The sequence below is a fragment of the Gallinula chloropus genome (assembly GCF_964237585.1).
Source record: "Gallinula chloropus genome assembly, chromosome: 1".
Taxonomy (NCBI): domain Eukaryota; kingdom Metazoa; phylum Chordata; class Aves; order Gruiformes; family Rallidae; genus Gallinula; species Gallinula chloropus.
The window spans coordinates 91,186,457-91,329,630 of NC_140085.1; the positions used below are offsets into that span (position 1 = coordinate 91,186,457).

Genomic DNA, 143,174 nt, shown 5'->3' on the forward strand with positions numbered 1-143,174 from the left:
GAGGAATCTTGGGGCTTTTTCCTACACACACACACCCCCACACACACACCCACACACACCCCCCTCAGCAAATAAAGCTGCCTGTGTTGTCCCAGCAGTGCTAGTCAATAGCAACTCGACATCTCTCTCTGTTTTCGCAGGCAGGATCCAACCGGCTCGGCTCAGAATAGCTGCAAATTGCCTTTTCCCAGCTGGGAGCTCCTTACTCCCTGTTGGGCTCACTCATGTGAAGTCAGGGTGGTGGGTATCATGGTGCAGCCAACCCTGGCGTGCTCCTGCAGCTGTCTTGAAGCCAAGATCTCCCCTACCTCTGCCTCCACGACACGTGAGCTTTGCCTGGCTGGGACTGCCTGTCGTGCCAGCAGCTCTGATACTGACTGGCCCACTCAGACATAATACATAACACATCACTAACGAGCAGACTAAGGAGTAAATTAAAAGTGTGACTGACACGGGAGAGGTGGTGATGCTAGCTCTCCTGTCTGGTTTCAGTGCAGCACCCCAGGGTAGATGCAAATACATTGTGTGTTTAACCCAATAGCCCCTAGGCAGCCATACCCATGCCTCTGGATTAGCATGGGGCACATCAGGTCCTTTCCACACTCCCACATCCACTCTCTGTATAGGCAGCAAGCCTGACTTTGAAAGCAGTTTCTGGGTTCCCCTCCAAGTGCAATGCTGATGGACTCGGCATAACACAGGTAACACCATGCTTGTAAAAGTACCTGCTGTGTATTTCTGCCTGAAACGGGAGAAGTGAGAGGAGATGTAAAACCAGATGTGTAATCTGGGGCCAAAACATCTCCCAGCCCCAGTTGGAGGGTCAGCACAGACAAAACATCCAAGTTCTCCTCTGGGCAGGAAGGTGAGGGTAACTGGAAAAGCAAAGCTGTATTTTACCAGCAGGAAAAGGCAAGGTCCTGAACGTTCTGAATGTTTCTGTGGGCTGGAAGTGGTTCCACGAGCTCCATGAAGCTGTAATGTACCTTCTCTCCCACCCGCACCCTCCCTAAGTGCTTCTTGGTGGGAGAAAGATGATCACAACCAAAAATCAGTCTTTCCCGAGCCCAGTGAATCTGCTGGGGCGCCCTGCAGAAAAACAGCCAAGGTGAAAGCAATAGGGTGGGAGTTTCTCACCCTTACAGACAGGGCTGCTTTTCTTTCGGTCAACATAATTCAGCAAAATTGATGTGAATTTGCTGCATGTTTCAGGTGACCCAAATTCTTGAGGTTTGGCACCAAAAAAAAAAAAAAAACAACCAAAAAAACCTACCATGAGAAAACTGCATTTCAGCTGAAACAATTTGCCTTGCCTTTTCTTTTCAGTCGTTTTGGATTATTCTTGTGAGAGGAAGAGAGAGGATTTAAAGAGGGTTTGGCACAGTGAATCTCAGTCCCAGCAGATACATATTTGTTTGTCTATTTACAATCAGGACAATCTGAACCCGTTAGCAGATGTAACCGAGTTAAGGCATGAACACGAATTTAGAAAACAATATGACCCATCATTTGTAAGAAAGGCTTGGAGGCAGAATTCAAATAATTGATATCATAAATCCTTCAGGACATTGTCGTGGGATGTTTGTCACCTCAGGAAAAAAAAAAAACCCAGGGTCACTTTCTTGCAGGCCTCCACCTACTTTTGAGGCATAACTTTGGACATTCGTGCTTGCAAATGTCAACATATAAGTTAAGGCTGATGCTGTTTGGCATTTGTTCTGCTCCCGAGGTATTTCAAAGAGTATTTGCCAGATCTGTGAGAAACTGCTAAGTGCTGAAACTCTAGTGAATGATGTTTTAATTTGGTCTGAGGGCTTGAAAGAACATCTTGAAAGACTTAGACAAGTCTTAAAGAGAGTATGAGAAAGAGACTTAAAACCAAACTATAAAAAAAGAACTGTATCTGATGTAATAAGTTATTTAAATGAGGCATAAATTGAGCAAAGATGGTTTAATTGGTAACGCGGATAAAATGTTGAAATGTTTAGCTCTGTGAAACAGAGTGGATCTGTGACAATTTATGGAGATGATAAGCTGGTTTTGACAAAATTCGTTCCAAATGCTCAAGGAGGAGTTTGGTTTTGCAAGGTGGTGAGCATTTATTTTTTTTCACCTCATCCAGAACAACACTCAAACACATGCTTGGTCGTGCGGACTTGGCACACTTGCTGCTGGGGCAGGATGCTGCACAACATGACGTTTAGAGAAAGCGTACTGGGCAGAGGAAAGATCATGGCTTGGTCCTGTAACGGGGACCCAGAGGAGTCTGTCAGGGAGCCCCCGTTTCACTCACCCTCTGCCTTTGCTCAATGGGTATAAAGTAGGAATAGGGTTGGGTTTTTTTCTTTTTTTTTTTTTTGTTTTCAGAGCAGCTTTGTGGAAACACAGAATCACAGAATTTAGGGGTTGGAAGGGACCTCCAGAGATCATTGGGTCCAACCCCCCCTGCCAAAGCAGGTTCCCTAGGACAGGTCACACACAGAATATCTACCGGTGAGGAGGTTTGCTGGGATGCCATGAGGAAGGAGATCACCAGCCAGGGCAACGTGGGATGCAGAGTGGAGATGGCAAAGTTGCATAAGTGCTGCTGCCGTTGCTGTGGGATGGGTGGCACAGATGGGGGGCAGGCTCCCCACACACTTGGGGTGCTGCTGGGCTTGGCTGCTGGGTGAGCATGCACAGCAGTGGCATCGGAGAGGAAAAGCGGATCCGTGAACCCAGGCTGGGACAAGGCTTACTGGTGCTGCTCTCCCTGCCATGGCAGCCTGCCCTCGTGCTGATGAACACCTAATACAGACCGCATCATCACCTTGCACATCCTGCTGCCACCTCCTCCCCCTCCTCCCAGGCTCAGAGCTGGGATGGCTCATGTCCTGTCAGAGTTCCTTCAGCCCAAAGGTTACTTTTCACGTAAAAACGAGCGTGTCTACGTATGATTGCTGCGAAGAAAAACAACTTTCAAGAATGAGCCTGCAGAAAAGGGGTAAAAACCCCAAATCTCTGTTCCTTATAGCGCTGCTTCTTAGCACAGGCATGCGCAGGGGCGAGACAGCATTTAGGAGCAGACAAGGTCTCGCTAATAGGAGGAACTCCTCCCTCAACCCAGGTTTTTCTGAGCTTGTTTTCCTCCGAGCAGCACATCACAAAGCCATCTTCTCCCTCTCACCCCTCCTCCCCAGCCCAGGTTGTAAAATAACGAGTTTCTTGTTATTCTTGTTATTGCTGAATGGCAGAGGTCTGGAGCCCTGTGAAGAGAAGGGGGCAGCCTAATTAGGGAAACGAGAGCCATCCTTAATGAGCACTCCTGACTAGGTGGGGATTTAAAGAAAAAGGAGGGGGCAGGGGGGGAAAGAGGTCAATCCGTACAGCTTTCTCTTCCCTACCCCCACCTCCCGCTCCACCCCCCTCCCCGTAAACCTACCGCAGTTTGGGGTCTGAGCGCAGGGGCTTCTCTACATCATTATTATTAAACTATGTTTTTCCTTTTTTGCCTGACTTCATGGTGGGATAATTTCATTTCACCTCCTTTGCTAATTTTATTCTGTGAGGGTATGTCAGGTGTTACATGGCTTCTGTCCAGGAACATTGCGATGTCCTTGAGGGTGCTCTAGAGTCTTTTCTGGGTGGCATCTCATCAACTGGGTGGTTGGTACCTGAGCAGAAGCAACAGCCAGTCATACCAAAACCTTTCATCCAGCCCACAGAATGGTTTGGCAGGTGTGCAAAGCACACTGTATCCATGTGTTGAACTGCTCCACCTTTGTGCTCCACAGCTCACCAAACTAGCTGTATTCGTGGTTCCTCTGGGCAGCGTACAAAATATTGATGCTTCCACCTATCTAAGTGAAAACTGGGCTCTACTTGCATGGGTGGGGTGCATGGACTCAGCAGATGCATCTTTGCAGCTAGGTCTGTCAGGTCCTGGACCTAACATGGATGGACATCTTTGTCACCAGGAAACCACAGTGCCAAGGTGGATAGCATAGGCCACAACCATCAACATTTAAGATACCCCAGATGTAGTTCTGGTGTCCCATAATTCAATATTAATTGCTTGCTACAGTCTCCCTTAGCAGGCATAAGCCTCTCTGAGTTCCTCTGAGTTCATCCCATCCTATATGTACATTGGCAGGAGCTGAAAGCCCCATGTGTGGAAATTCAATTGCAGAAAGTTTCTCATTCCCCACCCACCCTCTTGAATTTCTCTCCTGTTCTGCTTTCCCTCGCTCTGTCTGAGCTGTAACCAAACGCCCCCGCTCTTCATGAGGCTTCGGCTCTCGACCCCTCTCTCCCGTCGACCAGCCTCGCCTCTCTCTCCTCAAGAGAGATGAGCAGAAAGAGCAGGTCATAAGATGCACCCCATCTCTGCAGATGGCAAGGGGGTGTCTACCAGGAGCCTGATGCTCAGAGGCGCTTTGGGAGAGGCTGCGAGCGCACGGGGCTGGCTGGGTTTCAGTTTGCCTTGTCCTCCTGAACGTGCCCTGGGTCGGCATTAGGCAGTCACCTCCAGCAACTCCTGTGATGTTATTTGCAAAGATCTGTCAGAATCCGTGCCCAGTTAAATCAGCACATGCTGAAATGCTTAAACAGGCTTCCAAGGAGTGAGCTCGCAGCCAGAAGCGTGGGAGGAACGTAGTCTGACAGAAAGGAAATAAGCAGGGAACATTTTACCCATAAAAGCACTTTGCTTTCTCTTTGCTTCATAAATCAGCTTTCTCTGATCTCATCCAAAAAAAAGGCAGTTAATTCCCCGCTTCTCCCTGCCTAGGAGATGTATTATTTTCTGTATTTGGATCTTGCCTCAGAGAAATTAAGAGACCTAATTGTTTCCACTGCTCCTTCCAAAATCAGGGAACAAAATAACATCAGAATGAAGGCCCTGGGCCACACCTCCCAAGGTGCTGAGCTCTTTTCCTTGGGAGGCAGCAGGAGCCCTGTGCCCTCCCTACCTGCAAGAACCTGGTCGCCTGCACAGGGCCTCAAATCTGGGGACCACCTTGCCAGCACCCAGCACTGAAACCTTTGGTTTGAGCATTGTTGCTGAAGGCCAGATAGAGCCAGGTGAGGAATGGGTGCCCCAGTTTTTTTCTTTTGGAAGAAGTCACTGACGGGGTATTCCCACTGCCTGCGGTGGATCGGGCCAGGCAGGTAATGATTCACCAGTAGAAGATTTAATCAGCCTGCAGAGCATCGGCCCCAGATGCCCAGCCACACCAATTCTCACTCCCATGTACTAAGCATGTAGCGTTCCTCTGAGCCTACCAAGAATGTGGCTTTTTATCAGATCCATTTCTCTTCTCTGTTTACGGCTTGAGGATGCCAGGCCCCTCTGGACTATAGTTTGAACTCATTTAGCATCTTTTTTTGTGGGTGAATTTCTTGGATTACCAAGAAAGCCTTGGCACAAGAGCCAGTTCCTTTCTATTCCTGCCCTGACGTGTAGGCTCCCTGGTGCTCTCTCCTAGCAGAAATGACCACACAGCTCCAAAGCCAACAACCTTGACTGTATGGCCACCTCTGAACAAGAACAGGCCCCAAATAGTAGAAGTAAAGTAAATTTAGCTTACATTGCTGGGTCTGCAGGGTGTGCTCAACTCGCACGCCTGTTGCTCTCCCAATTCATGTTTTTCTCCTCCTTGACACACGTGCTGTACCCTGTGAGCGTCTCAGTTATTCTATAGGGAAGTAAAAGAAAATGAAGATAATGGAGGAAGAAACAGGACAGGGGGATTTCTGAAGCAGCATTGTTTCACGATGAGACCGTAAAAGCATAAAAGCTGTGACATTAGGTGACCACTCCTGAACAGGTGAAAGGCCGAATTACAAGCCCATGGGAATGTGTATCTGGCAGGTCTTGAGATAATGGCACCCCTTCCTTGAACCGTTCCACGACAGCTGTTTAACAGGGGGTCTTGGGTCTCTGAATCTCATCTGTCTAAGTCAGAGGGATTCCACTGATGCCCCTAGGCATCCAGAAACATTCAGCTGTCCCACAGGAGGTCTGACACTAACACTGACATGGAGAGGACGCTCTCCTGCCACCCCAAGCTCCTGCAGCACTGGCGTGCACAAGCCTACTCCCTCCGGCAGCTTGCTGAGTCCTCCAGCATGTAGCTGTGGTTACTGTCAGTACGGGAAAGTCCTGTTAACAATGCATTACCCAGGGCCTTTGTACAGTGTTTGTCTAATGGGAGAAAGTTTTCACAGCTTGTGGGGAGGGATTTTAAGAGAAAATTAAACCACTGTTTCTTCTTCATCCCAGTATACAGTTGCCAGGCCTCTCAAGCCTTTGGTTCCCTACCCTTTCTGGGTTCTAGCAACACCTATAAAAGTCTAGAAAACCTCTGCTACAAGCCACGCTCTCTCCATTATAATGAGGGAGAAGCATATGGAATGCAGTGTTCATTTTAAGCAGCTTTTATGACCGTCCCTGAGAATAAGTTGGCATATTATGTTTTAAAAACACAGTGATAGGCAGTGGATGTTGGCAGTATGTCTCTATACATTGCTCTGGCCCTAGAGCCCCAGGTTTGCTGTGACTCTGCAAGCCGGAGGTGTTACCACTGTGTGGGAGCCTCAGGCAAACGTTCCCCCACCCCCACCCCAGTATCTGCCAACCAGGGAAGTGCAGCCCTCAGAAATCACCCCACTGCATCCAGAGAAATGCCACCAGGTTGGTTTTGCCAGACCTAGGATGACGAGCAAAAAAAATGAGTCTTTCATACGCTGGTGGTGCGTCAGCTGCTAGGCTAGTGGCCCTGTGCATGGCCTCACAGGGCTACAAAGGACCAGGCCGTAATTGACCACTATGGTCACCATTAAATCTGGGCCCCACGTTCACAGACCGCCGGGTCGTAGGAACTGTTTCTTAAATGTGGGTCTGTGATTCATTCTTTGGGGTGGAGCACTTGCTGGCTTCACTTTTCTGTTGGATTGTTATTTTTCTATTCCCCCCACCTCATGAAAAAAAAAAAACCAACATCTTAAAGGCTCGTTTTCTCCCCGGCACGGAATGAACTCAAATGGCCAAACCTCAGCATTTTTCACAAAGTGTAAGCCTTGTTTTGCAGCCAGCTGAAGAGGGAGTGTTGCCTGAGCTGGATGTGTGGGTGGCTGTGGAGGCAGGTGAAGCTACGTGAAGAGTCTGCATAGCAGGTGCACAGACGGGCGAAGGGAGGGAAAGCATGGATGTCACACGGTCCAGTGTATGACGCGCTTGCACGCGTGTGTAGGGGGGTGTACACAATGCACAAGCATGCATTCATCTATAGAGAGAGATATATATTCATTTTGGCAAGGGTCTGCCTAAGAGGAGCCTGGGAATGCAGGTCCATCAGGTATGCTGAGGTGCTCCCCAGCTCCTCTGTCAGTTTAAGGGCTTGGCAGGAGAATGAGGCCAGTTGCTGAAAAGCCTCATTTTCTGTGCTGAGTTTGCCTGGGGGACTGGGCTGCAAGCTGTTTCTGAGCCTCTCTCTTGTACCTGCTCATGGATACTGCTTTGCTTTATAACTTTCCTCATATTTGCTATTTCTCCCTTCCCCTTTTGCTGGCTCTTTTTCTGTTTTTCCTTCTTCTCATGTTTCCTCCTTCTGCCACTTTTAAATGTTTCTTCTCCCTCCCTTTCATTCCTCCCTTCTGTTCCTCCTCCCAGGGTCTCTCCCTCATTCCTCCGCTGCTGGCATCCTCTCCTTTCTCTGCCTCCCTCCACTCCCCCACCCTTGCTCTCCCTCCTGCCTCTTTCCCTCGCTCTCACATCTTGCATGCCTTTGTTTTCCCTTCCCTCTCCCCCTCCGCTCGGCCTCTCTCCCCTCTTCTCTCCCTCCCGCTTCCTCGCTCCCTTCTCCCTCTGAAATAAACTTCCCCGTGTGAAGCCCCTGGCCGCCTTCCAGCCTCTGGTGAGATGAAGGGGTCCCTGGCATACGCTCAGCTCCGTGCTCCATAGGGCATTGTAACCGCTGGTACCGAGGCTATAAAATCTTTAGTGTCTCTAGGAAAGATGACTGTAAATTCTTCAGAAGTCCCACCATGGGTGTAAAGATCCCCCTATGCCTTCCTCCCTCCTCCCCCCCGCCATCTCCCCTCCTTTCCCGGGCCTCTGTGAAAGGGACTATGTAGTAAAACAAGGGGCTCACTCCCCTTTTGCCAAAGCCCCAGCTCTGATCAGGATTTCAGCGGAGCATGGCTCTCCCCATTGACTTCAAGGGGAGATCGCAGTACCCTGCAGAGCGGAGAAGCGGTTCTCGCCTCTCTTTTGGTCACTTAGGTATTTGACTTTATAAACATGATTAAAAAATGCTAAGAAAGCGCTGAAGAGAGGAAGGCCTGCCCTCTAAATGTTGAGCAAACAGAAACACACGAAGCATTGTTAGGCTCTGAAAGATGAACCAGCCTCCGGCCAGCAAGGGACTGCAGGGAAAGCAGGCAGTGCATTAAAAATAGGTTAATTCCCACAGATTACGGGTTTGCTTCAAGATCCCAAAGGCTGTTTTGGGGGGGTTGTTTTGATTTGTTTTAAACTGGTTTCCAACCTGACAAATGCAGACCTTCTCAGGGGCATTCAGCAGCGAGTTTCATCGAGGCTCTGCCGAAGCGGCACGGATTCCAGCTTTTGGCCCCTGGGACGAGTATTTAGCAAGAGCCAGACCTGGTTACTGTCAGGCCGGTGGGTAGATGGGACTCAGACATGCACACAGAATAGCACAGGCCACGATGACACTTTTTTATCTAACACATAAATTTCCTGGTGCTTGGCACAGGAAGAGAGAGCACACGGCTCCCACGTAAAGAGCCATATGGCAGAAGCTTTCCAGTGCCACCACAGGCCTTACAGGCCTCCCACGCCATGCACAAGACACACGATGGGCTCCCCACCCCACACTCCCAGCCACCGCCGGCCCCGGAGCAGGACATCGCGCTGGGGGCTGCCAGAAGGACCAGAAGCAACAGAGACCCCGCGCTGTCTGTGGAGAGCCCACAAAGCACGGCAACCGCAGCAGAAGGGAGTCTGAAGTGTCTCTGCACTTCTCATTTTCAGTGTGAAAGATCTGACAGGCTGGCAAATACCAGGCCTGTCCTTCCTAACTTTGGTGTGTGGCAGGGGGCAGCAAATTCCCTGGGGTTTCCAAGCTGGTGCTGGAGCTAAGAGCTGAGAACTGCTGGAGCTAACAAACCCACCGTGGCCTCCTCTAGGCTATGGCACAAGCTCATTTTTCAAGACACAGGATGAGGAATTTGGGGCCTTGATATTCTCACCAGTTACTGCCCATAGTGCAGAGGCAGAGGGAACGTGGTCTGCAGGAAGAGGCCTCGACAGAACTGCATCTGTGAAAACTAGCAGAGACTTTTGTAGATAAGAAGTGCTGTGAAGTTGGCAGAACATTGTGGAAGGCCGTCCAAAGCACCTGGCTCTTTAGTGATTGTTCGAATAGCAGAGTTGCACAAAATGGAGGAAAGCATTGAGTGGAAATTGCATGGTTCCTTTGTTCTGCGTCTCCCATTCACTTCCCCTTGCCAAGACCTGCTTCCCACTCTTCCTGCCGAGGAACTGCAAAGCCGTGGCCCACCTCCCCACTTAACTTACACAGTTACAGACAGCTCCTTTCATCTTCCTTTGCAGCCTTCTCCTCCCCGGGTTCTTTAAGTGTAGCCAAGCTTCCTCTCCAGTTACTGCTACTGCCACAGCCTCTTCCAAGCTTTCAGTGTTTCTGACCTGGTTTTCCATGGGATTGTGGGCATCAGCTCCACCGGGTCAGCTCTGGCACTCCATTGATACACTAGTTCCTCCAGCCCTGCCAAAACCTGATGTGCTTAGCCCATTGTACAGTGGTGGGCATGGACATACCCCTCGTGTCCAGCTCTCTCGTCTTCCGCTCTCTGGATCCTGGTGGGTACAATAATGGAGTGGAGATCATAGGATCTAGGTTTTATACCCAGCTATGCTGCTTTTTAAATGATGATGCATTGGATTGAGCCACATCTTCATCTCTGCCTCTGCTTCCCCAGGCATAAATTAGACTCACATACTCTGACTGCTTTTGGTAACTGATCTCATAGTTAGCTATCTACTGATGCATACCTGATGTCCTCCTTCCCTAGATGACTTCCTGCAGTTTGAAGGTGAGATGCCCAGGTTTTAAAAGGCCTGGGTTCAATAAGCCAAGACAAAGAGGGAAAGGCATGTACCAGGGTGTTAATTCCAGTTCCTGTCCTCTGTGGCTTAGCAAAACTGGAGGGTTGAGCGAGTCCTCTTTCCCACAGGACTGCATGGAGTGGTGTCCCCAACCCACTCCATACTGCCTTCCACAGATGCTACCAGTGTGATGGTTGGGAAGGGACAACATCAGGCACAAACCTCCAGCACAGAGTGGTTGGTGTGGGGGATGCTACCAGGCAATCTGAAGCTTTGGCTGTTATCTGAGACCCTGTACAAAGCCAGGATGACCCGTCCCTCAGGTGAGGAGCACTCACAGCCAGAACTAGACCATCAGCTAGTCAGTGAGACAAAGGGAGATGGCCATGGAGGAAGAAAGGGGTCATACAGCCAGGACGGGAGTGGGGTGACTGCCCTGGGTGCCATGTGGGGTGACAGCCTCTGGGATGGGTGCAGCCCCACAAGGGGATTGAAGCTGGGGGGTGAGTGGGGAGGGCGGACCTGAAAGAGCCCCCTCTGTGTACCAGCGCTGTCTCTGCCCCACCACCTAGCCCTTGGAGGTGTGCTGAGATGGGCAGTGCTAATGGGGGAGGAAAAGAAAGGCTTCAGGTTACCCCCTTCTTCACCCTCACAGCAAATCCATCCCCCAGGCTTTCTCCAAACATTATCCCCTTGGATATCTGGATATTTTGGCCATGCAGCCCTTAGAGAGAAGGTGCGGGGTGGGGGGGTGAGGGGTGGGGGTAGGATTCAGGTGGCAGCATTTACACTGCGTCATCCTGGTGGCCCCGAAACCCTCCAAACCTCATTTTTCAATAGGCCACCAAAACAACCACTAGATGTTTAATGACTTTCGATCTCTCCTGCCCCAGACTGGCTTTGAAACAGTGACTCAGATGCCGAAGTCCCAGTAGCGAAGTGGCTTTTTAATGACGCGACTCGAGCTCGAATTCCAGGCACAGGGGGAGGCTTTGACACTGCTGTTTGTTTTCTTATTGGAGAAGTTCAAGAGAAGCTCAAGGCTTTAAAGCAAACCCTTGAAAGCAAAGCATTCCTAATCACATAAAAGTGTCTGCGCAGGCCAGGGCTGAAGAGGGGGCTTGTGACTTTAATCTTTGCATATCCCTTTCTTTCTTCAAGCATCTCTCTCTCTCTCTCTCTCTCTCACAGACGGGGACACACACACGCACACACACGCACAAAACTCTCCCCAACGCCAATAGTATAATGCTCCAGGAGAGGAAAGCGGAGGAAGAGGAGGAGGAGGAAGCCGGCCCGCCTGCTTGCCCCCATGCTGAGCCCGAGCAGACTTTGTGAGAAAGCTTCTCTCCATCTGCAGCCCAGCCCGGTGGGAGTCAATTAATTCTGAATAACCTAAACCGACAGAGGTATTTGCATTCACAACCTGACTGATGACCGTATAAAATTGATTTATGAATTGAAGTACTTTCCCTCCCCTTATCCCCGATTCAGGCCATAATTGATTATACGTGCTGCAGCGAAATTAAAGAAAGGAAAATTAAAAAAAGAAAAGAAAAAAGGGAGGCCCCACAGACGCTGCTCTATATTCTCAAGGTTTCCCGGGATTAGCCGATCTATTCATCACTTTTTTTCTTCTTCTTCTTCTTTTTTTTTAAATTTAAAAAGTTGCTTCCTTTCCCCTCTCCACCAACTTCCCCACCACCACCACCTTCACTGCTACCCCTCCCTCACCACCACCTCTCAGCCCAGGCAGCAGCAGTGCGGGTCGTACGTACCTTGGGAGAGATGATGGGAGGCACAGCACCCCCTCAGCAACATTGACACAGCGTGACAGCAAGAGGACCTCAAATCTGACACCCCCTACTCCCAGGGCAGAACAGCCCCTTCCTAAAGGAGAGGGGGCCTAAACTGGAAGCCCTCAACCCCACGCTGCCCAAAGTTCACGCTTAACTTGCTGCCTTGTAACTGCCCCATTGTAGACCTTCATGGAGACTACACTTGGCCCTTCCAACCGGTCACATCTAATAAGAGATGCTTTCTCATCACGCTCATACAGTGCTCACACAACGCTTTCTGCTTTCCTAGGGAGAAGTCCTGTGTGAAGGCAGGTGCTGTTAGGCAAGTCCCACTTGCCCAGTATTGATAGGAAGCACAAGAAATCTTGCTGGAAGCAGCTGAATGATATAGCTCCCCAGATCTCCTCCTGGCATGTAACACAGGAATATTGAGCATGAGAATCGATAGCCCTTTTAAACTTTGTGCACCTCCCCCCGCCCATTTTCCACCTACTCACCCCTATCTGTGATCCCATTTTCCATATCTTCTCATTGGGAAAATGGAGGCACAGAACAGTGGTGGGAATTGAACAACTGAACCATACAGCTAATCCATGGAATGATCTCAGGCAGAACGTAGGTCATCTATTAGTCCCACTGTCTTTTCTCTCAGATTCTTTCTAAACCCTTAATTTTTTAAAGGTGTTTTTTGTTTTTTGTTTTTTTTTTTTAAAGAAAATAGTATGTTCTCTGGTTTCCTTTCACATGAGTAGGAAGAGGCAAACAACTCAGCTGAAGTTCAATTCACACATGATTTCATTAAAAACCACTTGCCTGCAGTGCTCTGTGAAGCTCACAGGACTCTTGAGCATGTAGGTCCAACTTCATATTGCTTCATACTGTTGCAATGCTCACAGTTCCTTTTAGGTTAGAGGAACCTATATTACAGGAAAGTATTGAAACCAAATGTTTCAAGCAGCTGGACATGGGAGAGCAATGTCATTTGCGTGCCACCTCCAGTGAAGCAGGAAAGGCTGTGACCTAAGTGAACCAAGGTGGGGATTTTTAGCTTGTCCATTCATAGTGTCTACAGGTCCAAGGGGGAAAGCTCATTTATTTCAACCTCCACAAAGTTGTCCTGCTCCATTTGGATAATGCTGAGCAGAGGAAAAGGGCTCAATGAATAAGTGGCAAACAAGACTTCTTCCCTTAACTGTTCAGAGAGGTTTCCAGCAAGGAGCTTGTCCAGGGACCTTTTCCTGGCAGCAGTGGCACTGGCCATAGGCTTCAAGGGGAAACTGCTTTCCTTGCTGCTAACAGCCCTTAAAAGGATGAGGAAGGGGCAAGCAAGGAACCAGCTGTGCCTTCTCTGCTGCAGCTGCTTGCCTGCCCCACACATCCTCCATGCCTCGTGCCTTTGTCCTGCACAGGGATGACTTTGCTAAAAGTGCAGTTTTGCAGGTGTCCCAACTCATTGTGCTGGGGATGAGTGGAAATCTGGGGGAAGGGAGGCTGCGCTGGTGTAATTAAAGCCAAAAGCCCTACGTGGTGCAAGGAAGCTGAACTGGTTAACTGGCAATTCGCATCCCTGGTGGAAGCTTCAAAGGCTTCACAGAAGGCTTCAGAGGAGAATTCAGGAAATACTACCAAATATCACAGTGACCCAGGAGACAGAGCCCAACATCCCGGGAGACAGACCCTCTGCAGAATAAAGCCCACATCTGGGCAAATCATGCCCTCATGCTGTGGTCTGGGATGTGATTTAGGAAAGAGCTGCATATCTCCTTCAAAATTCCACAGGGCCCTGCTCCAGGAAAGTGGTGCTGTGGCCACCCTGCCCTCTCAGGTCTGGTCTGAGGTGCACCTTAGGGCTCTGAGTTGGTCTTTCTCCCCCTCCCAGTTTCAAGGTTTGTCAGAGATTTGTTGTGGAGTGAAGACCTTTTTCACCCCCAGGTGACATTAAAACCAAATGCATTGTCCTGGCTCCGGGGATGTCCCCAAAAACCCTCCTGCTGAGATGAACAAGCCTCCCACTTCAGAGAAAAGCAGCTCCAGCGCTCAGTGAAGGGCACTGTACGTGTGCTGGGCCCATACGCAAGCTTCTGCTTCTGCTCTCTCACCAAGAATGCCTGTCCAAATTAAGCTAATGAATAAAGACAGTTTATGGCTTGAGGAGGTGACACCAGGCAGTCCACCAGGAGCTTGGAGCTCAGGAGCCTGCAGACACCAGAAGGTGTAGGCTGTGCCCACATTCACACATCACCTGGTTGATGGAGACCAAAAAGCTGTGAGATTTTCACCCCAGGCTAAGGTGCTGAGCTTTGGGATAGGGAGCCGGCAGCGCAGCCTGAAGGGGGGCAGCAGCCCTGGCAGAGGAGGGCACGGCCCTGTACCTCCCCCCCACTCCTTGCTCCCCCCCTCCTCGGCCGGCTCCCTCCCGCCTCCGCCTCAAGGAGTCTCGAGTCTGTCAGCGCTGACAAAAGCGTGCAAGCAGGAGGGACGTCAGCACAGATTTACATCCAAAGGTCGCCATGTCCTCAGTGGTAAACGGGTGGACAAAGAAGTTAATCAAGGAGTCAAAAAGGGCAACCTGAAGAGGAGAGGCAGCTGGGAGTGTGGAAGCAGAAATCAAGGCAATTAGCAGGAAAAAAGAGGGAGAATTTTGCATGCCTCTCCAATTTTTCCACATGGGGAGAATAACACCGTATTACCTGAAACAGAATTATTTCTAGTGTCAGCTGAGAAAGAGCAAGAAGGAGGCTTGAAGTGATGCCTCCACCAGAAGTCACAGCCAGTCTTTCTCCCCACGGAAGCCAGCAACCCCCTCCACAGGCAAAATGCCTGCCTGCGCGGCTCCCTGACAGTACAGAAGCTCCTAGGGTGCTGAGGGTGGTGCCATTCCCTCTCGCACCCACAGGCTCTGCTCCTAAACATCTGCTGGGGCAACACGTAGGGGCACCCCATCAGAAAATTAACACTGGTCCCCCACAGGGCGCACTACAAACACGGAGCTTCAAGATTCTCAGTGCTCCCCGGAGCTCGCAGCGCAACTCTCACAAGTGGCAACAGGTCACCGCAGCCCACGGCCAGGCAGGCATTTCTGAACTATTGTTCTGGGTACAGACTAGGGTCATGTTCCCTTTTAAGCTGAGTCAATCTTTTCACTGAGTTCATTGGGAGCTCGGGCCGAAGCCGGCGGCTGCTGGATGGACCAAGCGTCATCTTTCGGAGCCTGGATGGAGCTGTTTTAGCCCCTGGGTGTTTGGGCCGTGGAGAAAGCTATACCCACCACCCATGTAACTGAAAACAAACTGGGAAAAAAAAAAGTTTCACAAATATTGATAAACAAGTATACTTTTTTATTCCTTTCTCTTTTTTTTTTTTTTTTTAAAGAAAGCAAAGCATGAGGAACTGCTTTTTTGGAGTGGTGTGATCTGTTAGGTAAGGCATTCTCCTTTTTTAACAGCCCGAATTGATCAGCAGGCTTCTAAAGGCATTACCTCACACCAGCAGAGGCACTAGTCTTCTACGGGATGGGTACCAGAGGGACTGGCTGCTCTGAGATATGCCCACCCCTCTGACCACCCACCCAGGGCTTGCCCTGCTCTCCGCTTTTAACATGCCCATACTGGCTTCATGGAGAAACCTTAACAGCACCTGGATTGCCACCATGACATAATGCTGAGCAAACCCCTGGTTATTGCCTCTGGGAAAGCCAGGCCCGATTTTTACAATAATGCAAAGCTCTCAGGGTGAGGACTCACTGCTTCACCCGCGGAGTGAGTGGCTTTGGGCATGGGGGTACTCCCAAAGGCCCTTGGACTTGAGGTGGGAGATGGCTTGATACCTCTGTTAGCCCAGCTGGGCAATTAGCCTTGCTATGGAAGTGAACCTGGACTTGTGTGCTTTACCACTACACATAGGAGGTGGCAAAAATACAGCAGCTACTTAAGTGAGACAAATGCAGAATGAAAAAGACGTTTTACCAAATGCCTCGGGGCTCTTGACTGGCTGAGCCCATCCTTTTTTTTTTCTTTTTTCTTTTTTTTTCTGAGGGTCTACTTGAAATCCAGAGACAAAAGACTCTGACAAAAAGGAAAAAAGTGGCTACTGGTCAGATACAAGTCTTTTAGCTCAATATAAGGGTAATTGGGTGTCATCCCGGAGCCTTTATAACACAAAAGATGAAGCTAGCTGGTCTAATGATCTCTTTTGGCCTTCAAACCTATGAACTGATGCCCCATCTTTCAAATTCTCTCTTCCTCTCTCAAAAAGCTGGGTAATGATTTGGTCTAAAATACAAGTGTCCCGTGTTGCGCAGTACCATTGTGCTGGGCACATTTGGTAGTCATACCCTTGACCAGCTGCCTTGGGAGCTTTTTCCCCTACACTTGTCCCCGTTTAGTTGCTTCTGTTATTAAATTCCACAGTGACAAACCCTGGAGAAATGCAAGAGGTTTTGTGGGTTTTCTTTATTTCTTCCCAGCTGTAAATGTGCGAATACTTTTATCACGGATTGTCTCTGCAAATGTCACAGACAATGAAGCATTTTGCATGAGCCAAAAGCATAAAAAATGTCTCCCAGACGATATTTTGTCTGTGACACTGGTACATGTTTGTGCAACTGGTTTTGGGATGATGACAAAAATCCAGCCCTTCCCTCCGGTGAGTATCTGAGCATCCTCAGGAAGGGGTAAGGTGACCGCGGGGACAAAGCCGCCAGGTTACACCTGGGAAGGAGATTTTCTTTCCCTGTTTCCCAAGCCCAGAAGAAAACACAGCAGGGGTTTTGTTTCTCAAAGCTGCAGCTCAGCGGCTGCGCTGGCAGGTCGTATTTTACAATTGGAGCCAGGGCAGGATGAAAAACAGAGAGCTTGTTTCTCGATGGCCACGGCTTTACACTGAAATCCCCTCCTGGCAGCGCCGACAGACTCCGAGCGCGCAGAGACCTCGCTCCTCGTGCCGTTTACAGCTCCTTCTTTATTTCTTTCTCTCTTTTTTTTCTCCCTTTCCCCTTTCCTCCTCCCTCTTTTCTTTGGGAGAAACTTACTTCTCTGCAGCGTCTCCTCCCTCCGTCTCTTCCCCCTCCCCACCGCCCTGCTCGGCATCCCCTCACCTCCGCCACAAAACCGCCACACACACGCACGCACGCACTCGCGGGCAGGCACAAAGGCTTTAAAAGCCGCCCTTTATGTCCCCCCACAGCTGCCCGCGCAGACCCTGCTCCAGCGCTTGCCCGGCAAGGACGCGTATTCTTCGGCTCCCAAAGGCCCCCATTGCTGTCAATTAGTTACGGGACGCCACCGGGATTCAAGGCTGACAGCTCCGGCAAAGCAGGAGAAATGGGCTCAGTGGGGAGCGAGGGGGCCTGCCCTCTTTCTTCCCCCCCACGTCTTTCTCCCCACAAGAAATACCTTTCTCAGCGAGGCTTTTTAGGGCACTTACACCCCCCCCCCCCCCCCCCCCATCCTCCCCCCACCCCATCCCGCCGCCTGCGCATGCACGTACAGGGATGCACGGCGCCGAGAGATGCAAAACGTGCTAGGAAAGGGGCGCCGGGGAGAGCCGACCCGCCAAGATAGGGGTCATCAATATCTCTGCACGTTTCTTTCTCCCCTGTCTCCATCCCAGTCTCCGGTTACAAATCCCACCATCTCTCAGCCCGCCAGGACGAGCATAACATCTTATTTCTCCCCGACTTTCCCACCCAGGCTGGCTTTTTGGAAGGGGAGGGACCGGGGGCGAGATGAAAAAACGACTCCGCGACAAGTGTGGGTTTCACACGGCAGCGCTTTACCCGCCGCTGCTGCTGCCAGGCATCCGCAGCTCATCCCTCTGCCTGCAGCCTGGGGTTATAGTATAACACGGCCAGCGTGCAGGGTTGGGGGGAGTAAAGCTGAAGAGAGGGATGCTGACCCGGTGATTTCACGGCAAATGTCGGTGCTGTGAGATTTAGGAAAGAAAGAAAGGCTGTAATGGTTTGGGAGTGAGGGACCTCTTTAGCCAGACCGTGGAAATAAGATACACTTCAAGAGAAGGCATTCCCACGCTTTCAGCCCTGGTATCGGGTACAGAAGAAAATCACACCCGGTGATGGCTGTGCTGATCTGAAATGGGATTCCATGTGAAGCCCAGCTTTGGTTCCTGTCCTTAATGCCAGTTAGAAATGGGGCTCACTCGCTGCAAACTCCATCTCTGTGTCTGTAACTTTCCTCGACGTTTGGTTAGTATGGAGGCTCTTATGCCAGCTGTGGATTTGGCCCACCCAAACTATTCTCTGTGGATCAAAGAGGGATAACAAAACTGTATTTAGGTATTTTTTTCCCTTGCCTCTGCTATAGGCTGTTTGTTTGTCCCTTGTCAAGTCACTTCATCAAGCACCCACCACGCACAGCTTCACTGACTGGCCCATCTCTCTGTCTCCTGCCTGGAGGCACAACCGAGTCAGGGCGACTGCATTTCACACGCCTTCTTGGACCCACACAATCCTTTCATCTGAAACACTTGAAGATAAGAGCAGCTCAGATTTAATTTCTTGGACCAAAAATCCTCCCCTGAAGTTTGGATCATGACTGGACTCAACCCAGAAAAAAGAGCAGTCTTTTACTTTGGCTGCATCTGAAGTTTCCAGTGACTGAGTCTTGCACAAACAGCCCATCTCCAGAGACTTCTTCTTCCTGAAGAGATGAAATCTTTTAGAAACACTGTAAGAAGAGATTTCAAGTCCCTAGGAAAAAAAAAATAAAATCCTCTGCTCTGCTCCCACCCACAGCTTGGCGTAGACATGGAACCATGGACCCCTGCCTAGTTCAAAATCAGATTTAGACAGCAAGCTCTGGGCTATTACGGTGGGAATGAGAAACCTTCACTTGGAATGGAAAAACCCATGGACATCCATGGAGGCTGACAAAGGATGTTGGGGGAGTTGTGTACGGCTTAAATTTTGGATGTGCACTATTATTTTCATGCTGTGGGTGCTGGGGAGCAAGCAAGGCAGCAAAAAGCCTCGGTGTTACAAAGGGCAGATGTGGTAAATAGTTCACAAGAGAGGTTGACAGCCCTCCCAGGTCACCAGAGGAATAAGCTGTCCAAGGAATGGCTCCTAAATGAAACAACCTCCATGCAGTTTCTGCATCTGGACAAAAGATCAGTTTGTTTTGGACATGCCAGTAACACTGCTGTCTGCGAACCGTAAGGTCACACAGCGAAGGTCTGGCTGATGTCTAGCGAGGAGGCATTCCTCTGGGCTTTCTCCCTCAGTGAGCAAATGCAGGCCTTGTAGAAAGGAGCAATACATTCACCATTTTCCCACCAGAGCAGTTCTGCAGTGAGTGGACTCACCGCAATGAGTTTGAACCTCTTTGTCCTGCGTGCTCTGGCTCCTCAGCACGGGCTTGGCGATGGTCAGGGATTTGTCGGTTGGCAACACACACGAGCTGCCCTGATCATGCCTCATATTATTTCCTGGTGTACAGCAAGGCAGGAAAAAAACCTGTTATCATGGTGGGCACCAGCTGGCTGCCTCATTGGTAGACCCCTTCCAAAAAAAAAGAGAGTATTGCACCTGAGAGGAGCTGTGTTTTGACAGGATTCTGGTCTATGCTACTGCTGCCGTTGCGTTACATGTTTTACAGCCAACCTGAGAAGTCACCGACTTCCCTGGCCATTAATCTAGAACTTCCCACTTCTGTTCTTTTCATACACCACATACGATGATCACATACCGCCCCTGGAAACAAACAGTGCCAGAAAGGAACAGTTCAAGGGGTCTGTGTTTGGTACCTGAATGGTGAACCATGTTGGCTTCTCGACCTCAACATCCCAAGCAAAAAACGGTAAGTGAGAAAATGAGAAAAGCTGAACTGGAAACACCAAGGGGTGTCTCATAAATAATGGAAATGCATGAGCAGTACTGAGGTGGGACGGGGTGGGGGGGTGGGATGGAGATGATGAGGAAGGGGGGATGGTAAAGACTGGCCAATGAGGGGACTGGATCTCACACAGCGCTTGCTGGGAGGCCAGTTGGGTCATATATGTTCTCATCAGGTTGTAGAAAACTTGACAAAGAATGTCAGGGTATGAAAAAGTCAAAATAGCCTCTTTAATTAACACCTTTTCACTGGGTGAGACAAGAAGCCACCTCCTCTCTTCACACCTCCTTCACCAATCACACCCCAGAGCACCTCATACCTGAGCTGCTGAAAACAACCTCTGGTGAAGGATGCTTGGTAGCATGTCTAAGTGCATCACTGACAGGGTCAAGAGATACAGCTCATCACCTCAAGGAGAGAGCGGGTAACAAACCAACAAAGGTTTCCTGCTGCAGACAGTGCTGGGGAAACAGTCAGAAAAAGGTAAAAGTGATCTCCCAAAGCAGCCCCACAGAGCTGCTGGCTCCCTTCCATCTTGCATGCTAATGCAGACACATGAGTTTCTTGGGCAGGGATGAAAGGAAAACATGTGTCTCATGTCACACAGGACCCTTAGGACTGGGACGGGGTGGGGGTAGGAGGACTTGTGGCAAGAAAGAAGATCTTTCTTCTCTTTTCTGTTCCCACTAGCCCTGAGCACCACACAGTAAGAAAGAAGGTTGATCTCTGAAGAGCCAACTGCCCCTCCTAGTTTTGCTGATGGAGATACAGGAGATATCTCACCAGTCTGCACCCCAGTGGGATAGAGTACCTCACTCGTCCTGCTTGGGCAGGTTAAGGAGGCTTTTACAATTTGATTTAGCTTGCACTGGGTAGAGGCAGAAATGGAGAGTGCACCAGGTCTGTAAAGAAATGAAATCTTCCTGAACGATGAACTTTGATCCAAAGTTTTGCAGTCTGCACGGGACTAGACTGTTGTGGTGCTCCCTCCTGGGACACCCTATGGATGGACTTTCTGGGGTCAGGAGGTGAGGAGTAGAGGTCTGCTTAGGCCTCACCTTGAGACTTGTAGCTCTGCATTAAAATGCACAGCTGCAAGAAATAAATCCCTTGTTTTAGGAATGCAGTTTAGGGGGAAAGGCTGCCTGGACAGCTCTTCCAGATCTGAAGCTCCTGAGGAGTGGATCCACCTGGGAGACAGATTGGTGATGAGGAGGCAGAGTTTGAAGAGCAGGGTTCAGGTCTTTCCCTGCTACCGATGTCTTGGGTGGACTTTTGCTAATTATTTAGCCAACTACAGTGTTTCACTCTCCCCAGCTCTTGCAACAGGGGCTGGCTGTACCCAGCTAGCTGTAATCTCAGCTGGCTATAACCCCAAATGTGTTTCAGTGGGCTAGAGTAGCAATGCCTTGGCTTCTCGGGCTACCCACTTACAGACTAGTTCTCCAGCAACCAGGTGGAGGTGCATGTGAGGGTGGAAGTGCCACTCTGCATGAGTTTCAGGCTTAAACACGACAGCAATACTGGGCTGCAGAGCTTACAGGCAAACAAAAAAAGGGTATAAAATGTAAAAGCACGGGGATACAAGAGGGCTGTCTTTCCCATCTCAGGCAAGATGAACTTCTGCAGGGTTCTGTCTCTGATGGGGAAATCTCTTCGCTGCAAAGCTGGGCAGGCAGGTATTTTGCACACTTGGTGAGCTTCAGGCTTCATTAAAAAACTTCCCACTTTTTGTGCCATATGACCACAAAAAAGTAAAAATCTGGAAAAAAACCCACCCCACCTTTTCCCCCCATGTATAAACTATTGCAGCTAAACACTCTTCGATCCAAGGGTTGGATCTGTTTCTGCTGCTACATGCTGTGCTGGCAGGTTTGAAACCCCCCTCCCACCCTCGCACTGCCATGGCCCACTCAGTACACCCTAACTTTCTCAACAGCAAAAAAAACCAACAGCAAATTCCATTTTATCAGTCCTTTTACACTTGAGGACCTGTCCCTACAGGGCCAAACGTGGCCGTAGGGTCCCCCCCAAAGTCTCTGCTCCCCTGGCAACCCACACATGCCCGTGTCAGCCATCTTGAAGGCGTCGAGCATCCCAGGCTGCCCTCCGCGGTGCAAGTGAGGGGTGCAGGAACAGGTGTGGATGCCATGGGATATTTAATGCCACACAGCTTCATCTGGAAAGGTTTCAGCAGGATGGGGGGGTTGAATTCTGGACAACCCACCCTACGGTGTGCAATTTAAAAAGGCACGATCTCCCCGGCTCTTCTGAGGAGCGATTTGATCTACAAGCACTTCAGGGGAGAGAGAGAGATTGCTGATATCAAAGGGCTCTTTAATCTGGCAGAAAAGGGCATTTATGAGAACCAGCTGCCAGCAGCTGAGGCGGACAAATTCAGACTGAAAATCAAGGTGCACGTTTTCAACTGTGAAAGTAATTAATCCGTAGGGCACATTACCTAGAAGGGCAGCGGCGGCTCAGTCGCCGGCAGGCCTGAAATCAGGACCAGATGTTTTCCTGGAAAAGATGATATCACCTAGCTGGGGACAACAGGCTCAGGCCAGGAACTGTGTGGGGCCAGGCTGGAGAGTCACAGCCACCACCGCCACTGGCCTCACAGCCAAGGTCCCTGGAGGAAGGTGTAATTTTTTAAAAGAAAATACATAAAAACACACACACACACACACATATATATACACACACATTGTGTGTGTGTGTGTGCATACATAAATGTATGTGTGTGTGTGTAGATTCACACGTATGGCCCCAGTTGGCGCAGACCAGCACGCCCCCAGCCAAAGTTCTGCTCTGTGCACTCTATTTATTTACCCATTTCAGCCTTAAAGCACTGCACAAGTGCCTGGCCTGAGCTCGGGGGCAAAATCTCCCCAGCATCCCTAGTGTTTGACCTGGGAACGGGGCTCAGATGGAAGCAGGGAGAGTGGCTGGACGCCCGCTCACCTGGCAGGGAGGGATGCCTGCTGTCACCCGCCTCCCTGCCGCAGACCCAGAGGGTCCCTTTCTTTGGGCTGGCGCTGCCTCACAGCTCCTTGAGTGTCGCCTGGAGCCTCCATTGAGAATCAGTGGATTGGGCAAAATCCTGTATTCACCCCTCCTTCCCCGCCCCCAGCTCTCCTTGGCAGAGCTGCAGCCCAGACCTCACAAAAAAAAAAAAAAAAAAGAAGGAAAAAAAGAAACCCCCCAACCCTCCACACCGCTGCCAATAGCAACAAGCAGACCCCAGGCCCTATAATTGATGGCCTCAGCAGAGGGACCCTACTTGTCTGGCTGCTTCCCTCACCCCCAGCCCCCTTCCCGCCCAAGCCCCTGCTGTTGCTACATCTATCCTCCCTCCATCTCCTCCTCCTCTTCCTCCGCCTCCCTACTCCCTTTTTTTTCTTTCCCTGGTTAACAAGTATGCACTGTTACAGTTGTGGTCCCTCCCTCCATCATGCTTATTCCCCTTCTTATGGCAGCAAGGGCTTTTTTTTAGGGGGGGGACGAGATGCATCCAACTTATCTTTGCACAGGTTGATGCCTCTCTGTGTGGGCACTGGGACGCGGGGAAGGGCTGTGACTTGTGCTCCAGGGCTGAGCAACACAATGCTGATGGGCTGGAGAGAAGGGTGGGAGGAGAGCGGGGGGGAGGCGAGTCAAAAGGGCTTCCTGAATCGATGGGGAATAATATGAAAGGGAAACTCTGGCGTGCATGGGGCACCCAGATGGACAGAGTGCAGCGAGGCAGCTTAGTTAATGGGCTGCATTAAAATTAAACAGAGACGGTGTTCGTGTTCCAAGCACCGCAGCGGCCGGAGAAGGGCTCCAGGACCCCCACAGGAAGATGGCGACATGGTGCGAAACAAAACGGGGGGCAAACCTTTACCTCTCCTGTGTGTCGTACCGTGTCCCCCATCATCATCGTGCCCCCTCCCCCCCGCCCCCCAATTAGGTTCAAACTGGGGCGGTCCCACTCTCCTTCCCCCTGCCTGGGTTAACACAAGGCAGCTCCCAAAGTCCCTTCCCCGGCCACCAGCTTGCGTTTCTGGGGAAGGGATGATGATCTTGTCAGCCTTGCTGTAAATCTGAATTTTTTTGTGCATGGTCACAGCTCTCAGAGAGGTGACAGCCGCTTACCAGCTGGCCACCAGGACGAGGAAGGACCCAGGCGGGCTGCAAGACCACGTCAGGCTTTGAAGAGGAGGATGATAATGACATGTATCCATCCCCACTCCCACCCCTGTCAGGAGGAGGATTTATACTCCTCCATACAAAGGACTTAAGTAGTCGTTTAGGCTCTGCTTCAGCAAAGCACCCGCTTAATTGCTCGCTGTGCTTCACCAGGACTGGAGCACATGGCTAGGAGCACGCTGGGTAGGGATAAAGCCAGTCGCATGCTTAAGAGGGGTTTTGACACCTCACTAAGTCAGGGCCCTGCACCTGAGGAAAGCTGAGGGGAAAAGCTCCCAAAGCAGAACAGAAGAGCAGCTTTTGGGACAAAGAACCCTTTTGGGTGGTTGTTCTGTTTTTAATGGAGGTGAATAAAAACCGTCGTTACGCGGTGGCTGAAGACAGAACAATCAACCAATGAGGAGGAGCTCTGTGGCGATGCACTACACACACATTATGCACCTTACTGTTGCAACTGTGATGGAAGAAACTGGTGGGAAATGCATAAACATTCCCATGTTTTCCTGTTTTTTTTCTTTATGTTGAACAGAACGTGACACAGAGAGCTCAGAAAGGCACGGCAATGGTTGATGCCCATTCTCCATACTTCTACACCATTAACCAAGCTGTCAGCACTGATCTGGGCTGTCTCAGCAAATTTATACCTCTTTTAAAAAGTAACCAGGCCATTTAACCAGGCGCTGGGCCGATAGCCCCAAACCCTGATGTGATGCCCTGCCAGAAGACTCCCACTGTATCCTGAGCACCCTGCTCAGCAGTGCAAAGGGTAATTGCCCAGCCCTTTCTGGTGCTCCCACGAGGTAGGTGGTAGCAGCAGAGGCAAGGGCAGTGCCCATAATGCTGCCCTACAAGGTGCATCAGCACTGAGGAGGTAGGTCAGGCTCCCTTCTCCATGCCCACCTGAGCTGCTTCCAAAAGGCATCCTTTGGGTTGCAGCTCATGTCATGGGGATGCTTGCTCCAAGTAGAGTCTGGAAGACACAAATATAACTTCTGTTCAATCCTCTTGAATCACTGAGGACTGGATGTGATTTAGGAGGCAATGCTGAATGCCCACGATGATGGACTCATCAAAATCACCTATGCAAGGAACATAAATTATGGGATATTGTCTACCTTTAGTATAAATAACTCTTTCAGCTCAGTTTTACATTTCTTTATTTCAGGGACAAATAAGTTTCACAAATAAGCAGAAAGAAACCCCAAATTTATACAGCATGCAGGTAACTAGGATGAAAGCAAGCAGTTTTCCTCAAGCTTGCCCCCCATTTCCAGGAGGCCTGTCATGGCAAGTCCTTTCTGGAGGCATCTATTTCATAACCAATACATTTTTGAGAACTCCCATTATTCTGAAATTGCAGTCCAGAAAAGATAAAAGACAGGCTATAAACACTGTCCTCCACCAGTTCATGGACCAAGGCTTCCAACATAGCTGTCTCACAGACATGCAAGCCCCCTCACCCCCAAGCGATCTGCTTCAACTGATGTATTAATGAATCAAAGAAATGTCAGACCTAAATCAGAAGTACCAGCAGCTCTAAAGAATGCTGCTGCACCTGAATTTGCAAATATCTGTTTCCTTCTCTCTTACGGTTGGATGGAGCAATGTAACTGGGGTGAACACTAAATGACACTCTCACGGACCTGCAGCAACATGCAGGCATGATCCCAGCTGGACCAACAACGGACTGGGCCTCTGGAACAGCTGAGCTGCGGGAAATCTTGTAAAACTTGCTATGTGTCCCTGCAAGTTGGGGATTGGGATGGGTTACCACTGGCTGAGCAGATGATTTGGCGGCAGAAATAACACAGGGTGCACCAGGAGCTGGAGAGACTCAAGAGGGGGCAGGAGGTGATGGTACAGCAGGGGCTATCTCCCACCTCCAGATCCATCAGACACAAACACTGGTGCTCCTGGGAAGGGGGAAGGTGGGAAGCTGAGGGTGCATGGCTGCAAACAAGCCCACCACTGGGGCTGCAGACCTCTGCATGACTACCCAGCATGGCTCTGATTAAAAGCTCAGAGCAACAAGTACCTGCACCTGAAAGGCAGCATACACACCTGTCTGTGGCTCTTCTTTCTTTCTTGTGCCCCAGGGCTTATCCCCCCTTTGCACCTTCAGCTCATCCCGAAATGAAGCCCTATTCCTCAGGACTTCAGGATCCTCGTGTCTGCCCACCTCCCGGGCCCCCGCTAACCCTGCATCTGTCCCCATGCCCCCCCAGCCTGCCCATCGCCCACATCCTGAGCATGAAAGCCGTCCGGATTAATCCGGCACAGAGCACATTGTGTGTGAGTCATGACAGGCTCACTAAGGCGTGCAGCGCTGATAAAAGGCAGCTCTGATGGGCTCTGTCAGGGATCCCGGAGAAACAGCGTGGAAAAAATCTGCTAACCAACATCCCAGCCTGGCGGCCGGGGGCTGGAGACAGCCAGGGACCGAGGGGAGCGCGGGGAAGCCCCCGCAGGGATGGCAGGTCTGGCTTTGGGCTCAGCCTGCGGGAAAGCCCCCGGCCCCGGGCACAAGCTGGTGCTTCCCGGTGCCCTGGGGTCAGCTCATGGGGCCAAAGGAGGGCTGGTGCGAGCCCTCGGCTACTGAGGATGCACCCTGGGGTAACCCCTGTCTCCCCAGCTGGCCAGGTTATTTTGGGTATTTATGAAGCTATAGAAAGGGAATTCTGCTTGACCCTTTAGTGCATCCTCCTGCCTAAAGGATAGGATATTCCCTCTGGATAGTTTCCACGGTTCATTTCCCCAGCCATGGACCACAGGGTAGCTTTTTTTGCCAGTTCTTTGCTTAGCACTTAGTAGTGCTGCTCCCAGGAGACTGTCAGGAGAGATCATGGCACTGTGATACCCAGTGCCCTCCAGGTGCTGAAAAACTGCCCCATAAACAACCAGGAACCTGTGGTGGGTGAAACTGTCCTATAAGTAGGTGTGCAACTCACTGTAACGCTGCCCCAAAAGGTTAGCCACTGTGTTTGCTGCCAACAAAAGGGTTCTGCCCTCCTAGGCTCCACGTGGTTCAGCAGATTGCCTGACCACAGGTGTAGAGATAATAGGGCCCACAACATCAGGGATCTTGCAGAGAAATTGGGATCCTGTTCATGTGTGCCACCGAGCTGGGAGGAGCTGCAGCCACGGGGGCTGCGCGGAGGGCAAGGCGGCCGTGGATCCCAAAACAATCCAGAGAAACTGGGGAATCGGTCTCCAGTCAGCAGGATGGAAATCATCCAAGAGAGAGCGCAAAATGCCACAGCAAGGTGTTGGAACTGGGAGGTGAAATGGGGACGAACTGGAGAAGGAGCCCTGCTGCAGGAAGGGCTCCCAGCATCGCAGGCAAAACCTCGTTCAACGCTGCCCTGCTGCTTCAAAGCTCGATGGGCTCCGCCAGCGGGAGGTTCGTGGGCCAGGCGTGGGGGGAATGACTGCGCTGCGGTTGGCTCTGGGGACGCCTCAGCTGGCGACGCCGGGCACAGCACTCTCCAAACTGGGTAAACAAACTGGGGAGAGCTCTGAGGTGCAAGAGCAAGCACGATAAAAAGCTTTAGAAAAACATAATCTATGAGGGCAGATTGAAAGAATTGGGTTTGTTTAGTCTGGAGAAGAGAAGACTAAGAGGGAACACAACGGCCTTTCAAGACATAAGGGCTTAGCCTAAGGACTACAGAGCCCAAGGGAGGAGCATGAGGAGAACCATGTTGGTCAGCAGCAAAGATTTAGGCCAACAGAGCAGTAATAGGGAGGCTTTGGAGCTGATGAGGGGTACTGCAGACTCCTCTTGACAGGCACGATTTCAGCAGAGTCTGGAGAAGTACCTGTCAGGGCTGGCTCAGGTATAACGAATCTTGCTTCAGAAGATTGGGGGCACCTACCAGACCATAATCAAGCACTCAGCTGTGCACTCTTTCCCTGTCCCACTCTCCAAGTGAGCCTGCAGCTTTACTTACAGCCCCTCTCCGAATTCCAGCAAGGCAAGGGAATGGGGTTACCGCAAGGAGAGTTTTCCACAAAGTGATCACCCATCACCCTCACCTCCCTGTTCTAACTCACCACATTCCCAGGCCCCTCCACACACCCCAAGTTCTCAGCGGGTTTCCCAAGTTTGTTTGTGCTCTGTTATCTACTTACGTCACTGCTGACTTGTGAGACCCCAGCAGGGAGATCCAGGAGATCTCAACTTGCCATGCATGTACTACATAATGATTCCAAAGACTTTACTGACTAAATAGATGGGGCAGAGGAAAATTACTTTCCACTAAGAGGTGTGGGAGCTACAGAGAGCGTATCAGGAGAAGCTGAGAGAAAGGAGAGTGGTTAGCCTGGAGCAAAGAAGGATAAGGGGGAATCTACTTGCAGTCTTTAATTATCTAAAGGAGGTTAAAAAGTAGACAGAGACAGACTACACCTGGAGAAGCCCAGTGAGAGGACAAGAAATGATGGGCACAAGTTGCGACAAGAGAGATGCTCGCTGCAGCTAAGGAAAAAGAACCTTGTCTGGGAGGAAACATCAGCATTGGAACAGGTTTCATAGGGAGAATGTGAAATCTTCATCCTTGGAGATTTTCAAAGACCAACTGGACAGAGTCCTGGACAACAAGATCTAACTTTGAAAATGGCCTTGCTGTCAGTGGGGGGCAAGGTCGGAGCACTGCCAAGGTCCTGTCCCACCTGAGGTATTCAGTGACAGGTGTACTGTGAATACCACCTATGAAACCACACCCAGCCACTGATGCCTCACACAGTATCCACAGTATCGTCTCTGCCCCCCTGGGCTCTCCTCACACAGGCATTTCTGTCCCTTTGCTCCATGAGCTTTTCTTTGGTCTTTATGTTCAGCAAAACTGGATCCCCACTGTTGGCATCAGGCCTCAGCCCATTGTAAAGCACTCTGTAATAACAACATTTCTTGATCATGATTCACAACAATAGCTACCACCCAAGTTCTTGGCTCGCTGCAGAGTCCAATATCTAACGGCGTCCAGTTCAACCCAATATTATCTCCATCCCCATCCCCGCCGGCTCCAGCTTCAGAGCCTGGCCAGCGCCAAGCCCATGCTGTTCCTGTTTGCAAACCCGAAGCACCCTGACTGCTGCTTGGAATGAAGAGGGAGCACTTGGAGACAAACTTTTAGCTAGTGCAGGCTCTAAGGAAGGCTGAAGTCCTTACTTGTCTGTGGCTGATTTATTGATGCCTCCCTAATTGTGGAAAGCCAACCATACATGGAGATCTGCAGAAAGAAAGGACTTGGCTTGAAGGAAAGAGAGGTCATCGCAGGCAAATCAGACACAGGCACTGAGAAATGTTGTTTTGTTTTGGTTTGGTTTATTTGGTCTTTTCTTTGCTGCTGCAGTGAATGCAATAAATGTACATCTGCTGAGCTGTTTCTACTGACGGAGTTTTCCCTTGTTCCAGATCTGGCCTTAACTCCTCTTAATATCCCCAATTACTGGTGATCTGCCCAGCAAGGGTATGTGTGCATATGTATGCGGGAGGGAGAGACAGCGCTCAGTTCCAAAGCAGGCTTTTTGTTCATCCTCTGCCAGCCATTTTTTGGACAGAGGTAATTTTTTCCTTCATTCTTTGGGGTCACAAAGTAAGCATGAATTTGAATATGATCCATGGAAGTAAGGTTTAATAAGCTCACTGACATAGTAATACACCAAGAAGAGAGAGAAAAAAAAAAGAGCAAAACTCACAGACCTTCTTTACAAACATGAGTGGTTTTTTATTAAGAGTTAACCTGTACCAAACACTACAGAACAACATTTGTTCCTTTGGGAGAGTGTAATCTGCAATAACCCCTTATGTACCACTCTAACACGCATCTTTCGTGCCCTCTTCTTCAGTTCCCTCTCCTGCAATGGAGCAGAGCCCCAGTTTAGCAGCCAGCATCTGTCATCGATTAGAGCAGCTCAGGATTTTACCTCTGAGGAGCAGCGGGGGAGCAGACTGGGGCGCCTGGATGTTGCTGCACACATCTTCTCTCCGGCACTTCACGTGCTGTCACTCTTCCCTTCTAGATTTGCTCTTTGGGACACTCCTCAAATCAGCCCTCTCTCATTAGCCCTCTTCACACACCGTGCCTGTGAGATGGATCCTGTTGGCTCATCCTGGTACCAAAGCTAAAGAGTGGTATTGATTTGGTGGCCCACCAGAGAAAATGTGCAGTCTGCTTCATACTTTGGGTTAATGATACTAATTGAGTACGTTGAATCTAGCCTGCTGCGGCAGGGCCAAACGCAGCATCCAGATGAGGCTCCACAGCAGACAAGCTGTCGTCAGACTGAGGTTTCCGCGTCACGCTATTGGAGCGACACTCATGGTGAAGCCTTTTATTAATAACTTTTGTTGCAGAACTTTATCCCAGCAAATGGTCTAAAAATGGCACAACCCATAATTACACTTACATCTTGCAGCACAGGGTTATTTTGTCATTATTTATGGCAACTGTCTTGCTGCTTTCCCCCCTACACACCCCATCCCCCCATCCCCCCCTACTTTAAGCCTTCTCCCCTGCAACCCCAAGGCTTGCTCCTCTCCTGCCCCGCTTTGGTTGCTGCAACATCGCAGATTTCCCCACCCAGTGCACAGATCTGGGGGTTCAAGCCTTGGTCCCAGTTTGGGTATAGTGCAAGCTGGGTGCCAGAAATCAAAGTATGGTGGAGAGAGTGGGTCGTGGACACAGCTGACTGAAGCAAAGGCTCCACACAACTGAAGACACGTTGGTTTGAGCATGGCTGGTGCTGAGGAGGCTCTAAGGAGCTTCTTGCAGCGCCGAAGCGAGGAGCGGCAGCAGCAGGCTGTGTGTGTGGCAAAGCCTGCGCAGCACCTTCCTGCTCTAAACTTGGACCCAGTCTCTGGAAATCTCTCGCATTCCCTGGCAACGGATTCATTTTCCAAAACAAAACGAACTAAAACAGGATCATTTCCTATGAATGAAGCCGGGATGGAACATAAAACACAGGCAGGAATTATATATATATATGTATGTGTGTGTATGTATGTGACATACTTGAACCAGCAGAGAGAATGATTTCATCCAGCACCCAGCTGACTAGTAAAGAGAGTCAGCAGCCCCCGAGGAGAAAGCCATTAACACACAAACACATTTTATGCTGGTCAAGGTGAGAAAGGACGGGCTGTAGGTACTGAGGTGACAGCTGCTTTAGGATCAAAGGAGAAGGCTGAGAGGAAACTATAAAACTAACTTCAGATCTGGATGTGGGAGGCTGTGTGAACAGAGGGGGAAACTTAATTAAATGCGTCAAACAATGACTATTTTTTCTGGGGAAGGAGCAGTGATGATTTCACTTCCAAGACACTACACCTGAGCAAACATTATCCAAAGATGGCTTGAATTAGGACTTCACTGCCAGTATGGTAATGCAGATCTAACCTTGACTTCAAAGGCTAAGAAAAGTAATTGGGGGGGGGGGTGGGGGTGGTGGTGGTGGTGGTGAGGAGGGTGGTGGGGGGTGTCTAGTTTGCCAGTGGTACTCAGTATCCCTGCCCTCTCCTGCAGAGTGACTGGAACAGACAGTTGCTGGGCATTGCTGCAGATGTGACCATCTCATTTGTGCCAATCCTTTCTGACATGTACAAAAGAAAATGAAAGAAAGAAGGTGATGCCAGTGCTGTGGTGGGTGGCCCAGAACATCTGCCAGGTGAAATAGCTAGTGCAGCTCAGGAGAGAACATGGGCATCGACACTATAGGGTGGCCTACAGGTCCCCAGATCACAGGCCTCATCATCACAATGTGTCTCCTGCAAACCATCAAGCCAGGAAGCAACTAACAGATTTCAATCACAGCCCAGGCTTTGGTAGTAAGGGGGGATTTTTTTTTGCACCCAGCTAGTTGCTGGGATGGGAAGGCACTAAGACATGGTTTGCCCAAGGAAGTGTTACACCAGTAGGAGAAAGGAAAAGACTTGACTAGATCGCTGCTGCTGACCTTGAGCATAAAGAGGTTATGTATAGAGAGTACAGTCTAGGCTGGGTTGCTAAGAGTTAGTACATAAGCATAGCAAAGGCAAGGAAAGTCAAAATCAGAAAGTCTTGGGGGGAAAAAGGAGCTGCGGAATTATAGACTAATGAACTTAATTTCAATTACAGGAAAGATTCTGGAATGAATAATGAAAAAGGCTATTTGTAAGGAACTGGAATGAAATGGGATGAGTAACAACCAATATTAGGTTCATAGCCTCATTCTGACAAACCCATCTAATTTCCTTTTAAAATAAGGAGACAGACCTTGCAGCCCAGTAAGGAGAAGCAGATGTCAGTATCTTGCCTTGAGTAAGTCCTTTGACACTGTCTTGCATGAAATACTCATAAACCAGCAAGGAATGTGTGGTCTATCTACTGCAGAGCAGACACAGCACTGGTACCCAGGAGGCTGTAAGCAGGACTCCACTCTCCACATACAGGAACCCACGGAACAGAGATGGACAGGTTTCTCTCTGCCTCCGACTCCGGTGCATTAGTGACTTGGACTGTGAACTAGTAGAAAGATGATTAAATTTGTGAGATGCCCAGAGCTGGAAGGATCTACAAGTACATTGAAGACAGGACCAGATCAACAACAGCCTGACAAATTAAAGAAACAGTCAGAGGAAAAAAAGAGAGGACGCATTAGGAATCCATGTGAGACTCCACACTGAGGAAGAACTGACTGCACAAATATGGGTATGGAACTACTGGAGCTGAGGTTTAGTGCAGATTGAAAACTGAACTGTTTGTCATCAGTGCCATACTCTTGGAAAAGCCAAAAAAAGATTTGGGCTAATTAGATACAGTCCAGAAGAAAACAAGTAGAGCGAGCAGAGGGCTAGAGAACATGACGTGGGAGGAAAATCTGAAGGACTTGGTAAAGGATGGCCTGAAGAAAAGAAGACCAAGGATAGTAAGCACAACAAGTCATTAATTTTATGCAAATATGCAGCAAGGTGAGAAAGGCACCAGTCAGCCCTACCTGCTCACAATGGAGGGGTTAGGAAACAATAACAATCTTAAACTGCAGGAAAGAGTTTCAAACAGATGATGTTATTTTTGTAACATCAGATTTTGATGTTAAAGAAATACTAGGACAGATGGAAACACTGTATAGAATGTCCAGGTGTGAAGCTTCCCTAAGTGTGGGGCTTCAAGAACAGGTTGGGGAGCTGTCAGGAGTGACAGAGGCATCCTGCTCCAGGGATCTGGAGGGTGAACAGGGATTTGGGGTTAGCCAGAACCTCTTCTGGGAGAGGTTGACTGAGCAGGAGAGCTGGGAAGGGTCCACTGTAAGTGGAGGGCCTTGTTAGGAATTTTCAGAGGGACAGGCAAAAGAGGAGTTCAAGGATGTTTCTCCTTCCCCTTTCCTCAGCCTGCCTCCCAAAACTTCCTTTCCCCTCTGCACAGGGCCTGTTTCCACTTATTCCCCACGCAGTAGGTGTCACTGACCTTTTTGCACTTCCCAGCTGCTGCTGCTGCTGCACACCTGAAGAGCAGGAGGGACCAGTCCAGACTAACCTTGTCCTGGGGAGGTGGGGGATACAGGGGCAGATGGGAGAGCACCAAAAACTAGCGAGGCTGAGCTTACTGCTCCCAGTGCCACTGGCAGGATGGGGTGGGGAGATGGTTTTTGTGGCTGCAAAAACGATCTCCCTTCAGCTGGTACTACTGTCAGTGACAGGAACGGGGGGATACATCTGCAGGAGGTGACAACCCAATGGTTTGCCTTCACGTTTCCCCAGCAGCAACCAGTGCCTGTCTCCTCTGGCCTGAGAGGAAGATTCCAAGTCTGGCAGCCAAGGCAACTGCCTGCGTTGCCTGTGCCTTAGAGCGCCGTATAGATCCCACTGTGAGGGGGTTTCTCACAACAAGCAGCATGGGACATGGATGCCAAAGCCAACCCACATCTCAGCCCAGTCTTAACAAGGTTCTTACTCTGGTTACAGGGCAGCAATCACAGAATCACGGTATTGTAGGGGTTGGAAGGGACCTCCAGAGATCGTTGAGTCCAACTCCCTGCCAAAGCAGGTTCCCCAGGACAGGTCGCACAGGGAGGCGTCCAGACAGGTCTTGAATATCTCCAGAGAAGGAGACTCCACAGCCCCCTGGGCAGCCTAATGTGAACAGAAGATGACTGGTGACCACAGGAGAGATGGGTAGGATAACCTGAACACCAGAAAATTGATAGGTACCATTGTGCTACTTCTGTTCCACAAAGCCTGCCTTTGTGACTGGAATTGCACCATGGGGAAGCACAGTTTTAGGAGTAAAACATATCATTGCTGGATGTCAGAGCAGAGTGTTTATAGGCACAGATAAGCTGCAGGCACATCGCTGCCATCAGTCACGACCACCTTTTCTTCTTCTGTTCCCATTCCAAAATTCAAACTGCACCCTATGCCCTGCCCTGCCATCCGAGCACTTTGGGACTTCTGAATTGTGCTTGCTGTTATTAGGGATCAGAACAAAATTCTTTCCCACTGACATGGTGGCAGAGACTCAGCATTTCAACTGGAAAGTAGCAACTAAATCACTTGGAACAACATGTGTATGCTATACACCAGGACCTACAGCAGTCCCTTAAAAAAACCCAACTCCAGTACCGAATGAAAAGCTAGACCCTTAAATATTTAACATTAATAATTACTCTGATGATCAACAGAAAACTTAGGGTAAGATTTTCAGCTTGTGTAAATTGGCTGACTTGGATTTCATGGAAAACAGCAGTGCCAGCACTAAGCAACCTGGCCCTATGAGCCCACAAAACCCAATCGAAATTTCTTACTTGCAGGGAAAGATCGTTCCTGTGTCTCCTGAACTCTTGGGTATTCACAGATCACTTGTTCAATGGCAGCCTCACATGCATTGCTAGCTATTACTAATAATCATTTTTCATTGCTAGCAACTCAGCATGAATGCACTTGCTAGCACGTTAGCCTTCTCTTTCCTTGCGTGTTTTTACTGGCAAACACCATCTCTGGGTGTTTATTTCCACTCAGCTGAACACTGGTGATATACACAGAAGGACCAAGCGACGTCACAATGCCCTGTGCATCCTATGGGCCAAAACCTCTTCTAGTGTCAATCAACATTAAAAATCAACAGAGGTGCAATGATTTCTCAGACATACGTGCCAGGCCAAGTAATCTTTGTCCCACACTCCTGCTTTATTGGCCATGTCCCGTCCTGCTTCACTTTGGGCACCTGCACCATACATTTTGTTACCACACAATTTGTCAGCCTGGACTCCTGTCAGACCTCCATCTCCCCTGCGAGGCTGCTCTCCCTGCATGCGGGGTAAATAAGTGCGTTCAGCCAAATCCTGGTGACAAATGCTTTCTTGGTGGCAAGAGCAGCCCCACTGTCAGAAACCACAAGGATCATTTCCTGTAGCCTTCAGATACACTGATCCAACTTCAACCACCAAATGAAGATGCTGGGAGTGATACATCGGCTGTGCTGTTTCAGTGACTGACCACTCCAAGCAACAGTGTAGCTCCCACTGTCGTGACACAAGGGTTTGAAGAGGTTGGCTGTGTTTTCTTCCACTTAAAGCTGGAAGAAGTGAATAGCTGGTAAAAGCAGGGAGGAGATTTATGGCTTTGGAAACTGCAAGGCCCTCTCACTATGACAGCTCTGGCACAGACAGTCAGTTTCAAGCCTGACCTTGCCCTCTCTTACCTGTCACTAACCTCAACCCTGACCTTGGAGGGACCACCCTTCTCCTGGGGGAGGAACAGTTTAAGGAACAGGGGGGAAATCTGAATGGTGATCAAGTCAAGATTATTTTATTTTTCAGGATACAACAGGCTGTGAGGCATGTAGAAGGTTGAGTGTCCTTCTCATATGTTGCTATTCACGGTGCAGCAACTTCATGGTGCTCACCCAGCATTAGCCCCAAACATAGTCTGAGACTGTCTATCTCATTACACTTCTGCATGGAGCACCTTCTTGCCTCCTCTGCTGAGTCCCCACTGCACTTTGAATGCCATGGCAGCAGTCAGACCACATCCCTAATGGAATTTGTTGAATGTCTCCGTCTTCAAAAGTCATCAAGATCCAAATCTGGCTCTTTCCAGATGCGGATATTTCAGCAGCATGAGCCCCAGACCCATCTTGTAGCTCTCTGCTTCTCCCTGCAAGGAAAGGAGCCCCTTTGCCAAGGAGCTGCCTACCGCCCTGCTTTCCCTTTCTCATAACCAGCCAGCCTTCCCCGACCCGTTTCTGTAAAACACTCGGCACATTTGGCAGCTGGGGCAGGGTTGGGGGGAGGGAACCGAGGGGCTGGTGGAAGCCACTCACATTTCACATTTATTTAATAGCCGTGGCTGTGCTTGTTTGATTTATCTTCACACATACGTCTGACAGATATGGTCTCATAAAAACTCCACAGAGTAAAAACACCAAAAAGGCCTGCAGCCATACTGTGCGAGCACGCAGTCTGGCTCCAGCTCCGCCTCGCTGCAGCTGTGGGAAACCTTTGAGTCTGCAATGCCCAAAACGTGGGGTGCTCGAGCATAGCTGGACCTGAGCTCCCCAGGTAGTGCTGTCTGGGCAACAAAAAAACCCCCCACAACCCAAAACCAAAAAAAAAAACCCACTGCACTTTATATAAATTGCTTTGTTCAAATAAACTTACATTTGGGTGGCTAATCTCATCCTTCCCTCGAATCCTGTAGGACACAACAGTATTCAGAGTATCTCAAGAAAGCTTGTGATTTTTATAGCAATTCCAAAATAAAAAACCCAATCTTCTCCCAAGTCTCAGCAACTGAAGAGTAAGCTTGCTTCACCCTTACCTTGCAAGGGCCATACGAGCTTGCTGTGTTTGTACTATTCCTAGCATCCCCTTAAAAAAGTGAGGTCTTTTTTAAGGAGTCAAAGTCATTCTGTCTTGGTTCTGATAAATCCATTTTCACTGGAGTGGAACCGTGCCTTGGCACAATTTGTGCACAAAGCCACTACTATATAGCCTGGGATACAGGCTCCACAAAAGCACAACCAACTTTAATACACCCATATTTCACACCGCTGCGTTGTTTGTTTTAAAGGGGGGCACACCTGAAACTCTCATTCCCAGCGTCAAGAGAGGCAAAGCGAAATAGCTGTAAATGAAGTCACAGGCGTGTGTTACTGTTGCTCAAAGGTAGGACTCCAGCTGCATTCAGGTGGCGTTTTATTAGGCATATAAATAACACCCCCCCTCCAGTCTCAGTGCTGGCAGCACTGCCTGGAAGAAGGAGCTCGTGGCTGGGAGTGAAAGACCCTGTGTTCCAACCCGCTGCTGCAGTGGCCGCTTCATTTCTTAATACGTAACTCCCACACATACAATATCGTTCTTAATACTTACCTGTCGTGCTGAGACAGGACAGACCTCACTCTGTTAACAAAAGCGAACGTGGAAGCCCGTGTATCTGGCCCACAATTATCTTGGCTGCTTAAAATCCACTGGAGAAGATGAGTGGGAGAAACTGTGATTGCCTCTCTACGGATGGGTGAGATACTCCTGGTTCCCCCTCTCACGATTTTCCCTGGCCATAGAAGTGCCATCTTTTCTGGTTTAGGTCAATAAGGAGGTTTGGAAGCGTCGTGTTTTCCTGCCTTCAGCTAACCTGGTTTTGTTTACAGAGATCTCCTCCATTGCCCATCTCCTAGCTATGACGTGGGGTCAGTGATCCTCTTGATGCCATGCCCACACAGTTTTCATGGTCACGCTGAGCAGCATCACCCCCGTCACCCCACCCCACATGCAGCTCAGCAGCTGGCAAGGAGTTATTTTCCAGAGGTGAGAACTTCCAGGCAGTGGCTCCCACTATGGAAATGCTGTCTTTCCTGTTTCAAGCAAGTAACTAAGAAGCTTGCATACAACCCTACCTTCAGGACATGCTCACTGGCTCTCTGTTTTCTGAGGACACTACACAAAGGATTGGAGGTACTGCTCACCATGGCCTGGATTCTTCTACCCCTCTTACCCTGTTGGTAATTCACTTTTGTCAGTGGTTTCAAGGGCTGGAAGGACATGCACTCAGACTGAGGGTCAACTTCACGCCACAGATGCCTCCTTTCTGAAGCCTGTGCCATTTGCAGAGAGATCACTTGTGGACAAGGTGTTAATTTCAGCACTGAGATGCACAAGCTCCACACACATCCGGCAGCACCTGTGACAAACCAACAGCAAGGACTCAACGATCTGACAGGACTCCTTGCAGAAAGAGGCCAACCTTCACCAGAGGCAGGGCAGGACCACGAGCTCCCTCAGAAAGTAGCAGGGAACGCGGAAAGGCAGGTCCTTGGAGCATGGAAAAGGACAGAACCATACAGGAGATCTGGCTATGGCAAGAAGAGTCGAAGGCAAGAGAAGGAGGCCACCCCCACGCTGGCGACACAGCCACCAACATGCAGCATTTATACCCCGTCCTTTCATTGTGGATAGCTACAGAGCCACAAGGAAGGTACTGACAGGCAGTCAAGGAATTCAGCTGCTGGTTGGCTATGCAGGACTTGGGAGCCGGAGGGTGAAAGTGATGCATGGAAATTAAGTTAATTTCAAACCGCAGGCAAGAGAAGAGACTTGCTAGCAGTTACTTAAGAGAAGCTGCTGACTGTTTAAATACCATTAAGAAGATTAATGTCGGCCCGCAGAACCACTGAAAAAATTAGGGCTGAAAGGGACCTTGAAAGGTCAGACCAGTCCATCCCGCTAACTCAAGGCAGGATCACCTAAACCTCGGACATCCCTGACAGATGTTGCTTAACTTGATCTTAAAGCTCTCCACTCCCCAGGCAGTCTATTCTTTATTATCCCTGTCATTAGAAAGTTTTTCCTAACATCTAAATTGAGTCTTTCCTGCTGTGACTTAAGCCTTCTTTTTTCTCCCCCCCCCCCCCCCCCCCCCTTTTCCATCACAGACAAGGAGCAAAGATTATGTCCTTTTATGTGCTTAAAGACTTCAGTTCTCTCCTCCTTTAGGTTAGAGAATTTCAGTTCTTTCAAACTTCCCCGCTAGGTAGGTAATGGTTTCTTAACTTCCGCTCCTTCTCTCTGCTGGGCTGGATCCAATTACCCCACATCTCCCCATAACTGATTTTCCATCACCTCAATGCCATGGCATAGCTGACTCGCATTCAGCTTTTGATCCTTTTTCTGAAGAATTGATACTTAACCCCATTGCTCCCTCCTCAGTACTTGGGGAGGTGCTGCTCAGGTGTATGACCTTCTGCTTATTCAACCACCTCATCTTTCTTCCAGACTGTTTTCCCAATTTGCCCTGTAGTTTTACAATCTAATCCTGCCCAACACCTCATCTGCAGTTTTATTTCATGGGTAAAATATGATGCCTGTGTCCATATGCTTATCCTTTATAATATAACCAAAAAACCCCTCCAAGACACCTCCCTCCCCCCCCCCCAAAAAAAAGAGAGAACTGAATGAGATGTAGGGTGAAACCCCACACAAAACCATCATTCACTCCAACAAGAAGCTGCTGGTAGCGTGTGAGGTTATTCAAGTAGGTTTGTGCCTCCTTTCTACAGGACCATGCTTCCACAGCTGGCTTCACGCATGCAACACCAACCACCTTTGGCAGCCACACAGGGTGCCTGCAGTCAGGCCTCCCCTGCTTCACCTAAACCCCCTTTTTTATTCGTCTGTCTTTGCTGCTATGTCTCTGTCCCAGCTGCCTTAGGCCTACGTGCCCTCAACCCCAGGCATCCTGCTTCTCCCCACCACCATCGCCCAGGCCCAGCCTGCCAGTCGTAAATGCCCCTGGGACCTTCCCTTCCCCTTCCTCTTCCCTCTCCGGACAGGGGCTTGGCGGCTGCCGCGGGACAGGTGGAAAGATGAAAACAACGACCAGAAAAAACATCTTTTATCTCCTAGAAGGGGCTGGGGACGGGCAAGAACGAAGCCCGTAGCTGGGCACCGCCGGGCCGGCCGCGGGACACCGCGTACCTCCACCTGCCCCCGCCCAGCAACTACCCCGCCGCCTCAGCGGGGCCCCCCGGGCAGCGCAGCCCGCGGCTGCCCCCTGCCGGCACGGCGAGGCAGCGGTTGGCTGCCGCGGGGGCGCCGGGCCCAGAGCCGGCGGGAGCCGTTAGCCCGGGCGGGCGGGGGTCCCCCCTCAGGCTGCTTCCCTGGGCAGCCGGGCCCTGCCTGCAGGTGCCGCTCGCAGGCCGGAGGGCGAGGCGTCTTGCCGGGGGCCTAGCTGTGCTGAGCCGCCAACTCCCAGGAAGGTGTCCCAGCACATTCCTGCCGGCCCCTCGCTGGCTTCAGCAACGAGCAGGCAACTGGCAAGGAGGAAAGAGAATGAACGCTCACAGAGGGGTTAGGAGTCGGCAGGGATCTCTGGAGATCACCTCATCCAGCCCCCTGCCAAAGTAGGGTCACCTAGAGAATGTTGCACAGGATGGCATCCAGTCAGGGTTTGACCATCTCCAGAGAAGGAGACTCCACAGCCAGTGCTCTGTCACTCTCACACTGAAGAAGTTTCCTTTCATATTGAAATCTCCCTCGTCAGTTCCCACTACCCCAGTCCAGGCTCCTGTCATTAGCTGAGGTAATAAGTATACTTTTCCCCATTTTTCAGTCACAATTCATTACTGGGATAGGACTAAAGACTGCAGCTGTGTAAGGGACACAGGGCCTGCGTGAAGAGTCCCAGTGCCAAAGCCCAGAGACAGACCTTCTGCAGTGCTGGGAAAGATACCAAAAGGTGTCTATGTCCAAAAGGAAGTTTCACCCAAACAGAACACTGATAACTAGGATCACTTGACTCCAAACAGGGGAAAGCTCTAGACCGTATGATGGGAAGAACCAGGGAAACACTAGAAAACAGATCAAATCCTACCACATACTTGGCAAAGGAAGGCTTTCCTTACCACCACCATCTTCCAAGGGCTCCAAACCAAATGTTTTGCATGGTCACTACCACACCCTTGGAAAGGGCTGTTCTTGGTGCCTCTAAGGCTTGGTCCCTAGTCTGATCCAACAGGAGTCTCCCACTCTGCAGCCTGGCTTCAGACTGCCTATGTGGTACCTGTGCCTGCTCCACCCCACACACAGTGGCTCCCAGGTAAGGCCTAGTCTCTGCTTCCTCTGAAGTGCTCTCCTTGGCCAGGGAAGAAGATATGACCAAGCTCTTTTGGATGAGTTTAAACACTTCTAGTAAGCCTGCCTCTGCAAGCTGTCATGACTTGCCCTGGTCAAGGCGCACACTAGAGTTGGAGGAGGACTAGATGTCACCCCTGTACAGGGGACTGAGGTTTTACTAGCCCACTCAGGGGCCAATGCAGTAAGTATAGTGGTTAATATGGATGGGAACATGGGTCTTCCTGAGAGCTTGCTAGATCAGGGATAGACAGGGAAGGTCAGGCTGTCCATTGGCATCCACCCATGCCCCTTTGCCCATTTTTTCTGCAGTGAGGACATTTCTTCCTCCTGCCCATGGTCACGAGGCAGGAAAAGGGGAAGCCAGTAAAAAGAGCCCATATGGCACCACAGCAGTTGTGCAAGAGATCTCACCTAGAACCACCTTTGCTCTCCAGGTAAGCTGAAGTCTACCTCAGTGCCACACAGATACCTTCTCTCCATACTGCTGCACTCAGGCTCCAAGTATTTTGGCCTTGCATGTTAATCAAAACAGGCTGATCTCAGCTCATTTCTAGCTCTATCTAAACTACCTCACTCAGAAAGTGTCCAAGAGCAGCTCATGCCCCCGGCCCCACGCTGCACCCATCTTGCCAACAAGCACAGCTGTGGCTTGGCTGCCATTCCCTACAGCCTGCAAGGAGCCCACCTGCCTGATATGGATGTGCCTCCCAGCAGCACCAGTGATCAGGCACATACAGGAGAGGACCTGGGCAGGCAGGCTGCACCTCTCCTAATTGACTGAAGGAAGAGGAACACTTGAACTTGCTCCAAAAGGAAGCAACAGCTCCAGCTGCCCCACATTCATTTACTTGCAGAGCTTGCCCAAACCTGCAAGTAGGCGTCAGCTCACAGACAGGCAGTTTAGAGGAAGCAGAGTTAGGCCAGCACAAGTCAGCTGGAGGTATTGACCCTTCTGGCAGTTTGGATGCAGACCTTGGGCTCAGCTTAAACATGTCTGTCTTCCTGTCTCCTCTATCTAGAGGAGCTGGCCCTTCCCAGCCATTATTGTCTTCAGCACGACTCATTCCAACTAAAAAGTCCATTGCATCCTTCAACACTGCCTATCCATGCCCTGCAAAACACACGAGGGTGAACTCCATCAGAGCACCGACACCCCTCCCATAGAGGCAATGCCTGGGGAGAAACAGACATCCTAATCAAACATCCCATTTCTGGTTTTAGCTGCACAAAGAACTTACCAAACATGCTTTATTTTTCCAAAATGTCATACCTTGCAATTGTCTGGCTTAGCTTGAAGCAAAGCTCAAGGCCCAGAGAAAGAGCAAGAATCTCAAGAACAACCACCTGCCCCTCAGGTGATGATGGCACTGAGGGATACTAGGTACTTTGGTGACATGCACCAGGTGGATCTGGTGGCAAAACACGGATAGCACACAGACAGAAACGAAATCCAGAGCTAGCTTCCTAAGCAAGGAGACTGAGCAGGCTGCCTGACAGCCACTGCTGCAGCGTTCCATGTATCCCAGCAGAGATGTTTAAGTGCTTTATAGTGAGTTACTGCAAAGGCAGACGTGTTTGCAAAATGCATGGTGATGTGGTTGCGTTAACCGAGAGCTCTGCTTTCCGAGCCTCTCAAGAATAAAGACTTCAGGTTAAAAAGTCCCCCTGTACACATTACAGAAGACAAAGTCTGCTCAGCAATGAATACCAACAGGGCCACAGAATAATGACAACTGCAGGTGCAAAGGAGGAAATGCTAGAGGCATGATAGTGATTCAACATTTATTTTCCCCAAAGACACATAAAAAGAGTTAAAACAGTTCTAAAACCCACAAAGTTTTATAATACTCTACAATACATAAATACCAACCGTGCTTCCTGCTCAGACTAACCAGCAGGGAGGTCTTGTATACAGGCCTTTATGTCAGCAAGTGCATAAAGCTGTTTTGTTTACTTCAGGTACAGAACACATGACAGGAGAAATGTATGGTAGAGTCATTCCAGTTTGGTTCAAGGCCAGGAAGTTCTCCTGAGAGGGATGCTCTGCTGTTGACTGGAAGCCATGCTCAACAGATACTGCTCACATCTCATACAGATGTCTGCAGTCAGCCAGTCTGCCATGGTCCCTGTGTAACAGCACAAAGGCTGTGCTAGGCAATGGGGTTCCAAAACAATGGGAACACTGGAGTCAGGAAAAAAAGAAAAGCAGGAAAGCTTACCCAGGTTTCCTGTTAGGAGGCATGGTGCTCTTCTACCCTCCCCCGACACATGATCCAAAACTAAGTGATTTAGCTAAACAGGTAAGTTGAGTAAAGCAGTCAGCTCCAATTAAGAAGGGTATTAGCACCAGAACAGCTTCATTTACTGGCATCTCTCTTGCCAGTATGTCAGCCAAAGGGCTAATGGCTATCTGCATGGTTGACCCAAGGTTACGGCCACATCCTTACTCTGTAGGGGTTTTTGCCATCCTGAAGTATGGCAGTAACACAGTCATTCAGATCTCTTCTGCAGCACCTGCCTTACAAGACAGACCAAACTCCTGCCACCCCAGAGTTAACCTCAGTAGTGAATACTGCCCCTGAATTTTGGCATCTGAAGTACAAACCTTTGAACCAGAAACAGCTGTGACTATTTTGGCTATGTTAAAGAATGGCTTCAGACAGAAAAGATACCTGTTCCTGCAGTAGAACATAACTGATTTGGAAAGAGGAGAACTTGTAAGGTACATTTCCAGTCACAGATATTGCACTCACTCCTAAAAGGTCTGTCCTTTCTATCCAGAACTATCAAAAGCTCTTTTTGAAGCAGTTCCCTTTCTGAGGACAAAAAGGAAATGGCATCTGTATGTTTGTGAAGGAACTGAGAAACCATTTGTGGCTTTACTCAGTTATGCCTGAGACTATTAGTATATTTTATATCTAGGTATAAAGGGGCTACTCCTGTGTCATAGTGACAGAGCCCCAGCTGTGTGGGACAGAATAAAATAGGGTCTGTAAACTCTCATACAAATTAAGCTGTTGCAAGGAACCTTCAGTGTCTGGACTAATACAGACACTTCTGAATCCACATCAGAAACCTGACAGCTAAAAACCAAAATGGATTTCAGAGCACCTACACATCCTCCCTTTGGGCCATCTCAAACCCACAATACTTCCAGACAGCTGGATCCTAGCTAGACCAGTGGCTAAACCAGTCATTCAGCATAACACTCAGCTGACCCACACAGTACTGCATACTGCCATCTGCACTCTTGTAGACTTGCACATACAAGTAACCGGTAACACCTTTGAAGCTAAAAAGAGAACATCTCCATCCCAGCTTACCCAAAACACTCCCAGTGCTCTATTTTATGCAGCAACTCCAAGCTCTTCTGCTCTTCAGTAGCTGGGTCCTCCTCTCTGGAGAGTCTCACAAGTTTTAGAAAGTGCAGCGGGAGATGTACACACGTTCTGAAGGGCATGGACATCTAGAATCACAACACAAGGCACCTGAGTTCCCAGGGAAACATCCCTCTTAGCAGGAAAATTTGCATAGCATGAGATTGATTTATTGGTGCACTTAGAAGAGAGACATTAATGCAGTGAACTTCCTGACCCTAGTATAAATAGAGCAGAGGGTAATCCCAACCACTTCACATAGGATGAAAGGAAGAAGCACCAGAGTTGGTTTAGCTGAGTATGACAAGAGGTGTCTGCAGTACCCCAGCTGCTCTTGCACCTTGTAATAGTCCCTCTTCTGTGCTCCTGGAAACAAGCTAGAGTGTAGATTTGAGCTATCAGTGGGGTGAAGGGAAGCTTCCTGTGACTAGGTGAGGTGCAGAGGAAATAGACAATCCAAGACACACACGGGCCATTGTAAAGGCCAGACTTGCCTTGACGCAGCAGTCACAGCAGACAACACTACAAGAAAAAAAGTTCCCAGCATTATCATTTAAGCCCAGCAGCACCAATACTGCAGCTACAGGTGACTTTCCCAAGCCAGTCTTAATTCATGATTGTGTCACAATCACCTGATGGCAAAGTGAGCAAGCTTAAAACTCTCCTATTCAGTTTGCTAGCCCTCACGTTCGTGTGAGTTTAGATCATCTGAAACACGTCAGCATCCTCATCTGCAACTGCCCAGTGCTTTTCAGCCAGCACTACCACCAGCATTACTCGATTCCCAGTGGTTGTTTACTTGTTGCTTGTAATCAATTCAATGTTTCACCACTGCTTCAAATGGATTTAAGTGAGCCTTAATGAGCCTGAAGTTCCTCTTTTCCTCTCCCATGAATGGAAAATCTCTGACAAATAAGTGGATGCAAGAAGGTCCAAGTTCTTTCCCAGTCACAGGGTCTGGAGCTCACTTTTCCAGCCCTCAAAAGAAAGATCTGGTAAAGAGCCTCTCCCAGACCCTGCTCAAGCCCTGGGCTGAAGTCAAATCCAACCTTTAGAGCAAATGCAGAGAGGCATCTCAGACACACTGAATCTAAGACTCGCACTGCAAATTTGATTATGGCGAGCTTCATAGTAAGAGTTAAAACTGAAATACCACTTTGTAGGCAAGTTTTTCCCCACATCCTCTGTGGATACAGACATTTCAGCCTGGCTTGTGCAACATGGCAAAACTGAAGGGCTCGGCAACCTGTTCCCGTCCAGTACTGCAACTGTTTGAATACTGAGTATTGGCAGTGCTATTCTTTTTACTCTTTTCCCCCCTCTTCATTCAGTCCTTTTGTACCAGCTCACCTGCTGCAGAGGTAACAGCTGTAAGGCCACTTAAGAAACATCTGCTTACGGCAGCTGAAACAGATCTGGGGAAGGGAAAGTTACTTGTGAATGCCAACGGAAAATATCTTTGTACCAACAGTACCCACTGCTTGCCAAAGAGCAAGCACATAAGCCAAACTTCTAAAGGCTTTAGATCCACGTACAATAACAGAGGTCCAATAAAGGATAGCAAAGACACAAATTAAAAGCTAAAAAGGCAGGAAAAAAAAAAAAGTCTTGCTTGTAGGCCAGAGTTTTTTATGATGCAGAGGTTTGGGGCAGCTGCCAGACAACAGGAGTTTAAAAAAAGGCTCTTGAGCAAACAATAGCTGTATTGTGCAAGAGTGTTAACAGTAGCTAGTTAAGAGAGAGGGAAGAAGAGAGACATTCTTTGAGGTAGACTACAGCAATCCCAAAGAGATTAAGTCAGGGCAAATTTGAATCCAATCCTGAAGCAAAAAATGAGTCATAAGGAAGCTGTTGAGTCGCTTGAACTTTATAAAAAGAGAATACATTCATACACAGCTGGCAGTCAGAAGTGATATTATCTTGAGAAGTAGACCCTGAGAAAGCTAAAACAACTTCAGCAGCACGAACACAAAGAGGGTAAAAGAGCCACTCGAGAACAGGCAAAGAGCAGGCAAGTTAAAGCAGCGTTGGTAGTAAGGTGTGAAGACAACAAGGACTCAGTCTCAGGAGCATGAGGCAGATTATGGAAGTAGCACAGCTCTGCTAGCAGAAGGCTTTGGCTCCATCTGTACTACTAAATAAACGGGGGCAAAAAATTGACCCCTAAGCCAAGTAGCACAGACTTCCTCACATCTGTGTTGCAAAGGGCTTGTACTCATGACATCTGCTCTGGAGGGGCTAGTTGCAACCACCATTCTAAAGGAGGCTCAGTGAATAAGCCAGCAGTGAAGTGCAGTGAGGTCACATTCCCTATCCTCCTCATCTCCCCAACCTCTGCATCCACTCAGCAAGACGATTTCAGTCAGCACAACTCAGGTGTTGCCAACCTGAGTGAAAAATCTTTGCTTCACTGTTCAGCAGCACTAAATTCCCACTACTTTGTGATTTTAGAGCTGGCCAACATGTCAGCCAGCTCTCTGAGCACAGAGGTAACAAACCAGAAGCATCAAGCAAAGGCTGGATTACTTTCTAGGGAACCTACACAGCTTGAGCTCAACTAGAAGCCATCCCTGCACAAATACTAAAAGCTTTTTACAGGCTGTGACCAAACTTGAATCAGCTGTATGAACTTAAACTGTTCGTACAGCTTAAGTTCAACAGGTCCATTAAGCCAGCCAGCTTTTGAAAAGGCAAAGACAGTAAAAAGAATGAGAGGAAACACACCTTTGCTCTTGGAAAGACGCCGTCACTACCTCCTTGGAAGAAGCCTTGCCCTTCCAGCACCATCACTGCATACCTGGTTCCGATCAGCTCGGCAATGGTTGGTGACGGCCACTTGGCAGGAGAGGGACAGTCCTATCGAAAGTCAGAGGTTAAGCATCAGAGAAAGCTGAAGGAAGCAGATATTTGAGGTTGTGATCCTCAAACCTGGGTCCCAAAAGGCTCAGGAGCATCTGTTCCCACAACTCAGTTTTGCTAGTGACAGGGAACATCAGCTGACTCTGACAATACTAGCAGAGGCACTATTACCCAGCTTTTAGTGGTTGCTATAGTTTTCAAGCAGCTTTCTGAGGCAGGTTCCTCAGTCACCACAGTAGTTAACACCATCTCCAGAGCCAGTGCCTGGAGGATTTCTACCCTTTGGTACAGACCACAGCTCAGATGGCACCCTGGCCCCTCCTAGCTACAGGAGGCCTTTCCACAGCACAACACTCTCTCACCTTCTCTTTCCCAAGACCCACTGGCCCCACAAAAATGGGGTGGGGGGAGGGCAACCACAGGAGACAACAGTGCTTTTATCCCTAGGTGGGTAGCCCATCCCACCTGCAAACCCCAACACCCTTCTGAACAAAGAGGCCACACAGGGTTCTGATCAATTTAGAGACTTGCCAGGGCGTGGCAGGGAGGGATGCAGAAGAAAAGGAGAAGTCAAGGGCACAGCACACCTTGTCAGGGCAGAACAAGACAAGGCCATGATTCAGAAAGTTGCACAGAAGTGCATAAACCCCAGCACTTCTCCCACAACAGTCATGCAGAGCCTGATGACTTCAGTCCCACATACATTTAAAACTCATTGATGTTGTGCTATATACATTTTTGTCAATCACTTTATTCCCTTTACAGTGCAGCCTAAGATAAAGCCCACAGAACAAGCTTACTGCTCCCACGAGGATCAAGGTGCAAGCTCTGGTGATTACCACAGGTATCAGACCAGACTTGCTAGCTGATGTGACAGACTTACAAGCTCCTTGCTTTGAAGGCCTCTGTCTAAAGATCTGGACATTCCTCTGTGAGGAGGCAGCTGCTGTTGACCAGTGTCTGGGAAACCATTAGGTTTAATGCCTCCTAGCATGGGTGCACTCATGGGAGGGGACACACAATTTGCAGTGAGACCTGGAGAGGAAGAGAATTTTAGGGTGCAGAAAACCATCTGGCAGCTTCTAAGTATTCACCCCAAAAGCCAAATGCTCAAGAGCACCACATTGCCTTCTGAAGGTAGCAAGGCTTACATCTCTCCCCCTCAATACCCATCAGCTCAGAGGTTACAGTAATTATGCTTGTCAATAGGCAATGATGAGGCCTGATTAGCACCATTTAGTTTAATAAAATCAAATGGTTCTCTTTCTACTTCAACATTCAAACTGCTCATTTAGCTTTTACTGTGAATTCCAGTTAGGCCTTCGGGGACATGTGATCATTGTTCTGAAGCTGCAGAAGCTACAGGCTTCTGTCAGCTGAAGAGGAATGGTATTCTAAGGGCCCCCTGCCCCACCCCACCCCACCCCCCCCCCCCCCCAGACTCATTACTTAGTGTTGGAGCTTCTCCTGTAAAGTGTCTCCAGCTGGTCTTTGTCAAGAGAGGGTGTACAAGGAGGCCAACCTAAGGCTTTGGGAACAAAGCAGGACACTGACTGGTTTAGATGTGCAGCTAGAAGTACACTGACCTGTGCTGTTGCAGGACACTACTGATGACCTGGTTGAGGCAAGCCAGGACCTGGAAGGTAGCTTGGGCCTGGTTTGCTGTAACCAAAGGACAAGACGTTCTTAAGCTGCATACTGGAGACACAAAGCCCACTTCTTCATAAGTGCTACCACTAAACAAAACCCAGGGACTGACCAGAAAACTTCAAGGTTCAGCCAAAAGTGGTGAGAATATGAATGTGGTACATTCATGTGCAACCAGGAAGCTCCAGCCAAGCTAGTGAAATTTTTAATTCATCTGTTCACTCTCTCACCCTAGCTCAGGGCAGGTACTAGTCCCAAGTTTTCATTTGTTCAGGAACCAACTTCATAAAATCCTCCCTATACTACTTCTGGAGTACACTGGAACCATTTCCTTGGTTCCAGCTCACATGTAGCAAGACTGGAGAACAAAGAGACTGTCCCCCAATAACCCAACTGAAACTCAATGCTGTATCTCAACAGCTTCTACATAAAAGCAGAAATCTAATTTGATGATGTTATTCTCCATGTGAAGGTCCTTCTAGTTTAGCAGCAAAACATCAGCCACAGTGTTCTCAAATGCTGAACATTCCTACAAGCAGCACAGACTTGTGCTAATATTTTCTGCCTTTATTAATTCATACCCGTTTCCCTAAGTTAAGCAACTGCTTTTCAGGCAGAAATGTTTACAGAAAGCAGATTCCTGTTCTCACGCCAGCGATCTGTGCTAGGCAAGGGTGTGTTAGGGCTTAAGTCCTGTTTCACAAAACTTCTGAATATGCTCAGACCCAATACCAGAACCCAGCAACCAAGCTTCTCGTGATCACTTGGAACCCAAAGACAGTTTATCATGGTGTATTGAAGAATGGTGCTCCCAAAAATCGCTCCACAGGCAGAAGAGTGGGAATTAAGCAGTGAAATAGCTTCCTGAATATAAATCATTGGGTTTTTTTTTCCCCCCCACAAGCTCACATACCACGTGAAATGCAAATACACACCCAGCATCAAATGCCTCACTGTGAGGTAAAATCGGGAATAGTTCTGGTCCATGTTGGCCAAACTGCTACACAAACTGAAACTCCTGCAGCATCTAGTTTTAAGACACCAGTGCAGAACTTGGTTCTACAGGCTACAGTTGTGCCACAAAAAGAACTGTGTAAATATGGTGTGAGCTTCTGTAGAGGAAAGGAGTTCAGCAGACCTAGAAGTACCATATTCATTCACTTCTGAGAGACAAGATTGCCAACACTAGGACTTGAACCTGAAATACCAGGCTACATGCGTGAGCAGATCCAGTGCCTGAAGTACTCGTGCCTTTCCAGAGTCCCTCCATTTAAAGCCTTACCTGAACTGCTGGTCCCAACTGCTGTTTTGTAGTGCTGACAGTTTTAAACTCAGTACTGGCATCTTGGAGAGTTAAGAAAGCATCACTTGGAGGCAAATTTGGTGTCACAAGCATTTCTACAGGAGAGAAGGGGAACAAAAAGCCCCATACACACAGACAGGACAAGATACTATTCTGAGACAAGAAAATGCCAAATTTGGTACCCACACATCAGCATCTGGCATTAGGCTAAATTGCACCCTCACAGTTACATAATCTTTTAGTTTTAGATGATGGTCAAAGTCCTGTTCTCTCACTTGGTGGACAAAAAATTTGAACATTAATTTAAAAAAGAAAAAGGGGAGGGGGTGTAAGTAGAAACATCTTTTGAGTCTTAATAGGCCACAGATTTTCAAGACCCATTCTTAAGCCACACCACCTCCATCCACAAAATTTGCATTCCCACCTCACTTAAACTTGCACAACACACTGTGGAAAAAATAAGTGGGGCTTTCACTGCAATAGCCATCCATTATTTTTAGTTAACATTTACTTCACTTGCATGCTTGATAGGTGACTCTGTAACAGGTACCTTTGGGCCTGCTCCCATTTTCCCCTGCTGCTGACCACCAAGGTTTCTGTGGCTGTTTTATTCCTGCCGTGAGGCCCTCATGCCAGCTGGACTCCCGTGGCACACACCCTTCCAGCACCTGCAGGCAAAGCATAGCAGCAAGAGCGCCGGTGGCTACAGCAAAGAGACCGGTGGTGACAGAGCTACACCTTCAGCAATGGCACTGTTCTACAAGCGCTTCTCACTCAAGAGGGCACTGGGCCCTGCACACGACAGACACATGAAAGACCTCTAGATAATGCATAGTAGAATTCTTCAGTAACTGTCAAGTTTGAAATAGAGAGTTCCATGAGTACTTTCAAGATCACAAAGTATTCTAAATGGAAGAAGTAGGGACATCGATCATCTTTCCCCTATGAAGATTTCAGCTCCCATTTTCCTAACCCCATGTTTTGGCAGTAGGGTCTGCCCAAAACTTAAGCATGGTTAATATACCCCCTTCCCAAATCCAAACCAGTAGCCCTATGTTCCTAGAAACTGTCCTGTCAACTCCAGAATCAATCTTGTTTTGCTGTCATTAGATGCAACATCAGGTCACCTACTGGTATTAGATGAGGTTTGGGAGCAGCTACATCAGCTTTGGGGGTCCTGTGTTTTTGCTCGATGATCACCTGAAAGAGCAGAAGTGATGCTTAAGCAAGAGTTCTTTCTCTTCTTCTGGTACACCCTCCCAGTTCAGCAGCACAGTAAATAACTTTAGTCTGGATTTGGGGAAGGGAGGTGGTGAAGGCATAACAAAACAGAGTTGGGAAGCATAGAATGAGGTCTATTTTTGTGGGTTTTTGCTAGAGACAAAATTCCCTGAGGCAAGCTGGAGGCACTCAGAAGCCCTGCACAGCCATTTGGGGTTGCACAAGCAGCATACAGCCTTCTAACTCCAGCAGCTCACGAACTGCTCTGAGGAGCCGCTGGAAAATGTTGTACACAGATTTTAATGTCAGGAGCAATCCTGACAAGCACCATGGTCACATCACATCCACCAGTGAGAACTCTGCTCCAGGGAGGAGAGGAATTGAATGGGTTGACAATACTGTAAGAAGAACTTCAGCAGCAGGCAGCTGTGTGCTTAAGTTACAGCTACACAGGACGAACAATAGCAAGATAGAATTGCAGGGCAGGTATTTGTGTGAGGCAGACTGTCTCCCTCATCAAGCCCTGCGCTTGCTGCATTGTGGAGAACTGACCAAAAAAGTTGCATCACACATGTATGTCTTTGGCTGCCTTGTTTGCTCATTCTTACTTTGAGGCTATGCCATTCACTTTCCTTGTGTGTAGGTTGAGTCCAGCTAGAAGAAAGCTAATGCTTCCCACACGGGCTGTGTTTTCATTCATTTGCAAATTAGACCACTCCTTGCTAGAGAGGCTTAAAAATAGTTTTGCAGATGGGGAGATTTTTGTTTAAGAGCCTTCACAAAGACCTGAGCAGCAGCACACTGTGCTTTATTCTAGCGTTTCCAACTACCACATTTCAAACAAGTTTGTGATTCTTGTTAAAAAAACCTTAAAAAACCTCATCAAGCTGCAGTTCATCCTGCCACCTGGAGTTACGGTTCTGTACTGCACAGTGCGCTGATAAACAGTACACTGCAAGGAACACAAGCACTCAGGATGTATCAGCTCCTTCCCACTACTATTAATTTATGTATCAATGAAGATATCCCCTCCAGAGAAATGGCATAGCCTTATTTGCACGCTGGAGCCACAGTGAAGAAAAGCAAGACCTGGGGTTTTAGAGGTGCATGGCTTCACTGAGGCTTTTAAACCCCCTGCACTCCAGCAGCACCAACAAGGAGGAAAAAGGCTGAAGTCTAGTGTGGTATGCAAAGTTTTCACTTTTTAAAACACTGCTCTTTATTACAAGTAGAGCTGTGTCTCATCTCCTGCCAAGATGTCTGCTTGCAACGCGTGCCAATGCCACAAACCCTTCTGCCAGTGTTTTAGATCTGCTCATCGTTCCCAGCTCAAGCCTGCCGCAGCAAGTGAATGGCATCACGAGCCTTCAGAGGCACCCCAAACAGTCCTGTATTTGGTCATCTTCACCAGCCATCCACGTTGCTGGAAGCCCCTACCATTTGAGTCAGCACAGCAACTGCTGCTGGAAGGGGCTCAGCTACATTTACCCTGATGGAACTGATGTAGTAGCAGCTCACAGGCACTGCCTAGAGGTCTCTGCCCAAGGCTGAGCAAAGGACTCACTCTAAAGTATGTTTGCGTTTGTACACATCTCCCAACATCCAGGAAGGCAAGGAAAAGAGATCCCTGACACAACTCAGGTCAAAGAGCCCAAGAGACTACATGTGTCCAAAGTGGAAAGCATAAGCAGGCATGGGGCTGTTTCATGAAACTGTTGGGTGCAAGGTAGTGTGATTGCTCCAGGGAAGGGAGCGGCTGACCCAGGGACAGGGAAAAAGTTTACCATCTTGCTTCATTTAAGTGTCGCTAACCCTGAATTAGAGTGTCACTGGAAACAAAGCACTCGGGTGGACAAGTGACATGATCTAACATTGAACTGCAGCTGAGAGGGAAACCTAGATGCTTTGGGAGTCGGAAGTGCCTTTGCAGAAGACAGGCGGAGAGTTCTCAAAAAACATTGCTTGGGAATGAGATAGAAGTGGTTTCAGAGCTCCCTGTTGACTAGTCACTCACCTTCCGGAGGGTGTACCTCTTCTGCTGAATATCATCCAAAAGCACTTCGTAAGGAGAGTGGGTCCTTTCTTTTGGAGGCCCGTGACGCTGCGGTCGCTCGGTGGCCTTGCGCAGCCTCACGCCGTTCTGCAGTTCACGGATGATGCTGGGCCACAGGAATGCCTGGGAGAAACCAGTGAGGGCCAAGTCAGCAGCTGGCTAGAACACCTGGAGTAGCATCCCCTCCCTCCCATAACAGGGCACTGAAGTCATTCAGAAGCGCAGGAAGCGTGTCCCTGACACCCCCTTTAACTCACTTGCAGACCAGGGCACAGTACCAGAACAGTGAATTGCTCCTCTTTGCAGAAGTTAATTTACAGTGAGGGATCTGGGAGCTGGCTCGACAGGTTAATTCCCAAATTTTGTCATTAACTTTAAGAATGTACTTCAGCAAAACACAGCTGCTGCTGCCAGGTAGCCAGACCCATTTTCTTGAATACCTACTTTCTGCAAGCACTCCATGTGCCAGAGCTGCTTCATATTATCGGACACTAGGAAACACTTGGAATGACATCCCAAACCTTACCATTAACATCCTCTGAACTTTCAGAAACCAAGGGTTGAAGGGCCCACAGACAAAACAGGAAGACAAGGCAGAAGGGATCTCATACTTTAACATTCCCAGCATCATATGTTAGCAGTTTCAGCCTGGAGATACAAGCTGATAACTGACATCTGCTCATCCTGTTCCTGTATTAATATCCGAGGATGCTCAGGCAGGCAGTTTAACCCAACAAAAGTTAGACAGGAAAAAAAAAATAATAAATCAACTCAATAGCATGTTTAGACAACACTGTAATGGAAGCGCTAAGTCAACAGCTTATCTGGATCCCAAAGGCAAACTGAGTAAGAACAAGTGATTGTATTATAAACACAGAAAGGGAAGCAAAACATTTTAGAAAACTGCCTCGGAACAAAGCTTCTGACTTAGACTCCTCCTCATTTTCCACTTACAGTATGAAACATCCTCTCTCAACTTACCCTTTCAGATATCTTTGTGTAATATCAGGACAGTTTTATGCAAGCTGATGGCTGTCATCAAGCAGACAGAATTTTTTCTTTTTTTTTTTTTTTTTGGCATGGCTTTGGTACAGTCAAACCTCAACTCTCCAAATCTAGAGCTGTCAGAGTGACAGTATACTATCCGTATGTCCCAGGCTATATTTATGGTGTAGGAGAATGCTCAAGAGTCTCTGTGAAACTGGTCAGTATTAGAGAGCTTTGAAACAGCTCATCTCATCGTGAGCCAGTTGCACTTTCTAGAGCTGTTTTTCACATGGTGACAGAACGTGACTGAAAGATGTGACCTGAAGAGAGGAATATTCTGCACTGTAACATTGCCACAGTAGTTTCAGGACAAGAATTGCCTTCAGTTGACCACCTCAGAGCAACTTGTACACCCAAAACATTTTTCAGAGATAGGTGACATCATTATCACTCATACTTTTCTTTCCTTACTGACTGGATCCCTGCCATTATTCTCTTTGGGCCATCCCAGTGCACAGTCAAACTCCAGATAAGCTTTCCACACCTGTGCAATGCAACACAAGCTGCTACAACATGCCAAACCCATTGCTTTCAGTTCAACAGATGAGCAGCAAGACAGCCATGCTCCTAAGAGGTCTCACTGCTTAGATCTCTAAGTGAAGACTGTCTTAGGACACGTACAGGTAAGGTCTGTCGAAACTATACAACCCTACCCACCATCAGGCTGCGGTCTGCGTTTCAGCAGGCCCTTTGCATAGCAGCCAACATGAAAAAGCGTGGTCCACAGAGCGCACTGGCTGCCTGGCACCACTCAAGGCATCAGTTCTAATCTGTGGGATCCCAGGGAAGCTGGCATTCTCGTTGTTTCAAACCCAAGATCTTGTCAGAGCGATGCAATCAACTGGCGCTTGGGGACTTGGAAACTAGAGGCAGAAGATTTGCAACAGACATCCTGCTTTTGGATTTCATCTCTCCTGAAGGAGCAGAGGCCAAATACACTGGCCTTCAGGTCACACGGCAAAGCCCATGTATTTATTCATGTATTCCCTGCAGAAAAGAGCTATAGCAGTTGATGAGTTTGTGGTTTGAGATAGCTTGCCAGTTTATTTTAATAGATCACAAAATTGAGAATATGCCCAAACACACATTTCACAAACATTTTCATACGAATAGTTTGAGCACGCTTCAAAGCAAGTGCTATGCAGACAAAGGGAGCGAGTCCACAAGTCTCTCGGGGCTTGCCGTTTGTCTCCACAGACTCCAGACTACAGTGCAGTTGTTTATGCTGGGCAGAGCTCCAGCCAGAAGAGCTATTTGTTTCTGATTGAGCCCTGACTGTGTAGGGCCTTGAAAAAAACAGGGTAAGTTGCTTTCTCTGTCCCAGACACATAGTCCAAGATCTCGGGAAGGACAAGAAAAGCAGCAAGAAGAATACAGGAGCTGTATCTCAAACCTCACCCTCCTTCACCCCTTTTTTTGAGCTGCCGGAGCTTCACAACCACAAAGATGGTCACAGAGCTACTGGCCTTTGGTCTCCACCAGCCCTGAACCAGCACAAAGCCCACATAAATAAGTCAACTAGTCTGCCCCTGTGCTACCATCAACAGAAGTTTTATGAGAATTTTCAGTCCAGTTACAGGAAAGGAGCAGATTGCTTTGGGCAGGTGTCAGTTCCTGCCAAGACCTGGAGTTTGGCGATCCTTTGTAGGAAGAAAAGACTGAGCAACTACTTGACCCTTACTCCAAAGACTGTCTCCAACTTCATTTTTAGACATGGTTTAAGTTGAACCACAAACACACTCTTTGTGTAGAATAAATGTCCCCATGAAAGTTTAACTTCAAGTTCACTCTCCAACTTGTTTGGCAGACAAGTTTTTAACTACTTAAGCTCTTGAACAACCTAAGAAGTTTTCTTTGTGTTCAAGCTCTACTTTTCATAGAGTCGTCAATAGAAAGTCTCAGAGAGCCAAGGTAGGCAAAAACCTCCAACAACCCCCATAATGAAGAATAAAATCACTTACCTGGTGTTTTTCCTTCTTCTGAATGGGGTTTTCCACCAAATCTTCCATATCCATTTTTCTCAGCCTCTGAGAAGCAAGACATGAGGTCGTTACTTTGCACCGTTCAGTGATTTCCTATCTATTCAGTACAAATTACTCATGTTAACCTGAAAGGGTTACAGGCCTCAAACACCCAAGCTTTCAAAAGCTAAAATAAATTACTAATATGTTGTAGAGGCAGTAACCTTTCATATTGTGAAAGGAGACCTTCAGCTATGTACTCTACTTCTAGTGCAATGGGAAGGTTACAGGGGTAATCAGCCAGCCCTTTTTCAGTGGTCTGTGGAGACAGGACAAGGGGCAATGGCTGCAAGTTGGAGCACAAAAAGTTCCATGCCAATATGCAGAACTCTTTCACAGTGAGGGTGACAGAGCCCTGGCACAGGCTGCCCAGGCAGCTGTGGAGTCTCCTTCTCTGAAGATATTCAAGACCATTCTGGATGCCTCCCTGTGTGACCTGTCCTAGGGAACCTGCTTTGGCAGGGGGGTTGGACCCAATGAGCTCTGGAGGTCCCTTCCAACCCCTACAATTCTGTGATTCTGTTACCTCAGAACTAGGTGAGCACGTGAAGGTAGAATGAACAGCAGCTAAAGGGTGATTGCAAGCATACCTCTTTGGAGGTCTGGATGATGGTCACAAGCTTCTGAAGTTCCATATATTCAGTGAACAGACTCCTACAGGTCATTTCATAATGCCTGGTAGCCTCAGAAGGCCTGGACAAGTGCTCCTTACAGGCCTGAAAGAAGTGCAACTATTCAAAAGAGATCTTGAAATGAAAAATCGTGGTAGAACAAAGCAATATTCGGTTTTCTCAGTGCATAGTTAAAAGACATCCTCCTCACAGCCCTCTTCTATCTTTGTGTATTTATTGGAGATGCAGAGGAACAAACAAGATGATGTACAATCTCGTATGTACAATAATGTAAGTAGCTGTGTAATGTATCTCTCTCATTCTCAATAAGGTGTATTTTCCAATAAGCACCTGGAAGGGGAAGCCTCTAGTGCAGACAAACAGCAACAAAACACAGTGGGTAGAGTCACTCACCCTGTTCTTCTCTGCCCTGAGGGGACTGAGGGATGGAAGGTTTCTCATACCCTTAAATTATGATTGAGAGGAAAACACTCGAGTTGAGATGTTGAAATCCCAGCTCTTGCAGAAACTGAACACTATGGACAAATCGCTTTTTGTCCAATATCCATAGTCTTCTACGTATCCAATTTGGAGACTGTGTATGAAAGTACTTCATAGACACAGATGAGAGAAAACCATGCTCAGTCTTCCTTCTTAATTCCCACAGAAAGCACAAGATGGTTTTGCCTCTCCCCTCTGATGGGAAAGCCACACAATTTGTCTGTCCTGCAATAAGCTACCCAGCTTTTTTACAGAAATGGTCTTGCCCCTTGGTTACCAACACTGTTCCATCAGCTCCTCTAAAGGTTCTGTATTTACTAAGTAGGAAGAAGGAAACCTTGGTAACATCCTGCAGGGTGACTGCTGGTTTCACTGCCTCATCATCCAGTTTCAACATGAGGTACAGCAGCTTCTCCAAAGGATCACTCAGCTCTCGCTCCACTTGGCTGTCGATTCCCCAGTCCAGGGCTTCATAGATCACCACTCCCAAGTACTCCAGCAGCTGATGACAGAGACCAAGGAAGCAGCACAGCACAAAACATTGCTGAGAACCTCTCACTTCCCAGCCCTGTACATACCCTCCACTGCCCCTCAGACAGGGCTGAGGGCCTCTCTCAGGATGAGAAGGGCCCAAAAGGCAAGTAGAGGCTCATAACATAGCCTGAGATACTCCCTAAACAAGCTGGTTTCAGATTTTTAAACGGCCTTATCCAGCGCCTCTGTTATCTGTTATAGAGAAAAAAAGACTGTGAGCTATTCCTCAGCAGGCAGCATCTGTGCACATTGTTTCCTAGTCCCATTGTTTTACTGGAGTTCAGTTCCAGCATTTTGTTTCATTTTCTAGTCTGCGGGAGACAGGGTCACTCTCACAGGGAACAGCAAATTTAGGCACCTTGATAGTTTCCAAAGGCATCTGCATCTCCTGAGCTGGCCCTCTACTACAGCAGGATTATATCTGCCCATGTGCAAAGCTGGAGACACAGGCTTACCTTGTCCTCTGACTGCTGAATGCTGCCAGCCTCTGAAAGAGGGGGAAAAAAAGAAAAGAGAGAGGATGAGGAGAAGGATAACTGCAGGGGATTGATAAATAGCTTTTAGAATTCCTGGCAAGAGAAGCAGGAAGAGCTCTTGGCAGTAAGGAAACAAAAAACCCCTGACTCAAGTCAGCCACACCTGGGGGAAAGAGGCCTATATTTAGGGACTCCTGGAATGTAACACGCAATACTCATCTTATTGCAAGCATTAGCCCCAAACTAACTCCTGGTAGGTACTTTTTTTGTTTTTTTGCTAATGTGTACCCTACCACAGGGAAGGTACTGCATCTTTATCCTCATTCTGTTACCCACTGATGTTCCTGAAGAGTCAGCCTAGAACTGACCTCTGCAGCAGTGCAACCAAGCAGTGCCTAAGGCAGGTTTGTTGCCACTTGCTGGCTACACATAGTGACAAAAAAGGGAAACCATCAGTCATAGATCTGCCTCAAGAGTTACTATAATGAAGGAATCATACATTGGAAGATGAACAGAGCAGGACACATAGTAAAACCCCGGGCTATTTATTGGGAATAGCAGAAGTGCTAACAAACTTCCATACCAGCTCTTCCCTAGAGCCAAATTATTTGCTGGAAAAATCAGTGAGCTCTACATCTGTTTTATTACTCACCTACAGCCCTTGGAAATAAAATACATGCAGCAAAATAGCATTGTGACAACTTACAGAGCAAGGAGAGGGGAAAGAAAAATCCCACCCAAATGCTTGAATTTGCCCCCATATTTCTGCCATCTATAGGAACAGCCCTCAGACCCACAGCTACCTGTGCTCTTACCAGACTTGTGGTACACCTTGAAGGAAACAGTACCATCATCATGGATAAAGATGCTTCCAGGACCTTTGATGAATACAGAATGGAGCGGTGGGCACATCCCCTGAGCTGACTCCTCCATTTTACAGCAGCACTGAAAGCAGATTGCCCAGGCTTGCTCTTCACTTATAGGATGCTCAAAACACCTCAGAATCTCAGCTAGAGAGACCCTGGTGACCCTCTGCTCACACCGTGGAGACTCCATTTTCACCTTTATCCTCCCACCCCCACTCCTAAGATGCCTAGCACACTCTCCTTCCCAGGCCAAGCAAAGCCTTTTATCAGTTCTGCCTCCTGGTTTGCTCTGCCTCCCCTCCCCACAGGTGCAGTCATTAATGCTAATTTTGCTCTCTCTTTGTAAAGAGACACCACTTTAACCTGCATTGTTATGAGACTCCATGAAAGAAAACAAAATATACAACAAAATTGAACCTAAAGAGAAGAAAAGGTTGTACAAAAGCTATGCTTGATTTAACTCCATTGCTTCTAACAAATGCATCAACTGCAATAGCAGTTAGCTGGGAAGAAATGAGTACATTCAACATCTGGAACACAGGCCTTACGAGGAGCGGCTGAGGGAGCTGGGATTGTTCAGCCTGGAGAAGAGGAGGCTCAGGGGAGACCTTATAGCTCTCTATAACTTCCTGAAGGGAGGTTGTAGTGAGCTGGGGGTCGGCCTCTTCTCCCGTGTAGACAGCAACAGAACTAGAGGGAATGGTATCAAGCTGCGCCAGGGGAGATTCAGGCTGGACATTAGGAAGCACTACTTCTCTGAAAGGGTAGTCAGGCACTGGAATGCACTGCCCAGGGAGGTGGTGGAGTCACCGACCCTGGGGGTGTTCAAGGAAAGACTGGATGTTGTATTGAGAGACATGGTTTAGTGGGAGCTAGTAGTAATAGGTGAATGGTTGGACTGGATGATCTTTTAGGTCTTTTCCAACCTTGGTGATTCTGTGATCAGGCAGAGAGGGAAGGAGGTGAGCAATCATGTCTTATGGGAGAAGACCTACACAGAAGACCTCAAGAATGCAATCCATTTGATAGGAAACTATGCTGGGAACACTAATACTTTAGGGCAATCAACTCCACAGAGCACCTGCATCCAGCCCCAGCCCCCACTCCAGCCTGGCCTCGACCCTTTGCCCAAATCCCAACAGCTGGGTCTGGGAGCAAGGCCAGGTGGGTGCCCAGGGGAGGTGCAGCAAGGCCCTTCCTTGCTCGACGTGCTGGTATGAATCGCTACTGGTGTCACATTAACCAGCTTGGTTTGTGCTTTGGGCTCTTGTGTGTGTGTGTGTGACGGGACAGCTGCACAGCTTGTGATGAGCTCTGCGGCCACAGCGGCGCCTCAGCCGCTGGCTCTGGATAACCCCACCCCCAGGGTCAGGCAGGGAAGAGCCGCGAGGTTTAACAGGCGTGAATAGCTCCGATAATTTACGTTTCTTTCCCTGCTCGTTTAGACGTTTTGCGAACACATCGCAGAGCCGGGCCTCGGAGTCACCGGCTGTGTAACGGCTGCTGGCAGACCACACGTCCCGCCAGGGCCTCGTACCTTGCCTCAGGCATCTGCCTGGCCTCGGTGCTTGGCCGCACCCGCGGGAGAGGCTCAGGGGTGCCAGGTACCCGGCACCACCCGGGCTACGCCACCCGAGTGGTTTGCTCCGATCCCGCCCGGCCAGCACCGCAGCTCCTCCCCCATGACCCGCCGACAGGGTCCCGCCCGCGCCCGGCCTCCCTTCTGCCCTGCGCAGCGCCGCCCCACACCGGGAAACATGGCGGCGGCCGAGTCGGCGTGGAATCGGCTGGACGTGCCGTGGCCCGCCGCTAGCGCGACGGTGGCCCTGGCGCCGCAGCACCCCGCAGGTCCCCGCGTCGGGCGGTTGGGCTGGGCTGGGTTGGGTTGGGTTGGGCTGGGCTGGGCTGGGCGCCATGCGGGACGCCGGCGTTTGTGGGGGTGGTTCAGTCGGGGCTCTGTTTCCCGCCCGCAGGGAGGTTGCTGCCGGCGCTGCGGCGGCGGTGCGGCATCGCCGGCAAGCGGCTGTCAGGGACGGGCCTGGCCTTCGAGGGACGCGTCCTGCGGGCCGTGCTGTACGCCTACCACAGCAGGCTGCTCCGGCACCGGCCCTTCCTGGCCCTGCAGCAGGTGAGGAGCGGCCCCGGCTGGCCGGCAGGCACCCGGCAGCTCTGGCCTCCGCGCAGCGGGGGCGCAGAAAGCCTGTTCGGAGCGGGTGCGTGTCTGTTGTCTCTAAGCCGCTTCACAGCTTAGTTCAGCGGGTTTCCCGGCTGGTTTCAGCTTTCCAGCCCTGTGGAACCAATATTCAGTCTGTTATACCCACACTACTTCGCCTGAAGTGGGTACACTTGCAGACCTGTGAGTTACATGAGTAGTAGAGGGATTTGATTCTCAAATATAATGGGAGGGATGGGATGGGGACATGGGACACAATAATCATCAACTACTCAATTAGGTACTCTTTGGCTTTAGATGAAACATGAACTCCTTATAGGTTTTCCAGTAAAGGGATTGTGAGTATCTTCAGATAACTGTTTTGAAATAGAGCAGGAATCGTTCTTACTTTCTTGGCTTATGCCTTTTCATTCTTGAAAGGAAAACCAATATCAAAGGCTACTGCATGTTGCAGGAGAAACCATGCAGCACCAACTAACAATGGCCTACTCCAGCCTTTTGCTTAACTCCACATTTTGTAGTAGTGTGATAAAGGGATCTTTTTCATCACAGTACAGATACAGGAATATAGCAGCACATTCCATCTTGTAAACGTGCTAAGTGTGCTGATAAGGGCAAAGTGTCACTTAAAACAGTGACAGTCCTTAGACCAAGGCGCTTTCATCTCTCAAAATGCCAGTCACAGGAGTTCTCTTTTTTCCCAGGTAGAGCAATGCTTGAAGCGTCTTTGGAAAATGAACTTGGTGGGCTGCATTGAAACTCTGGCAGGACTGATTCCCAAGTATGTGTCAGGATCCTGTATGCTGTATGGAACGTATCCATTAACTCAGTTCTGCAGAGCTGGGGGGGATTGCTAGATCATAACCATCTTCTTGCCCTCTTATCAATACAGGAAAAACACATCCCAAGCCCAGGTGGAGTGCTTAGCTCCCAGCCAGCCTGTGCTGGAAACAGTGGCTGTGAAGGTGTTGGGAGGCTGCAAGCTCGTGCTACGTCTGCTGGACTGTTGCTGTAAAGCTTTTCTGTATCCTTTTTATCACCATGAAAACATTCTTGCAGATCACCAGCAGCACCTCTTAAGACCAAAGCTAGGTTTGCTGTAGGCCCTATATTGCTGATGGCCTCAACTGTGCAATTTGAATGTGCAACTTGCCATTCTTTGATAGCCAAACAGCGTATTTTCACGTTATTATGTAGGAACCTCAGGCTGCTGGCTGGCTGCTGTTTTGGCCTCGAGCAAGTCAAAGTTTGGATACTAATCTCCCAAATTATCCAGGATATTGCCTTGTGAATTGCCTCTAGTTGGTATGTTCAACAAGTCTCATTACATGCTGTTTCTTTTTTATCCTTAACTGGTACGATCTTCAGCTTGTCCATTAAACACCTCTGCTCAGAAGAATTCATACTTATGAACACCGTAGCTTCAGGGTTGCTGAGCCGGCTATGGTTTGTGTACTCAAAAGTCTGTCTTATTTGTTGTCTGTTGACATGCCTGTCAGGGAGAAGGGCTTCTAATTAGGCCTTGCTGCTGAGTGAGCTGTATTCAGTTGGGTGGAGGAGGAGGGAAGTGCCTCCATCCTTTTGGATTTGATTCTAGCACCTGAAGAGTTGTGTAAGTGGAAAGAGGCTTCTTCCCTGTAAGGTTTTGGTCTTGGTTCCTATCTAACTTCATGTGGCTCTAATAAAAACATAGTGTTAATACCAGCCTGCCACAAACACTAACATCTGTGACTCTTTGCAGTAAGTCCTGCCTTGTGCTAGAATGGATAGGCTGGGATAAACTTGTTCTATAATACCGCTGAGTGTTCAAGGGAAATCATGGTTCTAGTCTCAGCAGAACTACACTGGGAAAGTAGCTGCTGTCTGTAGCTGAAGGAGTAACAACATTGTGTAGAACTCAGTGAAATGTTCTTTGGCACAAGGAATCTGTCTCCTCAGTAAAGGCAGAGCAGGTTACTGTAAGACATCAACGTTGCCATGCATTGATACAGGTTGCTTTTGGGGGTAGACATCATGTCAGAGGATTTGGGTGTGACCTGAGGACCTGTTGAATCCCATGTGTGGCGCTCAGCAGAGCTCTAGAAAAGCAGAAGGGCTCCTCATCAGGGAGTTACTTAGTAGTCAAGTCACTCCTACATTTTGCTCTTTAACAGTTCCTTAAAGCACAGGCTATTAAGGGAAGCCTGGTGAGGGAGTGCAAAAAAGCTAAGCTTGCAGTGAGGGGGAACAGGGAAAGGACAGCTCGGAATCCCTTCCACCGGCTCTTCTGATTGAGCTGAAGGTAGCTGTTCAGGGAGCACATGTTTTTTTTTAGAGAAAACTCCATCCCTTTCTGTCTTCTCTCTTCAGGATTCAGTACAGGTGTGTGCTGCAGAGCCTCGTGTCCTTGTACAGCACGTTGTCAGCATCGCTGCGTCTGGTGTCTGAGACCCAGCAGATGCCTTACATCAAGGGGTTTGACTTCCCTTCTGATATCAGTAACTTCCTCGGAGTTCACGTTTCTTCTGAGGTGAAGAAGCAAAAGGCTAGAATGCTTACAGCAAAAAAACCTGCCAGCTGGCTGAAGAAGTTCTTCCCAGCAAAGCCAGAGACAGCGTCAGAGGTTGGGAAAAAGGGAAGTCTTGGGACCTGCAAAAGTGCTGTGAGAAACTGTAGCATCCCGTGCCCTGCAGACATCGGACAGCCAGTTCTGGCCACCAGAGCCAGCAGAGGTAAAGCCCTGTGCCACAGTGCTCCTGCTTGCTGACATCTCTGAGACTGCAGTTTCTGCTCAGTAGAGCCAAACACTTCTGCTACCCACAATGTGTGGTTCTAGTGCAAACTGCTGTCTTTGGTAGAGGATACTGCTGCAGGTACCCCTGCCTTTATAAAGCTCTGGATATTGCCAGTTTTATGAGGTTTGTTTTTTGGTTGGGGTTTGTTTTGTAACGTGATAACAGCCTGGAGAGAAGCAGGCAGTAAATGCAGTATACAGGCCCTGTGAACAGTTACCTGTATCTTCCTGTTTCTGCATAGATGGGGCCTGAGGACAGTGAATGAAGTTAAGAGCAGTGTGCAGTCCATACAGGAGTAGGCAAGGTTGTGCAGGCGTCCTCTGCTTACGCTTCTGCTCTGTGCCCAAGTCTTCTGCAGCTGGGGCTATGGCCAGTGACTGTAGGCATCCAGGTGGGTTTTTTTAACCCATTAAGATCTCTGTGCACCCTCTTTACCCCTCTGAGCTGCCATGTGAGATAAGCCTAGTCCCCTTAAGTTTGCCCAGAAATATTGAATACAGGTGTGAGGCTGCTGAGACAGCAGGAGAAGTGAGAGCTTAGCCGGGCAAAGCACTGTGGAGTCTCTATGCAGAGACTTGGAACTGTCTTTATTTTGTAACAGGAACTCTCCTCTCTTTCTAGGGAAGCACCTGGGGTTTGATGTGAGGAGCTTACTTAGACCATCCAGACTTCCAGCGCAAGAGGTTTGCATGCTACCATTTTTTTTAACTTTAAAGACCCTAATAGTCAAAAGATGATAGCCCTGATGGAAAGTGTCCCTGTTCTCAACCTTATTTTTGCTTGTCTGACAAGCCAAGTTAATGTGGAAGCTTTGCACTTCACTACTATCAGCTTGAGGATTTGAGCACTTGTTGGTATGTCAAGTGAAATGACCAGAGGACAAGTTAGTGGCAGACAGGAATTATTTGCCTCTTCTTTTTGTATTCCACAAGACAAGACAGCTCTTCCACTTTCTCCATAGGAAATAAGAATGTTCCCATGAAACCCTCAGTGCTCTGCTCCTCCTGTCAGAGAGGATTGGGCACGTCATGCTTTCAAAAGACCGTTTCCATTGTGCTTTGTTTCAGGGTGTACGTGTTGCATCCACACCTCTGACAGCAAAGTCAGCGCCACTCTCCTCTCGTGTAGCAAAGGCGCAGCGTGCTGGATCTCTTGTACAGATGGTCCAAACAGCTACGTCCTTTGGGGAGCTGTCAGAGGCACTCAGAAAAGCTGTTCTCTGGTGCAAAGGCAACAAATTCAGACCAGAAGCTTATTTCCTGCGAAGCAAGTTGTTGAAAAGCAACCGGCTGCACCACGTGGAGGCTCAAGGATGCAGGTAACCTCTTATGGGGGAGGATGTTTCTGGATCTGACACTTTATATTTTACTATTACCTATAATAGTGTAGAGAAATGCAGTGGTCTAGCCCAGACTTTAAACTCAAACAGGGCCACTAGTACAGGTTACAGGATACTCTGACTTGAATGTTGTTTGGCTTTAGTAGTTTCTGAAAGGATTTTAGAAGGCTAACAAATGCACAAGTACTTGAGGGAGGGTGAAAATGCTACTTAAATCACATGCCTGTTTAATGGTAATGATTATATGATGCAAGGGGTGTAGTCTTTCTTCAGAACAGCCTGGCCCCTGGTACAAGGTGCTGTTGTGTCTCCTTTGTATGACAACAAAAATGGTAGAGAAGGCTAATAACCCAATCTCTCCAGACTCCAGGTGAGCTGAGACTTCAGCAGCTGATAAAGTTATGTTTTGTGTACCTTCCTCCCCTTAAGCTTGAAGAAGAAACTCTGCTGTGTCAAGACATCTGTCTGTAAATACCTCCTGTGTGGGTCACCGAGCGCACGCTGGCCCAGGCGGTACCTCAGGGCACGGCTCTGTCGCAGGAGGATCAGATCATCCGCGTGCTTGAAGAGAACTCTGAAGAGCCTTCAGCAAAACCCTTCTGAGCTTTTGGGGAGGTGTGAGAACAGTGCTTCACTCGTCCTGCCAGCTTGCCAGGACGGGCCTCAGAGTTGGGAAGGATGCTGCAGTGCTGATACAGGCTCTGCTAAACGAGGCACCGCAGGGACCCCTCAGCGGCTGCTGCTGGGAGGAAGCCCTGGCCCTGCATGGAAAGAAGCTACGGAGGACATGGATATTGATTCTATTTTTGCAGCAATGGGTGTCTGACCCTGGACTCACACAGAGAAAAGGGGTCAAGTCCATTACAAATTTTGCAATGTGTTTTTTGTAAACCAGGGTTGTTTGGTTTGTTTTCTGGGAAGGTGTGCCTAACAGATGAATCTTCCCTAGCCATGTCCAGGAACATTGACTCTGAGTTGCCCTTACTCCATGTTCCATCTCTGTTGCCTGACTACACATTAAGTGAGGGTGACAGAGTACTGGAATAGGCTGCCCAGGGAGGTGGTGGAGTCTCCCTCACTGGAGATATTCAAGACCTGCCTGGACGCCTATCTGAGTGATATGTCCTAGGGAGCTGCTTTGGCAGGGGGGTTGGACTCGATGATCTCTCGAGGTCCCTTCCAACCCCTACAATTCTATGATTCTATGATTAAGTGCTGCTGTCAGATCCACAATGCAGAGTTACCAGCCACAGCACAAGGCTGCAGCTGATGGCTTGCTGCTGCTTACGGCAAGAGAGCTGTTCTTACTTTTCCAAGGAAGCTGCCATATATCCTCCCCTCTGTGCTGCCTGTGTAGGGGGTGGCCTTGGTTTGCAGTACTGTTGCCGTTCAGCACTTGCCATCCTTGTCTCAGATGAGGAGCTGGCTGGACCTGCTGTCTCTGAGCCCTGCTAGAGAGCACAGCTGTGGCTGGCAGCAGTAAACTGCTGACTGGGGAACATGTTTCTCACTGTCCTGAAGTCTTTTTAATCTGAAGTGCAGGTCCTGCACTTATCTGGCAATGTAGGGCACAGCGACTCCAACACATACTCTGCCAGGTTCTTGCTTGTAACGAAGTCCCAAGATCAGGAGCACCAGGAAATACTAAAAAACGCCCAAACCTGTCTCAATGAAAAATAGGAATCTGCTGTAATGTAGAGCACCTGCTGAGCAGGACTAAGGAAAGGCTGTAAGTACAAGTAAATCTGGCATAGGTTAACTTCAGTTTCCACCCCAAAAGCTGCACCCACTAGGACAGAATTTTAAAAAGTGCTAATAGCATCGCGTTATGCACCTTAATTAACTGCTCTAAGTTCAGTTGTGAGGAGTAGGCATAAGCTTAAAATGGTTTATTCAGAAAGCTTATACATAGCAAAGAGCAGAACTTGTGTAGCAGTCTGGCATTGAAGCCTGTGTCCAGTTAACTGAGTTTTTTTTTCTAGTTTCCTGTTACAGGAACACCCTGGGCTAGCTGAAACAGTTGCAGGGAATCATCCATTAGTCTTCTAGACCCAATTCAACACAGTCCTACTTCAAACTGATTTCCTGCCATGAGAAAAAAAAAAACTTTTAGAGCTCCTCTCACGAGATTCTGGGGAAGTGGTATAAAAATTCCTAAGTCCAAAATGCACGCTCAGCCAGCCTTCAGCTGCTTGCATGCTTCTCAGAGAAGGCTAGGAGCGAGAGCAGACAGCCCAGCAGCGGTCTCCATCCTGAACAACCCCTCCAAACAACGCACATGACACCCCTTCCTTTTCGGCAGCAGGTGCCCAGACAACCCCCCAGCGCAGCCTGGGCGCAGGATCAGGACCCGTAGTTGGCTTCGTCGAAGGCTTTTCTGGCTCGTTTCAGCTCTTCGTTCATCGTGAGGAGGTCTTTCACCCTGGCAAACTTCCGGGGGTCCTTGCGGATTAGAAAGACAATGTCCTCCACCTGTACACGACCCTGCCGCCCAATTGACATGGCCTTGTGTGTCTGTTGGAGGAAAAGAGGAAAGTCAGGAGGTTTCCTTTGCCTCCTGATTTCTTTAAAGCTCTCGTTTTCACTCTATCTCCTGCCATTTTATAATCAAAAAAATAAGCACTTGCAGGGTCTGGGCACAAGAGAACTTCCCTGTAACTCATGTGCAAGTACCTGCATCATGAGACAGTTGAGAGGGCCTTGCCTCATCAAAGCAAACCTTTGCAAAGAAAGGGGACCCAAACAGCGGGAATAACCTGTTAAAAAAGACCCCTAAAAACCTAAAACTTTCAGACAATACCCCAGTGCCTGGGCTTCTGGCCCTAGAAACTTATATTTCTTCTGTAGTGCAGAACTACATTCCCATCCATGTAAAGACAAAAGGAGTACACAAAACATCAACAGGCTGTCAAAGCTGAGTCTTGCCCTGTCAGCTACACATACAGCGATGTCACAGTGAGCCCCAAGGTCAGAGGTGTATTCCCCCCATCACTGATACTAATGTAACTGCTACTTAAGGACTTCAGATGTCTTCAGACAGTTCTACAGCTATGTGGATCAGGATGGATGGATTTTGCCTTAATCTTGGAAGAGTGAAAGCTAAGTTTAGCTTTGTCCTTTGACCATCAGAATTTTGGGTCTGGGATAATGCAGTACTTGAATCAGAGGCGTTAGCCTTCAGAAGACCCAAGTCTTCACAAGGATATTCTGACCATGCTGCCTAGAGTTGACTTACCATTTCTGTGATAAACTCTATTACCAGGTCCTCAAGAATGTCCACTGATTCTGTGTAAGGGTTCTGGTCATCCCCAAATCCATACATCATGCATCTTACTGTGGAAAGAAACAGTGTGAGGATCCTTCCACCCATTCAGTGCTGTCAGCAGCATGCAGCTAGTTAAGAGCTCGCCAGCCTACGTGGTCACACATCATGCACCAAGATGGCATGGCGTGTCTGTTGGGCAGGACAATTCTTCAGCAAACACTGGGGAGATAGGGGGGTAGTCAGAAGCCAGCAAGAGCTCTAGTGCTGTATATACACAAGGGAGTGCCTGATGACAGACTCTCTATGTGCTTAGCTACCAAACACTGACCACAGACTGACAGCACAGCTGACTTTAGATAAAGTTAGGGTCAGAAGATACAGCGGCAGCTATCGTTTCGGGGGGTCTACACAACAGCTTTCTGCTCTCACAGCCGGGGCACCGGATGAGAGCCGCTGGTTTTGAGCCCTGGCGCTCCGCAGCTGCCTCAGGAGCTTCCCCGCCCTGCAGAGCCGCGGGGAGCCGGGCGGCGAGCAGCCCGCCAGCGCTGGGCAGAGCTTTCTGGCCCGGCTCGACTCACGTTCTTTGGAGAACAGCCTCTTCCTCTTGCCTTGCCCGCCGTCCAGGCCCCCGCCGGCGTCTTCAGCGTCTTCTTCAAACTAGACGGGAACAGCGGAGGAGAAGCCGCCGTCAGCGCCCGGGGCGGCAGGACTCCCTTCCCCTTCCCCTTCCCTTCCCCGCCAGCCGCGGCTCGGGGCGGGGCCGCCTCCCTCCCCGCGGTACCCCAGGGCTGCCCGGTCACAGCGGGGACGTGAGCGGAGCGCTCCGTCCAGCGCTCCCGGCCGCTACTCACCGGCGCATCCTCCTCCTCATCAGCCATGGCCGCCAGACCCCGCAGACACTTCCGGGCGGGCGGAAGAGCTTCCGCTTCCCCCGCCCCGCCCGGCCGAGGCGGCGGGGGGTGGGGCTGGGCCCTGGCCTCGGCCCGCTGGCGGCTCCCAGCTCAGCGGGGCCGCTGCCGCTGCCCGGCCCTCGCCTCAGAGAGCAGCCCCGCTGCCCCGCCTCACTGCCCGCTCGCCTCCGGAGCCCCGTCCCTGCAGAGCGAAGCCAGCAGCTTGCTTGCACCGCCCCTGGGGAACGTTTCGTCCCTGTCCCCGCTTCCTACGTGCTGCTCTTTCGTGTTGGACCGAACCCCATCTCCCAGCACGCCGGCTTGACACCCCGAGCGTGAGGGTGCTCCGAGGATGCTCCCGTTAAGGGGCTGCCAGCCTTCCTGAGCTCTTTTTGCCCATCAGCCACCTTCCGTGGGATCCCATGTAGTCATTCCCCGAGTAAGCTGAACTGCAGGATCTTTCGTAGCCCTCCTCAGGGTCTGCAACTCCCACCACATCACTGCCACCATGGCCAAATTGATTACCGTGCCCCCAGGGAGCTCCTCCTTTGTTAGTGAGCAGAACAGCTGTGTCACCCCTGGCTGACCTATCCAATACCTGTATCAGGAAGCTGTTCTGATGCCCCATGGAAATCCCGGCTGCTTGTGTCTCAGTGTGCTGCCCCTCCCGTAGTTGTCCCAAGGGATGTTAAAGCCACCCATGAGAATCAGTCTTGATCCAGTTAGTCAAACTGCTTAAGAAAAAGAAGTCTTCCTCAGTTCATCATCTTGGGTGGTCTATAACGCACTCCCACCACACTGTCACCTTTACTGGCCACTCCTCTCATCCCAAAGCTTGTGAAGAAGCACATTTATCCTTGCAAGACATAATTATGGAACAGCCAGTGTGAGATTCTATGATTCTATGAGAGCAACTTCCCCTTTGCTTTTGGTTGGCAGCTTGTTTGTGACTTGAAGCAGAGTTCCTGTGCACTCGTAGTATGTTGGGTAAAAATCCCTGTATTTTGCAAACATGAAAACCAGTGGATGTGCTGTATCAAACCTCAAAACTCATTTCAATTTCTGACTTTGATTTTAGGAAAAACTGTGTTAGGGCTTCACATAGAAGTCAGTGGGCCTTTTTTTTTTTTCCTGGTACTGATAATTGAAAGATTGCAGCTTGCTTCATGACAGGGTTTTAAGGAGAAAGGATCTCATGTGAACTCTGGAATTTCCCTTTCAGATCATCTGTGGTTTGGGAAAGAACATACAAACCTTTGCTAAGGTCTGGTCAGGAGACAGTGAAGATGAAACTTAATATGTGACAGGAGATAGGACAAGGGGAAATGGCACAAAGCTGCACCAGGGCAGGTTCAGAAAAGGGTAGATGAGGTACTTAGGGATATGGTTTAGTACAGGATGGGAATGGTTGGACTTGATGATCTTAAAGGTCTTTTCCAACCTTGTAATTCTGTGATTCTTTAAGATCCTGGTGCAGTTACAGCACAAGTTTCCTTGCCCCATCAGGAGAACGCTCTGTGGTAGTAAATGTCCTTTTACTTTGTGTGAATTCTAATTTCTTAGGACTTTATAGCTCTTAAATCATTAAAAAAAAAGTAAACTTGTGTTTTTTCTTCTTGCTGGCATTGGTACATGTTTTTACAGCATGCTGAGGTTTTAAACATGGGCTAAGTAAATATATGGAGAAAAGGGCAGCTCATTGCATTGCGTGCATGTGGAACCAATTTGACTTAGCCAGGACAAATGACTGGGTTTGAGTCTCGCCTGGGTTTTCAGCATGATTAGCAGCAAGTCCTTCCTCCTGGTGAGCACAGAACATGCATCCTTGCTTGGCAGGTAGTTTGAATGGGAGCACTGTGAACAGAGAGCGTTTGCTTTCTAACACGGTAAATTCTTCTAGACCAATAAACTTAAGATCATGCCTTTAATAATAAATAACATGCAGGAAGGGGAATGGACTCAGGGTTTGGGTTTTTTTTCCAGGTAATGGATGGCTCTAAGAGCTGTATGGAAAGAGCAAAAAGATGGTGAGCAAAACTGTCAGCAGTTGTAAAGAAAGGGAATTAAGATACTCTTGCTGTTCTTGGTGGTGAGGGTAGAAATGGAAAAAGAAAATACATTCTTCATGAGCTCTGGAGTTTAGGGGGTTTCCTGGCTCCCAGTACTTCACAGGCTGAAGCACAATTGAATACCAAATGACTTGTAAACAGAGGGTAATCGGCAGTTTCCCATGGCTGCAACTTTGAAATTAAGCTTCATTGCCAGGGTGGCGGTCACTCTTTCACCCAAAGCAGGTGACCACTACTGTGTATGCTGCTTGCTTCCTGCTGTAACTGAGTGTTCCATGTAGGAGCCTGCACAGGCACCTGGAAGTCCTCACTGCAGCAGTCCCTCACCCTCAGGGCCAAACGCAGCTCAAAATGACTTACTCTAAGCCCAAAAACAAGTGCAATGAGGCTCATAAATCCTCTTTTCCTTTCTATGGAACACTTGGCTTCCGCCAACATCTAAATAAACTTTTCTTCTATTTTTTTTCCTTTTTTTTTTATGAGGAATGGTTCATGCTGTTAGCCTGGACTAGGGAAAAAAAAACAAATGGGAGGATGGGCAAACAAAGGAAATGGACACAGATCAGTTGCTTAAGTAAAGCAAGATCTTTTCAGCGAGGTTACAGAAGAGGGGCCTACGCACCATGTCACTTAACTTGTATTTGTGCTTAAGTTCCCACCTGGAGCTGCAAGAACTGTGGTTGTTTGTAATTTAACAATTAAGGCTTGGACAAGATTCACCTTCATCAGCTTGGACACCTGTTAGTGTTTCTTCATGTCTTAAAGAACTTCTAACATTGACATGTTTTAATACTGTAAAAAAAAAAGTTTGTTACTTTTATTGCCCTGGACAACCTTGTGTAGATCCAGGCCTGGAAGCTGGTGGCCCTGACTGTGGCAGGGGGGTTGGAACTCTATGATTCTTGGGGTTCCTTCCAACCCACACCATTCTATGATTGCATTATTTTTAAGTTGCTTAATGTACTCTTAATATTGTTGGTGGAGTTCTTAGACCTACTCCTGTAAAGTACTAGGTTTAGAATATATGTCTTAGTTATGCTTTGGGAGTCATGCTGGGGAGGGAATAAGAAAACATGTTTTTATTAGAATAGTCTTTAAAAATTGTCCAAAACTATTCCTTTGTCCCAAAGGTTGTGGATACTTTGGCCACCTGAACCCTGGCAGCTGTGAGCCAAAGCTGTCAGCAGTACCCTCTGACAGCGTGCAAACCATCATCATGCTTGGTGTATTTAGATCTACCTGCCATCTCTCTCGAGGTTTGCAAGGGTTCATTACTGTTCTTTGTTTGCTCCATCATCAGTTCTAGAATTTCCAAAATGCCTCTCACAATTAGGGGCTGAGTACCAGGCTTCCCATGCCTGTTTTTTGGGAAGGAAAAGAATCTCTCGTACTTCTGAACTGGACAATAGCTCACATCCTTCAGAAACTGTTTGGAGCAGGTAAGCTAGTTTTTCTCAGGCTTGAGAAATAAAAGTTTCTTGTGGCTTTGTCAGGTTTTGCCTTAAGAAAAAGTTTTTATCTTAAAAAGTCACATTCCACCTCCAGTAGGAGGCTCACCCTTCTGGTGTAGTAACGGCCTGTCCAGTTCCATCTGAACACAGCTTTTCCTCTAGGAAGCTCAAGAGGAAGAAGGAAAAGCTCCAGCTGAGTTGCAGACACTGGAGAAACAAAAACATGCCAGAGAGCAGGGTTAGAGTCATGGTGAAGCACTTGAGGACCCCAGGGAATGAATTCACAAGACCTGAGCATGAGTACTGCGCCTTTCGGTGTCTGAGCCTGAACAGCCTTCCCTGAGGGAGCTCGGGGCTGGAGCCACCCCAAGGCCCCACACCCTCTGCCTTTGTCCTTGCTTGTGCAAAAAAAGGCTACCATTTCTTCACAAAATAGAGAATTGTATTATAGCTGGGGTAAGCAGGCACTGAAGTGATCTCAGGCATGAGCAGGATTAGCCAGAGATACAGCCTGAAAACATGAGCTGCTGCTAAAATTCCCCTTCCTCTCTTGCCAGACACCCTGGCCCTTGAGGTGGCAGTCAGGATCTTGCTTCCTGCAGGCAGCCACCCCACTTAATGCAAAACGAACTGCCAGTATCCAGCCCTTGGCCTGTTCTGTTTGGCACCTAGAATTTATTTCATACTGTATCAAAGAGCTGCTACCACGTACTAGTCCTGAGTGCAGCAGGAAAGCAGTGCTGAGCCCAAGGAGCAAGACTTTACACAAGAGTGAAAGGCAGCAGCACAGAAACAACCTTCAGAGCCCCAGTAAACCAGACCTCCTTCTGCCTCAGTGTGTCGCCTCTCCCTGTAAATGCCTCAGGCTACATCTGAACCGTCCCACTGCTTAAAAAAGCCTCTGCTTTTAAAAATTACCCAAGAAACCTGTTTAGGTTACTTCATTAATAGAATAATTGACATAGTAGCTAGTCAACACCCCTTCTAAAATGCGTTCTACCCTATTGTGACTCTAGGGGACCATTGCCAGAGCAAGGTGAAAATACTGGCTTTGTCATGCCTGGGTTATGTCACTCGCCACAGCACACTCCTTAAGAACCTGGCAAGGAAGCTTCCTAGCATGTCAGGCGCCTGTTGACCCAAAGCATGCTCCTACATTTACATTCTAAGTGAAGGCTTGATTTTATTTCCTGTCTTACCTGCCACAGGGGCACTGATTCTTGCATGTAACAAACTGGTGTGTTCTCCTGGGGGTGGCTGAGCAGAAGGCAAGAGTTGTTCTGGTAACTGAAGCATTTGTGAACAAAGATGTTTTGGCCAACAGAGCAGCAAACCCAGGTAAAGGCAGAGGCAGAGCTGGCTCTTCAGACCAAGACTGTACCTACCCTTTTGAGTACAGCTGTAAGTGCATGGATGGCATAGTGCCACATGGCCTCTGCTAAGGACACCTCAAGTCGACTGTACACACACACACAAGGATCATGGGATCCAGTTTACTGTCTGCTGCCATTCCAAACAATTTTTTTATACAGATGGATTTACCAGATACACTTAATGTATTCAAGTGATGAACAGATGACTTCCCAGCACTGCAAGGCGTTTTGTTCTGAGCAGGGACTAACACCAAAACAACATGGGGTTTTTTTTTTACATACACAAGCTTTGTCTCAGCAGATCTTCAGTCAAGGCAGAGGCCCTGAAGTGACAGCTTTGACAAGCTTGACCCTTTCTGAAGGTCCTGGTTTTAAGATACTAAGAAAAGGTTATTCCTGCAGTGTTCACTTGCACATGTTCCAGCTGTCCAAATACACTGCACTTCCCCCTAGGATCCAGCATTCTTTGGGCTGGTTGCTCTGGAGCATTTCGGGATTACAGGTAAAATATTAGAGAAATACAGGTTTGGTCTCTGCTAAGGTGTGGAAAGTAGAGATCAGTACCACATTCCTCACCCCTGCCACTTTTCACATGTATCCTGAAAACAGACCTTGCCTCACGTCTTGTTGGGAGAGTTACAAGAAATTCCATAATGAAAGGAAACACTACAAATGCCACCTTTTCCCTCTCAGGGTGGTTCACAAGAGAACTGCCCTTTCCTGAGGTGTAAACTCTGACGTTTGGCAGCGTTAAGTCCAAGTGCCATGATGTAGGCACTCAACAGCTCCCGTACCACTGCTGCTACCGACAGCAGTCCTTCTGTATGGCTCCATAGCTTGTAACTGGGCAGCTTCCAGTGCTCTCAGCCAGGTCTGGCTGCTGGGGGGGGCAGTTCTGTGAGCTGCTATGGTGACCCTCAAGAGTGCAGGGTATCAGCGCTGTGCTTCAGCTGCCAGGGCAGAAGAGGTGCAGACAGTGGAACGATGCGCCTCGTCTCTGGTGATTCACCCTGGTGCAGCCACAGAGCCTACGCTGGGTTTACAACAGAAGGGGGATGCAGCACTGACAGCAGATAAAAGTGCAGAAGAGGAGTTCCCCTGGTTGTCAGTCTTTTATTTCACTGCATTTCCAGCCAAAAGGGATGAAGAGCTAGACCCCTTGTCCTTTCCTTCACCCACCTGGGACAGGAACACCTATCAAACACACGATGCAGGAGCGTTAGGAGAGTAAAATACAGGCGTCTTGAATGCACCTTCACAGACAGCATGCTGGCTGTTGCCATGCCAGATTGCCTGAGAGCAGGCAGTTCCACAAGTGCCAGTTTTTGGGCCCCACTACGTAAGCTGAGAGAGGCAAACCTCTGTGTGTCATTCAGCTGGGCAGATACAGTTTGCTTAATGTTAGGGCTACAGTTCTTTTCTGCACCAAATGCCTTTTTATTAGCAAGATTACCAGGCTGTCTCTAGTATCCTAAATACAGGGGAGCTTAGGTTTGCAGTGGCAGCTTTCTGAACACAGCTGGAATGAAAGAAGTCGTCTATTAAAACTTAGCTTCTCTTTAAAAGTTCTCTGTTTTTTTCTCTCTAGCATGTACACTTTATATCATCATGTACACTTTATAAATCAGTTTTTAAATAATCTGGATTAGTTCACAGTGCAACCTTCCCGAATGGAAGAATTTATTAAGCAAAAAGCTTAGCCTTACAAATACTCATTTATACCAAAAGGTAAACAAGTTAATTAAAAAATAAAATAAAATTTCTAGTACCTTGGCTCCTTTACAACAAAATTCCAGACCTCTGGTTTTCATACCTTCTGTTCTGGATGAGCCAAGCAAATCAGGAGCTGGACTGTTCAGCTGGCCTCTACAGCAGGCAGGTTTCCAGTAACATGGGCTACGAAACACCTTAGCAAGTGAACCCCTGAAAACTCCAGAGAACTGTGGAAACAAAGGCAGGGATGTTCAGCACCAGGTGCTGCCGGGTCTTGGAGCGACAGAAGCAAACCCAGCCCCCAGCTGCGTTCTGTTACACCTCCCGCAGCGCGGTATGGCCTCGGGAAGGGGAAGCACTTCCGCTGCGTAACCAAACTGCTACGGCCTGCAGGGAGACTGCTGCCTCCCTTGCAGAGAGGCCAAGGGAAGAGCAGCCTCGAAAAAGGAACTCTGCTTCCTCGCAGAGGAGGGGTATGAAGGAAAGGGGGGCCTCTCCCAGCAGCAGCCCACCCTCCCTCCTTGGGACACAAAGAAGCATCGCCCTTAAGAGCGGACAGACCCACTTTGGCTAGTTCACCCTACTGCAAATCAGCACCTGAAAGGAAATGGCTGCAAGGGAGAGGAGCTTTACCTGACCAGGAATAGCTGAGGCAAGCATCCCTGAGTTTTCTCCTTTATGAACTCCTGGATGTGCAGCACATTCTTTAACAACAACCCCTTGGAAGCCCGGTCAATTTTCGTTAACACCATCTGTGTGGATCCAGAAAAGCAGGCTTAGAAGATGAAAGGAACATTATTCTGCTGGTGGTAGCCTGGACCACCTGTGAAAGTCCCAGACCATCTTGCAAGGCAGGCTGAAAGCCCTGGCTCACATCTAGGGGGGAAAAGGGCTGCCCAAAGCGCTTCTATAGCCTGCATAAGGAATGAGTCTTTTCAAGCTCCTCAAGCTGAGCACTGAAAAAAAGTGTCCGATTGATAAAAACAAGAAAAAAATCCCTTAAATCCCACTTGCCCCCCTCAACATGTTTGAGGCCTATTTTATTAACAGTAAGGGGAGGGATGCGTTACTACTTAGGTAGGACAATTTACATAAGCTCACATAGAGAGTACACACCCACACAGAGTATTTGTAACTTCTAGCCAACACAAGAATGAAGCGTTACCTACCACATAAGGAATTCCAAACTCTTCCAGCATCTCTACTGCAATATGGTCTGTTTTCTGGAGTCCCACTACACCATCAACTAATAGAAAAGTCCTCTTCAAGCTGCCAGAAATACAAGAAACAATAATCATCAGCATTACCCCATCATCACAGATATGGGGATATAAGAGCCAGAAAAGGTCATACATGGGAGCTGAGAGCACCTCAGCACCTCCATCTTTACTGTTTTTGTCTAACCATGAATGAGTAACATTATAGAGGACCCCAGGGAAATGACACAAGAACTAACCAGTATTACCACTGGAAGCAGCAACCCCTCCTGCATTTTTTCACCTGATTGCATGACACTGTACGTAGGTGTCTGCTCTTTGGAGGTACAGTTAAGTCCCTTACTTGTGCCGCTCCTGCAGATAGGCCTCCACCATCTCCACAAAGTCTTGCGGGGCACGGTACCCGTACCCTGGCATATCCACCAGAGTAAAGTACTTCCCTACTTTGAAGAAATTCATCTTCTTGGTGTGGCCCTGGGGAGAGGATGAATGAAGGGGTTGTTTTAAGCAATGGACTAGGAGATGCCCTTGCAAAACACCTCTGTGCAATACTTGCCCCTCCCTGAGAACGCTTGAAGCTGCCTAACCTTCCACCCCTGCAGCAATCCTACACGGCTCTAGCCTTAAAAAAGACTAAAAATACCCTCACAAGTCTCTGTGCTTGGTTCTTCCCAACAAGCTTTACAGTAATGTCTGCGCAGCTTGTACGACTCTTCTGTCAGGCACGTGTGCCAGCCCTGGCCGAGGAGCTAAGCTGGGCTCAGCACCTTCTCCTTGGCTAGTGCAAGCCTGCACCAGCCGTGAGCTGCTGGCCTCACTGCTGGCACACTCTCCTGCCACTTCAGGCTACCGAGAACGTTTTTCCCTTCTCAGCCCTCTCCTCTGGGCTGGCACCAGCTCCTGACCAAGAAGGACAAAGGGAGGGAGGGTAAAAACGTCACTTACGGGAGTTTTTGACACTCTGACCTCCACTTCTGGAGACAGAGAAAACAAGGCTCGAATTAAGGACGACTTCCCCACATTGCTTCGGCCGATGAAGCACACCTGCAGCAGGACAGGCAGAGAGACCATTTAGTATTTCCGCACCGATCTGCCTCCCCTCAACCAACGTGCCCGGGCACGGGTACCCCCTCCTGCCGTCGTCAGTCCCGGCCATTCGCCAGCCTTTGCTGCCGATGCCTGGGCGCGGCGATGCCCCGAGGCACCGGCCGCTTCGATGGGACCATCACGCCCACGGGCTGCACTACGGGGCGGGGGGCAACAAACAACGGGTAATTAGGAGACGCATTAATAACCGCGTTGCGCAGCGCTCAGACACTGCCCTGCTCTCCCCTGAGCTACGCGACCACCGCCGGCCCCGTTTAACCCCGGCAGCTCAGCCCGGGCGCGGGGGCGCGGCGGGGCTGCCCCGGCACGGCCGCGGCCTCCGGCTGAAGGGCGAGGGGCGGGGGGACGGGACCCGCCGCAGGGGGGGCACGGGGACCGGGCTCGGCCTGACCTCGGGCAGGGCCGGCGGCGGGACATGGTCCATGCGGACGGCGGAGCTGACGTAGTCGATGACATGGCCGCGGCCGGACCTGAAGAGCCCCTCTGCGTGCTGCAGGGCGGCCAGGCTGGGCTGGAAGAGGCGGAACCGCGTCGTGTCGAAGCCGGGAGCCAGGTGACGCTCCAGCCTCTGCAGCGGGAACACGACGGCGGTAAGGCGGTTCCGCTCCAGCCGCAGCACTTGGGACAGGGCGGCCAGCGGCGCCGCCACCCCGGCCCGCGGCAGCTGCATCCCGGCGGCGGGCGACGCGGGCCCGGCCCAGCCCCGGAAGGCGGCGGGCGCAGGACAAAGCGGGCCCGGCTGCCCCCTCGCGGCCGCGGACGGTCACGTCCGGTCCCGGCCGCAAAGCGCCCACCCCGGTCGGTCCCCGGGAGAGCGGGAAGCTTTCCTTCCCTGCGGGGCTTGTTTTGCTGTTGCTTTAAGGGCGAGAACCGGGCCGTGGCGCGTTGCCGCGCCGACGTTTGGCCGCGAAGCCCCGGTGGTCCTCAGTCCCTCTGCGGTAAGCACCGGCTTTCCGAAAGCTGCTCTGATGTTCAGCCACACGCCCAGGCAAGGCCGAGGGCCCTAGGGAGCGTCCTAGTGATCCAGGGGGCTTGCTAGCAAGGTGCTTGCAAAGGGGGGCTTGCTAACAGGATGAACTGCCATAGTGGTTGTCAGAGGTGACCCTGCATGAACAGTGTCTCCTTTGAACAACTCGTTTCTAGTGTAGTTAGTCTCCAGCGATCAGTGTTCTTGAGATAATTTAAAGGGGACCCAGGACTGATAAGGAGGAAGCATCCCAAGGACGGTGGTGCCTGGGATAGATGAGAAAGGAAACAGCCCAAGGATAACTGTGCCCATCTGGAACAATCCCAACTACACATGTGTCAGGGGGAGGAGGTGAAAAGTTCAACCCAATGAAGACTTCAAGCCTTCATCGCTGAGACCCCTGAGGACCACCACCAGGAGCCGGTGCGCGGGTGCGATTGGGAGGAGTTCATGGAAATGATGTTCTGGGACTAATTTTAATACGAAGCGGGACAGGTTGTGCATTTGTACAGGTGTGTTGTGAAATGCCATGAGGATGTCACATCCTACTGTATGTAGTTCAGGTGAATTGCCGTGTTTGGTGTGCACGTCTGTGGTGGGGTGATCCCCTGTGCACCCGGCAATGAATAAACATACCTTCTCTGTAATGCTTCCTGAGTTGTGAAGTCAGTTTAAGTGCATCACTAGGAAGGGCAAGAGCCCCATTTTACTCCTGCAGTCGCATCCCTCCGTTTAAAACCATGTAACTCTGGCCAGCCTAATGCAGATTTTACAGGCAGGAAGGGCCACTAGGAGATGACACAGGCTGTACCTTACTTGCCTTGTGTTGAGCTCAGTTATGAAGCTATAGGGAGGGAACTTCTATCCCCCTAGGAAAGGCCAGCCAGCACACTACACATTTCTCAGAGATAGTTCCCTGTCTTTTGATAAGCACCTGCTGAAATGCATAAACTGCTCTGATGTGTGGTCAGTGAAAGCATAGGAGTGGTGGTGGTGGAGCCTGTGTTCTACCTTAGCCCTGTAGATTAAGTCCTCTTAAAATCTGGTTTGTTTTGCAGCAAGACAGAGCTCGAATGCACACAGTTCAGGGCAGGCCACTGTCACTGGCTGCGAGATGCATGCCTAGAAAAGCACTCCCAAATAAATCTAAGACCATTATTTCATTCCAAACCAGTTAGAAACCCACAGAGCAGGCCTCTGTCCTATCGCACCCAGTGGTGCAAACAGCCACAGGTAAATGCAGGAGAAAAAAACCCCAAAAGAATAGAAACGTCAAGAAATACTTCAGGAACACTGTGGGTTTAGGTTTGTTGGATTTTTTTTGGTGATAATACAGCAACCTAATTTAACTGCAGTCAGAGGTGGAACTGTGCCCTGGTTTCTGTTGGGAGAGAGCACCAGTGCACCATGTGCCCCAATGCCATCAAGATGTGAAGGGGCAGAACCTGCCTGTGTTTCTGTGTTTCTCCAGCAGCTGGAGACACCACTACACTCCCACTGAGAAAGAGGTACTGGCAACACAGGAAGGGGTTGGAGGACAGCTGACCCAAACTGGCTAAAGGGATATTCCATAATGTATGACATCATGCTCAGTATGTAACTGGGGAGTTGGTCAGGAGGTGGGGAAGTTCAGGAACCAGCTGAGCATCAGTTCCAGGTGAGAAATTATGCTTATTTTGTATATTTTGTTATTATCATCTTCCTTTTCTGTCCTATTAAACTGCCTTTATTTCAACCCACGAATTTTGACTTTTTCTTTCTGATGCTCTCCCCCATTCCACCGAGGGGTGGGGGTGGGGGGGTGGAAAACAAACCAACAAACAACTGTGTGGTTGTGTTAGCTGCCTGCTGGGTTAAACCACGACAATCTATTATGAGAAAAACCATACTGGCCAGAGATGATGCTCATAACTGCTCCAGTAAGCAGGTTTCCACATTTTATGCTGAACTGCAACATGCAAAACACAGCTTGTGCTCTCAGGTATTCTTGCCTCACCATCCCCAGCAGCTAACTGCTGCTGGCAGCAGACCTGCCTGCTTGAAATTGCTCTACAGTAGTTACCTTTAACAGGCACATGGTCTCCATCATGTTATTCCCAGAACAGCTGGTCATGGACTGGCAAAGCAGCAGAAAAACTGACTGGCCCATTTAACAGTATGTCTTTGGGTGGGATGATGTGAACTGAGGTGCCCAGTTCCCAAGCTAGTGCCCTAGCTGCTAATTGTCTCCCTTTCTGAAGTCACAGTACCTACACAGGCAACAGGAAGAAATTAAAATGGCACAGGAGCTTCTGCACACTTCTAATTCTAGCAAAGGGCTAGATAAAGAAGAGCATCTCACATCTAAAACCTGCAGATGAGAACTCTGCATTTCAGTGGAAGGAAGGTGTTCAGGGGTTTGCTTTTCTCCCTGGACCAAAGTGCAGTCTAGGCTCTCTGCGGGCAGCCCATATGGAAACTGAAAATGGCAGGGCCCTGTAGACTGAGCTGGTAAAATATCAATATTTAAGCCTGCTTTATGCCTTTGTGACTCTGCTTTCTGTTGTGTGCATGTTGCCAAACGCTGGGTGCTCAGGCTACAATTGCCTATGTGGCAGCAGATGTCTCTGTTCAGTTGTGGGTTACATAGTTGGGATGTTAGGGAACGGCTACAAAGAAGAATTTAGTCCACATTAGAAACTCTGACAATCATTTCTCCAGAGTATGACACTGACCTAAATCCCAAAGAATGGTCGGGAGCGTGGAGCTGGAAGGAAGCAGTGACACCAGTTGTCACATCTGGTCTGATCTTGTCTGTCCCAGCATCACACAACAGGTCAAATCATGATTCACTTCAGATACCTCTTGAGAAGCGTCGCTGTGAAACCAGCTGGAGACAGAGTTCTCTGAGAGCGGTGAGGGCTCCTTCTGAGGGTCCTGTGGGCCAAAGCCAGATGGGGTTTTTTTAGCTGGCAAAGCAGCAGTTTTTGAGCTTCATTTCCAAGAAGAACCAAGACCAAACACTGTCACCAGGAAGCATGCCAGAAACGACACAGCATGCTTCCACCAAACTTTCTGCTTTTTTTTTTTTGGTGACATTAACAGCACTACTGATTGTGTCCAAGTCTGTGCTTTCTCCTAAAACACAGCCTGTTCCTTCCACTTGGAAGGTGGTTTAGGAATTTGAGTTACTAAAATAGACAGTTTTAAGGCTAAATTGCTTGTTTAAGAAACTCTGCATTTTCCTCTGTGCAAGTGTGGGGGGCTCAGGGAGAGGGAAGTGTCTTTGCTCAAGAAGGAATTCAAAGCCACAGACCTCTCAAGGGTTGGACATTCTGAGAAAAAACCTAAAAGTTAAAAAAAAATTTAAATAATCCTTAGTGGGAAAGTCTTTTAAAACTTCTTCAGCAAAGCAATGGAAGAGAGAGGCATTATTGTTCATGCTGCAGCCAACTCTGCAAGTCCTAGCTGAAGAGTTTCCAGTGGCTTCACAGAACTGAAATTCTCTTTTTGAGACTCATCTCAAATTTGGTCAATCCCTTCCATTTGCACATAGCCTGACCTCTGCTGCAGCGTTTGTTTTTGCACTTCAGCTTTTGATGAGAGGCAAAGAGTGTAAGACAGAATTACTCCATCCATTTTCTCAGAGTTGGCCTCAGTCATTAGCACAGGAAACAGTGCTGTGAATTTGCAGAACAGGAGGAAATTCTGTGTCTTAAGGGCGCTAAATCAGTTAGAAACCCTCTGAATCTGGGCTGAAAAAAATAGAAGTGGTGCCAGTAACACTGACTGGTGAGGACACCAACAAATGGAAAAGCTCTGCATGATCCATGCAGGTGGAATGGACAACCATGCAATCTGTTTTGAGATAAACTTTGTTTTCTTAGCACTGGTTGCTATGGCCACGACCAGGACCATGGTAGCAGCATGGAATCATAGAATCTTTAAGGTTGCACAAGACCTCTAAGGTCATCAAGTCCAACTGTCTGTCCAATACCACCATGTCAACTAAACCATGTCCTGGGGTACCATGTCTACACATGTTTTGAACACTTCCAGCAATGGTGACTCCACCACCTCTCTGGGCAGCCTGTTCCAATAACAGACCAAATAGGTCCCAGGCTAATCTTCTCTTTATTGTTCCAATTTTAGTCTATGTGCTGCTGAAGGAAGCACAAGCGATCTTGAAATAAAGGATTTGGTAAAGAAGGAGGACAGTGTCATGTGTTTCCTCCCCAGACTTGCTCTGCCTCATGTCACACAGTAATTTTATTGCAGAGACATTTAGAGTACCAGACAAAGCTTTGTCAGGACACTTCTGTACTGCACATCCTTAACCAGGTTTATCAGCAAACTCCTGACTTCACACAGTCCATATCTGTGCTGGACCAGTGCATTGGCATAACAAATAAATAAAAAAAGGCTCACACAATATAATCCCTGCTACAGATTTCCAAGCAAAGAACCAGCTTATGCAAGATCCTAGTGTTGTGGGGCCGAGATCCCACAGCATACCTTTGTTTTGTTTCCAATAGCCAGCTAGAGATGTAATCTGATTACCTCATGGGTTTGAGATTGCCCCTTTTAGCATACCAAATTTTTTGTGGGCATAGCATCCAAAGGCCAACACAATTCAGGGGCAGTGGTAGCTTGTGCAGGCCACAGTTCTAAGTCTTCTGTTGTAAGAACTGCTGGGGATGGTCTCGTTCTGTCCCTTGCAGATCTACAGCCTGTTTGGTCAGATTACAATATTCTCTAATGGTCCCAAAAGCATTTCTGATCCAGGCAAAGTGTTTATTTGATAATTTATAAGTTGTCTAATAGCTTCAGCAAATGCCCTCTCTCAGCTCCCAGAAGGAAACGCCCTAGTTCACAAATTACAAACGCTCCACTTGAAAATCAACCAAAACTTGGAACATCAGTACTAGAAAGCAACGGTGAACAGCCCTCTAAGCAAACTGGTTTGCTCTGAAAGTGATACAGTCAGTCATTCAAAAACCCCTCAGCTTTTCAAGGTGAGTGTTGTTGCTGGCTTTGACCAGGAGATGGTGAGGAAAGCGCAGCTAGAGCTTGGGCCCTGACGAAAGCCTCTCAGAGGGACTGCGCTGCTGCAGCGTGATGCCAGTGCTTGCAAAACTCTGCTCTCCCAGGGGCTGAGACACTAATAACCATTGAGCAACGACCTAGCAGCAAGCTCTGAAGCACCCAAGAATAGCCAAAACCAGCCTTTAGTATGTCAGCAACTGGGGGAGGGGAGTGGGAAGAGGGGGGATGGGGGTGCTAGGTCCCCCTGCTAGAGGCATGATGTACATACGGAGCTGATTACCAGGTCTTTTGCAGAATGGCTAAAACAAAAAAAGAAGGTAGCAAGCAAGAAGCAACACAAAGGAAACAGGATATCATGCAGTTGTTCATGGTACTCTACGACTTCAACAAAAACAGGGTCTCAAAACACAAAAGTCTTCTGAGCTGAGCAGGAAACAACCCAACACCAAAGGACACTTAAAACGAGCTCCAGAGCTGTGCTGGGGGTGGATGGAGAGCAGCCAGGTCCAGCAGCTCTGTTGCTGCATCAGCTCCCTGCAGCACAATAGTGGTGCTCCTGCCACGACATCAGTGTGCTGTTCTGGCTAGCAGCAGACTCAAGAGTTTGGGCTTCCAGAAATAAAACACACTGCTCAACCCTCCCCTCACCAAACTGCCTGTATACAACACTTCTGCTCTTCACAGTCACGCAGTAAGTTGCTGTGCTGTGACCAGACAGTAACCCAAAGACTCAAAACCCAAAAGGCTGACTGAAGAAATACAAGCAGGATATTCAGATAGCACCTTCGCTATGGCAGAGCAAGAGGAATCTGTAGCAACCCCCTCCCCCCCAACAAAAACCCTAAAACATTAGGCCTCACCCCAAAGATAACTGGACCACATGCTGTAAGGAGTTCTCCCTGTTCATTTATCAGGAGTTTTCCTATCTTAGTTTCTACCCTAGAACCTTCCAGGTGTCTGGGTGCTTTGCTCCTGATTAAACCCCAAGTGATGAGGGCCTTGAAAGCTGATTTTCATGACTTGCACCCTTACTTCTTGCTGCGTCTGCCATTTAGTGCTAAGCTGTGTCACCCACAGATTCTACCGCTGAACCTGGTGCCTGTCGCTCTGCAGCGGTCTGAATGTGAGCTTTGCATCTCGGACCTGCCTCTGAAGATGAGAAATGGTTGTTGCACGTAACCGCCAAACCACACAGAGCTGAAGCAGAAGGTGCAGGTAGCTGCCTGAAATTGCTTGAGAAAGTGACTTTTGGAAAGCATAACTGCAGCAGCAAGAGCCAGCAGCAATGGCAATTTCATGGTATTGCTGCTGTTGGCTTTTCTGCATACAAGAACTAAGAACACAGGCAGCTTAACTTTCTTTTTGAACTTAGCCAGTCTCCTGGCTTCAGCCAGGACAGAGTTAATTTTCACCAGAAGCCAGGACCGGACACAGCCAGACCAGGTGACCTGAACTAGCCAACGGGGTATTACATACCATAGGATGGCTGGTTGGCTCTGGCAATACAAGAAAGTCTCCCTTCCTCACCTCAGCTGTGGAGAAACTGTTCTGGAAGGTCCAGTCACTGGAAGATCCATAGGAATAGGAATATATATCCTATTCCTCATCTGTACAAACCAGTATCTCCGCTATTAGGAGTAAGCGTTCTTCTGGTCAAGAGAGAGGATATAGAAGGTAGACACCACAAGGCACCCTGTGGTTTTACCTTTGTGGTCATGGAGGGAGCATGAGGAAATGAGATGAAAAACCTACCTCCACCCTAGAGGCATGAGTACATGAGCTGCAAGGTGAAACAGTCATAAAGGGGGATTCTTACAGGAAAAAATGCTGCTCGAGTTTCAAGTGGGCAGCTCCCCAGACTGAATAGAAGGACTGATTGCATTTATGAAGGGAACACTAAGTCATTTTTGCAAAAAGTAAGGAATATGATGACCAAGATTAGAAGGCTCCTGCCTCCAGCTAGGTGGAGAAAAGGAACAGCAAAGTTTATTAGACTGTGTGGATTCAATGGTCTGGCATATCAGATCCACAGGAGTGTAAGGCACAGTACACACCAGCTTGGGGCACTCATAAAGCACCTGAGTTCTGGTGAGGAACAGGGGGTGGTTACAGCAATGGGAGCAGAGCAACTGGCAGCACAGAATCAAACCCATCCAGGCTGCCCAGCTAGAGAAGTTGTTTTTAAAAGTATGTCATGCAGATACCCATGTATCCAAGAGTTGGGGCACTGAGGAACATTGGAAAAACCAGGAGGTGGATCAGGCTGCTCAGATCAAAGCAGCTCAGGTGGTTTTGGACTGCCAACGTAAGGGTCAGTTATTTACAGCTCTGTGGGTCCCCGGCGTCTCAGGCCATCAGGGAAGGGATGCAACAGAGAAAGTCTTGTGATGGAGGTGTGGACTTGGATGCTATTGCACAAGTTATTAGTGACTGAAAAACATGTCCTGCAATCCCAGCCAAGTGGGTTAAAGCCTCTCTAGTCTGGAGGATGATGGCTGAAATGTAAGTAAGGGGAATCCTGGTAGGTGATGTCCTACTTCCACAAGCCTGCCATGGCAAGCCCTATGTGCTTACAATGGTGGGAGCAACCACCAGACGGCTGGAAACACATCCTGTGTCCCATGCCACCGCCTGGAACAGTGTCCTGGGCCTTGAGAAGCAAGTCCTGTGGTGACACAGCACCCCAGAAAGAACTGACTCAGACAAAACACCCTGACAGACACCTGGGCACGGAGTGGGTGTATCACAGCCCCAGCTGTGCACCAGCCCCCGTGAAAGTCCAATGGTACAATGGGTTGCTAAAGACTACACTGAGACCAATGGGTGGTGGGACCCTCAAACTTTGGGGTAGACCCTTAGCAAAGGCCACCTGGTTAGTTAACACCGGGGGGGTCAACCAAGTGAGCTGTCCCTGCCCAATCAAAACTTCCACATACCGTAGAAGGGGATGAAGTCCCCATAGTGTTCATGAAGAATATGCTGAGGAAGACAGTCCTGGCTAGCCCTGCTTCAGGGAAGCACAAACCCAACCACAGGTTTGCTTTTGCTTAAGGACCTGGGTGCGCTTGGTGGGTGATGTGGAAGGATGGGGAAGTCTGATGTGTACCTCAAGAGGACTTGATTTTGGGTGTGAATAGCCAAGAAATTAAATTGTATTAGGTTAATTGCTAAATAGCCCTGCCATTATATGTCATCACCACCTCAATTGCTATATTCAGTATCAATGGTATTGCAGTAAGACTCACCCAAATTAATGAAGGATGAACTGTGATGAAACTGTGCAAACTGCAGTGATGATGTAACTAGAACTGGCTTCAGCAACTGGTACCCAGCAACTTCCTCATAATCAGTATCTTCAACCAACAGGTTGTAGGAATGGGCTGTGCCAGATACACCAGCCTGGAGCTCCAGATGCAGCATGCAACAGTCCATCAGCACACACCATCTCTACCATCTCTCCTGCCCTGAGAGACTGTTATGGCAGATGGAGCCCACAGTCATGGATCAAATGAACTCAATGGACACTTTAGAGGAATGGCCCACAGACTAAAGGAATGATACCTGCATGTCTAGATATATACCTCAAAGACAGGAAAAGGGGTGGCAATATTGAGACGTGCAGAATCTGGGCATGACATAGATGGTACAGAATAAGGGGTAGATGACACCATGGTTTTGCCTGCCAGTGGTTCCCTCCATTTGTGGGTGTCATCTGACCACAGAACAGAAAGCATTCCAGGCGTATTTCAGCACAGCCGTGGAAATGTATAAAGCTGCTGTGACAGTAGCAGTGGGGGAACAATTCAGTTCTTAGAGCAGACAAATACTCACCAACTCAGACCAGCTTGGTGACTTCTAAGTTTGGGGAGGCTAACATTTTTCTGATAAAAATAAATTCAGTGCATTAATTTCCAGGGAGGTTCACCTTACATCTAGGGCAGCTGTCTTTGCTGGTATAAGACATCAGTCTTAATCACATGGGAAAATGGACAGCATTGGCTTGGGGAAGTATCTTTAAGGACCTTTAAGAGACTTTTCTGGCTCTAAACCAAACCCCACAGCTTACCACTGGAATGACCTTCAGTGTACATATGGGGGAAATAAAGCACCAGAACAGTTTGAAAAACAAACCAGTGGTGCAAAAAAAACCAACCTTGGCCTAACTGTCAGCAGGTGTATCAGAAAGTGGAGCTGCAGGATAAACACACAATGTGCTTACCTACATTTCCCCCCTGCAGAGAAGTGATTGCCAGTGCCTAGTAAAGCAAAGGTCTTGGCCTGTTAGGTACATGGTGAAGGTCAGAGTGGGGAGGAAGAGGAACTTTTCTAAGAGGCTTTTTGGAATATGTTGAGCGTCCTGTAAGTGGTAAGCTAAGAATATCCTTGCCCCAGTTTCAAATGATAAAATTCTTACTGCAAGATCAGAACCAGAAAAGAAATATCCCACTGCTTGGACTTCATGCAAGTTCTCCTATAGTTTGTCTTCCCACAGTAACACTATACCGAAGGCCAGTGGTCAGAAAGCAGATATCAATACCACTTCCTCTGTGTTCATCAGTTCTCAGTACAAGAAGCTCTGGGATAGGAAGAAGAACCACCTCTTCGTAGCTGCACTGCGGGGCCCACAGGAGCACAGTGCCTCTGGCTGCTGAGGATCAGAGGCAGGGGAAGGTGGGAAGCTCACAGCAAGCTGGATCATTCAAGAAACTCACGACCAACAAATGAATGAGCTACTTTGAAAGTTCTCAGGAAGACCATGTACATCAACGCTCTGCTCATCATCACTGCAGTCACAGGAGCTACAGGTACTTCCAACGGTACTTTGGTACCAACTTTCTGTTAAGGGCAGAGGAGGAAAAGGGGACATATCAGAGCAATGTTCAACTCTGAGAATGAAAAAATCTAGGGGAAGAGATCTTTGCAAATTGCTGAAGGGAATTTTTAATGCAGAACCAGTAACCTGCAAATGAAAACGTTTCTAGCTGCAGCTAGGTCTTTTCAGTTGCCAAGCAATAAGAAGTTGAACTTGGGCTTTTCAGTGATTTGATGAAAACTGCTAATGATTTTCTTTAAGTTTGGTATTTTTCATGATAATTAACAGCTTTATTAAAAACATATTAGATGGGATTTTTTCTGATCAGTCCGAGAATCCTATCAAGCTTTACTCTAGGGTATCTGTGACTCGTCCTGACAAATGAAATATACTGAGACTTTAGAACACTAGAGGAAAGATTTAATATGACTAAGTTAATCAGTCAAATACTTAGAAAAGTTTATTAAAAATGTGCAATCTTAAAACACAGCTACAACCATACTCCTCCTGACATTAATTATGAAAGCTCTTCTTTGTTTTTCTTGTTTATTTGTGTTAGGACCGATGAGGCCAGGTCACAAGGCAGCGATATTGAGTCTGTCAGGGACCTACAGATCTAATAGAAAACAGGAATATGTTTTCTTTCCAGTTAAACATCATCCTCCTACTATTTCATCTGACACTGCTATAATCAGGGAAATCGGTTGATATAAACTTTGGAGTGGCAGGACAGAGACTGTCACCTGTGCTTGACCTGAATAGGAGGGCAGCTTATATCCAGCACAAAAGTGGGGTGAATGCCTTAAAACTTTTGTTTTTCTGCTGTACTGGGCAGTGACGCTGAGAGAAAAGCAATCTGAGAGATCTTCCAATATAGATGGGCTCTGCAGCTCATTCAGGTGCTGCTTCCCATTCACGTTCTTAATCCACTGCCCTAGGGATAGGGCATTACAGAGGGTGGTGGAGAAAACAAGGACCATTATATGGAACACAGCCATGAACTGGGTGATCTATTCCTACCTAAGAAAAGAGACAAGATCTTGGGCTGGCACAGACACAGCCTCATACTGCCATTTTGTGGACATTTCTCTGAAGCACAGGCCAGCACTCCAAGGCTATGGGAGACATTCCTGGGCACCTTCTCACACGTCTCTTTCTCCTTTCTCTCCTTCAGGGAACACGAGACTGACAGCAATGGTAGGTGACAACTTCGTACTCACCTGCTCTCCCCAGTCAAGTATAACCATGCTAACGTGGACAATAAGACCCGAGGTTGGAGGACCCTGCACCTTGGGATACAGGGCAGATCACAACCAGACACACACAAACTGCACTGACAGCGTGAACTGGAAATTCAGCCCCAATCAAAATCCTGTCCTTGAGATACAGCAAGTAGGAACAGCCCATGAAGGAAATTATACCTGTGAAACAGTAGTAACAGACGGGAGTTTCGTGGCCACGTACTACCTGACTGTGCTGGGTAAGGGGCTCCTTCCTTCTTTTACAGATCTCCAAAGGACCGTGACTGGGCCTGTGCACACAAAGCTCCTCTCCCCATACACCGGGGCAAGTGTGCAGTGAGAAGAGGAGGTTTCTTGCCAGGATAAACTGTCATGCACTTTGATAGCAGCGCTGTGTCTCCTTTTCCACTGTCTAGTTGGAAACAACAGGTGTGAAGCAAATTCCAGTACACTAAAATAGGATTCTACACATGCATCCAGTTACCCCGTAGAACCCATTGTCGCTATACTACCTGAAGAGAGCTAAAGCACTTGACAGTAACTCTTCCATGTGCTGATATCAAACAAGGGATGTTCTTATCCAGACAGTAGGAATAGATAAAAACAGCCATGTGTACAATGGCTGCTTAGAACAAAAGTCGAATTCATCCTCTACTTGGGTAATTCCCTACTGCAATGTCCAGGGAAACCTCCTCTAATGGTACAAGGCTGTGGCAGCTCACCCAAATGGAGCAGAGTTGTCCAACGTGGTAAAAGAGGCACTTTGGCCCCTGCTGCTGTAATGGGCTGGCACCTCCACCCTTACTCTTCTCTTTGTTCTGTGTTCAGTTTGAGTAGAGAACAAGGACTTCCGATCCCAACTGTGGCAAACTAACTCCCTGTATCTCCCTTCCTGATTCCTTGCAGCCCGACCCACGCTGACCCTGTACTGCGATGGCCAGGGGAACCCTGTGTGCAAGGCAGCGGCAGGGAAGCCGGCTGCTCAGCTCTTGTGGGAACCAGGCGGCGACTTCACCCTCGCGGAGGAAGGCCATGGCGACGGGACAGTGACTGTTGTCAGCAAGCTCACAGCACGTAGTGCCAATGGGACTAACAACACCTGTGTTGTGTTCCACCCAGCTGGGAACCAGACCAGGTCCATAGCCTGCCATCCCTCAAGTAAGCTGCTCTTTGTGCGTTCGGTGTTCAAAACACTGTTTAGCCCTCTGTTCATGCACTAAGACAAATATCAGTGGCACTGGTGGAATTGCAGCTGGGCTGAAGTATCCAGTTAGAAATTTGTCAGGAGAGGGAAGGATAGGAAAAAAGTGGTGTAAAATTGCAGTGTCCTCTGTGAAATTCTAGGAAAGGAGACGGCTGTCATGGTCTTACACTGTCTGGGCTAAGTGGAATGGCAGGATTATTCAGAAGTTCATGTCACACAAAGATATCGATGTGTGATTGTGTTGTTATCCAGTGGTGCCACTGGGTTACACATAGGTTGTGACAGGAAGACTGAAAGCCACCTCACAGTTCCCAAAGACTGGCTGGTAGGTGAATGATGCTTTGGGTGGTGAAGTTGAAGAGGTTGCTGGGAAGTTGTGTGCAACCATATGTACTTCACCGAAGTAATCCACTGGAAGACAATCAGAGCTGTAATTCCTAGTTCTGTATTCCAACTAATGTAGCTCACCCTCCAAAGTACAACACAAAGACAGCATTGTCTAGAAGATGCCTTCCTGACAGAGGGACAGGGTAAACAGCCTGAGACGCACCTAAAATACCAACTGTTTTCTCTTTAGAGATTTTTATGTGGTATCTTCACTGCATCATCAGCCTTGGTAGCCTTCTGGGCCTCCTTTTCCTGCTTGGTGTTCTTCATCTCTACATCTTTTGTGATAGCAGGTATGTATGGGGCATGATACACACACAAACCCCTTTGGCCAGTCCTGGGGAAGTTTAAAAGGGCTTCTGGTACCATGTCATGTCATGTGCAGTCACCTCAGCCTGTCACAAACATGCCAGATCAGCACACGTTCATGGAGGTTGCTCTGAGGCCTATAAAACCACAGCCGTGGCAGAGGGGGAGGGAGTCCATACCTGAAGTTAGGGACCTTTTTTCTGCTGCCATACTTTTCAGGAGCAAAAATACAAAGGGAGAGGTTATCTTTTTCTACCCAGTTGAGGAATCCAAGCAAAGATATCCAGGCTGTGAAGATAAAGAGGCAGCTAAATATCTTTCTGAGCTTGGAGTCAGACTTCTGTTCCAGTTTGACCTGCTCAAAGGAAGCCAGGGAAGAAAGGGCCAACGCAGACGTGCAGGAAGTACTGCATGAGAACAGAACAGGTCTGCTGTTGTAACTGCTCAGGGGTCTGGCAACTTGGTCGATTTCTCTGAGCTAGCCTATCTGCACAATTGCTGCCCCGAATCACAGTATGAACACCACAGAGGCAGAACTAATCACTGCGTTCAAGTCACTTGAGCTCCACGCTTTGCCAGGGCTCTTGGCAGTTTGGTGCTGACTGAAGCATGGCCAGCTCTGGTCATGTTCATGTGAGTTACAGACATAAATCCTTATGTTCTTTTGTTTCTCTACCAAATAAAGGGGAGGGATTCCATTCTTACATTCCTAGATCCCAAAATGACATTCCCAAAGCAGCCTTGTCCACACATTTACAATATTGGTGTCTTGTTTCCTAGAACAATGAGAAACTTGTACAAGCCAAGGCATCTTCCATCATCAGAGCTGTCTGTGCCTATTTCTAGTTCAGCGCCTGAGCAGAGATGAAGGAAACCTCCAGTATGCCTCACTCAGTGGTGGGACATGCAGCTGAGACTCACTAGTACCACAACATTCTGGAGAAAGAAGCAACCATCTGCAATGCAGCCAGTGTTAACTGTGAAGAAACACGGCAAGTAGGGCAGATCCTACTTGATGCTTCCCAACTCTGTCTTCTGTCGTCTCTCTATGGCAACTCTAGATGCTGTTGTTATTCATTAAAGTATCAATCTTCTTTTCATAAAACCAAATCTAATTTATATGCTATAGGACATTAATAAATGTTGTATAAAATGAGGTCACTCCACTTCAAATTCATTGTATCCTAGTATTTAAGTATCCTGTCTTATAGGATAAAACAAATCAGAAGACATTTTCTTGCATACTAATGAGCAGCAACTGTCCCAGCATGATCAGACAGGACTGAAGCTAAATTTGAACAACTATAAGAATTTTGAAGTGTTTCACCAATAGCTACAAAAAGGAGAGAGAATATTTGAGCTTGAGCAGTTATTGGTATTTGAAGCATTGAAGTAATTACAATTCTGCAATGTAAGCCTCACACTCATTGACCTCTGCATAATCCAGAAAGCTGCAGCCCACAATACACAGCTCAAATATTAATTTCTTTAAACACATCTTGCTGGTCCTATCACAAGAGAGCCCTTCAGTTTAATCTTCCATTTGATGCCATAATGCCACTACTAGGCCTCTAAACAGAAGTGTGCCTCTTCAGCATGTGTTAACTTTAATTTTGAATAGACATGACTAGAGCTGAATGTTGCTCTACACCCAAAATTTTATGGGAACCACAGGCATTTCAGTCCCATTTCCCTTCTCCATGCTCAACAAATCTACAACTCATCACTGTTACCAGACAGAAGACTCTATTCCAAGGTAATACACCTTTTCCACTTGTGACAGCCATTCAGTTTGCTAAATCTTTGCAATGTGATGTTACCGATATTCCTGCAAGGTGCCGAGCTTACATAAAGGGCAAAAGTGGGAAGGCACTTCAGGAGCACCTTTGCTAGGCACGTTACCCTGGGCTTGTGCATTTCACATCGTGGTGGTTCAGCCTGAACCAGTGGCTGAGCACCATGCACCGCCCACACACTCCCAGAGGTGAAAGAGACAGAGCCTTGGTAGGTTGGGATAAGGACAGCTTAGCAAAAAAAGCGCCACACACAGAGAACAATAACTGCCAATTACACTCATGCCCAGGGATAACACAGAGTGCTTCATGACACAAGGACAGACCAAGCAACAGCCAGAATGCCCTGGACACCAGGAGTGCCCCTTCCCAATTATCCGCTTTTATGGGGGAGCGATGTCAGGTGGTGAGGAAACAGCCCCAGTGCTGACTCAGCTCACCTGGGCTGACCCAGCTCACCTGGGCTGATTCAGCTCACTTGGGCTGGCTGCTTGGGGAGTTTGGCTCTGTCCTGGCCAGAACCAAGACACACATGCCCAGGTTACAGAGCTGTTAGGCCTTTCTACACTCCTCACAACCCTTACAATCACAGACTAAGGTGGGTTTTTTTTTTTAAATCCTTCTAATTTATTTTTTTCCCATTAGATACACAAGAATTTATTTAATTTCCCTGGGTATCAGTTACACAGACCTGTAGATCTCAGCCAGCATGTTGGGCTTAGAATTGGAGCCTTAACACATTACAGAGAAAGTAAAACACAGGCTTTGGGGGTACTTTGCAGGGGGCAAGCCTGCACAGGCATCCACAGAAGGTCACCACACTTCCTCCCTTGTGCAGCTTTTCTACTGCTACCTTGCTGCCCCTCAGCCTTTCCTGGCACAGCTGATAAGCTCACATAAATCACTGCCTGGGCTGGTTTCTGCAGGATGCAGACACCGATTCCGCTGGCGCAGCGTGGTGAAACTGCTCCTTTCCCGCTGACAGACACGGCTCTGATGTGTCTGGCAGTTGCCACGTATGGCTGTTTGGTCACAGCAGAGCCTGAACTCTGCAGAGCTGACACACAGCGCGAATGAACGCAGAGACAAGAGCTAGAAGAATAAAGAGTCTGGAGGCTAACAGAACTACTGTTGATTCTTTGTGGTAACCTAGCAGCTTTATCGAAAGGCCAGCAAGCAGAAAACCACACTGACTTTCGTTGATATTTGTAGCCATGCTGGTGGCTGCGTTTCCACAGCACACACCAACTGGCTGCATGCAAGTTGTGCTCGGCTGACTCTCGTCTCTGCATCAGCGAGGCGAGTGTCAAGCACCTACGTGTAGCTTCTCCACAAACACATCGCTTCTCCACCAGCAGTCTCATTTTGTGTTAAGACCATCTGCAAAGCTGTGACTCTACTTGGCTCTTACTAAGTATATTACAGGCAAAGGGAGGACACAGAGAAGACCTTTCTTCCTTTCTTCACAAATTTTAGTCCGAGTCAGAATTTCAGAGACATCAACAGAGACGTGCTCTAAGTTAGTGACAGCCAATGGGTGCCAGTGGTATTCAGGATATATCCTTGTTGAGCTCTACACACTCCATTTCTTTTCCTTCTCTCTAGATTGGTCAGGTCTCCAGCCAGAGAGTAAAAGATCTCATCCTTCATTGCAGTTTCCATTCAAACAGCTCAGTCTGTCCATCCTCTGTTAAGGACAAGAGGATCAGACTCACATACCAGAGTCTGCAGGGTTCTGAACCAGTTGTGCCCCCACTCCTCGGTCTATTTACGCTCAAAGCCATTACAAATTCTTCTACAGTCAGAGTTTCATCCCAGTCTCCTGGACAGCTACTACAGCAAGTAAGAACATTTCTTCCGTTCTCTCACTGGACACCCTATCATCTTACTGGTGTGTTCACCACATGATAGGGATGGATTTGATTGGGCTGTGCTAGATTGCAATTATAGCCGCTGCTGTTCAGGTATTAACTGTCTGGCTTCTGTGCTTGCCATGGGGCTTGCTTGCCTTACTGTACAGTAGAGTCTGGTGCTTATTAGTGGCTGCTTTTTGCTTTCACCGCTTGCTTGCCATCTTACTCTACTGTGCTAATAGCAGTGGCCATAGGCCTGGGCTGGCAGATGGCCAGGGCATCGCTGCTGTTCCCATGCTGCTGTATTGGACGGGATGGAATTCCAGGGCAGACTTGGGTTGAAGGGACTGTGACGTGTGGATGAGTTCATGTGGAAGCAGGACACCACCAAGCCTCTGTGATGGTATGTAAGCCTACACCAGAGCAGGCACACCTCGAGGTGCCTGTGGTTACGTTGTGCTGCTGCAGACATACCTCTGAAGGGATTGTGGCCCAAGGAGAAGTCTGTGCTGGAGAAGGTATGGTGAAGTATCTGTGGCTGTGGCTGTCCGTGCTTGCAGCAGGTACACCTTGAAGTGTCAGTGGCTGTACATGAGGCTATGCTGGAACACCTAAAAGTGCCTGCGACCATGGATAAGCCCACGAGACAGCAGGTACACCCCTGAAGGCACTGTGGCTATGGGTAGGGACATACTGGAGCAGATACACTGCTCAAGGCAACTATGGCTGTGGGAGCAGGTACACCTCTGAAGGGATTGTAGCCCATGGATAAAGCCACTCTGGAACAGATGCATCTCAAGGCAACTGTGGCTGTGGATAGGTCTGTGCCACAGTGGTAATACCCCTGGAGAGACTGGCTCACAGATAAAGTTCCACTTGGAATAAATACACCCCTAAAGGACTGCAGTCTGTGAATAAGTCCAAACTGAAACAGGATAACAGAAAGTTCATCACAGTGGTCTGTTCCAAAGCATCCAGGGATGGAGATTCTAATGGATATACCCTTAAATTATTCTAACCCGTGATTTGAGTTGCATGCTATAGGAAGTACTATAGCAGGAGCCACCCATACCACTGAAAGAGAAGCCTTACAAGAAGCAGAGCAAGTGCAGCAGTGACCCAACCTGAACTGGCTTTGGTGCCCGGTAACTCCATGCAACACACCACCTTTCCTGTCCTGAGTAACCACCACACAGATGGAGCTCAGAGTCATGGGCTAAATGAACTCAGTGAATATTTTATGGACATTTTACAGGGGGGTGGTCAACAAACTAACAGAATGATATCTGTGTGTATATATCAAAAAATGGGAAGATGGGTGGTAGTTAATGAGGATGTATTGGATAGCATATGACCCGAGCATGATGTAAACAGTATGGTGTAAAAGGTGGAGAGTGTATTGGTTTAGGCTTCAGTAGAGTTAATTTTCTTCATAGTGGCTGGTATGAGACGACATTTCGGTGTTGTGCTGAAAACAGTCTTGATAAAACAGTGATGGTTCAGTTATTGATGAGCAGTGCTTACACAGCATCAAGGATTTTTGTTTTGTTTTTCACCCTGCCTCACTAGTGAGCAGGCTGGGGATGCACTAGAAGTTGAGAGGGGACACAGTTGGGACAGCTGACCCCAACTAACCAAAGGGATATTCCATACCATTTGGCATTGTGCTCAGCAATAAAAGCTGGGAAGAAGGCAAGGAGGGACATTCAAAGCTACAGCATTTGTCTTCCTAAGCAATCATTACATATGACAGATCTCTGCTTTCCTGGAGATGGCTCAGCATGTGCCTGACATAGTAATTAAAATAAGGAATTAATGTGCTGCTTTGTTTATGAGTGCAGCTTTTGCTTTACCTATTCAACTATCTCATCCCACGAGTTTTTTCACTCTCCTGGTTCCAGCTGGGATAGAGTTGACATTCTTTCTAGCAGCAGGCAACAGCACTGTGTTTTGGATTCAGGATGAGAATAATGTGGGTAACACACTGATGTTTTGGTTGCTGCTGGGCAATGCTTATACCAAATCAAGGACTTTTCAGCTTCTCATACTGCCCTGCCAGTGAGGATGCTGGGGGTGCACAGAAAGCTGGGAGGGGGCACAGCCAGGACAGCTGACCCCACCTGACCAAAGGGGTATTCCTTATCATATGATGCCATCTCAGTATTTAACTGGGAGAAATTAGTTGGGTGTTTGGACTGTGGCTCTGAAACTAGCTGAATAGCAGTGATCTGTGGGTGGCAAGTGATTGTGCTGCACATCACTTGGTTTGTATATTCTGTTATTATTCTCTTCCTTTACTGTCATATTCAACTGTCTTTATCTCAAAACATGAGTTTTACCTTTTTTTCCCCTTTTCTTCGCCCAGTTGTCTGTGCTATCCCACTGCATGTGGGTGGTAAGCAAGCAGAGGGCTGTACGGCTGTTTCAACTGCCTGCCCAATTAAACCACAATGCTCACTTTTACCCTTCTGATTCTCTCTCCCATCCCACCATGGGGAGAGGGAGCAGCTCTGGGGCTTAGTTCCTGGCTCTGGTTAAAACATGACAGCAGGAAGAGAATTGCTTGCCTTTTTATGGGATTTTTTTTTAAAAATATATCAGTTTAAAACTATTGATCTCCTCCTCAAAGAAAAAACAACCAACCACCCAACCCCTAGTAGGGTGAAAAAGTTCTAACAAATTCAGACTGCACTAATTTTTCTCCCCACCCTCCACCTCTAAATAAGAACTGACCTTTCTAATTCTCAGTCCTTCCCTAGCAGGCATGCACAACTGAGAGACCACAGACCTTTATTTTGCATCACTTTGTGAGGCTGCCCCAAAGGATTATGCTACACCCCCTCCCACATCCTGTTCACCTGCAGAACTATTTCAGAGAGACCACACCACCATCACCAGCTGTGTCTCTTCCATATTACTACTTGTTGTGGTTTAACCCCAGCCAGCAATTAAGCACCACACAGCCACTCGTTCACCTTCCCCCAGTGGCACGGGAGAGAGAATCCAAAGAGCATGAGTGAGAAAACTCATGGCTTGAAAAAAAGACTATTTAACAGGTTTTAGTGGTTTGGCCCTGGCTGGAGGTCAGATGCCCAGAAAAGCTGCTCTATCACTCCCCTTTTCAGCTGGGTAGGAGAGAAAATATCTATTGAGAGGCTCAGGAGTAGAGATAAGGACAGGGAGAGATCGTTGCACAATTAGTGTCATGTCCTTTCCCATTGGGATTCAGCTCTTCATGAACTGTCCAGCATGCAGGGCAGACCTTCAGGAAGAGACTGCTCCAGCTGGGTCAAAATAAGGAGTCACAAGTCCCCCAGCAAACCTGCATGGGCTCCTCTCTCCATGGGTCACAGGTCCTGCCAGGAGCTTGCTCCAGCATGGGCTTCCTACTGGGTCACTTCATGTGTCTCCACCTGCTCCAGTATGGGGCCTCTCCATGGGCTGCAGGTGGGATCTTCGCTCCTCATCATCTTCCATAGGCTGCAGGGGGACAACCTGCTCCACCATGGTCTTCTCCACGGGGTGCAGGGGAATCTCTCCACCAGTGCCTGCAGCACCTCCCCATCTCCCTTCTTCACTGATCTTGGTGCCTGCAGAGTTTCTTACATCTTCTCACTCCATTCTCTGGCAGCAAAAAGCATCCTCTTGCAGGTTTTTTTCCTTCTTAAATATGTTATCCCAGAGGCGCTGTGACCGTCACTGATGGGCTTGGCCTTGGTCAGTGGCAGGCCTGGCCTTGAGCTGCCTGGTATTTACCTATCAGACCTGGGGGAAGCTTCTAGCAGCTCCCTGCAGAAGCCACCCCTGTAGCCCCCCCACTTCCCCTCCGGCAGAACCTTGCCAGGCAAAACTACAACACAGGTACAGCAAAAGCGTGCACACAAGCAAAGCAAACCAAGGAACTAATTCACCACCTCCCATGGGCAGACAGGTATTCAGCCATCTCCAGGAAAGCAGGGCTCCTTCACATGTAACAGTTACTTGGAAAGACAAACACCATCACTCCGATGGCACTTTTTATGTCAAGCACAACAGTATATGGTATGGAATATCCCTTTGGTCAGTTGGGGTCATACATCCTGGCTGTGTCCCCAACTTCTTGTGCACCTCCAGCCTTCTTGCTGATGAGGTGGGGTGAGGAGCAGAAAAGGCCTTGGCTCTGTGTGAGCACAGTTCAGCCATAACAAGAACACCTCTGTATTATCAACTCTGTTTTCAGCACAAATCCAAACTGAAGCCCCATACTAGATACTATGAAGAACCAAAACCAGCACACAGCTATTTCAGCGATACACGTCCCTAGGACAAGTCTCGTCTATTGCAAATACTGCTGCCTGAGTACAGTGAATGGCAACACTGGGAGACTGAGCGGTGCTCTCACTTCGCAGAGAAATTCTGAAGCTTGTTACAAAGATACAAACCCCGTGTCATCCCACTGACAAGCCATCATACCAACCTGCAGAGCATCCTGCTTTTTTTCTACATGCTGATTCACACAAGGGGAAAAAGGAAGAGTAAATGAACAGGAGAATGTGTTTCTCACAATGACTTCTCACTTCATGTGTATGAACATGTGGACAAAGGTGCAGAAAGTGGCATGTATTTACTTCTCTAAATCATAGAATCATGGAATGGTCTGGATTGGAAAGGACCCCAAAGATCACAGAGTTCCAACCCCCCTGCCACAGGCAGGGCCACCAACCTCCAGGCCTGGATCCTGGGTTGCCCAGGTTGCCAAAGGGCTCCATCCAGCCTGGCCTTGAACACCTCCAGGGACAGGGCATCCACCACCTCTCTGGGCAGCCTGTTCCAGCACCTCACCACTCTCTCTGTACAGAACTTCCCCCCGATAGCTAATCTAAACCTTCCCTCCTTTAGCTTTAATCCATTCCCCCTTGTCCTGCCATTGTCTGCCCTTTTAAAAAGTTGATTCCCCTCCTGTTTGTATGCTCCCTTCAGGTACTGGAAGTTTACTCCCCCAGTTCCCACCAAGAGGTTCAGGGATGCAAGGTTCAGGGACTTGAGAATTATGAGAATGCTGGCTGCCAGAGAAGACTGAGGCAAAGAACTCATTCAGTACCTCAGCCTTCTCCACTAAATCTACCTGCTCTAAGTAGAATAAGGCTGGGTGAAGTCAGAAACCTTTATAAAGAGTTGGCATCCTTTTGCTTCTTACTTATTCACAGAGGCCAGGGGATCTGTGTGCTGAAGCACCCAAACTGGCAGAGCACTGGCAAAAATAGCCCTGTCCTGCCACATTTTTTCAGGGTGACTGGCAAATTTCCTCACTTTAAGTGCCAACGGTGGCCTGGTGTGAGAGTGGACTTGTGTTCCAGTTAGAGGAAGTATCTCTACGGTGGGAGAGAAATCACAGAGCAGGCTACAAGGAAAGACAGAGATACTAAATTTTACGGACTCTTCTTATCTTTCAAGATGAATAAACAACAGACATTTCTTTTTGATGTTGCTATTCACTGTTGCCCCCATGCTGGCACAGTGACTTTCTGTAAGGGTGCCTTTAGAGCCCCTGTCATTACATCTCTGTCCTGGGGCATATTTAAGCCTTGGCCTTTAAAGAAATGGTTGCAGTATAGTAGGAGTTTTGTTGGGTATTTTTTTTAAAAGCTGGGGTGATGACCAGAGAGTGCTAACAACCTGTAAATAGTAAAGATAGAACATGTTTCCTCCAATTCCCCAACATACAATGTAAAATTTATCTTCACCCAGCTGCATAAGAAGTGAAAACCAGAAAGGATAGTCACCATATCTATTTCCACATGCTTTCCCAGACTGATAGAACAGGAAGCTTACTGATGTGGAGTGGGATCTCCAGCTCCAATAAGCTAATCATTCAGGAACAGATCCGGGTAACTGGCATTGAAAACAACAATGCTGACTACTGACAGCACAGCAGCAAAACCAAGGCAGTGACTAGACCTGCTCTGTGCAGCAGGGAGAGCAGAGTACCTTGCGTACCTTGACTTCAAGACTTCTTGGCATAACATTTTTATAGACCAGCTGAAAACATATGAGCTAGAAAAGAGCACAGTGTCATTGATTTTAAACTGCCTGAACAGCTGGTCCCAGAGGCCAGTGGTCAGTGGTACAAATGCAAGTTGGAGGCAAGTCCCCAGCAGTGTGCCCCAGCGGTTGTTATCTTGGCATTAATGGGCTTGTCACTAGGACAGAGTGCACCCTCAGCAAGCTCACAGACAATGCAAAACTGGGAGGAGTGGCTGGTACTCTACAGGGGCGTGCTGCCATCAAGGGGGACCTGGACAGGCTGGAGAATTGGGATGAGAGGAATCTCATGAAATTCAGCAAGGGAAAATGCAGAGTCCTGTTTCTGGGTAGGAATAATCCCAGGCACCAGGCCAGGCTGGGAGCCCACCAGCTGGAAAGCAGCTCTACACAGGACCTTGGGATCCTGGTGGACACAGAACTGACCATGAGTCCGCAATGCATCCATGGAACAAAGAAGACCAACAGCATCCTGGGTTGCATTAGAAAAAGGTCAGCGAAGGTGATCCTTTGTCTTTACCCTGGTGAGGCTGTGTCTGCAGTGTTGAGGCCTCATCTGGAATAGTGTGCAGTTCTGGGCTCCCTGGTACAAGAAGGATGTAGAGCTACTGGAGAAGGTACAAAGAAGAGCTACAAAGATGATGAGGGGACTAGAACATGTCTCTTAGGAACAGAGGCTGAGGGACTTGGGACTTTTTAGCCTAGAGAAGACTGAGGGAGGATCTTATCGATGCTTATAAATACTTGAGGGGTGGGTGTCAGGAGGATGGGGTCAGTCTTTTTTCTGTGGTGCCCAGTGACAGGACAAGAGGCAATGGGCCTCAACTTGAATATAGGAAATTCTACCTAAACATGAGGAGGAACTTCTTCACTGTGAGGGTGACAGCACTGGCACAGGCTGTCCAGAGAGGTTGTGGATTCTCCTCCTCTGGAGACATTCAAAACCTGCCTGGACACCATCCTGTGCAACCTGCTCTAGGTGACCCTGCTCTGGCAGGGGGTTGGACTAGATGATCTCCAGAGATCCCTGCCGACCCCTATCATTCTGTGATTCTGTTGTGTCCAGTCTTGGGCTTCCCAGTACAAGGAAAATATGGACTAGCCAGAGGGAGCCTAGCAGAGTGCCACAAAGATGATTCAGTGGCTGGACCATCTTTAACATGATGAGAGACCAAGAGACCCTGGACTGTTCAGCCTGGTGAAGAGAAGGCTCAGGGAGTACAAGGTTAGTGAGCCTATCCAGGCCTGAGTTATAGCAAGGGGGCAGAAAATCCAGCAGCAGCAGGTTGAGCAAATGGACAAACTTCTGTATCTTACCAAGTCTGACACAGCCTAAGAGCTCTGGGCATTACTGATCTTAACATTTTGTGCGTAGAGAAGCCTGAATCAGCATTATGCATAACTGGCAAGGAATGAGAAGAAATTCCACCTGACATTTTTTGAAGACACTGCCAATAGGATACACAGTAGCATCCTGTGCTTTCAGAATAACAACATCTCCCCAAAAGAAATGAACAGAGTATTGAGGAAAAGGAACACACCTAAGAAAAGCCATTATGCTCACCGCACACAAGCTGCCCTTTACCTTTGATCAGCAGAGGATGCCAGTTGCCAGTGTCTTTTACAGCAACTAAATGTACGCCTTCTACCATAAATCTTCATCACCCTTTGGAGCAGCTCTCCACAAAGATACAGCAAAGCATCTCATTATCTTCCTTGAAGCACTTAAAACACTACTTGTCACCATAATTTCCAAACCACAGCAAACCAAAATAATCTATCACGAAACCCCGCATAGTTAGGAGCTGGATTTTTACTGTGTTTTGAGGAGACTGGCTATAAAACAGCTGTGTGCACTGTGGTTTCCAGAGTGATGCTTATACATTGGTTGCAGCACTCCATTCATGCACAAAACCAATTATTCTGTATGTCTGCTCATGACATAGCAGGAAAACAATGTATTAACACACCATTTGGCATTATGCTGGTGAATCCAGTCCTGGGTGAGTTACAGCTCTACATTCCCCAGATTGCTTTGGACAACAGTACAATCTCTGAGATTTGAGGCAACTGAAATTGCCACACAACTAGAATTTGGGAATTGATTTTTATCAGATCTTTGCTTTTATTTCTTCTTCTTCGCACATGTACCCAGATTTTACCTCACCCTTATTTGCAGAAATAAAGGAGGCAATGGCTCATATTCTAGAAAGCAAGTAGATTTCCCCTAGTTCAATGTATTTTAACTACTATTCTTTATTAGTGTGTCTTTTAGAAATAAGTTTTTTGAAAGAAAACTTCAGATTTTTTCTTAGATGCTCCTGGAGGATGGGTCCAGTTTTGGGATGGGTCTGAGCTCTTCAGTTTAGTGAGAAACTCCATTGTATATCACCAGTTTTGTATATTTTGTTATAAAGTCCTGTTATTGTTATTGTTATTTCTCCCTACCTTCACTGTCCCAATAAACTGTCCTTATCCCAACCCATGAGGTCTGCCTTTGTCTTCCCTATTCTTTCCTCCTCCCTTCTCAGTGTGGGGAGGATGCAGCAAACAGCTGCATGATGCTCAGCTGCTGGCTGGGGCTAAACCACAACAAGCAGGGTAGTAGATATTTTCCTTAATGACAGAAGAGACCAAACCTGTCCTGTTCAGAGATTCTGAGAGTCCTCACCATCAGAGCAAGACTGTTGGAAAACACTAATACTAGCTTTAACCTTACTCTGGAATTAAAGAGAAAAACAAATATGTGCCTGCTTCCCTGTTTGAATTCGTTTGTCCATGTCTTACATCCATTAACAGGCAGTATACCTTTCACACAGAATATGAGATCCTTTAATATCTAGTGTTTCTTCTTGAGTGGCTTCATTAGGTTATTTATTTGTCAAAAAAACAAGTTTTCAAATGAGTTTTTCAACAGATCTAAGAAAATAGTGCCCAACCATGATGAAATTTAGTGGGAGGCAAACTTTTGTTCCCTAAAAGATTGGAGAAGACAGGCACCTTTTTATTCATAAATGGACCTTCAAGATTTGTGGACCAAAGTTTTTTAAGTCATCACCCTTCCATTGGGGTGAACACAATCTCTCAACCACAGCAGCAGAAAGTTCATCTACAAGTGGCTCAGATTCTGAGATGGGTTGAGCTGAGAGCAGCCATCAGGGGAAGGAAAGTTCTAGATCCCATAAATCTATTAGTCTCTATGAAAGTTTGCTGCATATGCCACCAGAAAATACCTTATTAGACTCATACAACTTAAGACTGACTACAAACATGTAGGATATTTGGGCACAGCTAGTTGAGGCATCATATCAATTTCAATCCTACAGAGCTGGGCCGACAGGCAAATAAATCATAGGCATGAGAAAGGACATCATTTCAAATAGCTCTCTATGGTTGCTGCTCTTGCTACATGATAAGCAACCTGCTTTGTTGAGAGCCACAGGAGACCCAGGCACAGCAAACCACACCGACCCGGCTCCCGTCCTCACACCGGTGAGTTTCCAAAGTAAAGCAACCTAAAGGAAGGCAGTCACCTGAATCGAGCCAGCTGATCTTTGCAAACAGTTATGAGGACACACATCACCAACAAGCATATTCACATGTCATTCAGTTTTGAGCCTGAGCAGCGTGCTACAGCCAGCTGCCACCACTACCATGGCTCAAAATTTCACAAGAGCCACAGAAAAGTTGCTCTGGTTCACTGCCAGTGCTTGTCAGGCTTAGATGGAAGCAGTAATCTTATTGCATAGTTGCAGGAATCCAACTGAACCATAAGAGAACAAAGAGCACCTTTCTTAACAACTCCTTTTTACATACCCAGCCACAAGCTTCACTTCTCTCATGGACAAGAGGGCTCAGCACCACGCTCTGGATACAACAGGTTCACAGGCAAGCTGGAGCATCTCCGTAATTTGCAGATAATCCATTCTTGAACACCCTAGGAGGAGGAAAAGGAGCAGAATCCAGATCAGCAAAAACCCCTACTCTGAGTTCAGCACAGTAGCTGTGCCAAGCAAGTGAAAAACAACCCTACTAAGCCATCACCAGTACTGCTAACAAAGCTGTTTCCCCTACAGTTTCTTTTTTCCTACAGTCAGTTTGCCTCAGCTGTGGGCCACTCCAGCAAACCCCCAACCACAGCTGGGCAAAACAATGAAGCCCCTCATTAATTCTTTCTGGATAGTCTTTCCCTGTGGCCTCTGTACACCATCACATTGTGACTACTTACAGACTGTAAAAGAATGCACATATGCTATGCAACGTTCAGGCTTTTCCTTACTTCTTATGACTGTTTCATCTTCAAGCCCTTAATAAGGTGCCTTTAGCATTTGATTTTCTTTGCCTTTTTTTTTCCCTACAATTTTCTTGACACAATATGTTTACACTAATGTTACAAAGTGAGCATGAAATAGGTGGAGCATCTTGTGAGAAAACCAGCCATTAGTTCTAACTTTCCATTACCAAAACAAACCGAGATCAGTCAAGTTTCAAGTCTTTCTCTGCCACACAGGCTTACTTGCAAGACAGCAAATCTGTGACCACAGATTCTTTATTTTTTAGTCAGTGTATCTGTCCATCAGAAGATTATGAAAAATCCGCCCACATCTTCTGAGCATGCGAGCTCCTCGGTGACCTCCATCCTTACCTATCTCAAGCTAGCAATACCTTGCTAGGTAAGCACCTCTTTATCTCCAGTACGTGCACTCGCACGGTAGCACTTTGAATATACATGTGAGTACAGCTGGAGAACCACATGCCATCACCTGCTCTACAGCAAACAGGAAGTCTGAAATCTGGAACACGGTAGATCTCAGCTTGTGCTGCAGAGAGTGTGGCGTCTTCATCTACAGACCCTTTTCTTTCATGGAAGCCGCAGGAATGACTTCAAGACCTCCTTGCTGAGTGGAACTTGTCGCTTTGGAAAGGGATTAGGTAAAAAAAGAGAGGCAAAAAAGCTCTAATCTAAAAAGGAATCCCCTGAAACATGCGTAGGAGGAAAAGCCTTTTACTCTGACCGAACTATACTGTGTTTTTTTCACAAGTAGGCTTTATGCAAGTACTGTACAGAAGCTTGTAGGTGGGACTGGTACAGTCAGCCCTTAAGAGTGTGTGACAGTTCCCATTATGAGAACCTGTTTTCTACAATTAATAATGTTGCCAAATGTTATGACTTTGTGGTGGAATTGTCTGTGGTAGATGTTTGTCTCAGTCTGATATTTTTTTTTTTCTTTTGTGTTTTAGCTTGTATCAAGAATTCAGTAATATTTTACCCATGCCAGAAGGTGTGGACAATCTTTCATTCAAAAAGCTGTGACAGTGACATACCTTCCAACCAGGTGGTTAATGTTTGGCAGGCTGCCTTTCTGTTAGTGACACACTGTGCTAAGTCCCATAAAGGCCTGGCTAAAATTAATCAGGGAACATGGTTTTGTAAATGTACAATTCATACATGTACCATACTATTCACTGAACCTTTTTTCCCAAAGGAATCTGCATGAGAACCAGAGGATGAAAGCACAGGTACCATCCAGTGTTGCTTAAGGCTTTGTACACAGAAATTTGAGTGTGGAACCAGACACTAAGAGTCTTTGCACAAGCAGTTATGTCATTTTGAAACAGAAGGATTTCTGAAGATAGGAAGGTATCTATATAAACTCAAGTTCAAACCAATTCTAAGACTATACATAAGAACAAAATAAAACCCAAGGGCTGGACATGCCATTTCAGAAAAGGGAACTGGCGTGAGAGTGGCACAGACTTTTGCAAGGCAGAACAGAGAACACTGGTATTTCCTAAGTCAGAGGGATTTAGGATTGCTAGACTTGTCATGACAAAAAACCCAATAAGCCTCTAGTGTTCAGAGGAGGAGTCCAGAATAAATGAAGTTATCAAAAGAAGAAAATTATAATCATGACCATCAGTTTAAATCCCAAACACTGCTGAAGAGCAGAAGGGAAACTGAAGAAGGGTGACTGACAAGTATTCCCAGTTCAGTGTCTATGCCCCATGCAGTACAAAGAGCTTTCTTTAGGAACTTGCCCCAGGAGTCTGTTTCTTCGTATGCCACATTACCCTGACAGATAAGACCGTATAGCAGAAAGATCTCAAGGGTGAATCACTGGGAAAACCAAGTCTAACTTTGGCCAGACCTGTGTGGGTCAGTAGCTGTCTTGGGGGTCTGTGGCACCAGGATCCTTGGGTTCCTATTTCAGAAGTAATCCACATGGAGACACTTTTTGCAGAAAACGGGCCAAAACCAGCAGAGCCAATGACTGAGGCAGAAGCTCAAGCACCAGCCTTTCTGCTTTTGACTCTAGCTGTGTCCAACACCATTACCTGTGGCACCTACTTCTAGTGAGCCCCATATTCTAGTCTGTCAGCACAGAGCTAGCCACTGATGGGGAAGAGCGCAGCACAGGCTCAGTACTGGAATTACCCATGTCCAAAGTAAAAAATACTCCATTTTATTAAGTATTTAGTATCTCAGTGTCTGGGAGACCTTGAATCTGTCAGTAGGTAAGACCCTCCAGAAGAGAGAAAGTGTAAGGGTGCTTTCAACAGAGAAATTCTACAGTTGTTCTTTCTTTTGGGACATAAATTAAGCAAATTGTTCTTTGGGAACAAGCAGATGCTGTGGATAAAGAAAAGTTAAGAGCACAGAAGGGCTTCTTTCCTTTTTTGTTCTGTCCTGTATCACTGAGACACATGAAATTGCAACCAGTGTTGGGATTTTCCACAGAAACCATAAGGTGGCTGCTTTGGATAAAATCCTCTTTGTTTTGTTCTTTTTGCCTAGCATGGTAATATGCTCTGACATGCCAACTTCATCTCTTAGGAGCAGAATGGCCATGTAGATGACTAAATGCAGCAAGAGATACAGGCTAACACAAACTTGTTACGGTCTGATTTTGGAGGTCTTGATATTCTCTGTTGCCCAAACCTTTTTCAAACTCTTTCCCGCTCTCTTGTCAGGAGTATAGCTAGAGAACACTGGCATGAGACAGATTTCAACCTGATAGAATATTTTAACTGTTAAAAGAAGCTTCTGTGTAGCCATTCCCATGTTTTATGAAGTGTTTTGAAGACAAGTTATGCATACTAAGAGGTACCACCTAGGACTACAGGTTTATCTGTGTCTGCCTGTGTAGGCAGTAGAGTTTCTAAACAGTCTATGCTGTACAGAGTGTGGTGTGTAAATAAGCCATCAAAGCAAAGAGAACGTTTTCCTTTTGCACCGAGAAGCAGCAAAACAAGCACTTCACAGGACTAAATCAAGGTAGCTATTAATTCTTTGTGGTAGTGCAACTAACTGCATGACTGAAAGCCACAAAGAATTTAGTAGCAGAAAGTTACACTTGCCTGAATATGTATTTTAAATTAACACCAAGATCAAGTGCACACAGTGAAAGTGGTCCTGCTGCCCCTGTAAAGGTGCTTGGCTATTACAAATACTCTTTTTTTCCCCCAGCAGAACAACCTTTGAGTTCACATGCAGTCACACACATGCGTGCCTGGTATTGCCCGTGCATAAGAGGAGCTGTTTCCTGGTCACAAGAAAAGTATTTACTTCAAGACCGACTTAGGTCTCTGAAAAGTTACTGGCTAAGAGCACTCTGAGCAAAGGGTATATGGTAGATTTTATGGAATCAGTGGTCTCACTCATGAGACTGTGGGCCTTGTTGTGATTTCAGATACCATCAGAGAGATATATTTTACTTTCAGAGAAATACTTCATCTTAGCAACATCCTCCAAGTACCAGTTGCATTTGATTTCAGCCAGTAAACTTGTTTTATCTTTTTTTATATTTGTTCTGTTAACTATTTACATTTTTCTTCAAATTGGTCTAGACAAACTGTAAGAGAAATAAATTGCAGACTTTTCCCCAGAGGTCCAGAAATTGCCTTCAGTTTTCCCCTTCCAAAAATATCCAGTCACCAAGCTTCAAGACTGGAGTGAACAATTTCACCCAGGAAATGGCACACATCTGACTGCAGACTCCAATGCATTATTACTACTCTAATTCATTATTGTTTGCCATTTTGTCCCAGAGCATTACACAGAAGCCCACCCACGTAAATTGAATGTGCAGGATGCCCTCAGCGATAAGCTTTCAGCTGATCAAGGCCTTTGTAGGTCAGAAGTTATCTTTAATATGGTATCTAAGCAAGTTACACTCTACCACTGAGGTAAACAAGTGATTTCATTAGTATTTTAAAGATGGGGACAGATGGATGGGCAGAAGCATGATTCCTGTGGGGTCTGGGATTAACTGCCATGTCACAGAAGGGGCAGTAGCTACTTTAAAAAATACAGGGTTCTTTTTGGCAGAACTTCTCAATTTGGCTAGGATCCAATAGACAAACAGGCCTGATATATGCTCAAAACTCCCCTGGGTTACATGGGTTTGCTTCTGACCATGCTAACTTTTCCAGAGATAGACAGTATGCACTAGAACAGGCAGATGGAACAGGACTGGTACCAGTTCCCAAGATGGAAAAGAATGTGCCAGGTGATTGTTATCTCTGCCTCATTCCTCATATTCTCTCAATGTACCTGGGAGGTGTCTTTGGACATAGGCTCAGACCTCCACTCCTGCCAATGGCTGAGCACCTTTTCACTGGAAAAAGTACTGATGGCACAAAGGTAAAAAGATGTATCACTTTGTGGAAGGGTTGAAGATAGACTGTATAACTTTAGCATTTTCAGTGCTAAAGGAAGAATATATTTCTTCCACTACCTCAGAATAAGAAAACTCACTCTGATATGAAACACAGACAAGAAAAGACTCCTACCCCATTTGAGCTTTGCAGTGGGGTTATCAGCCACAGATCAGCCCTGTGAGGAGAGGAAAGGCAAAGAAGGTACATACAGGAAGCCCAGCTCTGCAAAAAGGCAGAGGGTGGAAGCTCTCAGGCTCCAAGGACCTGATCCGTCACAGTAAAGGTGAGTCACAGCACAGTAGCCAAGAGAGAGCAGTGACTCTGGTTGTTGAAGATGTAGTGGCACAACCGGAATCTGGCTCACACCAAACTGTATGGAATGCCCATCTGAGACAGAGGCAAGAGCACACTTGATTTCTGAGTGCAAAAACTGCTTGTGCCCTGTGAGAGGAGACCCCAAGTGCAATGGGTGGGTCAGACTGTTCCTTGGATCATGGTGGTGTTGCACAGCAGGGCCAGGACTCTGTGCCCAGGCTGTTTCTTTCTAACTTTGTCAGACACTGAGCTCACATCAGAAACCAGGTCAGAATCCCTGGTGTTCACATCAGGTGCCAAAATGAGTGTAAAGAATCAGAAATTATGGAGGCAAGTTGAGGGATGGTGATGTTGCTTCCTGAAACAGCATGTAGGCCAAACTCTCTTCCAAAGACAAATGTACTCTGGGATAATTGGATGATAGGACAGAAAGGGCTGGCCTGAGACCCAGGTCCTTGGGAATTTAATCACCCTTATGCTGGCATTAGGACAACAGATTTTTTTAGAGGAAAAAAAATAGTATGTGAAATAAGTATCAAATTTACAAAATTTACAACCTGTCTTATGAACTAAATATCAAACTTATGAAAACTAAATATTACTGAGGACCCAAAGTATGCACACAGCTTTTCCATAATTGCCCATAGGTAGTTCTAGGGACTGCATCCTTTAGTAATGCCTCTTCTGCTCAGTGCTGAAAATACTACAAGTTTTTCTGAAGATGATATTTAAAGGCAAATAAATAGTGTAACCACTCATTGATGATTTCTGCTCACAGCACAGTAGTATGGGAATTTTGACAGCTCAATAAGGCATGTAATTCTAAATTTTTTTCTCTTATTATTATCAGTGATTTAGATATTTTATTCTTTAGAATTAAAAATAAATAAAGGTATAAGAACACAGTTGAGATCACTGTTTCTTATCATCAGTGAAGTTTTTAGTACCATTAAAATAGTTCTTTATACTGCCCAACTTAGCAAGACAGTAAGACTATGAGGGATCCATCAGGGTTTGTAGACATGCCTTCCCCAGATTTCTCTTAGTAATGTGACCACAAACCTACTATTGGAGTCAAAGGGCAGCATTTCTGCTACAGGAATATGTGCAGTCTCAAGGAGCTAATAAGAAATTGAGTATTCTTGCCAGCATAATTCAGGATGACATTTACATAGCTAATAACATTGTAATAAGTTAAAAACCACCAACCCAACCTTCTCCCCCACCTATGCCAACCTGATACTTACGCTGAACTATAAAGCAGGGGCTCTGCCATATTGAGCTGTCATCCAGTATCACTCTCACCACTCTTCCATCAAACAATAGATGGGTTAGAAGGCCTCTTCTTCCTGCAGGGCAGTCTAAGGGGACAGTAGCCCAGTCCAGATCACTAGGCAAGTTAGGGTGGTAAGGCTGGTGCAAGGTCAAGCTGAGGAATCAGCCCACAAGTCAAGGTCAAGTCTGGTGAAGATCATTAGGGTCAGACACAGGCCAGCAATCATCAGGCATCTCCATGGTCACAAGACATACCTGGGTCCAAGCTGTGAAGTCAGTCCAGAGCAAGGCATAGGTATGGCCAACCCAGAGATCAGCTATTACAAGTCAAATAAAGCACATGATTGGGAAAAGCCAGCACTAATTTTCCCAGGGGAAATCATGCTTACAAACATGATTGCCTTCACCAACAAGGTAACCTGCTCAGTTGATAGGGGGTGAGCAGTGGACATTGCCTGCTCAGATTTCTCCAAGTCTTTCGACAGGGCTCCCCACAGCCTCCTTCTAGAGAAATGAATGCATTCTGGTGTAGATGAGTGGTCTGTGAGGGGTGTGTGAGGGATCTGGTTGACAGGCCACACTCAGAGGGTGGTGGTTAAATAGCTCTTTTTCAAACTGGCAACCTGTCACAATTGGGGTCCCCCAAGGAGTCAATACTGGGTCCAACACTGCTTAAGAGCTTCATTAGTGATCTGGATGATGGGAGAAAGTGAACCCTGATAAAGTTCACAGATGATACCACATGAAGCAGGAAAGTAGACATTTTGGAAGGCAGAGCCACACTGCAGGCAGACCTACATAGGCTGAAAGAGTAGGCTATCCAAAACCTTATGAAGTTCAACAAGGACAAGTGTGAGGTGTTGCACCTCAGAAAAAGTAATCCAGGAGAGCAGCACAGGCTGGAGAGTAGCTCTGTGGAGAGGGGCCATGGGGTTCTGGTGGACAAGAAGCTCAATACGAGTATAAGCTTCGACATTATGCTGCAGTGGCAAAGCAAGCCAGCAGGATCCTGGGTTGCATCAATAGAGGCATCATCAGCAGAGATAAAGAAGTCATTATCTCACTCTATTCAGCACTTGTCAGGCTTCATCTGGGATACTATGTTCAGCTTTGGTCTCCACTATACAAAAAATATGTGGACAGGCTGGAGAGGGTCGACAGAAGGGCCACCAGGATGATCAAAGGACTGAGGAACCTGCCATATGAGGAAAGGCTTAGAGAACTGTTTTTTTTTCAGCCTTGAGTAAAGAAAGTTTAGGGGAGACCTCATCACCGTGTTCCACTGTGGCTACAAAGAAGATGGAGACTTCCTTTTTGCAAGGAGTCACATGGGAAAGACATGGGGTAGTGCGACTTACTCCTGGGGAGATTCTGACTGGACACAACAGAAAATTTTTCACAATGAGAGTCAGACACTGGCACCATCTCCCCAGGGAAGTGGTGTATTCCCCAACATTGGGCACAGTTAAGATTCATCTGGACCATCTTCTGTAGACTGCTTTTTTTCTAGATGGAGCTTTTGCCAAAAAAGGTTGGACCAGATGATCCCTGAGGTCCCTTATAACCTGCTATTCTGTGATTCACTCCCATAAGGCAGCTCAAAGAGGAAGGAAGGACCAATCATTACGCTATTTCCCATTAGTTAGTTATTATGCTATTTAGCCATTACTATTTACTAAAAGTCACACAGTAGTACATGCTTTCTTCTAAAGTGTCACAGAAAGTAAACTTTGAAAAATACTTCAAAAAACACTCACAAACCCTGCTCCTTCAAGCAAAACAAAACATCTTGTGCTTTGGCTTGAATGAAATATTTCATTGCATCCCAAAATGCATTTCTGAAAGAGGGCAGCATCATCGGGTTTGACCACAAGGTGGAGATGAAAGGGCAACTTGAGTAGTTTTTCTAAAGTTTCTACTGAAGTCACCCACAAATCAAATATACTTTATCAGAATAGTCCAGTCTTATACACTGGACAATGAGAAAGATAATTACTGACATCATATTTTGAAACAGCTGGGAAACAGATTTAAAAAAATTGGTTCGCTGAGAATTCCAGCAAAACCTGTGTGATAGAATGGAGAAAAAAGGGACAATGTTGTCCTCTAGAAAAAATACAACACCCATCTCTCATATCCTACTGCTAGGATAGCTGAAAAGGTAGGGTGGAATGAAAGTACAGTGGGAGAACCATGCAACATGTGAGATGAAATGTTCCTTGTAAAGTAATTTCTGGTCTTTCAGTACCTCGACAGTGAAACCCAAACAGGGAGAAAACAAGGCTTGTAACTTTGCAGAAGAATTTTATAGATGGCACATATGGAAAGCTCTATTTGGTAGAAAGTCCATGATGTATGTGGATATCAATGCAAGAAACCTTAGTTATTCAGCTGTCTGAAGGACAGTTACTTTCCAGGAGATCATATGATTTCATTATTTTTACTCATCAAGACCATACCTTGATACCAAGATTTGAGGTATCATAAAATCATTAAGTTTGGAAAAGACCTCCAAGATCATCTAGTCCAATCACCCCCTACTACCTAGATTACTTACTACACCATGTCCCTAAGTACCTCATCCAACCTTTCCTTAAACACCCTGAGTGTCGGTGACTCCATCACCTCCCTGGGAAACACCTTCCAATGCCCAACCATTCTTTCTGAGAAGAAATGTCACTTAATTTCTAACCTAAACCTCCACTGGTGCAACTTGCAACCACTTCCTCTTGTCCTATCGCTACTTATCTGTGAGAAGAGGCTGACCCCCAGCTCACCACAACTTTTTTTCAGGTACTTGTGGAGAGCAATATCGTCTCCCCTCAGCCTCTTCTTCTCCAGACTAAACAGTCCCAGATCCCTCAGCCGCTCCTCATAAGACTTGTGTTCCAGACCCTTCACCAGCTTTGTTGCCCTTCTCTGGACAGGCTCCATGTCCTTCTTGTAGTGAGGGGCCTGAAACTGAACACATATTTGAGGTGTGGCCTCACCAGATCTGAGTACAGGGGGATGATCACCTCCCTGGTCCTGCTGGCTATGCTATTCCTGATAGAAGCCAGGATGCCATTGGCTTTCTTGTCCACCTGGGCACACTGCTGGCTCATGTTCAGGCGAGTGTCAACCAACAGCCCCAGATCCTTTTCCTCTGTGCAGCATTCCAGCCACCCTGCCCCAAGCCTGTAGCGTTGCCTGGGGTTGTTCTGGGAAGGACCTGGCACTTTGCCATGTTGAACTCATCCCATTGACCTCTGCTCTTTCATCTATCCTGTCCAGGTTGCTCTGGAGGGGCTTCCTATCCTTTGGGAGGAAAGTAGGGTGTCTGTAGGGTATCTGTAGGATACAGATCCTGGGCTCAACACCACATTGCAAATTGTTCTCCATTGCCTTTCTCTTTGTTCTGGTTCTTCTGAACTTAGATATTGACGCTTGATTCTCACAGAAATCATATGCTCTGTGATTTTGAGGCATGAACTGTGTATGCCATTTCATATACAGTCATGCTGTCTTCTAGATGTCTACTGAAAAAAGTCTTGGCAAAGAAAAGTTGGGAAACTTCAGCTGGTCTAGACAATGTCATAAACAGTACATATATCCCAACCTATCTTGAAAGCAAAAAGAATACTTAAGCACAGAAGATTTAATCTGAAGTTGTACTCTGTTTGGACAGGTATTTGTATCACAACAATCTACTGACAAAGTGATTTTGAGAGAAGAATAGCTGCTGTACTTCTGCTGCACACCCACTGACAACAGTGCCAAATTCATTAGTAAACTGCTGTTGGTATTTATATCTTATCAGAGTAAACAGTTGCTCTTTACATCATAATCAAAAGGCACACAGGTTAGAAAACTATCCTGCAGTAGAAAGCTTAGACTGCTCCTCTCAGTGCCAGCCTTCTGTCTCAACAAAACTCAAGTTGCAGAATTTCCTGAACTTTAGTGCTGTTTGATTCTATGTTCAGCATTTTCATCCCAAAGTTTCTAAAGAAAGAACAGATCAGTGTGAGGCAACATGCCATTTCTAGCCCACAAATTACAGTTTTTGAGCTTCTGACTCGCTGTTGCTTCCTTACTACCACTTAGTCAAGCTTGCCAAGCACCAGAGATGATACAAATTTCAACTGTCATCGCTTGTGTTCACCGATATATTGTTTGGAAATTCTGACCCTATTGAAATATAAAAAACCAAATTTATTCTAACTTGCAATTTCACCATCATGTTCTCTTCTTCCCCTGAAGTGTTCTCTTCTTCACCTAAATTGTTCTCAGTATTGCTAAGTTCCTGAAAAAAGTGGTACTTTGAGTTCTTTTGCTCCAGCTTCTGGACTCATATGGTTCTGGCATCTCACATTCTAGCCATTGCTGTTATAGACCAAAGCCACCCAAGAAAATGCCTTTGTTTTGCAGGCATACGAATTGTGGCCAGCCAGTTGAGAAACAATTTTTCAATCTTCAGGGCTGTCAAGCCTCTATGTTCCAGATCATATAGATGCTGTTCCCCTGTGCTTTTCTTAGTCATACATCATCAGCTGTAGGCTCATACCTGTCTGTGTCAGACAGGCCTTGTTTGTTCTGGTGGAGCAAGCAGAGCTGATTCCTTTACATTTGTACCCCAAAACAATGAACTGTTTAGGTCAGTAATTCTGCTTACATGGGAGAAGCCCATTTATTCTCAGTTTCTAATACATGCATCCCCATCAAAACATAAGCATTGTAGGCATATAGTATTTGTAGCCTTGGGAGTTGAGCTTCTCTGTTGACAGAAGCATTTTTTACAATTCACTGCTAAAAAGTGAAGGTGAATGAGCCAGTAGAAAACTGGAAGATAGATTTTTATCTCCAGCCTTAACCCCTCAGATCAAATCTCCTGCTTTCCTTAGAAACAGCAAGAACAGTGCCATGAAAACAGAAAATTCCACCCTATACATTAAAAACATGAAGACTATCAGGAAAAATCAAGGCTTCATAAATAAACATTTCTGGAGCTATACTAGAGATTCTTTTGGATTCTGGACATCTTAATTAAACCAGTTATAATTGAGCTATTTTGGTGCCTAACACAACAGTGATGGATTAGACTTTGCTAACAACCAAATGCCAACAAAGCCTTGGCAGTAGAGAGGGAGAAAATGCTAAGAATAGGAATGAGAAAACTCAAGGTGAAGATAAAAACAAGGAGACAGCTTATCTATCGCCCTTATGGGCAAAACAGACTTGATTTGGGAAAAATTAAGTTATTACCAATTAAAATAAGCATTTAATTAGCTGTTTGGATAGTGAGAAACTAGAAAATAATTGCTAAGACAATTGCCTTTCCCATTTTCTATGTTCAACTTTATTCCCAGCTCCTCTACCCTTCCCAGAGTCACAGGAGGGATGCGGGGTTATAGTCACTACAAAGTGGTTTCTCTCTGCTGCTTCTTCCTCATCACACCTTTCCTCTGCTTCATGCAGGTCCTCCATGGGCTGCGGTGATACATCTGCTCTGGTACCATGCAACACTCCTCCTCCTTTTCTGACCTTGGTGTTTCCTCTGCTGTTTCTCACTCTTTTTGTTTCCTATGTGGGTTTTCTGCCCTTTCTTAAATGTGTTTTCACAGAGGCACCACCAAGCTTTTCTGATAGGCTCAGCTGTGTCTACAGCAGGTTCACTACCCCACTACCCAACCTTGTCACATACATCCAGTACATAAATCTAAGGAAAAATCCCATTATGGGGAACTCCTAAAATTCTAAATATTTTTCAACTGGATCAGGGTTTTCCTCTATTAAATATAAATTATGTATTTTTCTGAAAATTAGCAGCACAGAAGTTGATCATATTAAAGGTAAATGAAGCACAGAAGTTATCTGAATAATATGGAATGTTTCCAAACCTTCCAAATTTCTGGCTAGCATCCCAATCTGGAGATAGTAATGTCACATGTAATCCTGAGACACAAGATAGCTCCTTTGCTAGGAAAGCCTTCTTTTACACAAAACCCCCATTTTTCTTCAGAAAATAAGAGACATGCTGCTGTAATGGAGAAAATGGATCCTGTCCTCCATTTCAGATTCTAGAGGCTGCTGAAGCTTTTATCAGCACCCTTTGGAAGGAGACATGCAGAAACAAGGTAAGGAGAAACATGGTACAAGATCCAGACATCACGTCTTCATTCAGATTTTTCCTGGCCTTAAGGAAATTTTGAGTTTCATACTATTTTTCAATTTAGTCTCCTTTCCCTAGTATAGCTATCTTTCTTTCACTGGAAAAATCACAAATAGTCCAGGGTAAAAGCCTAAAACTGACAACGCGTCACTTCCTTTAATCACCTACAGATTGGGTTCACCGCCGCTATAGAATTCACTGAGGTGTTTAAGGTCGATCCTGGGAGAAGTGAATAGGTGTGAATAAAGGCTGTTTTAAATTTCATGTGTCCCCTGTTCTTCATCTCAGTAGAATGAGTACTAGGACTCATTCTCTGGTGAGATAACAGGCTCTGTTAGAGCACTTTTTCTAAGAAAGCAGCTACTCTTTACCTGAAGGAAACAAGACATGGGAATCATCACTTCCTATAGTTGTTTGCTCTAACGCTTAGTCATGCTTGCTGTTAAAAATATGTGCCTGATTTATAGTTTGAATTTGACTGGCTGTAGCCTGGTGGGTGTTGCATCTTTTTTACTGAGAAAAAAGTCCTTTACCACCTGCACTTTTTTCCTATGCACATATTTGCATGTGGTGATCAGATCACATTTTTAATCTCCCAGACTTCCATTAACTTGCTTGTTTATATGTTATTATAGCTATCTAACCAAAGGATTAGAGCTTCCCAAAAGGGAATTCTTGAAATGAGAAAACAAAAGTGTGCAACAAATCAAGATAACCTCCCAGTTCATTTCACAGAGGGTGCTTCAAATCTTGAGGCAAAATTTAACTGAAACTGAGTTTGTCCCCATTTACCTTGAAAAGTTTGGCCTTTTCAGGACAAGATATATCACTGAATGCTCTTGGTCAACGTGATGGTGGTGACCCTTAAAAAAAGTTTTCTTTCCCATTTCTAGTGCCACCACTCAACCAGATTTCACAGAGCTGCACTCAATACTGTTGGGAAACAGGCAGACAGTACAGCCATGTCCTGGCTACGGCTATTAGATGCTAACATTAATGTAGTATCATATAGTATCTCTGTGCCCTGCTCTGCACACCATACCTCATCGTGTACTCCAGTCAACCTCTCTTGTCTCCTTTCATCTCAATATCCCATCTTCTGAAATGGGATGCCATCTGTTTCTCCTGTCTTCTCTGCTCTATCTGTGCCAAGGAAGGTGAAGACTCCTATATCCCAGCTGGTGGCACTTTCCCAGCAATGTAGGAGAACATAGCTGATGTGGCAGTGGGTGACAGGGGTAGAGGGGAGAAGAAAAGGCATTTTGCAAAGGAAAGGCAGTCAGAGAGAAGGGAGTCACAGCAACTTCTACACTACTTGCTTTGGCTGTGGAGAAAAGTCCTCTAGGAAAAAAATTCCACAACCCCTATACCCCACTGGTGAGATATCACTTAGACAGCTGGGAAGAAAGTGAGGCTGGGAGAAAGGTGTCTGCCTCTATCTCCTGTTCCCTGAAGTTCCACTTACCTCTGCCCGTAAGTTTTAATGCAATGGTAATTTATCATGGATAGCCTTTTGTTTTATGAAAAAACCCATTTTCAACCCTCCATGACTCCTGTGTTCCTGACAGATGAACATCAGTGTAATTTATATAGTTTAAGAGCTCTGAGACTCCTCTGGCTGTCTCTGCGGTAAGCTGACCTCCACCGAGAAGACAGCCTATGCTAATAAACCAGGGGAGATTCCTGCTCTAGTGTCCAAAAGAAAGATGCTGAAAATAATGTTAAATAGTGAACCTGAGGTTTTGTAATTTTCTGTGGATGTATAGCTGCATTTGGGAAGCCCTTTGGATGCAAGTACAGAATAAAATAATGAACCCAGCATATATTTTTAATCAGTAATGTGCCCTTCCTGCATATAAACAGTCCATGATTGACTAAAAGTATCTACATACAGTAAGAGCAGCAGTACACACACCCACACACACAAAACTCATTACTCCCTGACTTGACCACACTTTAGAAAGACTGTAGCTGTTTTAAGTAACAGGAAATATTTAGACCTGGAAACGCTTTCACTTCCCTATCTTTCTCCAAGTGTAGGAGGAACATGGTATACACAGAAACCCCTCCTAAACTGCAGTTTATCATTTCAGAGTGGCCTAAACACCCAGACATACATTACCAAATCCCTTCACCATTGATATTTCAGACTCGAATCACATGCTTCTCTTTCCTTCCTTTTGTTTTTTAATTCATGACATGTTAAATGCAATCCGAATCAAAAGGGAGAGATATCAGAGTTTTCAGAAGAAAGTCAGAAAGATTAGGATTCAGGCTTGGCTAGCTATTATTACTGTTAGGACTAGCAGTTAGTTTCTGTTTCCCTTGATCCCCATGATGCAAGAACAGCAGGATGCCTCACCTCACCTCATACCAGCTTCAAGGCAGGAAAAGGAAGTAACATTTCATTCACTGCATAAATGGGCTGCTCACCTACTTATCACCAGATATTGCTGAAGCAAGACAAGAAGCAAGACTCCGTGAAACAGCAGATAATAATGAACTGCAGAAACATTAGCACTGCTGGTGCAGTTCTGAGACATATTAAGCTTTATGTACACTCTATTTATCCCCTGAAGATGAGAAAGTTTCTTGCACCTCTCCATGAATGATCTGATGCTGGACTCTAAATTCTTCACTAGAAATGTCTGTTGTACTAGTATCATTTTCTCTCAGCCTTACTACTGCTTACTAAGCAAAACAAGACAGAAATAACTGTCCAAACCCCAAACCAGGCAGAAGAATTTCCTGCTCCTGCTTACATCTGTAGCATCTGTTGCAGAAAATTACATATGCCTCTACACCCTGCAAATGCCTTTCTACACCAGCTTCTTTCCACTGACTTCAGTTGATTTATTTTCCCACAGATTTCTCATACTCCAGCTGCTTCAAATAACAGAGGACATATCACATAGACCCTTGTTATTCTGTGCAGCCACACTGCGGAGAATGGACACAGCACCACACGCCATGTAGTGCAGAGGTTAGTCCCAGCGTACCTGAGATGGCAGATTTCCAGGACACATCATTAGAAGTGCTGCAAATGATGTTCAAATGCTGAACCTCCAACTTCATATCCTTAACTTGACCACCCCTGACTGGGACATTCCTTGGAAGCGTCTCCAGTGGAAAAAAATAGCCTCAGGCCTTGCTGTCAAGTGAAGATAGATAGCCTGTGCATTCCTCAAGCCAAGGGTTTCAGCATTTTACAGAATCAGAGAAGTGAAACATTTTCTTCCTACTGTTCAAGCAGAACCTTAACAATTACTTATTTCTGTGCAACCTTCTGACCAAAGAAAAGAGGTGCTGATGCCAATGCTTTGGACCTCCAGCATGGAGGGGATCTAGGACTCATCTGGAGGCTCCTACTCCTTTCTGCTTACTAAACATGTCTCGGTTCATCCGGTTCTCTGAGTCACTTCCTCCCTGCTTTTTAGTCATCCGCTCTCAATGCACTTCTCCAAATGAACCCAGACATCTTTGCCCAGTCTGGAGCAGAGTTCAAGAGAAGACTTCCTGGGATGTCGGCTAAGAATGTAACCACAACATAATTACACGGTGAAGCTCATAGTCATTGTGATCTGTGCAGGACAGGTGAACATCAGGGCAGGTGAACATCAGGGCACATTAATGATATTAGTGGTGATTTCAAGAGAGACACAACATTTCATACCAACAGGAACTGTCTGCTTTCTGTGTATGGAGGTGACGCCAGAACTAGCTCCAAGTAAGTGGCTATGTCATTGCATTGCACTGAGTGGAATCATTCATCCCTACCAGGTAGCAGTTAGTTCCAGGAAGAAGTTGCTGTGCCCTGGCAAGACGCAGCGCTATACTGACTTGGCTGTGCCGCTTCTATTTCTGAAGCTAACCCAAAGCCAACCCAAAGCCAACCCAAGGCCCTCTCGGGGAGCTCTGCACTGTCGGCGATGGTGCAGCATGACCATGGCCCGCAGAAGCTGTTGAGACAAGAATCAAAGAAGTGGTGGGAAGCCAAATTTCAGACTATGCTGCAGGGAGGCCTCAAGCACATACAGCCTCTACACCCAGCACCCCCAGAAGTACTTTGAAATATGAGTAATATTTTATTTACCTAGGCATGAGGGGTACACAGTAGCTGAATTCGAAGACAGGTGCTCCAATTTCAGTCTTGCTATTAAATGCAAGATTCCCTGAAGGGAAAGGGACTCTGGGAATGTGGGCTTCACCCCAGCCTTACCTACCCTCTGGGAGGGTTTGTGTAAAAGAAACCGTATTCTCATCAGGACTTTCAGGTGTGTGGGTGTTTCCAGAAATAAACAACACCCAACCACAGAACAACCAGGAAACGGTTTTATAAGTGTACCATGTCACTTTACCGCCACAAAGTTTATGAATTTTATCTCCATAGCCAGCCTACCACGTTATCCTACTCGGGGACTTGCCACGTGGTGGGACCAATGGGCTAGGAAACGATCCCTCACACCGCCTGCCATGGCATTCTGAAAGCAAGAGGTGAAATTATGGGGTCTGCAATCTCAACCATTCAATCAAATTTTGGGCAGACATGCCAGTTATATTCCAGGTAGATCAGATGAACTCTGTTAGAGTTAAGAACTGGAATAGTGGGAGGAACAGCCAGCCAGAGTAAAGTACATGAGCAAGGTATATATAGAAGTTTTGCATCTTCCCACACAAGAAGTGATGCTATCTAATACTTTTGATTTCTCTTTCACATACCTCCATGTGCAAAATTAATGTATTTTGTTACAGAGTATGCAAATAAAGCTTATGAAATTATTTTCCCTTCATTATAAATGTAACAGGTTCTAGGCTCTAAGGGCATCAAAAGGCAGGAAATTAACTGACAAGTGTGACATAACTGTACCTCTGAAAGAATTAAAGAGGGTTTAACGCCCTATACATCGGAAAATGTGTAATGTAATACAGACTTAAGATCACTTACTTACCAAGTTGCCAGACAAAAACATTGTACTTCATTGCTGGCCTGAGCACTTACTCAGGGAGTAAAATCTGTCAGTACACAGAGAATCATGATGCTTTTCCAGAACCATTCCCAGCTTCAGAGATAACTGGATTTGCTCATTTCTGTGCAGCCTGTTGAGCTATCTGTATGGTCCCAGGAATCCTCAGCTGACACAGAAAGAATTCTCACATGGAGAAAGTCATGGTAGGTCCATGAGAAGGCAGCAGAACCAGGCCAGCTTAAAACTTTATACTTTCTCTGAGGTTCCAGCATACTGATATTCATGTCACCATTGGAAATTAAGTTCCAGTCTGTATAACTGAATTTCTGTCTGCACCTTGATAATTAAAATCCAGCTTTAGAGCTCCTGCACTTCTTGTTGAATGAGTTATTAGCATGGAATCTGCTGTCAGCAAGGACTTTAAGTCTGAGTAAAACCACTTCAAACAGAGCAGATCACAGACTCTGCCTTTGTCAAATAATATCTGATGACATTATGATAATTAACATAAATCTGCAATAACCCACACTGGAAACCACAGGCAGAGCCCAGATCTGTGCTCTGAGAACACAGAAGACAGGGAAAGTTCAGTCTCCAGGAAGGCTGTGATGCCTTTTCATAGCACTTTAAAAAAGCAAAGCTTGAGTTTTCTGTGCTGCTGTGTGGAAACATTACTGAAAGTTTATCTTTAATTGCACCTTGTTGGCAATGTCTTCATCCTCAGCTATGTCTCAGGCTTCAGCTTCAGCTACCATAATCAGTTTACCCCCTCCCCTTCTCCTTTTCATCAAACTCACACTAGTTTTCTCTGGCCTTTCTCAGTGTCAGTTCCTCTGTCATGGGAGCCTGACTCTGAATGTGTAACTGAGAGTTCAGGCCCCAGTGAATAAGAAATGAAGAACTCATCACTTCTTGTGCTAATGCCCCATGGGGGTGGCTAAGGCAGTGGAAGACCACTTGGCAGCATAGGGGTAAACCCATCTGGGCTGCTGCATTGTGGCAAGACATGGCTGCCCAGGTAGAAAGATTCTCTAAAGGTACATTGTGCTCACATGACCAAAAGCTGCACCACTGAAGAACATCAAAATGATGAACAGACAAGGCTGCTAAAATTGAAGCAGGTCAGGTGCACCAGGGCTGGGAGCACAAAGGTGAGCTATTTGTAGCTTGATAGGCCTACAAAACATCAGGACATTGAGGGAGAGATACCACATACAGATGGCTCCTGATTGAGGGGAAGCCATCACACAAGTCACTCAAAAGGGTGAAACATGTACTGCAATCAACTGAACCACACTACTAAAGTTGCTCAGGATAAGAGGGTGGTGGCTGGGTTTTCAACACAAAACCTGGCAAACTGATTATGTACGACCACTGCCACAGACATGCCAGGGTGATTTAGCCCCAACCAGCAGCTAAGCACCACACATCTGCTCACTCACTCCTCCCCACCCCCCCAGTAGAATGGGGAGGAGAACCACAAGAAAAAAGACTCATGGGGTTGGTCTAAAGGTCAGTTTAACAGGACAGCAAAGGAATAGGAAAGTACCAACACCACAAATAAAAGAATATACAATGTGAGGAATACACAATGCAATTTGCTCACCTCTGGAGCCTGATGCCCAGCCTGTCCCAGAGCAGCACACCCTCCTCCCCAGACAGCTCCCTGCCTTACACACTGAGCATGACTAGTGTGGAATATCCCTTTGGCTAGTTTAGGTCAGCTGTCCTGTGTCCCCTCCCAGCTTATTGTGAAAATGAACTTCATCCCAGCCCAAAACCAGGACATAGGTCAAGCGTTACCTACTCCTTGTGATGGAAGCTAGAAATACACTGCCCAAAAGACCATCATCTATTGCCCATGATGCTAATTGTTTAGTGATTTCCCTGCCCTTGTGTCCAACCACAAACTTTTAATCGTATTTTTCTTCCCCCGTCCAGTTGAGGAGGGGAACTCGTAGAGCAGCTTGGTGAGCAATTAGCAGTCAGTCAGTCAATTGCTGACTATCAACCCACCTTCTGATATGACCCCCTCAACTTGTTCCCAGAAACCAAGGCTTGAGCCAGCAAGTTGCTCCCAAAGCATCTTAATGATAACTTAATTAATATTTGCCTACCCAAAGAAACCAGCTGTCTAACTTCTGGTTCTAAATGAAATCCTAAAGGAATGCCAGAGACCTCTCATTATCACAACTTAAGGTAGGGCTTTTCTTATTTAGAAGATTCCTTTCTGTCCTCCAACATCTCCTCTATTCCATTGCACTTTTAATTTTTTCATGTTCATGCAGCAACCATCTATCCAATATGCCACATCTGCATATTTACACCACCTTTGTTTCCTCTTCCTTTTGTATCAAATTTGAGTGCTATTTCTTTTATGTTCGAGGCCTCATGCGGCTTACACGTTGCCAACTTCTCTCTCTAGTTTTGTATCTTAATCTCCACTTAAACACCTCTTTTTCCTCTCCATGCCCCTCTCTCAAATAGAGCTAGGATATCTATTTGCAAGCATTACTAATTCCTAGATAAATGATAAATACCCAGAAAATAAACCAGTGTGTTACTGCGAATAGTGTACTGAAAGCCTCAGAGAAGTGTGTAGGGGGAGTCAAAGTGTTGAATTGAATTTAAAATATCAGGTAGGGAAAAAATATACCGAACACCCTCCCACACAAAACCGTAGCTATTAAGATGATCCAGATGAATTTCTGTCTTATATTCTTTCTTTATATGAAAATTGCCAGTCTTTTTCTACTTATTTACAAAGGACCTTTTAAGGTTAATTACACTATTAATTCACACTCCTTTGTTCCAGTGAACACCAATACATACCATATTTCTACTCCAGTCTGATCAAACAAGATTATCAGAGCATCAGCTTGCTGATGTTCAGACGTTCGTGTGCAGTCCTAGCTCCTGAGCAGTTCAGTTTCCTGCTGACTTTGATCTGTTTTCTGTCTTTGCCTCTTATGTCTCTGTCCTCAGTGGTAATTATTCTGAGTTGTAGCTTTCAGCAGCTGAGGCCTTTTCTCTACTGCTGGCACACAGAACTGTGTTGGGGAAGTGGTGTAGCTTAAGAAAGGAAAAGAAAGCTTGAATTTGAAATTACTACATCAGTGAGGAAGTGAGGAAGCAGGTACAGTATTACTTTAGAAACCCACCCACAACAGTATTCTGAAAATAACAAACAGATTTTCAGTGAAAGACGTAGGCCAGCTTCAATTTCTATATTATTTCTGCTGAGAAGTATGTAAAGTAGGCTTTTCTTTCCTCTCAAAACTGGGTTTGCTTCCTTAGGGTCTGCAAGGCCTTGTTGTTCGGGATGAGAACTACGCTGCCAGTAGCTAAGTAGCTACTGAACAGAAAAATCATTTAAAATGTCACCTAGAGTGACTTGAGACTGCTTATTGTTTTGAGGGAAAAATAAGGAGGAATTTTCTCAGAGGCATTGTCAAAGAAATGGCAAAGAAGTAGCAGTGGTAGTAGTAGCAGTAGAAGTAATAGTAATAGGATTAGTAGTTGTAGTAGTAGTAGTAGTAGTAGTGACATATATGAAGAACAAGTTTCTCTCTGGCTTCCAAAGACTAAGATTTCCTTTTTTATATTAAACTCAGTCTTGAATAATCTCCTCCACTTTTATCTACCTCCTCTGAGCTCTGCTGCAGGGTTTATCTTCACTCATCAGCTCCTGAGGCGAGCCAATGAACGGAAGGCAGAGCTGTTCAGTCTGCTTCCTCAGTGTTCGCCTAGGCTCTCAGCACAGGAAGCCTAGTGCTCTGAAAAGTCAGAAGGAGGAACCTCTCCAGCTTTGAGGAGCCAGCTGATCAGGAGCACACAGAGCTAAAGGAGAGGAGTGGGAAAGGGGGAGAGCAGACACTGACATTGGCTGCTGAGGATGTGCTAGCAGGCGAGAAATACCCCCCATAACCACAGCTAGATTGGCAGCGGGATGGATGGAGTGACAGAGCTGCCAGAGCCATGAAAGCAGGAGCCGACATGAAGATCGCTGGGAAGACTCTCTGTGTTTTTGTGCTGCTCACCATCACCAAGGTCATGAGAACAGTAGGTGAGTCTAACTGGGGCCAGTCAGTCATCAGGATGGAAGAAGGGGAATTGTGCACAGGTGTTTTCTTTCCATAAAAGCTATTCATCATGCTGTGACTTTCTTTAATTGCTAAAAATTATGCAGCACAACTGAAACAGGCTTCCCCAATATCCACTCCTCCTTTGCTTAGTGGTCACAAGGCTGCCAAGTATTATTCCTGTTACTTCCATGTAGGTGATTATTTAGTGATCTTTAGCTGGGAATGTACCGTGTGTCACAGACAACCTTTTTACTCAGACCACTAAATCCTCATCCTCTGAGAAACTGATCCATTGGATGTATTAAAAATATGCCCAGGAAAATATATGTAAACTTGAAGCTTTTAGCCTTGTGGTTTCTGCTGAAGAGAGACTGTGTAGGGTCTGAAATGGGGCAGGGATCTCTTGTGTCTTTCTGAGGAGTGGTGGAAGATCACTGATACACTGACAGTAGGGAGCAGTTTCTGGAATTTCAGTCTAAGACTAGTAGGTGTGGTCTGTGCCAAGAGCGGGGAAGGCTTTTGTACCAAAGCCAGTGACACTCCTATGTCTTTCCAACCCCGTCTTTTAGTGTAGTTGACTCACTTTTAATGTAGTTTAGCTACAGCAGCTAATGTCTCCCACATACTGTTCATTTGCATTTCTAGAGCTTGTGCTCTTCCAGACACCACGCAGCAGTCTGGGGACTTGGTGATGAAACTAGGGATTTGAGCAGTGGTTCCAGAAACCTAAACTGCCTATGTACATAGAGAGAAAGGTCTGAGAGATCCAACTTAAAAGTAGGGACATCTCTGAACATGTAACATGCATGTGCCCATTCCTGTTATGGACAGGTAGAACTACACTGCATAGACATGGGTTGAGTTACTCCTTTTCACTTGGCCAGAAGATAAAAATGTCTCCCTGGTGATATTTTAAAGCAAAACAAATTGTTGGCACTCATTGTTGGCAGTGAGGGAACAGCCATCTATAATGTGTTTGGTTGATCAAATGAGGGATCCAAAATTTTTACCTAACACCCACCCACTGGAAAAAATTTAAATATTCCACAGGAATTTTTAAAGCTTGGTATGGGTAACATCACAACAGGCACACTAGAAGTAAAAAAATCCCTGTCCCCATTCTGAAACGTAAAGAACTATCTCAGAACATTGAGAAACCTGCTCAGGGTCACACAGACGCTTTAGTGTAACATCAGACAGCCTACATTTTTAAACATAGCTGCTCAAAAACTAAAAGAGTGTGGACACATTACAAAATGAAGGGGGAGGGGAAGAAAAATGGGGGGGACAAAAGGGAATCCTACTGGGAAAAATTATTTTACAAAATAATTTACCGGTGGAAATATTTTTTAAAATCCAATGCCAAAAAAGTGGTTTCATGCATCCAAAAGGATTTAAACTTCTTGATGTCTTGGTGAATCAATGATATTCCCCCTCAAAAGGGAAAAGATTAGATTAAAATCCAATTTTGTGCTTGAACACCTCTCCACCTCACCACCCCCCCCCCAAAAAAAAAAAAAAAGAGCCTACATTTCATGGGAAACTTTTAGCTAACACTGCTCTTACATTTGTTTCCTTCAATATTAGGGTGAGTGTTCTGAGCAAGATGTAGTGGCAAGGGTTTTATTCTTCAGAGATTACAGGGTAAATGTGTCAAGATGATCCAATGTGTATATTCTATTCAGAGAATTTTAGTGTTGCATGTAATGTAGAAGGAACTATGTCTTCCCTTCTGAAAACTAGAGCAAGCTACTCTGCATTAAAAAAGGTCATGCAAAAACTGTTGTGTGCAACCAGGCTTTATCTGTGTTAGCATTTTCCTTAACATTTCCTTAGGATGTTATTTTCTGTTGCTTGTTTATTTTTTACAACATCACAGCAAGGCTGAGGTCACTTCATGACTGCTGTATCCATATCTGCCCCCAAGCAGAGTTGCACAGTATGCTACTGAAGCTGCTGGTGCATGATCTGTACTCTATGGTTGCTCAGTTTCTATCAATAGTAAGTGACTGAACTCAGTGACATTGCATCAGTGCTGGGAGTATATGAGGTGAATAAAAGTGAAGTAGATTTACAGAGCAGCCTGGCTACAGTTCAAGTTTACCTGCACACATGATTTTCTTGACTGCTACTGCTTTCATTTAGCTTCTTTCCTTAATGTAACTTGTGAATTCTCTTTCACAAGTGCAATGGTGTTTTGTTGCCTTCTTTCTTTCTTTCTCTGTCCTAGTGTGTTTCAGTACTCCTGCCACTGTTGCCTCCTAGTTTACCATGGAATCTTGCTCCAGATATAAAAACATAGGTTAAAACACTATTCTGGTAAATTTACATTTGTCTCCATTTCACTATTTCTTTGCTGCTCCTTTGGGTTTATGTGCTGGGATTATTCTGACTTCTTTTACCCTAAAAACACCTAAATCCAAACAGCCTGTTTTTCTTACCCAGATGTTTAAAACATAATTCTGTTTAATTAAATTAAGCAACATTTTCTCAGAAGACATCTAAATTGCCCTAGTACAATCTTCAAAGCATGTCCTTGAGACGTTACCATTTTACTTTGGTTCAAATGAGATGTCTTAATGTGTCTAGTTGAAAATCATGGAAACAAGGAAGAACCATCTTGTAAGTTGACGGCATACTCCATGACTCCAAAGCATGTTTTCTTTAATAGGGAGTGCACTTGTAGAAACACATGCTACTTCATCCTCACAGTTGATCTATTTTGTATTTAGAGGTATCACTCATAAGAAAAAAGTGTAGGGAATCTTCTTATGCTGCCTCATCTTTGTATTGAGTAAGCGAATGCTAGGAAGAAAAGTACTAGGCTAAAGCTAAGTGCTAAACAAAGTATGACAGAGATTTCAACACTATAAAAGTGAGATTGTAAGCATGTTTTCACAGCAGTTCTTTACCTGCTCCCTGCAAAGTATGAAAAAGAGGGCATACAACCTATTCTTTTCTATTTTTAATTAGGATAGCAGGAAAGTGCCACTTAAGTATAAAGTACAAGTTATTTTATTCTTCTCATGAGGAAGAGAGTAAAAGGCCAAGTTCAGCATGCAGAACAGAATATGAAACATTCTGTATCTATCTGCTGTGTCACGGTGCTACTCTCAAAGAAATACTACCCAAGGCAGTTTGGCACCCAGTATAAATCCCCTTTCTCCTCATCCATTCCAGCTCCCATTCTACAAGGAATAAGATCTACTTACTTTGCACACAGAAGTTGCTATACCTAGTTTAAAGTTTATAGCCAGGCTGATATAATATGCTCATTATACAGCTCTTTAAGTTCAGTGAAGATTTATTACCAGGTGAGGATCTGGCCAACAGTGTTTGTTCTGCAAGCTGGATGGCTCTAACACATCCTATAAAGAGCAACTAATTCCTTCATTAGTGTATCCACCCTATTCTCTGCAAAGGCACATTGATATTGAGACATACCATTTACGTGAGAGTAGAAACAAAACCTCAGAAAGGACCCCATATCATTGCATCAAATCACCCTTTTTTGCAAGCATTGTATCATGAAACAATCTGAGCATGAAAAAAGGCACCTGCATCATTGAAAGGCTGTTTTTAATCCAGACTGAGGAAAGATTTTGTATCCTCATTTCCAACCTAAATTTTTATTGTTATTGCCTTTTGAGCTGCTGATTTTCAGCATGTATCTACCATTCTACTCAACATGGTCACCTGGAACTTTTTGTGTGACATTTCCATTCTTTGTATTAATAATGCTATATTCTTCCTGCTTTCAACAAATTTCCTCACACGCTCCTGATACAGATGTCAATGTCATCAGTAAAACCATTAGTAAAACCATTGAACAGAATTACCACAAAAATCATCAGCTGTGAAACGTTATTAGCAAGCTACCTTCAGACTGACATCTCCTTTTAACACCACCTTTTGCTTTCTCTCCTTGATCCCGTTCTTTGTCCATCATGTTTCACTCCAGTTGTCCCCCTATTCTTCAGCTTTATTTATGATTTTCAAGAGGACACTGTATCAAACCACACATCTAACTAGCTTGAGCATCTTTCCTTTGCCTTGAAAATTAGCTATCTTGAATGACTGAAAGGATAGTGGAGAAAGCAAAACAAAGATGTGAAAGATCATAGCCAAGTTAAAAACCAGGAACTGACAACTGTAACGTAATATTGCTCCTTGAGTGGGAAGACTTAAACCTTGGGTTCATTTCTAAGTTCTGCCACTGTGCTCATCTCTCTACAACATATAAAAGTCATATTGAAGTTTGCAATCTAAAAATAAATCTAGCCATGCTTCAGGCACCAAAGTTTACAATGACAAAGTGTATTTTTCTGGCTGTATTTTAAAGTTTCTATTTCAGCTTGTATGAGACAGCAGCTGTTAAAAGGCTGCTCTCTGTTAAAAGGAGAACAAAAGAAGAATTTGAGTATAAGGAAGAAACTAATTTATGAAGACAGGAAAAATGCCTAAATAGAATGAAATGGGAATAGGAGATATTTTCAAGGAATTATGATATGTATGGATAAGAGTAAGAGTAGGAAACTAATAATAAAGGTATAAATCTCTTATTGTATCCTTTTGAAGATACATCCATGCAGAAAAAGCTGTGATTGCACCTTCCAGAAACAGTCATATAAGCTCTGGACAGTTTGTTCATTTATTTCTTTGAAAAAAATTAGAGTAGTCTGACTGCTTACTACTAACCTGACACACAGGGCTAGTTTTCTGCTTACACTCTGTCCTGTGCTGTTGTGACTACATTCTCAGAGCTACAGAGCTACCAGATACAAAACTGTCAATACCTTAGCAATCCATATCCTAGTACAAAGCACATCTATTCATTTATCTTTCACTTCTTTCTAGACAAGCCTTACTATGTGTCACAGGCACTCTGTGGCAGTACAAGGGGAAACCAGAAGCAGAACTCAGCCTCTGGTACCTGGCCTCTTCCAAGCAGCTGGTGCTGCCTTTTTGATTATGACTTGCTATGACTCATGTAATAGATTCATTCCAAGATACAGTTAGTCATTTGGTTGTGGTACGATCATTGTTTCAATTCATTATACCTCTAAGTTTAACATGCAGTGTGTGGGGGCAGATGCGCCAAAACATCGCGTTAGACTGTTACTGTAAGAATTAAAAGACCTATTAGGATAATAGGATTATGTCTGAGAAAGTAAAGCAGTGCAAAAAACTCTTTAACATCTAAATTTCTGAAGAGGTTGTCATGGAACTTGAGTAATATTGGGGGCAAGAAAAAGTTCTATTGTTGGTTAAAACCATGAAGAATAACAGTCCTATTTGAAAGCAATTAAAAGCACTTTCAAGTTGTGTAGCTGTGTGTGACTTTGCAGTGATCCCCCTGAAATTTTACTGGCTTCACAATCACATTTTCCTGTTTTTAATGTTCTTCTTTTTCCTTTTACTGTGAGAAAGACTCTGCGAAACAGGAGAAATGACTAAATAAGTGACACTGCAAAGGAACTGGTACAACTAGTTATCCCTGAGAGCTGTCACAGTACATAAACCACGTTAAAAAAACACAGAGCCAAGTCTTTCCCCCATTTTTTTTCCAATTATGGTAATCTTAGCATGACGACAGTAACCAGCACATTTTTGAAACACATATGTGAACTCCTCAACTGAGTTTGTTTGTTCCTGAGAGAGGGTATGTCAATTTTCAAACATAAAAGTGGAATCTGTCAGTGCCTTGGAATGTGTACTCAATGCACTGGCATGCAGCTTGAGAACCTTCTCAACATGGCTTAAGAGGGGTGGCATGGTATAACTAGTATTGTAATTAGATGAACTTCAGAAGCTGGAGCCAAACCAGAGAACCTCAGTCTAAAGGGCTCCTACTCTACCCACCTTTGACTTGAGTCTCCCAGGTGAAACCTGCTCATGATGGATTTGCATTCACAACCAGAATTGGATGGTGCAGCCCAGAGCTGCACAGAACTCCTGGACTCACCTGTTTTCTAAATAAGTGTGACAGACAGCACATACTCCTGGGCTCCTGAGTTCTGCTCCTTCTGGCTAACAGAAAAAAATCATTGCCATTATCCAGAGCCCATTTGTTTATGAAGAGTAAGACTGAGAATGGGAAGTTATTTACAATAAGAGCGTAGACATACAATCTTTCACTTCATCTCTCCTGTGTGCAATGAAATAGCTAACAGTACTGACATTTAATTATCATGCTACAGTTATCACTGCGCTGAGACGAGCTTGATAGCTCACACCTCTTCACATTGCTTGTTCTCTGCAGGCCCACAGAGAATAAAGCCTTTGCTGACTGGTTATCCCCTTTTTCAGCTACAGAAAGCTAACAGTTCAGCTCAGCTCTAACATGGGATTTCACCTTAACAGAAGTAGCAGTGAAATGTACTGACTGGTTTCCGAGCCGTTGCTTGAATAGATAAATGCTGACGTGTGTGGCATATATGCCCTAATGCCCTGGTCATAAATCAATCAGCTCTCACAGAGGAAACTTTAGCAGCCGAGTTTTAGACACCTTACAGTAAAGCAGTGGTGCAGTGACAGGTCTGAATTAAAACACCTGCAGCACTGAACCCCCCTTCTGTAACAGAGTGGAATTTTTTTGGTCAGCTGGTTCTCCTGAAGAATCCTCAGACAATGACCCCTTAGGTTTAGTGAAATTCTCGTAGGGAGGGGGAGATCATGTCTTCTCTCAGAGCTGCTGAGGACAGACCTAAAAGCGCAGGCTGGCGCAGGCAACATAAGGAGGGCAAAGAAAGCAGGGAGACCTTGGCAAAGTGCGCGGTTGGTGCAGACCCACAAGCAGTTGTGGAAGTGATGGATAAAGGAGGATAGAAGAGATCATGTTGAAACTGTGAAGCCTGACTAAAAGCTGGTGGAGTAGAATAGAGGATTCAGAGACAGAACCTGCTTCATAGGGGCACAGAGAACACTGGAGATATATTATCAGGCCTTTTTTCTTTTCATTAGTATAGTTAGAAATTCTGTGTTCCCTAAAGACCTATCACCTTCCAGCATATTGGTTTATATTCTAATAAAACATAGTTTTAAAGATTGGATGGCTTTCAATATGCTTACTAGAAAAAGAAAGCAGGGCATGTCCAGCTTCAGTCCAACATGAGGTCCTATCAACATCTCCTAATTGAAGGAGATGCTCTGGCTCACCAGGAAGGACAGGTTAAGGATGAGGATAATTTCCACTTAAAGAAACTGTGGTGGTGGATCCCACAACTATTTACAGATTAACTCCTGAGAATACACATTTTGGGCTGCTTTTAAATAGAGATAAATCTGTGCTAAAACCCAGCAAGTCTCAGTGTTTCCTTAGGCTATATTTTAGCTTGAAATAGAACGAAAGGTAAATCTTGTTTTCATCAGAAACACTTATGAAAATGGCTGACACTACCCTTTCTGGTTTGGAAGGTTCTTATCAAGTATTACCTCGGTTCAGTTCTGTTTTGCTTGTGAGTGACAAGATTTTAGCTCACATAGTTCAAAACCTCAAATTATCTGAAGTAGGTACTATGTTCTGTGGTAAAGTGAAGCAGAGCTCCCTTCTTGCATATGCTTTCTTGGGAGAACAGGAAGCACGCTGGAAGTTCTCTGCACTATGTGAGCATGTGAGCGAGCACCTACAGAAATGGAAGCACTGAAACGATCCAGGGCTAATGAGGTATTTATTGCCCAGCAGAACTATCAGTGGGGTTATGCGGGTTTTGGGACTCGGTCACGTACATTGTATCCACAGCACACTGCCATCACAACACACTGCCACGCCACACTGAACCGGAAGACGATTACAATAGGTGCAGGCTTTGCAGTTACGCCTTGCTCCTTTACCATTTCTTTTTTGTTTCTTTCTCTACTTTCAACACAGAGACAGACAGAGTTTTAGACAGCTCTTGGGAGAATGCTAGCAGGGACATAATATAGGATATCTCCCCCTAATGATACATTTCTTTTATACGGAGATAAAAACATATTCCTTGTTCCACTTTAGGAGGAGGTCTTCAAAGTCATTTCAGAAAGATAAATTAACCAAACCTGTCAGGATTTTTGGCCTATGCATTCTTCTATAAAAGAAGTCCAAGGAGCATGCCACTTAGCCACACTCTAGCAATGACAGAGGGCAGTAAAGTGAAAACAGTTCAACTATATTATGATTACAAAGCCTCTTTATGCAAGTAGGAAGCTGTGTGTAAGGACAGGATAAAGAAGGCTTTTTACTAACTATCTACTGGCTTAAGCTCTTGTCTTGCTATAAAGCCTTCAAAATTATTAGCAAGATCCACAGGAATTCAGAATCCTTCTAGAGGGTTTTTAATAAACCTAAAATTGTATTTAAACATGATTCATCAGAATTTAAGCTGACTGATGTGGCTTATCATTCAAAGTGAATGCTACCTGATTCATTCAGGGGAGAATATGACGGGGAGGCACAGCAGAAAGCACCACTTTCACTCCCTCCTTCTTCACAGCTCCAAAGCTGCTGGGCCGGGGAACTCGTACATTGCGAAAGGCTGCTTAGGAGAAGCCGAGTTGAAAGACAAGTAAAAGGATGGTGCCATGTGAGTGGAAATGTGCACAGCTGAATATGCACAACATGGTCCTTCCTGCACAACATTTGCAAACGTTATCCAAAAGGAACCCCAAAACCCCAGCCCCAACACACAGGCCGTTTGAAGGCTTAGGTTTGCTTAGTCATTTTCAGAGGAGGTCAGCCACACTGATGACATGACTTGGAGCTCTGGGGCTCTTGCCAGTGGTAAGCTGGGAGGGGAACCACTTTGTTCTCTGGTTTTCAGAGACATTTATAGAACTCACATCCAGAAACCATCATGCGACAAAAGGCTTTTTTCAGTTCCTCTCCTGGTAAAATCATATGAGTTTAAAACACAAACCTCAGATTTTCTTGAAATATCATTAGGCAGGAAAAACTTGACATTTTGAAACCCTTTCAGTGTAATAATACATCACAGAACAGCGATGACAACTCAATTAAGGACACAAGCGTTTGTGGGGCTGGTTGGTAATTTGTGTATCAGAAAATGGTGTGAATAGATGGGATTTTTTGTCTTCAGCTGTGCTTGGAAACATTAACCAATGAATCCTGGCAGTATTGAGCAGCAGGATGTTAAATGTGATTTCCTTTATTTAATAAAAATGGGAAGTGAATGGATTCAGTAAAATATCCCCACCTGATTTTCCTCTTCTACAGGCAAAATACCAACAATTTCTCAGAATTACCCTCTGACTTCCATGTTAACACAGCTGGAGTAGGTAAACCATTATAGATAGCACTGTGCAGTGCAATTAAGTCTGAGGCAATACTGCAGCCACAACTCATATCAATCTGCAGGAGCTAGCTCTAGGTTTGGAAATGTCTTCATCCAAAGGATACCTAATCCTCAAAAAGAAACGGCAAAAATCTTTAACGGAATCTGTAAGTAGTTAAAACCATAGAATTGTCAAAGGTTGGAAAAGACCTACAAGATTATCTAGTCTAATCACCCCCCTACCACCTAGATTACTTACTGAGTTCCTCATCCAACCTTTCCTTAAACACCCTGAGGGTCGGTGACTCCATCACCTTCCTGGGAAACCCCTTCCAATGCCCAACCATTCTTTCTGAGAAGAAATGTCACCTAATTTCTAACCTAAACTTCCCCTGGTGCAACTTGCAACCACTTCCTCTTGTCCTATCGCTACTTATCTGTGAGAAGAGGCTGACCCCCAGCTCACCACAACTTTTTTTCAGGTACTTGTGGAGAGCAATATCGTCTCCCCTCAGCCTTTTCTTCCCCAGACTAAACAGTCCCAGATCCCTCAGCCGCTCCTCATAAGACTTGTGTTCCAGACCCTTCACCAGCTTTGTTTCCCTTCTCTGGACAGGCTCCAGGTCTTTCTTGTAGTGAGGGGCCTGAAACTGAACACATATTTGAGGTGTGGCCTCACCAGATCTGAGTACAGGGGGATGATGACCTCCCTGGTCCTGCTGGCTATGCTATTCCTGATAGAAGCCAGGATGCCATTGGCTTTCTTGTCCACCTGGGCACACTGCTGGCTCATGTTCAGGTGAGCGTCAAACAACAGCCCCAGATCCTTTTCCTCTGTGCAGTGTTCCAGCCACCCTGCCCCAAGCCTGTAGCGTTGCCTGGGGTTGTCCTGTGAAGGACCCGGCACTTTGCCATGGTGAACTTCATCCCATTGACCTCTGCTCTTTCATCCATCCTGTCCAGGTTCCTCTGGAGGGGCTTCCTACCCTCTGACAGATCAACACTTCCCCCCAAGTTAGTATCATCTGCAGAATTACTGAGGGTGCACTCAATTCCCTCATCCAAACCATCAATAAAGATATTAAAGAGGACAGGGCCCAGTACCGACCCCTGTGCAACATCACTTGTGACCAGTTGCCAGATGAATTTAACTCCATTCACCACCACTCTCTGGCTCAGCCATCCAGCCAGTTTTTAGTCCAGTGAAGAGTGTACCTGTCCAAGCCATGGGCTGCCAGCTTCTCCAGGAGAATACTCTGGGAGACTGTGTCACAGGCTTCAGAACCGTGACATTTTGCAAGTCAGAAATAATTTCCCAAGAAAACAGTTAAATTAAAGGAAAACTGTTTGAGCTGCAATGATTCATTCACCTAGATTCCAGAAGATTAAGGCAAAACCAATTGCAGTTTTCTCAAAAGGGCTAATAGTAATAATCTGACAAATTGAAGTTGATGGTCATTAAGATCTTTCCTTGCAGCATTGCCAATGATCAGAAACAGGGTTCCACATTGTGCCAGCTCTGAGTAGGGGACAGAGAACATAACAAAGCCAAGCCTGGTACCTCTAAGGAAGACTTCAACAAAGGTTTGATTAATCACACAAAACTTAGGGCTTCTAATCCTTTGCATATTCCAGCTGAACTTTCAATTCCCTCTTTGGTATACCTGCTTGAAAGGTTTGGGGAGGGGGTTAACCTTTTTGAAATACGTTGTGCAAAACTTACTTGTCAGTACAAATCAGATTGATTAACTTTTGTTGTCCTTCCAGATTAATGCATGGTTTGAAAGTAGTACTCTGATTTTCTCCCCACACACAGCTCTCAGAATGCCACTAAAACTAGTACTCAGCCCAAGGAAGGGGCTACTCAGGTTTCTATGAGAAACACAGAGCACCCATGGGTTTACAGTCCCAAAGTTTAGTAGTCACCTATTAAAAGAGGAAATGAGTGAGGTGGTAAATGGAGTCTAGCTTGGACTACAGCTATGGGTATTATTCCCATTAACTCATTAACCTAAGAGATTTTGAAAAGGAAAGGTTATTTAATGCAACCAGTCTTCTTCAGGCTGTTATTTATACATGTACATACATTGGAGATTTATGGAGTTGTTTGCTTTTAATTTCAGTGGGGCACAAAGGATATAAAAATCCCACTCCCTCACCTACTCTTCACACTGCTTTACAACTCTTGTATTCTCTCAGTCTCAAATGTGCCTTACAAAGAAGGGTGGTCTGCCTATGTAAGTGTAGGCAATACTAATGCATATATAAGCAACTCATCTTGAAGAACTGTTACAGGTAACCTTTCTTTCATCTCTGAGTGCTTGCCCACATGTACCTTTATTGCAAACAAAAGCCACTGTGGAGTATTTTATTAAGAATAAGCTCCCAGGGTGACTGTTGAAACAAAGAAAAATAACCAACTGTCCCAAAGGTGGAATCATGTTGAGAGGCTTCAATGGTCAAGGAACTAGTGAAATTAATCTTGTGGTTAGAAACTTGACCCCTTGGATGTGTCAGCTGAAGACACAGGGTCCCAAATGTGGTCAAGAGAGAAATCATGACTCATGTTCAATATCTGAAATAATCAGTCCTGTGTCCAGCTTTGGAGCCCTCAACACAAGAAGGACATGGACTTGTTGAAGTGCATCCAGAGGTGATGATCAAAATGATCAAAGGACTGGAGCACCTCTCCTATGAAGACAGGCTGAGAGAGTTGGGCTTGTTCAGCTTGGAGAAGAGAAGGCTCTGAGGACCTTGTAGCAGCCTTCCAATACCTGAAAGGTGCCTATAAGAAAGCTGGGGATGAACTGTTAGTGAGGGCATGTAACAAGGGGTAATTGATTTAAAACTCAAAAGGGGAGATTTGGGTTGGATATTAGGAAAAAGTTCTTCAATGTGAGCGTGGTGAGACACTGGAACAGGCTGCCTAGAGATGTAGTGGGAGGCCCCATGCCTGGAGACATTCAAGGTCAGGCTTGATGGGGCTCTGAGCGACCTGATCTAGTAAAGATGTCCCTGCTTACTGCAGGGTGTTGGACTAGGTGACTTTTAAAGTTCCCTTCCAATCTAACAGATTCTATGATTCTATGATCTTTGTGGCCCTGTGCTGGATTCTTTCAAGTAGTTCCCTGTCCTTGAACTGAGGGGCCTAGAACTGGACACAATATTCCAGATGTGGTCTCAGCAGGGCAGAGTAGAGGGGGGAGATAACCTCTCTTGACCTACTAACCACACCCCTTCTAGTATACCCAGGATGCCATTGGTCTTCTTAGTGATGAGGGCACATTGCTGGCTCATGGTCATCCTGGTGTCACCTACTCCTCCCAGTTTTCTGTCGTCAGCAAACTTGTTGACGGTGCACTTTGTTCCCTCATCCAGGTCACTGATACATATATTGAATAGTATTGATCCCAGTACCGACCGCTGAGGGACTCCAATAGATACAGGTCTCCAAGTAAACTCTGTCCCATTGACTATAATTCCGTGACTTACTTCCTTCAACCAGTTCACAATCCACCTTACTACTCAATCATCCAAACCACACTTCCTCAGTTTAGCTGCAAGGAGATGGTGTTAAATGCTTTACTGAAATTGAGATAAACCACATCCACTGCCCTACCATAATCTATCCACCTGGTTACATCCTTATAAAAGGCTATCAGATTGGTCAAACATGACTTCCCCTTGGTAAAACCATGCTGACTGCTCCTTGAGACCCTCTTATCCTTGATACCCTAGAGACAGCACCAAGGATAAGTTGTTCCATCACCTTTCCAGGAGAGGAAGAGAGGCTGACTGGTCTATAGTTACCTGGGTTCTCCTTCTTGCCCTTTTTGAAGACTGAAGTGACATTTGCTTTCCTCCAGTCCTCAGACACCTGTCCCATTTCCCACAACTGACCAAAGATGATGGACAGTGGCCTGGCAATGACTTCCACCAGCTTCCTCAGCACCCATGCGTGCATCCAATCAGGACCCATGGATTTATGGATGTCGAGACTGCTTAACTGATCCTTAACCCAGTCCTCATCAACCAAGGCAAACTCCTTGTTTATCTTTACTTCCTCTGGGGCCGCAGGGGTCTGGTGCTCCTGAGGACAGTCTCCACCAGTATAGACAGAGACAACAGTGTCATTCAGTAACTCCGCCTTCTTAGTACCCTCTGTCACCAGGGCACCCACCTCATTCAGCAGAGGACCTACACTGGCTCTAGCATTAGTTTGTACACGGTGTATTTGAACAAGCTCTTTCTGTTGTCCTTGACCTCTTTTGCAAGTTTTAATTCCAAAGAGGCCTTGTTGTCTCCCTACATGCTCTGACAACAGTCTTATATTCCTCCCAAGTGGCCATCCTCTCCTTTCATGACCTATAGTCTCTCTTTTTCCAGTTGAGTTTGCCCAGCAGAACCCTGTTGAACCATGTGGGTCTTCTGGCTCCCTTTCTTGATTTCCTACCTGTTAGGATGTTCTGATCTTGAGCTTGGAAGAAGTTGTCCTTCAATATACACCATCTTGGGCCCCTTTTCCTTCTAGTACCCTGTCCCATAGGATTTCCCCTAGCAATTGCTTGAAAAGGCCAAAGTTGGCCCTGCTGAAGTCCTGAGTTATGATCCTGCTTGATATCCTGTTCTTACTGCATAAGATCCTGAACTCTACCATCTCACTGCAGCTGCAGCCAAGGCTGCCCTCAACCTTCACTACTTCAATCAGACCCTGCTTGTTAGTGAGTATAAGGCAGTGCTCCTCTTGTAGTTGGCTCATCCACCATTTGCACTGGAGGAACCTCCTGGACTGTGAATGGCTGGATCACTGTCAGAGAGTCAACTCTGTTGATAACATCAACAGCAAATATCTGGGTAGTTAAAATATCCATTGAGAATGAGGGCTTGAGATTGCGAGGCTGCTATGAGCTGCCTGTAGAAGGTCTCATCAACTTCCTCATCCTGATCAGGTGGCCTGTAATAGACACCCACAATTGTATCACCAATGCTAACCTGTCCCTTAATTCTCACCCACAAATTCTCACCTCACTCCTCATCCGTCCCACACAGAACTCAGTATATTCTAGTTGCTCTCTCACGTAGGCAGCAACTCCACCACATCGCCTTGTTGGCCTGTCTTTCCTAAAAAGGACATAACAATCCATGACCACATTCCAGTCATGTGAGCTGTCCCACCACGTCTCTGTAACTGCCATAAGATCATAACCCTTTGACCACACACTAACTCCTCCTGTTTATTCCTCATGCTGTGTGCATTGGTGTACAGCCATTTCAGGGAGCAAGCTGAGCACACTGATTTCACCGTAGGTGGGTAGGAGGCCTTCTGGTCTTCGTTAATAGGACAGCACTGCTCCACTGGTGCAAACTCAGTAACAACCTCATCCCCCTTTGAATCCAGTTTAAAGCCCTATAAATGAGGCCTGCTAATTCTCATCCTAGAACCCTTGGAGATAAGCCTTTCCCTTGTACTCCTGTCAGGCCTGGTGTCTTATAAAACCAGCCATGATCAGAGATCCCAAAGCCCTGCCTGTAGCACCAGTCTCGAGACAGGTATTTACAGACTGGATCCTTCTGTCCCATCCCATGTCATTGCCTGCAACTGGGGAAGAGAAAATAACTTGTGCCCCACACTGTTTCACCAACCATCCCAAGGCCTTGAAGTCTCTCTTCATTCTCTTCAAACTTCAGGGTGCAGTTTCCTCCATACCTGTGTTGAAGATCAGTAGTGGGTAATAGTCTGATGACTGCACCAGGTTGGGGAGTTTCCTAGTAATATCCCCGAGTCAGGCTCCACAAAGACTACAGACTTCCCCATGATGACGGTGAACCCAGCATATTGGGCCCTTTGATCCCTTTAGGAGCGAGTATCCAACAACTAT

At 46.9% G+C, this 143,174-nt stretch overlaps 6 protein-coding genes across 6 annotated transcripts in view; 3 read left to right on the plus strand and 3 right to left on the minus strand.

Moving 5' to 3' along the window:
* Positions 1 to 43,085: 43,085 nt before the first annotated feature.
* Positions 43,086 to 61,275, minus strand: LOC311201172 (protein spire homolog 1-like; the record flags this gene model as incomplete). Its single annotated transcript, XM_084275489.1, has 16 exons — positions 43,086 to 43,257; positions 44,399 to 44,541; positions 44,947 to 44,974; positions 45,803 to 45,867; positions 47,177 to 47,308; positions 48,195 to 48,346; positions 48,898 to 48,973; positions 50,241 to 50,356; positions 50,812 to 50,929; positions 51,393 to 51,461; positions 53,497 to 53,658; positions 56,544 to 56,609; positions 57,194 to 57,319; positions 58,053 to 58,217; positions 58,705 to 58,806; positions 61,207 to 61,275. 16 exons carry the CDS (start codon positions 61,273 to 61,275, stop codon positions 43,086 to 43,088), a joined length of 1,761 nt encoding a protein of 586 aa, XP_084131615.1.
* A 73-nt stretch (positions 61,276 to 61,348) lies between these two features.
* Positions 61,349 to 66,703, plus strand: RMP64 (ribonuclease MRP subunit p64; the record flags this gene model as incomplete). The annotated part of the gene is made up of 9 exons (XM_084275611.1): positions 61,349 to 61,447; positions 61,540 to 61,719; positions 62,469 to 62,545; positions 62,657 to 62,788; positions 63,133 to 63,210; positions 64,114 to 64,475; positions 65,160 to 65,221; positions 65,606 to 65,856; positions 66,307 to 66,703. The coding sequence occupies 9 exons, from the start codon at positions 61,349 to 61,351 to the stop codon at positions 66,701 to 66,703; spliced, it is 1,638 nt and encodes a 545-aa protein (XP_084131737.1).
* Positions 66,704 to 67,751: 1,048 nt separating this feature from the next.
* TAF13 (TATA-box binding protein associated factor 13) lies at positions 67,752 to 70,034 on the minus strand. The gene is made up of 4 exons (XM_084275841.1): positions 69,994 to 70,034; positions 69,721 to 69,799; positions 69,113 to 69,210; positions 67,752 to 68,391 (listed from the first exon to the last, which is right to left on the minus strand). The coding sequence occupies exons 1-4, from the start codon at positions 70,018 to 70,020 to the stop codon at positions 68,221 to 68,223; spliced, it is 375 nt and encodes a 124-aa protein (XP_084131967.1). The 5' UTR covers positions 70,021 to 70,034; the 3' UTR covers positions 67,752 to 68,220.
* A 5,990-nt stretch (positions 70,035 to 76,024) lies between these two features.
* On the minus strand, positions 76,025 to 79,632 carry GTPBP8 (GTP binding protein 8; the record flags this gene model as incomplete). The annotated part of the gene is made up of 7 exons (XM_084268966.1): positions 76,025 to 76,119; positions 76,739 to 76,865; positions 77,272 to 77,390; positions 77,808 to 77,907; positions 78,199 to 78,329; positions 78,801 to 78,899; positions 79,354 to 79,632. 6 exons carry the CDS (start codon positions 79,630 to 79,632, stop codon positions 76,781 to 76,783), a joined length of 813 nt encoding a protein of 270 aa, XP_084125092.1. The 3' UTR covers positions 76,025 to 76,119; positions 76,739 to 76,780.
* Positions 79,633 to 89,710: 10,078 nt separating this feature from the next.
* On the plus strand, positions 89,711 to 93,754 carry LOC311201350 (cell surface glycoprotein CD200 receptor 1-B-like; the record flags this gene model as incomplete). Its single annotated transcript, XM_084275729.1, has 5 exons — positions 89,711 to 89,759; positions 90,942 to 91,247; positions 91,915 to 92,166; positions 92,790 to 92,896; positions 93,689 to 93,754. The coding sequence occupies 5 exons, from the start codon at positions 89,711 to 89,713 to the stop codon at positions 93,752 to 93,754; spliced, it is 780 nt and encodes a 259-aa protein (XP_084131855.1).
* A 34,165-nt stretch (positions 93,755 to 127,919) lies between these two features.
* Positions 127,920 to 143,174, plus strand: part of LOC311201453 (cell surface glycoprotein CD200 receptor 1-A-like) — a gene marked incomplete at both ends in the record, with an annotated part of 20,593 nt that continues 5,338 nt past the window's right edge. The window contains one exon of the mRNA XM_084275840.1: positions 127,920 to 128,007. Coding sequence (XP_084131966.1) covers positions 127,920 to 128,007 — 88 coding nt within the window. The remainder of the gene's footprint in view (positions 128,008 to 143,174) is intronic.

Excerpts from the sequence above, each read along its gene's own strand:
- TAF13 (XM_084275841.1), bottom strand. The coding sequence starts at position 70,020 with ATGGCTGATGAGGAGGAGGATGCGCCG. Across the intron at positions 69,800-69,993 it reads ATGAGGAGGAGGATGCGCCG|TTTGAAGAAGACGCTGAAGA; the intron begins GTGAGTAGCGGC and ends GTTCCCGTCTAG. Across the intron at positions 69,211-69,720 it reads GAGGCTGTTCTCCAAAGAAC|TAAGATGCATGATGTATGGA; the intron begins GTGAGTCGAGCC and ends TTCTTTCCACAG.